This window comes from Hibiscus syriacus, unplaced genomic scaffold (assembly GCF_006381635.1).
Source record: "Hibiscus syriacus cultivar Baekdansim isolate YM2019G1 unplaced genomic scaffold, ASM638163v2 tig00008262_pilon, whole genome shotgun sequence".
Classification (NCBI taxonomy): domain Eukaryota; kingdom Viridiplantae; phylum Streptophyta; class Magnoliopsida; order Malvales; family Malvaceae; genus Hibiscus; species Hibiscus syriacus.
Window position 1 is genome coordinate 107,517 of NW_024062160.1, and position 144,179 is coordinate 251,695.

The 144,179-nt window shown below is 33.9% G+C and overlaps 9 protein-coding genes and 4 pseudogenes across 10 annotated transcripts in view; 8 read left to right on the top strand and 5 right to left on the bottom strand.

Annotated features, from left to right (window-relative positions):
* Positions 1 to 677: 677 nt before the first annotated feature.
* LOC120202164 (COMPASS-like H3K4 histone methylase component WDR5A) lies at positions 678 to 3,046 on the bottom strand. The gene is made up of 2 exons (XM_039202639.1): positions 2,285 to 3,046; positions 678 to 1,190 (listed from the first exon to the last, which is right to left on the bottom strand). The coding sequence occupies exons 1-2, from the start codon at positions 2,972 to 2,974 to the stop codon at positions 897 to 899; spliced, it is 984 nt and encodes a 327-aa protein (XP_039058570.1). The 5' UTR covers positions 2,975 to 3,046; the 3' UTR covers positions 678 to 896.
* A 7,645-nt stretch (positions 3,047 to 10,691) lies between these two features.
* LOC120202145 (wall-associated receptor kinase-like 8) lies at positions 10,692 to 11,304 on the top strand. Its single transcript, XM_039202625.1, has 2 exons — positions 10,692 to 11,238; positions 11,276 to 11,304. Exons 1-2 carry the CDS (start codon positions 10,692 to 10,694, stop codon positions 11,302 to 11,304), a joined length of 576 nt encoding a protein of 191 aa, XP_039058556.1.
* Positions 11,250 to 14,873, top strand: LOC120202163 (wall-associated receptor kinase-like 22). Of its 2 annotated transcripts, XM_039202637.1 has the most exons (4): positions 11,250 to 11,385; positions 12,219 to 13,029; positions 13,139 to 13,336; positions 13,599 to 14,873. In XM_039202637.1, the coding sequence occupies exons 1-4, from the start codon at positions 11,380 to 11,382 to the stop codon at positions 14,798 to 14,800; spliced, it is 2,217 nt and encodes a 738-aa protein (XP_039058568.1). In that variant the 5' UTR covers positions 11,250 to 11,379; the 3' UTR covers positions 14,801 to 14,873. The 2 variants fall into 2 exon arrangements, with proteins under 2 accessions (XP_039058568.1, XP_039058569.1); XM_039202638.1 differs by lacking the exon at positions 13,139 to 13,336.
* A 3,428-nt stretch (positions 14,874 to 18,301) lies between these two features.
* Positions 18,302 to 18,912, bottom strand: LOC120202165 (protein BRICK 1-like). The gene is made up of 2 exons (XM_039202640.1): positions 18,658 to 18,912; positions 18,302 to 18,564 (listed from the first exon to the last, which is right to left on the bottom strand). The coding sequence occupies exons 1-2, from the start codon at positions 18,788 to 18,790 to the stop codon at positions 18,440 to 18,442; spliced, it is 258 nt and encodes an 85-aa protein (XP_039058571.1). The 5' UTR covers positions 18,791 to 18,912; the 3' UTR covers positions 18,302 to 18,439.
* Positions 18,913 to 20,035: 1,123 nt separating this feature from the next.
* LOC120202166 lies at positions 20,036 to 23,036 on the bottom strand (annotated as a pseudogene).
* Positions 23,037 to 40,309: 17,273 nt separating this feature from the next.
* Positions 40,310 to 42,335, bottom strand: LOC120202141 (annotated as a pseudogene).
* A 3,831-nt stretch (positions 42,336 to 46,166) lies between these two features.
* On the top strand, positions 46,167 to 48,109 carry LOC120202146 (annotated as a pseudogene).
* An 11,500-nt stretch (positions 48,110 to 59,609) lies between these two features.
* LOC120202142 (L-type lectin-domain containing receptor kinase IX.1-like) lies at positions 59,610 to 61,708 on the top strand. The gene has a single exon (XM_039202622.1). The coding sequence runs from the start codon at positions 59,725 to 59,727 to the stop codon at positions 61,660 to 61,662; it is 1,938 nt and encodes a 645-aa protein (XP_039058553.1). The 5' UTR covers positions 59,610 to 59,724; the 3' UTR covers positions 61,663 to 61,708.
* Positions 61,709 to 75,738: 14,030 nt separating this feature from the next.
* Positions 75,739 to 79,050, top strand: LOC120202167 (annotated as a pseudogene).
* A 21,623-nt stretch (positions 79,051 to 100,673) lies between these two features.
* Positions 100,674 to 102,776, top strand: LOC120202168 (receptor-like cytosolic serine/threonine-protein kinase RBK1). Its single transcript, XM_039202641.1, has 8 exons — positions 100,674 to 100,701; positions 100,824 to 101,243; positions 101,329 to 101,586; positions 101,727 to 101,881; positions 101,975 to 102,054; positions 102,148 to 102,283; positions 102,357 to 102,506; positions 102,589 to 102,776. The coding sequence occupies exons 1-8, from the start codon at positions 100,689 to 100,691 to the stop codon at positions 102,745 to 102,747; spliced, it is 1,371 nt and encodes a 456-aa protein (XP_039058572.1). The 5' UTR covers positions 100,674 to 100,688; the 3' UTR covers positions 102,748 to 102,776.
* Positions 102,777 to 105,308: 2,532 nt separating this feature from the next.
* LOC120202140 (nicotinamidase 1-like) lies at positions 105,309 to 106,967 on the top strand. Its single transcript, XM_039202621.1, has 5 exons — positions 105,309 to 105,515; positions 105,605 to 105,788; positions 105,871 to 106,004; positions 106,082 to 106,267; positions 106,586 to 106,967. The coding sequence occupies exons 1-5, from the start codon at positions 105,324 to 105,326 to the stop codon at positions 106,682 to 106,684; spliced, it is 795 nt and encodes a 264-aa protein (XP_039058552.1). The 5' UTR covers positions 105,309 to 105,323; the 3' UTR covers positions 106,685 to 106,967.
* Positions 106,968 to 107,126: 159 nt separating this feature from the next.
* On the bottom strand, positions 107,127 to 110,445 carry LOC120202147 (protein NETWORKED 2D-like). Its single transcript, XM_039202626.1, has 2 exons — positions 110,286 to 110,445; positions 107,127 to 110,115 (listed from the first exon to the last, which is right to left on the bottom strand). The coding sequence occupies exons 1-2, from the start codon at positions 110,443 to 110,445 to the stop codon at positions 107,276 to 107,278; spliced, it is 3,000 nt and encodes a 999-aa protein (XP_039058557.1). The 3' UTR covers positions 107,127 to 107,275.
* Positions 110,446 to 143,426: 32,981 nt separating this feature from the next.
* The window catches only part of LOC120202171 (very-long-chain (3R)-3-hydroxyacyl-CoA dehydratase PASTICCINO 2-like), a 2,414-nt gene continuing 1,661 nt past the window's right edge, over positions 143,427 to 144,179 (top strand). Inside the window, exons 1-4 of the mRNA XM_039202642.1 lie at positions 143,427 to 143,570; positions 143,663 to 143,774; positions 143,877 to 143,895; positions 144,013 to 144,101. Coding sequence (XP_039058573.1) covers positions 143,500 to 143,570; positions 143,663 to 143,774; positions 143,877 to 143,895; positions 144,013 to 144,101 — 291 coding nt within the window. The 5' untranslated portion in view covers positions 143,427 to 143,499. The remainder of the gene's footprint in view (positions 143,571 to 143,662; positions 143,775 to 143,876; positions 143,896 to 144,012; positions 144,102 to 144,179) is intronic.

Sequence of the window (144,179 nt, forward strand, 5' to 3'; positions counted from 1 at the left end):
TTTAATTCGCACGAATGGGGCACTAAGGAAAGAAGGAATCTCCTTTAGTTGTTATTGTTGTTGTAATTTGGTGGTTTTATTAACACTGTTGGTAGCCGGTACAATCTAGTTCTTAGAGACAACCTGGCTAAGGCTAAAGCGAATCATTATCCAAGTATCGTTTGGAATTGGAACCCTAATCTGTCTTTATTTGGTGCCCCACCTCCTGTTTTGTTGGTAATTTTGCTGTGTTGCTGGGCATCCAACAACATACACAAATGTCTCATCATCAAACAAGGTTCCACCAGCTGCTACATTTAACATATAATTATTAGAATATAAAACTTTTTAGACCACTTGGAGGAAGGAAAAAAATGGTTTATAATCATTGTTGTGCCCTCCGCCGATCCAAGGCAGTTTTGGTGGAAGGACATAATTTTAGTGTTATATCCCACAATGAAAATGGGACTACTCACTAGTGGCCCAATAACTAACAATCTGATAAGTCCAACTCAGAGGATTAAAAGGCTAGGCTTGTGATAATTTGGATTCAACCTATTAAGTATAACATCCTCTCACACATGAACCTAGTCATGTAGCTCTCGAATATATACAGTGTATAACAGAACTTCCATGTGATAGAAAGAGAGAAGTTGAGAGACTGAACACACAGTGTATATCCCCCAAAGGTGCAATTTTGAATACATCTCAAAAAGGTGGTTATTAGATACACGGGCTGAAAGGGGGTCATAGGCCTAAATTAAGGTATACGGAGTAATCTTCGTTATCATAAATAGCAAAAAGGTCCAGAAAAAAATGTACGTTTCATTCGGACAAGCAAGTTGGCCTACACTTAAAATCGAAAATCGTTACCAGCTCCAACGTGAAACATACTGAACATCGTATAGAAGCCAAGATCATTCCTTCTCCTGAGTCCAGATCCTCACAGTCTTATCGTTGCCGAGTGCAGCCGATGCAATCATGTTGCGGTTGGGGTGACATGCAACCGATATAACAGCATCGGTATGACCTTCCAACTTCTGAACTACCTTCCTGGACTGAAGTTCCCACAGGTATACACAGTTGTCCTCGGAGCCGCTAATGATATACTTCCCATTTGTAATAGAGAAAGAAGATGAAATGCAGAACTTTGAATTTACATGACCGGTGTAAGTTTTCAGAAACTTCCCAGTTTCAAAGTTCCAAAGCCTCTGCAGAGAGAATGTGATAGTAAGAAAAAGTTGTTGAGGACAAAAACTCCAGGTAGAGAAACACAAAAATCTAACAAGCTATTTTCAGAACATCAAAAAAGTACTTCAAAGCCATTTTAATCGGCACATAAAAGAACTCAAAAACAAAAAAACATACAAGAGAATCTTTTGCCTTTGAAACGGCATGTAAAAATCACTTCTATAAGATATAAGCAAAGTCGACTGATAAAGCAAACTAAAGTTACTTCAGCTAATCGGGCTGTTTACAAATGCAATAGCACTTCAAATAACAGTTGTTTATCAAATAAAACTATTTGTAAACAACGAAACATAAAGAAACGGTGAAATTGCATTGCAAGTGAGTCGAATATGACAAATTAACCATCCTTATGGGGCATCCCGGCACTCGCTCTATCCGTTTACGGTAATACCAATACATAAGCTAACAATTTTTCTGAGAAAGGGATCGTTTCCAACAGCAGTAGTGAGATTTCAGACAAAACAACTGATTCGCTGATTCCATAGATAAACAGGGTCGGAAAAAAGCACAATTCTATTAAGTTGCCAGTATTAAAGGTCATCTAATAAAGAATAAAAAAAGCCAAATTTAGATAGTCGTCCCAAGATCAAGAACAACTCTGTTCTTCACATACAACAAACATGAAAACTTACCAAAGCTAAAAGATATATGTATGTAATATGTATGTATATATATATACATATATGGATACATACATATGTTGAAATGCCATTACATCATTAATACATACATATGTTGAAAGATGACATAAACTACAAAAGCATGTTGAAATGTCATTACAATGAGAACAGACTCAAACATGGAAGTGAAGTAAAAAAGAAGTAAAACCCACTGATACTAAAGTAAGCTAAAAGATTAGCCCGCCAAAGTAGTTCTTTAATTTCCAAGACTATGCAACATCAATTTGCCTCAGACAAGTTGAAATTTATATAAATATGCGACCCTAAAAGAACCCTCAATCTAACATTGGGAAATCAGAATTTTTTAATGAATTAACACGCATTAAAAGAAAATAAAAAAGGGGAAAAGAAAAGACCCAAAAATGAATACTTACTAAAGTATTATCCAGAGTCCCAACCAGAATAAATTTCCCATTAGGCGAAAACTTAACATAAGAAACAGGTGGGTTCTCATCATCAATCAAAGTCTTCATACAATGCCCAGTTCCAGCGTCCCAAATTCTACAAAGCCCGTCATAACTACTCGAAACTATAAGGGAACCATCTCGATTAAAATCAACGGCTGTGACTGGATCAGAATGAGCGGGCAAAACTTTCAAGCATTTCCCAGTTTTCACGTCCCAAATGCGCACCGTTTCATCGAAAGAACCCGAAACTATCATGTTAGATTGAGGGTTAAAGTTGACGCAGAAGACATAGTTGGTGTGGCCGTGAAGGGTTTTTATCAAAGAACCAGTGGGAACGTCCCAGATACGGATAGTTTTGTCGTCGGAAGCAGAGACGAGGAACCGGGAGTCGTTGGAGAAGGCCACGTCGGAGACGCCTTGGTCGTGGCCAGAGTATTCATGGATTGGAGTGAGGGTGGCAGCGGAGGGGGAGAGAGAGTAGGTCCGGAGGGTTTTGTCGGCAGAGGAGGAGGCGAGGAGGCTGCCGTCGGAGGAGAATTTGACGGAGGAGATGGAGTTTTTATGGACGGCTAGGGTTTGGGAGAGAGCGTAGGGCTTGAAAGGCTCGGTTGCCGTCGCCGCCGCCTCAGATGTGGTGGTTGTAGCTTCAGTCGACATATTTTTCGGGGATCTCGAGGAAGAAAGTTTTTGGGGGGAGGGTTTAGGGTTTTGAAGTTATTTTTAGGTGAATTTTTGTTAGCTGTAGGAATAAATACGGACGATACCATTTATTGGATTAAAAACAACCTTTTTATTACCAATCACAAATGAGATAAAAAATTATTAAGTTTCAAAAATAGGATTGAAAGTTCAAATTCTGGTTTAAGAATTAAATAAATTGAAATTTATATTAAATTTATGTAATAATCAATTGATTAATAAATAAGTTATAGATAGTTATAAAAAATTAATATCAACTAGTTTTTTATTACTAAAAATATTTTAGACAAAAATTAATATAAAATTAAAAATGTGATAACTAAATTCATATTAAAGTGGAGTAAAAGGATTTTGAGAATTAATTTTTTAAAATAATATGAGATAATTATAAATTAATATCTATTCAAAATATTTTTTAACTATTAATAATCTCATCCTCGTTTCCATCAAGCAATGGCTTCGTTCTGGTTGTACAGACTTGTTGACTTCCATCATTGGACTTGTCGACGCTATGTAGGAAAACACCTGTAACAGAAACAACATTAATAAAATCTTCTGTAAAATAACTGATATACAAAAAGTAACAAGGTCTCATGCTGCATCTGGATTTTTCAGTCTACCATACGAGGCAAAATGTTTTTATTCAGGGATTTAAATCGCGATTGCAATCGTGTTTTCGGTTGTGTTGCATTTATCACGATTGCGGACGTAATGGATGCTATCGCGATCACTGTGGGTATCACGAACGTGAATATTTTTTAATTTGCACAACTTATTACAAAATATAATAAATTGTAATTATAATTATAAAAAATCAATTTTAATGATATTTAGAGTGTTTTCTAACACTTATGAACTTCTAAAAACTTTTATTAATAGATGAGCATAATTTTTACCATCATTAATTATTCTTATATTTATTTATAAATTTCTTAAAAATATTATACAAGAAACATAAAATTAAAATTAGAATTTATAAATATAAAACAATCCATTACTTTATTATCAATAATATAATACAAAATATAATAAGCATTTACTAATAGTGAAGAAAACTAAGTTTATTGCATAAATTAATAAATAATAAAAATAATTTAAGTTTATAAAATTTAAATTCAACATTAAATCTCTTAAAAGAATTCATAATCATTTAAAAAATTAACCCATAAAATTATCTATTATTATTCACTTGCTAAAAACAACATATTAAAATTTAAAACTCACAAAACTAAAATAAACCCAACAAAAAACCCCATGGTAACCCTTTTCTTTTGGTCCAAACCTAAAATATTAAAAGTAAAAAAAATATTTAAAATCTAAATATAAATAAAATAAAAAAATTTAAATCCCTAAGCATCTTCTTCTTCTATCTCGTGAGAGAAGAATGGCAGATGCACAACAAAATCAAGTATGGATTCCCCTGCTCTTTCTTTGTTGAAAATCATCAATTGAAACATCGGGTGTTTGGGTGTCGCTGCTATCTTCAATTGAAAATCATGTATGAGTTCCATGCTATTTCTTTGTCGAAAATCATCAATTGGAACATAAGGTTCCCATGTTTTCCTCTTTTTGTTGTCCAAAAAACAGGTATGAGTCTGATTATTTTCCTTTTTTTCTTCTTTCTTCCAAGCTCTACTATCGGCCACTATCGGTGTAATTCCGCTTCACCGTTATTTTAGACAATTGCGGTATCAGACGACGGCGCTACCGCAAAATAGTAGCCGCTATCACGTTTGCTCTCCGCTATTTAAACATTGATTTTATCCTAAACTAGAAATCCCAGAAAAACTTCATCATGAAACCACATGGAAATATTTTTTTAGTATAACAACCGATATCTTATCTATTTGTTGGCTAATCCGAATCGTATACTGCATAAGCCCATTATGAGATGACTCTCCCAATCCAGTTTGCACCATTTATAACCTTAGGGTTCGAGCCATGGATCTTGTTCACGAGACCTAGCACGTCATCTCACTAAACCATGTGGTACTTATGGATCACATGCAAATATAGTTGCACCATGCTGAGTTTCTCTCAGAGAAGATGCAACTCGACCATTGTACCACGGAGACAACTCTTAATCCAGTAATAAATAGGAACATTTTATTAGTCGTCTTCTTTCGACAAGAAATGCACTTTCAGTAGTTTTGAGTACATTAGTATGCTTTAAGGAGGCTTAATATCCCGAATTGAAAGAAATACGAGTATATTCAGATTCATGCATCAAGTACTTGTACAACAAGAGGGATTATAAATAGAAGATAAACAATAAGGCAAACTATAAATGATGTGTTAAGAAATGTCATAACCCAGGTAACAAGGCAAAGATAGGCTGAAAGAAGTTTGAAATATTGTGTTCACAGTCAAATGACCTATATTTTTCAGAGAAAGATACAAATCATGAAACAACTTATCAAATGTAAATAAACAAGTTTACCGCACTAAACCTGTGCCTAACAAGCTCCAGTATAAATGAACTCACCTGGAGAATCCCAACAAGTGGTGAGGAAGGCACAACACCGAATATGTGAATCGAGACAGTAGAGATTGCCATAGATAATGGTCTCAAACTCGTCTTTACACAGTGGAGACACACATAATTGACGGGAGCCTGTAAAATCAATATTCGGTGAGAAAGTGACATTACTAGATCAGCAAAACTGCTCAAATATTTCATGATAATCCAAAATAATAAATATTGCTCTTGTGCTAATGTATTTACTTCAGTGGCAAATGTGAACCATAAAAGTTCTTTCCTTTACGAAAAGGGGAAATATGATAATATGGTTCAATTTGTATAAACTTATAAGCTACCGGTAGGGGGTGATTATTCGATCGAGTCAAATCGAGTCGAGTTAAAAATTTTCGATTTAGTTGTGCTGAAATCTTATTTTATAACTCAAACTTTATTTGAAAATTTTTGAGTCGTTTTTTTCGAGTTTCTGTTTAAAATTAATTGTAAGTATCTATAATGTTATGGTACTAATTGATTCCAATTTAAACAACTTTCTATAATCATATACAATATACATATATATTTCTTCATATTTTTTTCAGATGTGATATACATATCTCATGCAGAGTTGAAGGACTCGACTCGAACTTGAAAAATAATCCACTAATTACTAAAAATTTCGAGTTATTCGAGTTGTATTTTATAACTCAAACTTTATTTGAAATTTTTTTCGAGTCTAGTTTTGCTCAACCCTAGCTCTATGTGCTCTAAAAACAAGTATATAAGACTCATGGAATAGTTTCTAACTAAATCTTCTTTAAATTTTTTTACCAATCGAATCTAATTGAAAAAGGGAAAGAGAAACTCCCTACACCTGCAGAAATACAAATAAATAATTATTTGGAACAATATCATAAATCAAAGGTCGAAAAGAAAAAATCTAGCTCACTCCATTTTTATATTACCTGAGTTGCAAAAACAAGTAATTCACCCACAGCAAAAAGAACTATAAAACCATACAGGCTCCTGAGACAAAAAGCAGAGAAGCAAAATATTTCCCATAGAAATGTTGCTCCCGAAAGAAGCTGTTAAAGAAGCAAAGTAAGCCATAAATAATGCAATAAAAAAAGAGACAATTTCAGAAGACGATTTACAGCTGCTAGTTAGTTTCATCAGGAAGTAGGATAGAATATAACTTCTCAATTTTATGAAAATCCCAATACATCTCTGTGTTTGTCTGTTGCTGGTTAACTTGTTATTTTTCTATACTTTGCAATGTGTTTGCAAATTTTTTTTCAGCTGTGTGGATTTAAAGAAGTAACAGTGGAGGACAAGTATCCATTGAAAGAATCCTATATTCCTCTTTTGTTTTATTACATCGCTTTATTAGGCAAAATAATGAAGAATACCACCTATAGTTCAATTTCTCAGAAAACTCTCAACACTTTATATCAACTTATTTTACACACACATGCATGTAAAAGGAAAGGAAAACATTCACACATTACAATTCCATTCCCATTTGGAATTTTGCTTTGCTTCACTATGGTAGACTGATGCCGATCTTCAATATTTACACAGTTCAGTCTAAGTTCTAAAGCTTTTCTCACCAAAATTATGCCCCTGATTAAGTCAATTGCTTAGCGGTGTTTTTTGTGGGAAACACCTCAATGCCATTTTCATATACTTCTTATGCTCATGGATAAAGAGTCGAGGTCCCATCCTAATTTGGACTGCTTCTGTAGTGGTAGCACTGCCGTCACTATAGTCAAACAGGTATGAGAGAAGAAATGCTTGTTGGTTGTTGCTCTTGATTCTTCAAATTTTCCAGCTTCCTTTTTCTGCAATTGCACATATTTTAATGAGGCTTGTGCTGCAATTTCCTCATCAGTACTCATCGTGATGTTTCATGCTCCTGTTCACTTTTCTTTTTGTTTAACAGATCCCTTGCACGATCGACCTTTTGACAACCTCTGGAATGCAGCTAGCTTTGTTAGTTCAACCTATGGCCCTCCCTCATCCATCAGAGGACCCTATTCAAGTAATGCTTGAGCAATTTGTACTTCTAATTGGCTATCCTGATGGCCGGCGTAGAGTTGCTGATGAGAGGCCTGAGATTTGTAAATGAATAGTTGAATTTGTTGCTTCAAAAGTGTTCATGATTTGTTGAAATTTATAAATTCATAAATTTCAAATTGACACATGTTTATTTCTACTTCATGTAACTCTAGTTACATCTCTGTCTCTTTTCTTCTTAAATGCTTTCCTAGAAATTTTTAATACACACATCTTTGGATAATGTATAGATAACATGATTACTTAACATTTTGTTAGAGAATACCTTAGCGGCATTTTGTGAATATAAACGCCACGACAAGTCATGACTATTAACGGCGTTTTGGTGAAAAACACCACTATATATCATTATTATTAGCGGCATTTGTAAAATAAATGCCGCTAAAAAGCATAACCTTTACAAATGCTGCTAAATGACCTAACCTATTGCGACTTTTGTAAAATAAACACTGCTAAAAAGCATAACCATTTGTGGCGTTTAACGTTCACAAATGCCACAAACTTTTGCGGCTTTTCTTTTAGCGGCGTTTGTTTTTGCTCCATAAGGGTTTTTAGCGGCGCTTAAAAACGACATTATATGACTAAAAAAACGCAGCTATAAACCTGTTTTTGTTAGTGCTCATATGAATTTAACTTTTTTTTTTCTTTTATTAAATATTAGGAGAGAATTGTGGGGTTTATGATTGGTGTCACATGCTTTGTTTGAATACTCCGGGTAACTATTGTTCATCACGGCACTGCCCTCTTGAATATGAATTCAACAGTATCAAATTCAGTTGCGAGCCCAAAAATATGAATTCAACTGCATGGGGGTATCCTTTTGCCTTCTCAGTCAGTATACTCTTCATGGGGGTAACTGTAAAAACACACACTTAAAAAGGATGGAAACATGCTGTCTCTAAAAAGAAAAAGGAAAGAGTAAAGTATATAAATGCACTAAACTATTTTAAAATTATTTTTTGGTCACTAAAGTTTTAGAAATTATAAAATGATCCTCAAATTTATCGAACTATTATAAAATATTTATTGCACGTTATAAAATAGAAATAAATTTTGATAAGTATTAGGACGCTTTTTTAGAAGTTCATTAAGTTCTAATGATCATTTTTTTTGTTAAACTAAGGTGATTATAAAATAATATATATTTTAAATACTTTCAATTATTTGACAATAAATGATCAATCACATTTGCTATAGTCGATGGTGCTCGAACCCAAAATCTCTAAGAATAACTACTATTCATTTAACCACCATAGAATTTGATTCACGCAATTTCTAAGGATAACAATTATTACTTTAACCACTAGATAATCTTATTCATGCAATTTTAATGACCATTTTGTATTAGTTTGTAGCAGCTCATCAACATTTAAGATCCTATAGATTTTTTTTATATAGAGGCCGTATGGGTTTTAAAATCATCAATAAGAGGTAAGTAGGAAAAATAATCAAGACCAAATATGATTTAAATGAATGATAACTTAAGGCAACAGAAAAATTACTTACAAGAATCGGGAACTAAAAGGATGTTTAATGGTAAAGTTACAGTGTCAGTTCTAGTTGATCTAGTCGTTGAACAAGAAGGAAGATCATCCCAGGATTCCATAATCTCCTCTACTTCAGATTCATCACCACCACTTTGTTCGATAACATTACATTCTTCTTCTGATGCCTGTATCAACTCCAGCTCCATTGCTACTTGTTTCATGGTGGGTCTACTCTTTCCATCAAGATTCAAGCATTTTTTTTTGCTAGTTTAGCCACTGCTATAATTTCTTTTTCTGGACCATCATTTTGTACCATTGAATCCAGAATTAATGTTGTCAAATAACGAATTCTCCTGCAGTGAAAGGAGAAAGCATGACACCAAGCTTCTCACTTCCTCAGTTTGTTAGCCCGTTGGGTTTGTATTTCTCCTCTTTATGAAAGATATCTGTTTTGATTATCCGGAAAAAGAAAGAAGGATATATGTTTCACGTTGACCATTGTCAAACCCCTAAGCCTCCTGTTATGCTTTCACTCGTACATGCGTTATCTTCTTCCCTGGTTTATCTTAGATTTCTCTTCAACACTGCTTGCTGTTGTAATCACGTGAGTTTTACTCTCACTTTACTTGTTTTATTTATGAATGTGTGTGTACAGAGATTAAAGAATAACATGCAAGTATCACATGGCCTGAACGCTTTCAAATTTTATAATTGATAGTGGAAGATGGATATAATTGCATACAATATTCAATCCGCCAAAATTGAAATTTTAGGACTCTTGCTTTCACTTTATCACAAATAGTTTATATACGTTGAAGTTGAAGAGAAATTTTATAATTTACTACGTTAAACTTTAAACATAAACTCAAAATATCGACTTGACTCGACTCGAATTTTATAAACTCGAGTCGACTCAAAAAAACTTTTGAATCAATTTCGAGTTATAAAATAAAACTTATCAAATCGAATAAATCAAATTTTTTTATTCGATTCGACTCATGTAGCTTTCACCCCTACTCTTACTTTCATTTTGTTGCAGTAAATACCGGTCTGTCTCACTAGACAATGTGTTGTTGATAAGTCATATCATTTTCAACAATAGTCAATAACAGTTAACGATAAAACAACTATTTTGTAACTGAATAAAATTAATAATTATTTTTATAATTAAAAATTATTTAATAAAACTTAATAATAATTTATGTACTTTTATCCCCATCTTGAGTCTTAAACCAAAATATGAGACAAAAATTGACAACTCAAAATCGAGTAGTACTGCACGTTACCCAATAATAAAACAGATAGAACAGCTGTACTGTACTAGGAATTGACAGCTGCTTCCCACTAGTACGCATTCTTAGTGAATGAACAAAGACCAAGGTCTCTGTCCTGCAAATTTTGTCCTCCTCTCGAACAGTAAATTAAGCAATTAAATTATTGCGATAAATGGAAGCAAGAGTCCAGAAATTTCTTTGGGACTTGACGTATTCTATGTTCAAGTATGGAGGGCTGAATATTGTATGCATTTATAAAATTGAAAAGCATCCATGCCATGTGATACATTCATAAATAAAATAAGTAACATGAGAAGCAAGAAAATCTTTAAAACTTGATCCACTTAATCCAATCTACATCAGAGAAGTTAAGAATCCAAATGGGTTTTCATCTAGAGTTCTACTTCATCCTCCTAATCCTTTTATGCTCAATGTTACAGGCAGCAGAATCTCAAGAAACTAATTGCGGGGAAGAAGTATGTGGAAATGTTACAATTCCATTCCCATTTGGAATGAATAGAAGCTGCTATGCCAGTGACTGGTTTAGAGTAATTTGCAAACGAACCCATAATGGGGAAAAGCCTTTCATAAGCGTAAAGGGCGTCGATCTGGAGGTACTGGGTTCCTTGTTCTCCCCAGACACCATTCTGATAAAAAATCCAGTAACTTACGTTAACTGTGATCATAAAAAGGACGCTACAGTCAATCTGGAAGGCACTCCATTTTTGTTCTCGACTGACTACAACATGTTCGGGTCCGTGGGTTGCGGGAATTTGGCTATTATTTCCAGTAACGATGGTGAACCCCTTGGCGGCTGCATTCAATCGAGATGTGGAGACAGGGGTTCTGAACCTGAACCTGGCTGCTTTAATCAAGTTTTAGGAAATTTCACTTCAACTATAGTCAACATGAGAGCCACGTATCCTGGTGCTAAGAGATGCGCATCTGCTTTCCTTTTTACCAGGCTCTATTTCCGTGGAGATGATCCATTAGGCATTGGCAGTGGCATCGATAATGAAACCACGCATGTCCCCACAACCCTCAGTTTGAATTCAACCTTTTGCAAAGATGGAGGTCAGTTACTCACTGTCACGCAGTTAATTACCTTGTTCTTTTATAGAATTACATTTTGATAAGTACCTTTATTTCTTCGGGTTTTTTATTATAATTGAAATTTTATTACCCAAAAAATGGGAAAATTCGCTATAATATAATTAACAACAAACCAATTTTATGAGAGCTAAGCAACAAAAACCAGCTTGACTAAACAATAAAGACTACTTGCTTACCAACCTCTTGAGCTATACCCCCATTTTCAACAAAAGGAGCCTCCTTGTTTTATCATAGTCCCACAAAGCCTTAACCTATCGCAATCTTTAATTTCTCAAACCAAGTCAACAACACCCCCCCCCCCCAAAAATACGCAAAGATTCTGTTGTTCCTCTCCCTCCAAATGTAATACAGAAAAAAACACTTCAAGCAATCTTTAGCAAGGTAGTACGGAAAGACTTATCCTTAAGTCGAGACATCGCCCAATAAACTTCCTGACGCCATTTTCCATCGTGTCTCACCAATGACACAATCTCAACGCCTTCCCTCAATCCTCTCAAACCTCTCTAGCGAAGTCACATCCAACAAAAAAAAAATGATCCCCTAATTCCAACTCCAGGAACAGAAACAACGGCTGCCATCATCTACAATCCCCCATTATAATAGAGGACTCTTAGTCGGAAGTCAAGTAACAATGGCGTTCCGAGGCACGTGAAAAGCAATCAGTTAGATTGCTTTTGTTTTTTTACTTTCCAATTTTATATCATTATAAATTTTTATTTTACTGAAAGAGTGAATGTACATAAGTAGGATTTTAAAGGGTGTTAACTTGGAGCAATTTACACCGTTTTGCTAAGGCCGCAGGTTGCGAACCAGGACCAAGACTAGGACCGACCAACTTAAACGGTGAAATCCCTTGTGGGAACGTTACGTTTCAATACCCATTTGAAATAAACGACCAACATCATCCCAATGGTAGCCGGTTTAGAGTCATCTGCAAGAAAACAACAGATGGGCGGTCAATGCCTTTCTTGAACATAAATGGCTTGGATCTGCAGATACTCGACTTTTCATTTTTGAAAGGCAACGTCGTGGTGAACCATACAATAATTTATTTCAATTGTCGCAAGAAGAAGAACAATGGGATGAGTCTTAATCTAACAGCCACCCCCTTTTACTACTCAGAGGGCAACGTAATTTGGTCTGCAGGTTGCGGTAATTTGGTGACTGTTTTCGGCAACGAAACGAGTAATCTTATTGGCGGCTGTTTGCAACCAAGTTGTAGGAATAGCAATGAGGATTCCTCAGCTACTGGCTGCCCTACTAATGTTCCTCAGGGTCTCTCTTCTTTTTTTGTGAACATGAGTGGAAGGGTTGATTCTAGTGATTATAGCCGGAGAAGATCTTGCGGATTTGCTTCCATAGTAAGCTGGGACGTTTATTACGATTTGACCTCAGAGCCACAAGATTTCGATTTAAGTAATTGGACGTATGTTCCAGTATTACTGCAATGGAGCACGCCGATATCAGGATCGTGCCATTTGAAACAAGGTTTAAGCGCTAATTGTAGCTCCGATCGTCAATATTGCTGGCAAAGTTTGGGCTCTACTCATCTCTGTGTATGCAACAAGGATTTCGGTACCGGGGATATTTCGAGGTTATGCAAAGGTACAATTGAACATATCGTTTCAATAACACATCTACTTGTTTATATTTTTTGAAAGCTGCCTATTTCTATTCTATCTATTTAACCTTTTTTATTTCTTTATTGAATCAGGAAAGAATTGCGGGGCTTATGTTTGGTGTCACATGCTTTGTTTGAATACTCCTGGAAATCATTGTTCACCACGGGACTGCCCTCTTGGATATGAATACAATACTACCGCATTTAGTTGTGAGCGCAGAAGATCTGCTTCCCTAGTACCACCACCACCACCACAACAAAATACTCGGAACTGGACAAGCATCATTATAGGTATGACTTGAATTCATCCGTTCATTCTTTTCTACATATGGAAGGAAGCATTACGATTTATCAAATCAAAAGTTCCAGCAGTGATATATTTCATTTGAATGCATGCAAATGAAAATTCTTTCATTGTTTGCAAATGAATCTTCATTAACCACGAAATACTACTTTTGTTTTTTCTACGTCTCTGAGTATAAGATATGAACAAAACTGCATTGAAGTATATTTATGGTTGACTTATAAAACTATGTTTCTTATTTGTATATAGGTTGCAGCACTAGTATTGGGACAATATTTCTGCTACCTGTAATATGGCTAATTTACAAAGCGCTGAAAAGAAGAAACGCCATCATGTTGAGGCAGAAATACTTCAAAAAGAATGGAGGTCTGTTACTGCAACAACATTTGTCCACCAATAAAAATAATTTTGAAAAAGTAAAGTTGTTTACTTCCATTGAGATGGAAAAGGCGACGGATTATTATAATGAGAACCGAATCCTTGGTGAAGGAGGCCAAGGAACTGTTTATAAAGGAATGTTAACAGATGGAAGTATTGTGGCCATCAAGAAATCTAAAATGGCAAAGGGCAAGAAATTTGATGAAAAGAAGGTTGAACAGTTCATCAATGAGGTAATAATTTTATGTCAAATTAACCATAGGAATGTGGTTAAGCTTTCAGGATGTTGTCTGGAGGATGAAGTTCCTTTACTGGTATTTGAGTTCATCCCAAATGGAACACTGTATGATCTCATTCATCACCAAAATGACGAATTTCCAGTGACATGGGAAATGCGTTTACGGATTGCAATTGATATTGCCAATGCTTTGTTCTATTTGCATTCAGCTGCTTCTGTTCCTATTTATCACCGAGACATCAAATCAAGCAACATACTTTTGGATGATAAGTACAGGGGGAAAGTGTCGGATTTCGGAACTTCCAGATCTATTACACTTGAACAAACTCACTTAACTACACGAGTGCAAGGAACTTTTGGTTACATGGATCCAGAGTACTTTCGATCGAGTCAATTTACGGAGAAAAGTGATGTCTATAGTTTCGGAGTTGTTCTCGTTGAACTTTTAACCGGCCAAAAACCAATCTCAAAACAAACTGAGGAAGTGAGAAGCTTGGTGGCGTGCTTTCTACTTTCAATGCAGGAGAATTCGTTATTTGACATTCTGGATTCAATTGTGCAAAATGATGGTCCAGAAAAAGAAATTACAGCAGTGGCTAAACTAGCAAAAAGATGCTTGGACCTTGATGGAAAGAGAAGACCCACCATGAAACAAGTAGCAATGGAGCTGGAGCTGATACAAGCATCGGAAGAATATAATGTTATTGAACAAAGTGGTGATGAAGAATCTGAAGTAGATGAGATAATAGAATCCTGGGATGATCTTCCTTCTTGTTCAACCACTAGATCAACTAGAACTGACAGTGTAACTTTGCCATTAAATGCATCCTTTTAGTTTTCAATACTTGTAACTTATTTTTCTGTTGTTATGCAGTCTCTGTTTAATAAATATATCCTACGTTTCTTCATATTTGTTTAAATTATCATTCATTTAAATCATAATTGGTCTTGATAATTTTGTTACTTACCTCTTATTGATGTTTTTAAAATATATACAACTATATATTAGAAAACCTTAGGGTCTTGTTTATTTTCTTTTGTTGTCCTCTACTTCCAAAACTTTGTCCTGATTAATTCGGTTGCACATCTAGTTTTGATGGGTGAATCTCCTTGCAAATATTTTCTGCATATATAAGGACTCAAACCTAAGATCTTACTTAAGCAATATCAAGCTACTTACGACTTGAACCAACCTTGTTGGTCTTGATTATTTTTCCTACTTACATCTTATTGATGCTTTTAAAATCTTTACTTAAATGTTGATGAGCCACACGTATGAATGAAGTTAGCTTCGTTTAAAGGAAGCACGAACCAATCTACCTCAGTGGTAAAATGAATGATTGTTATCCCTAGAGATCGTAGGGTATTTAAGCTTTAATTGTCAAATGATTAAAAATCTTTAGAACAGATACTACGACTTGTAAATACCCTAGATTCATAAAAAAAATAGTGTTTAAAGGAACATTTGTTATTTTTAGAAGTTTCAGGTTCGAGCACCAGAGACTATAAGGTATTTAAATGTTCATTGTAAAATGATCGAGAATCTCTAAAACAGATACTACTATTTGCAAACACTCTACATTAATTAAAAGAAAATATTGATGAGCCACATGGATCATTTTCAGTTACGATTTGGGCTTAGAGTGAAATTTGTGACAAAAAAATTACAAATTATCAAAATATAAAATCTGAAAATTTTGGTAAGAAAGGAACGACAGCTCACCTTTTAAAAATGGAAAAACGAAAAAAGTGTTAAATGACTTTCATCTATCTGAAGTGGAGAAATTTTGCTTATTTCCAATAGCACTTGAATGAACACGCAGTAAAAAAAGTTTTTTTTAAACCTAATAGGAGAGGAGGGTTATCGCGACGCAATATATCTTGTTATTTTTTAATCTCAATATTGTAAAAGATACAATAACTTTTAAAAATGTCAATATTGAACGAATGATCAGGTGGGAAGAGCATTAATAATAATAAGGGTCTGGACAAATTGTTCCCTATCGGTATATAGTTGAATTCCAATTGATTATTCAATATTAATAAGTTTGGTTTTGGTATGAAGAACATGATTTACAAACCAATGATATTGTACTAATGTTCGAATCTTGGAGATCTCATCAAAAGTAACCCCTCGATCATTGGTAATTGCTTTTAAGTAGAGAAGTTCAGAGGATGCATCGACAAGACTACAATATCATGTTTTTATGGTGGATTGATATATAAATCTTTCCTTCTTTGAGAACCAGGATATAATGCTATATCTGAGAAATGCACAATAACCAGATAGCAATTGTTTATCATCTCGATCAATTCCTAGTCAACTTCAGAGAATGAAGTGAGCACCATGGATTGACTAGGACAAGGAGTATCACAAAAAATGAGTTTGATTGCTACCCAAATGACCATGTCGTGGTGCATGCATGTACTGGACTATTTTGTTAACAATGAAAACAGTATCTGACCTAGTGCAAGTGAGATATTGTAATAATCCCATAATACTTCAAAAATATTGAACATCGTACACTGCTTATTCCTCAGCAAACTCAATCCTCTTCTTAAGTATAAATTATTTATTTAGGGTTTTCTGTTAGCAGTTGATGAATTTGTCGATTCATGGTACACACCCACTCTTTGGCATATGAGTGGATATGTTACTATGGTAATTGATTTACATCTACTATCAGGGATATGAGCAGGTAACAATGAACTTCAGGGATTACTACCAGACCCTTTCATCTCGTTTCTTGAATGTGACCAAAGTTGGTTTTTTTTAATATATATATATATATATATATTGCAGCGAAACTAGCTATTATCTGTCTCATAGTATGAATACAAAGGCTAGTAACTCAATAATCATGACATTTCCCCCCCCCCCTCAGATGCTACAGATGAAATCTTCAACTTAACAACCAGCTTGAAAAGCTCAAAACCAACCATCAAGAACAAAATTAGTCCAATTTATATGACTCTTTGCAAACAACAGAAGCATTTAAAAGAAAGTGTACTGATATTTTGCATCTGTATATCATTTGCAGGTCTTTGGAAATCAAATGGTACTGCTGCATATGGATCTACCATAGTTTTTGTTTACCTTAATTACAAAATCTGATGGCTAAGAGAAAATGCAATAAAAACTCTCATGAAAAAGAGTGGGTAAATAAATTCATTACCATGAAGCTAACATCAACAATTGCATTCTCAATTTCTGTATACAAAGGTTTGAGGTATTTTTCTAGTGTGCATTATGTTCTCTCAAAGTGGATTGATTTTACCTTACCTCCTAGAAAATGCAGGTGTGGTGTAATCCATAACTCGTATAGAGGACATTTCTGTTAAGTCAATATCTATACAGACATACTCTAGAATATGCTGAGATCCAAGGAGGATTCAGATCTATTTACCATACCCTACTTGATTTCAAAAAAGTTACAATGAAGGCCTTGATAAGCTACCTCAACTCAAGGAACTTGAGAATTCGAGAATGGCATAAAAGTCTTAATTTATAAGTCATCATCATCTTAGAATCCACCAACTGGGGCAGCAATACATACTACAATATATGCAAACCAAGATATCTCAATCGTGAAGTTAAGCAACTTATGACTAACCATGCTATAAAAAAGGCATCTTCAATTATGAATCCAGATCGACTGAAAAATCAACTGCAGGAGATGTTATAGCAATTGCCAACATAGAATGTTTAAATTGACATTAACATACAAGAGACCTTTTGAACACCTAAAAGTTACAACCAATTCAAAGATGAATGAACTGATGGCTAAGAGAGCTAAAAGAAGCCATTTTGGTTATCTATTTAATATCCCTGAGCTAACTAGCAAGTCATGCAAGAAGAAAAGTCCAAGTACAATATATCTAAATTTAGATGAAGAAGACTCTTTTAACACAACAGTGCAGCTAATTGACTCCAAGTTCTCTGCATAAAGAAAATATTTTTACTTTTTTCTTGGATTAGATCCAAATCTAGAATCTAGTCAAGCCCACAATTTTGGTTTTCTTCTGGTTAAGAAGATAACCCACCATCACAATTGAATTCACTTTTCTTTTTTCTATCACGGTGGAAGTCAGAATTTTCAACTGCCAACCACTGCTTCAGCATCTTCCTCAAAGATGCCATACAAGAAACCGATATTTATTAGGGCATTCAATCAATTTTGACCATTAAAATTGGGAAAATAATTAAAATTGGTGAAATTTGTTGTTCGTTTCTTTCGATTATGTTAATGTTTTGGTCACAACCATAAATTCTCCTTTTTAAGAACTTATGCTTTTTAAGCAGCTAAAATATTGAAGAAAGCTGTACAAAAAATATAAATACAATCAAGGGAAAGATGAATTATAGAAAAAGCAACGGCGAGATGCTAATGTCTTACAAATAAGACAGAATCGAAAGAAACGAACAACAAATTTCACCAGTCAACAATGTTACTGTACACACAAACAAAGTGAATCACGTACTGAAAAGAGAAGGGTTAGCGGAAGCAGTTCCAACTTGAACTTCAAGAAGCTCCAAACGACGTTCCAGGGTGTCGAGTTTCTCGTTCAGTGATGTTAATTTGCTCTTCGTTGTAGCCTCTGGAAACAAACAATTAACATTTAAAAAAAGAAGAAAAGAAAATGGAGCATGAAAATGAAAAGTCAAGACAAAGGAAAATAAGTAAAGTTTACCGAATTGGAGGAGAAACTCAAAGAGGCGGCGAACATTGAGGGAAATGTGAGAGATAAATTCGCGATTCTCCCAATCTGCTTGGACTGCTATCCCTACGTTCACGGCGTTCGTTATCCCTCCTGCTCTTGCCATTCTTTCGCCCTTTATCTCACTTTTCCCTTTGTAACCCCCCCCCCCTTTAAAAATGCTGATTTTACAGATCTTCGCCTCGCTTGTTGCTCAATTTGTATATTTGTTATAAACTTTTTATCGGTAAATAAAAGAAAATTTTGGTACAATAAAATTGGATCCAGTTTTGTGGGTTGGTGTTGGAATTGGATTTGATCATTGGGTTAGTCGTGTGTTTATGGTTGCCATGTTTTCCCTCTGGGTTATTATCAGGTTCAATAGCATTCGAATTGGTATGTTTAATTCGTTAATTCATCGATTTGGATAAAATTTATTTTTAAAAAATCAAATTTTATTTAATTCGTTATTTTTCATGGGTTTACATGTCAGGTCAGGTCTTGGGTAACATTCGTCGCAGAAAGCGCTTATAAAACTGATTTGATGAAAATTTCTTTTTTATTCCGACTAATTCGGGTTGATCCGTGTCACATATTTAATTTTGGTGGACTCATCTCCTGGTAGTAATTTTTTACATACATAAGAGCTCAAATTCGAGATTTATTTAAACGATATTAAGTTACTTACCGTTTGAATCAATCCTCATCAGTAGTATGCTTAATGTTCTTATCATACTAATAAGTGAATACAATATCAATTATGATGTTATGAACAAAAAATAGACAATTTTATGATATGCATATTAATAATATATATTAAATCTTGGAATTACTTTAGCTTGAAATTGTGGTTGAAAATTTTAAATGAGTTAAGGACTTGAATGAAAACAATGAAACAAATGTTACAGTTATTTCTTCTTCCTGTTCCCGATACCAATGTGGTGCAGTTTCCAAATGGTGAAAGAGTATTTATGTTATTCACTAATATGAACATGTCATTTACCATATAAATCATATTCTAGGGTAACAACAAAACTATTACGTCTCAAAGCAGGTTCCATGCTTCAAAACATATGTATGTATGCATGCATGCATGTACATTTAATAGAGATTCATATCAAAGTTTTCTCATTTAGACCCATAAAAGCTTAATTTACATTGTACACAATTTGGCCTGCTAGTAAAGCTACATTCCTTGCCTGCCTCCAACACTAAGAAATCTCATATTGGCACATTCATCTGTGTCCAAACACATGAATAATCAGCATAAAAAAAACATGACAACAAGAATAACAGAACCGGAATGGAATGATTTATTGCAGACATGGGAAACACAACAACTCGTCAAGTACCTGGATTACAATTGTACTCCATGGCATGATTTATTGCTCAGTTATTGTACTTCATGGTTCCCTTCCCGAATCCAATTATCGGGAATTGCTTTGTGTACTCCTCGACGTTGTGGCAGAGTTTTGCAACCTCGGATTGAAAGTGAGCAGACTGAAGTGTGGCCACGAAATCTTTCAGCTTCGTCCCTGGTTTACAAAAACAAACAGCATGCAGCCAAAAATTAGCAGAATGCTATGCTACTTTGACTCGAGTTCCAGAAAGGATATGCCCAATTTTCCTGGTTTTATGTATATTTCGAATTCGAAGATTCGAGGAGGATCATATGCCCATTCTGCAGAAGCGTTGTACACAAGTACTTAAAGAATTACAAGTAGTACTGTAGAAGTCCAGAGATAAGAGTATAATATGAGGGAATAAAAGCTTGCAAAAACCTGTTGTTTCAGCCTTGATTTTAACAGCCAACTTCACAGCAGCATCGAAGTATTCAGCTACCTTAACAAAGTCCTCAACAAATCCCCTAGAAGTAAGAGCCGGGGTTCCTGAAGCACAACCGGATTCGTCGGAATAAGTATATGTCAAGCGAGCACAAGTACATTAATAGTAAGAGCCTTCACCCATCCTGATGCCACCAGGAACCATATCCGACACGTCTCTAGGTACAGTGTTTTTGTTTGCATCAATATGAACTGCTTCCAACACCTTTTCAACCCTGGAGCCATCAATGACCTATAGAAAACGTTCAAGAAAAGAGCATTTGCGCATGAGAACTTTTAATGAAGATTCATGAATTTGTCCAAGTTGTTCTTACCTTGTTCTTCAGATTAATCAAAAGTAGGTGGTTCTCTGTTCCACCAGAAACAAGTTCATATCCTTTTGCAGCCGAAGTCTGCAAATTTGGGAGATTTTGGTTGTTAAAACAATTGCATTTGAGAAGAAAGAAACCTATCTTTATTGTTTAAAATCATCTTACATGTCCCTAGGAATGTCTCTATGCTTTATTGCATGACAAGTTCTGGTACATCTTGCAAATGATACCTGAGCGAACTTAGAGAAATTACTTAGAACTTGCTCTTGGTAGGCTTTGTACTCTGGAGTCATCGCCTGTTTCAGTGCAACTACTAGACCTGTAATCGTGTGGTTGTGTAACCCAGTCCCACCTTGAAGTCCGGGGAAGACAGCCTGGTTGATTTTGTCTTCATAATCATTCAAAACCTGCAGGAAAAAGAAAAAGTCTAAATTTCTGTGCCACTTCCATCTTGAAAGGGGTAAAGTTTACTTTCAGCAGCTAACCTCTTTCCCTTGTTTTTTAATCTCTTTCACTCCCTTTCTGAAGAAAATCATGGCTCCACAAGGCCCGCGAAGCGATTTATGAGTTGCGGTGGTGACAACATCAGCATACTCGAAAGGCGAAGGGATGACACCGGCTGAGACCAAACCACTGATATGTGCCATGTCTGCCAACATTATTGCTTTTTGCTTGTCACAAACCCGGTTAATGCATAACCAATGTGACACCGAATGGGATCAAAAACATGAATTTCCATGTATGACAAAAGATTATTACCTTTCGAATGCTAGCATAATCATACAGACGCGCATAAGCGCTAGCACCAGCAACAATCAGTTTAGGCCTGAAAAGAGTTGCACTCTTTTCCAACTACAATTAAAAACTTGGATGTGAAGAAAATATTCGAGTAAGGAAACCAATCACACAGTGATATCGAGTTCGAGAACCAATACTGTACCTGGTCATAGTCAATATAGCCAGTGCTTTCGTTCAACCGATTTGGCATTGTCTCAAAAAATATGGAGACAGCGGATATCTTTTTGGTATCTGTCTAAACAATCACAAAAGAAATACTGTAAATATCAAGCTGCAACCACAAAAATACTGATAGGAACAAGAAGAGCTCCTAAGAAACTGTTGATTTGCAGTCATTTCAATATGGAATTTAGAAGTACCGGATAACCATGAGAGAGATTGCCACCATGAGGAAGATCAAGTGCCATAATTCTGTCATGAGGCTTTAAGAGTGCAGTGTAAACCTGGAAATTGGATGGAGAACCAGAGAGGGGCTGCACATTCACTGCCATACAACAGAGTTGAATGAACAACCAAATGCTAATTAGGCCCAAAACAGCAACAAACGTTGTTTCCAAAACATGATATAATATCTTCTTCGACCATCAACATAAAACTAGAGGATATCTCTTACCTCCCCATTTTTCAGGATCTAGCCTGAATGCTTCCAGAGCTCGCTTCCGACACAATGTCTCTGCCATGTCGATGTACGTAAAAAATGGAACTTTAAAATAAAATTCAACATACTTTTACATTCAAAAACTCTAATTTTATGGTTTCTTTCTCTATTTCATTATAGTTAGCTGAGCAATATATAGGTAGAATGAAAATGAGTGTAGGGCAAAAGATGGACATACTCATTCCCTCCGTAGTATCACGGACACCGAAGTGAAGTTCTCCGATGGAATGAGGTCGAGTCCCTTTGAACGCAAACATCTTTCATTTCACTAAAATTATAAAACTCTTGAAACTATGTATTTTAGCAAAGTTGAATACGAAGGAACCTTCAATTGGCGGGCTTTTTCAAGCTCAATGATGTCTGCAATTTCAGGATCAACGGCTTCAAGTGGAGCATTCAGTTGCTTTGGCCACTGTATAGAAAAGAGTATCTTCAATATAAACTAAATAGATTGGAACTTAAAAGATTATATATATAAAAAGAGCTTTACAGTGACCCCAGGTTTCTCCCCCTCGTACACAGCTTCATTTGGCAAAGACGACTGCACTAGCACACAAACACACACACACACAAAAGAAGAAGAAGAATAGAGATTAAAGAAAGAAATGGCTATGAAAATTTAGTAGGAGGAGAAGGAGAAGAAACCATGTAATAGAAAGGGAAGTGGCATTGAAGAAAGGACGGAGAGGCTTGTCGATGGACGAGGAGAGTCGTCGAAGCGCCATTGCCATGGCCATGTTTTTGTTGTTTGCTATGGAAGAAGTACGGGGGTGATATTGTATTGTATGTTAGCTAAGGTTTTTGTTTGTGGCGTTGGGTGAGGGTAAGCTTTTGGTGGTTGGAAATGGTTCAAATCAAATCTTTCGGACATGGTCTAGTTTGGTTCCATCTGGTTTTTGTAAAACACGCCCTTGCAATCATGATGTTTGTTAGTTAGTGTGATAATTACCTAACAAAATAACAAAGAGAAAATAACTTCAATGATTGAAAATGCCTTATAATATACGATTTTAACCAATTTTTTTTGGATTTGCAAAAATGACTAATAAATTCGCAACGCGAACTCCAATTTCGCAACACAGTTTCAAAATTCGCAACGCGTATATGTAAATCGCAACGCGATTTTCCAAATTCACAACGCGATTTCCAAATTCACAACGCGATTTCCAAATTCACAACGCGATTTTCAAATTTGCAACACTGAATTTCAAATCCGCAACTCGATTTCTGAATTCGCAACGCGAATTTTGTTTTCGCAACTCGATTTTCGAATTCGCAACATGTTTTATTTTCACAACACAAATGTTTTGGGTATATGACTACGCAGCAGCAGCAAACTCATAACTTAAATTGCAACTCATTCCATCTCTATCTATCACTCTCTCCGGCGACATCCGTTTCTATATCCAATAACATCCTTCCACATCTCTAATTTTTTTTACATAATTTTATTTCTATATAAATTTTCAATGATTTCTCTCCCAAATTGCCAACTATCAACTTAATAAAGGTATGTTTTTCTCTAAGCTAGTGATGATACGTAGTTTATAGCTCGTTTGTTTAGTAAATTAATTTACAATTTGTAGAATGAAATCATCTAATGTTGATCATGTTTGGATAGATTTGTGTTTTGGAGGGTCATGAGAGAATGTTCATGGTGTTTTACAATATATGCATTTACCCATGAATCTTCAACTAAAACTGTCATTAAAAAAGTTAACTTATGAAACTCTAATGTTACGTATTGCAAAGAAATTGAATTTAGAGTCTCTAAGTGGATTTAGGTCATCTTATCAGAGAAAATGTAAAGTTTGTTTGTTAACTGACAATGAACATGTTGAACGATTCATTGCTTACATTAGTGTTTCGCAAGAAGATGATGTTACATTGTATGTTGTTGAACCTAGAAGTAGTGAAGTTGGGTCAGTAGCGGGTAGTAATCAACTAAGTTCTTCAACCCCAGTTTATGGTGCTCACAATGTACAACGTTGTTATCAACCTCAAAATTTAATGGTTCCACCACAATTTAATCACCAAGAAAATTTTGTTTCACCACATTTCCAATACCAAACACAATATCAAACACAATCTCAAAACCCACAGCCTTTTCCTAATCCAAATCCCAATCAACTTTCAGCACCAAAATCCGGTTTTCGTATTGACCAGTTAGACGATTATGAGCCAACAGAAAAAATTGTGAGTACTAGTCAGTATTCAAAATTTGATCTTGGTCAATACCCGGACTTTGATCTAGGTCAATACTCGGATTTTGATGATGTTTCAGAAGAAGAAACAGACCCTGCGTGTAATGATTTTGATATTGGTCAATACCCGAATTTTGATGATGAAACAGCCGCTGCTAAGGAAGATGATGTTGATAATATTGAGGAGGAAGTTACGACTGTGAATGAACATGTTGAACATCCATTCTGTAATTCATATAACCCTGAAGAACAAAAAGAAGAAGAAGAAGTCCCCGAAGAAAAGAAAAAGAAGAAAATGCAACGGGAGTATAACTGGAATATGCCAGAATTACTTCAGATAGCGGAAGAAGAGTTGGTAAAGATAGCAGTTGATTGTTACATAAAAGTTATTCGTATCAAGAAAGATGATTGTTTTGATACAAAGGAAGACTTAAAGATAGCTTTGTATACGAAATGTGTGGAAGATGGCTATCAACTAAAAGTTAACAAATCAAGCAAAGATCGTTTCGAAACAAAGTGTATGATTGACAAAAACTGTACATGGCGTATGATTGCAAAGAGGATAAAAGATTACGAAATGTTCCAAGTTAGGACTTTTATTAATAAACATACATGTTCAAGAACCCAAGTTTTTCCTCACCATAGACAGGCAAACAAAAAGGTGTTGGGTGGTTTTCTGGCTATGTTAATGTTTTTGAATGGCAGGGTATATCGGGGACATGAAATTATGACTGACATGAATGCTCGGTTCAAGATTAGTATCTCATATTCTCAAGCTTGGAGAGCCAAATGTTATGCCTTGGAATTGTTGAGGGGGTCTCCAGAAGCACCGTTTGCCCAACTGCCGGCTTATTGTCACAATTTAAAGCTGAAAAATCCTAGGTCGGTAACTCATATCAAAACAGATAGAGATAGACGCTTTGAGTTGTTGTTTATCGCCATTGGTGCTGCGGTTAGTAAATCAATATAATTTTGTTGACCTATTTTTGTTAGTTACATGCATTTCACATTTAAATGATTATATTTCTTGTGTGTATTATTTTGTAGATTCGTTCGTTTATTACTTGCATGAGCCCATTTATTATAGTTGACGGAGCACATTTGAAAGGTCGATACCTTGGAGTAAACTTATTAGCAGTAGCCATGGATGCTAACAATGGATACTACCAATAACTTACGGGGTTGGCAAATCTAAAACCTCTGATTCATGGACATGGTTTATGGGACATCTTAGGGATTACATAGGTCCTATTAGCAATCTGAAAATCATATCTGATAGGGCAAACTCAATTGACAACGCTGTTAGAAGGTGTTTCCCAGATGCTTTTCATGGACTTTGTGGTGTTCATTTGTATAGAAATCTAAAATCAAGGTCTGCTGGTATAAAAAATCATAAATGGACATACTGGAAGGCTGTAAAAGCTTATCGGGAAATGGATTTTAATAAGCATATAAATTGTTTAAGACGTGTTTTGCCTCAATGTGTTCAAACACTAGAAGATGTCGGGTTTGAAAGATGGTCAAGAGTACATCAACTTGGAGCAAGATATGATTTCATGACGTCTAATAGTGCAGAATCAATCAACGCTCTAAGTCGTCATTCCCGAAAATTACCCATTACTATGTTAATGGAGTTTTTTCGAGCCTCTATTCAACAGTGGTACTACAAGAAAAGAAACCATGCATGTATTATTTCTTTAAATTCATAACTTATCATATTTATATATTTTACTAAGTATTATTTATTTAAATTTACAGGAACATTGGAACGTCGTGTTACACCATGGACTGAAAAAAAGATAACGAAACGTATTGTAAAGTCAACGTCATGGAGAGTTGAACCATGTTCAAACACTTTATTTGAAGTATTGGATAATAAATTAAATAGGCTTGTCGATCTAAATGTAAAGACGTGTATTGTATGAAATGGCAAACATCTGGTTATCTGTGTGGTCATGTTATGAAAGTTGCTCTTCATCTAAACCAAGATGATTAAAGCGCATACGCTATGGATTGCTACACTACAGAAGTATATCGATAGACTTATGCCGAGATTGTCTACCCTATTCCACATCCTTCTGAGTGGGACATACCAGATGACTTACAAATAGTTTTGCCACCAGTCATGGACAGCAAGCTACCTAGTCAACCAAAAAATCACAATCGTATACTGTCTAAGGGTGAAGAGAAGAGGATATCGACATGTAGTCGGTGCAAGGAAAGTGGTCATACAAGGTTGACATATGGATCACCAGTGCCATCACAATCATCTTTTCCTCTACCAAAATATGGATCCTCATCAAAATCCAAAGCTCATATGGTGCCAAGCAAAAAGAAATCAAAATCGCAACCAAAAAAATCCCAATCACAACCGGCTTCACCTTTTGGGACTTATTAACTTAGGTGATTTTTAAATGTAAACGTTGTATTATGTGTATTTTATGTGTGAATGCATACATTTTCAGTTAGACATGCATTAGTAACTTGAGTTTGAACATTGCTATGATCTGTTCAGTTGTTATCACTTATCAGATTGTTGTCTGTTATCCAAATACATTCATGCAGCTCACTTCAGGATTAACCTGCAGAAACCAAACATTTGCTCAAACAACACTTTCTACACATCTAAAACCAATAAACATCAAATTATTGAATTCTAGGTACTTAAACCAAACATTTTCAAACCAAAAAGTATATAACAGTTAACAACACTTGCATAAACTTGCTAATAACAACTGGTTGTTTATGCACAAATACATCAATTTCACGTAGCTCACTTCAGGATTAACCTGCAGAAACCAAACATTTGCTCAAACAACACTTTCTACACATCTAAAACCAACAAACAACAAATTATTGAATTCTAGGTACTTAAACCAAACATTTTCAAACCAACAAGTATATAACAGTTAACAACACTTGCACAAACTTACCAATAATAACTGGTTGTTTATGCACAAATACATCAATTTCACGCAGCTCACTTCAGGATTAACCTACAGAAACCAAACATTTGCTCAAACAACACTTTTTATACGTCTAAAACCAACAAACAACAAATTATTAAATTTTAGGTACTTAACCAAACATTTTCAAACCAACAAAGAGTATATATGTTAACAACGCTTGCTCAAACTTATCAATAACAAATGGTTGTTTATGCACACTTTCAGCCGGATGCATGTAGGCAACGTCTCGAATATATCGCTCTAGCCATAAAATGACGAAACCACAACTCTACTACACCTCTATCTCTATCTGTGAGAAGTAGAAACTGTTTACCTCCTGTCGTTAAACGTTCCAAGCATATGCATACAAGAGTACCACAATCCCCTCTGGCTCCAGCCGTTTGTTGTGGCGCTATCTCGTCTCTCATCATTGTAACTTTGAACTTTTTTGTCTTCTTGTTTCCAGAATTAGTCCAATAATCAATCGCATCCAAGTATTTAGCCAAATGAGCGCTCCATCCCTTACAAATAATATCTTTCAAATCAGACAATGGTATGTAATTCAACATGCTGACATATACTATCGTCTTTAGGGATGGGAGCTGAAGCTCGACGAGAAGCCAATGACGACGTTCCATAACAGGTATAAACACCTGCAATCATAAATAATAATTCAATTGCGCACATCAAATAAAATTTATGAACACCTTTAAAATATTCAAAAATAAATACTAACCTTATCGACCTCACACCATGCAGGATAAAGCTTAGCTTTTCCATTACCCAACGCATATGAAGCGTCTCTCTAATCCTTCAAGTGAGCTACGTGAAAAGACAAAGGCATAATAGTCCATCGCGTCTTTTTTATTTTCTTCAATTTCCTTATAATTGCATCAATATGTTGTGGATAAAAAAAATACATATATTAGTGAATTTAATAAATTTTTAAAAAAATAATCAAAAATGCAATATAAGAAGAATATAAGACTTATCCCCCATTCGAAATAGCCATTCTCTTCAACCCCTAATAAAATATCCCACCAAGACCAATCAAGAAACAAATGCATACTATCGTCGATTTTGCATATGTCAGCGTAACACCCCTGGCTCCGCTCATGTATATAAAAATCAACTGCGGTCTTAGTCCAAAGGGTATTATCCATAATTGTGTCCGGTAGTGTTCTCCTCTCCTACTGAGGAATGGTACTGGCTGATAACTCATACGAAAGCCAACTCTCATCCATCATATCGGGCACGTGAGGGGGTTTATCAATATGTCGACATAGTATGCCATGTGAATCGGGCTCTTGAACGGTGGGAGGGACCTCTTGAACGATGACAGGGGCCTCTTGAATGATGACAGGTGAAGCGGGGTTCTTCTTACAGAGTCTTGGCACTATTGGGGTGAAAAGAGACGTAATGACACGTGCACGACGTCTGATGCGTGAACCCCGTCGTGTAAGAAAAACCCGACGTAAAGCATCTACCTTATCGGGCCGCTAAAAATAAATAAATACATAAATCAGTAAATAAATAAATAAATAATGCCGAAAAAAAGTTATTTGCATTTTTAGTATAGTATTAAACAAACTTACCTTATTGCGTAGAGTATAAACCTCATTCTGTAACGATGAAACAATCTCACGTAGAGCGGCTACCTCATCACATAAAGTAGATACCTCACCACGTAAATCACCATTTTCATCGCATAAAACATCTTCCTCACCACGTAAAGATCGTACCTCATCACGCCATGCACCATTGTCGTCACGTAAAGTACCGACCTCATCACGCAAAGTACTGACCTCATCACATAACTCCCCTAACTCATCCCGTGGAGGTGGAGAACAGGGAGATAAATGTCGTGACATCTTTGTCGGTCGCCTATTATGAGGTGATGGTGGAGAAGAGGCTCGATAATGTGATGGAATAGGTGATGGCTCTCGTTGGCAAGCTCAGCCTCTGTAATGGATAGTTGGCCTCCTAACAATATAAAAGCTCAAAAAAGTTAAACATCTACTAGTAATAACTTGTTTATATATGGTAGTATTTGTGTTAACTTACATAATTCATCATCGTATATGGTAGTAAATCTTCTCAATCCAACAGCCGGATCCTCCTCCAGGTAATAGCCCTAGGAATATCATTTGAATTTTTTCTTGCATATGTTTGCATGTTGGGAAAAGCCTCAAATATTCAAATCTACAAACAATATAATACACAAACATTAATAATTGTTAAATAATTAATTATAATTTTGGAAACATTATATAGAAATTCTTACCTTAAAGGCCCAAATAAAGCCTACCAAAGTGTATTTGGAACCATCGCCACGCAAACTACGACGGTCCTCAAAGGCAGACGATAACTTTTTCTAGGTAGTTTTCCATAGATATGAACCCCACGGAAACACGTTCCATGCATTTAGGTCCTCTACCAATAATATTAGGTCCTTAGAAATATGTTGTCTGGCCTCTTTGCCTAAAAATCCGGCATTCAAAAATAATAAAAGGCATACTTGGACAACATTAAGGTCATCCATCCAAGTAAAACCATCTTTAAGAAGTAATCCTTTCAAGTCGTCGACGTGTAAACTGGGCTTCACCTTTGCCAGCTCAGGAAAAACCGAGATAACCATGATGGCCAGGCGATATGACTAGTGTACCGACCTACTTCATCATGTCTGAAACGTAGACCAGTGATTAAGCAAAACTCCTACCACCCAAAACAAGTATACGCCGGTGGAAAATGAAACCATATATCTTCATCACCATGTTGTATCCTCTCGGGTAGATCGTTAGTCATGGTCTGAAGAAACAAATGGGTCAACATAGCATCTCCACCTGGATGTTGTACTTTCAGCCATGGCCCGAAGCAAGTATCCTCAAACAATTTTCTTTGTACAGGTGTAAGTGTCGACGCTATTATAGGGACTAGGCTTAATTTATTCATTAGAGTCAATGAAGCCGAAAAAAATTTCTAACAAAAACAATAAACATACCAAGTTAGATATACCAAAAACTACAAATTATACACTATAAACAGACATGATATTAAACAGTAAAAACAAAGCCAAATATGTTTCAAACTAGCACGGTATTCACCCAAGTCATTATTCTATCATAGTTTTTTGGTTGAAGTAATGCAATTCATTCAAGTTTCAATTTGCAGAAGAAGAGTAGTTATCGAAACTTAAATTCGCAACGCGAAAATGAAAATCGCAACGCGAAACTAAAATCGCAACGCGATTTTCGTGTTGCGAATTTAAGTTTCAAAAACTATTCTTCTGCAAATTGAAACTTGAATGAATTGCATTACTTCAACCAAAAGACAAAACAAAGACAAATACTAACTTCATAGGGTTAAAGACTAAACAGTTTAGCAGTATTGACAACAACCAAATGAATTTACTAAGTAATCTAAGTGAAATTGTTAATCTATATTTTGAAATTACCAGTAAATTTATCATCAATTTAAATATGAAAAATCTAATAATAATACTAAAATTTCAAAATAAAAATAATTAAAAAAACTAACCCTCAGTAGTTGATTTTCCATTTATGGCCGTTAATAGTTGTGAGGGTGGCTCTGAGAGATAAAGATAGACTGATTTCGCCGGAGATGGTGATGGATTTTGCCGGAGATGGGGACGGATGTCGCCGTAGAGAGGAGATATGTAGATTGGACTGAGTTGTGATTTTGGGTTTTAGGTTATGAGTTGCGATTATACTATTTACATTTGTGTTGCGAAATTAATATTGTGTTTCAAATTCGAAAATAAAATTCGAGTTGGGAAAATAAACGCGCTTTGCAAATTTGACTTCTGTGTTGCGAATTACAAATTCGCGTTGTGAATTTGAAAATCGCGTTACGAATTTGAAAAATCGCGTTGTGAATTTGGAAAATCGCGTTACGAATTTGGAAACTATATTGCGAAATTGGAGTTCGCGTTGCGAATTTGTTGGTTATTTTCGTAAATACAAAAAAAATTGGTTAAATCGTATATTATAAGGCATTTTCGGTCACTGAAATTATTTTCTCAACAACAAATGGTAACAAATTCTGTTAACATACTAACATCATTGCATAATCTTATTGCACTTTGTTACTAAAATGTTAGATTTCGACATTTGGTTACAAGTTGATTTATTTGGTTACATCGTTGATTTATTTATATATAATTTTATTTTATATGTTTTACTCTTTTACGCATATCAAAATAAATATGTCAGATCTTTCAATCATTTTAATGATAATTTTATCATTTTTCTTTGTCAAATGTATCTCTTAAAACTATTTGTATATTCAATATAAGACATAAATTATGGAATAGAGAGAGTATAAATTTTTAACATTTTCCGTTACAATTAAAAATATTACGGTATGATGATTTAAGTGTTTACAACTTAAAATATATACAAATTTATAACATTTTTTATTACAACTGAAAATACAAATGAAGAAAAATAACATTTTCGGTTAAACCTAAAATTTATCTTGTCCAACTTAAAATGTTTTCTTTTGATTACATTTTTCTTCGTAACTGGTTTCTGTTATTTTTAAACCTTGCATTAACAAATTAGTTTAACATTTTTCTTTGGAATATACACATCAATTAAACTCATTAAGTGATTGATTAAATGATTTCAGCAGTTAAAAATAAAAAATAATGTTATCTTTTAGATGTTTTTGTTTTAAGTAATTATGTATGTGGATACATATTTGTTGTTAATAATTAAATTTTTAAATATATATTATTTTGGTCATATATTATTATTTTTGATTAAATTTAGATAGTTACAAAATAATATATGTTTTAAATATTTTATACTATTTGATAATAAACATTTAATCACTCTATTACAGTCGTTGATATTCGAACCTATAACTTCTAAAAGAAACGATGATTCTTTTAATCTCTAAGATAAATTATTTTCTTATTGTCATCACGTTAATCTATTCAAAAGGAATATACACGTCATTAGACTGGGGCTGTATTGTAGTTAGGCCGAACCTCCCTTGAATGTAATAATGCCATGCGTTTCTTCTTTTTATTTATTTTTATTTTTCTTAAAACATATCTTCAACTCTTGTAATTCTTTTATTTTATTTTTAACTTTATCTTGATTCAGTTATTTTAATTCTATATTAATTTATATAAAAAAGTAAACTAATAGAGAATAAAAATATAAAAATGTAATATAAATAAAATATATTATTATTATTATTACTATTATTATTATTATTATTATTATTTAGATAAAGTAAATTATATTCTCTCGAAAAAGGCAAAAGAAAATAACTACTGTAAATTTGATTTAAAATATAAATACATCAATCTACATTTTCTATAAAATTGAAATAGGATTTTCAGTTCTATTTTTTTAATCTTTTTATAGTAGTGTCATTAATAGAGGCGACATTGATTTTAGTGTTGACAGTCAGTTGTCGGTATTTATTATTATTATTATTATTATTATTTATCATATCTTTATTATTATTATTATTATTATTTATTTTTAATAACTCTATTTTTATAAGATGTTTTTTTTCTATCTTTACGGTCTGTTTTCTCTTACTTTTTGACATATTTTTGGTTATTTGTCCGTTATTTTTATTTATCATTTTTCTCAGGTTTAGATTTGACATGACCACGATTGATCATGGTGACGCTTATTTGCTGTCATATTGCTCTTTATTGCTTTGGAACTTCGAATTAGATTTGGACAATTGATTTACATTCGTGGATAATTTTCTCATGTCGCTTGATTATGATTTACAGTTTGTCAGTGGTATTTCAATAGCTTAATCCCTATTGTGGTTCATTTATCGATACAGTCTTATATATTCGCATCTTCCTTTTATTCAAATTTATTTAGTTAAATTTTTATTTTTTTCCTTATATGGTTCTTATGTAATCTAAGTATTTAGTTTCTTGTATTAATCATTATAGAAAAATATCCTTATTATATATTTAATTTATTCGAACATTCGCATAAAAATCATCACGCGTTAAGTAAAACTTATTGAGGCGGAAATATATTTGAAACATAAAATCCATAAAATACAAACAATAAACTAAAATTTTAAATAAAAACAATTAAAACTTCAAACCGAACTAGTCAGACTGTTTCCTTTTAAAAACTTGAAAATCACTATCTCATGATTTTATCAAAAATCATGTAAGTCATCATCAAATATCATAAATAACTTTTGTTCTTTTCATTGAATATATTTCATAACTTTATTTTCAATTTTTTGTTATTTTCTTTTATATATTGTCATAACTTTCACACTTACTGTTATAGACCAATGTATATGTAAGAGAATACAAGGTACGTGAGTATAAGGTGCCACACTAAGCACAACCTGATGTCGAATCATAACAAAACTGTGATATGATGCACTTCAGTATAATCATAACATGAGCACCAATGATGATGAACATTGGTTGAACATTGGTACATGAATGTATCAAAGCTGAACTGATAACTGATAAGCACTCACTTAATGACATGTCAAATATACCTAAGGATGGCAAACGGGCGGGTCGAAAGCGAATACCCCCTCCGCCCATCCCCATACCCACCTAATATTTTCAAATCCACCATCCGCCCACCACCCATGATGGGTAAAAGTTTTCAAATTCACACCCGCCCACACGAGTACATTCTCAAATCCACACCCACTATCCAACTGGAGACGTACCCGACTAGACCCACCTGACAGCAACCTTAAATTATACATAAACAACAAACATAAAATAAACACGTCCATTAAGAAACATAAAAAAATAAACCAAGGATTATCTAAGTTAAATGCTAACATAGATCTTAAAGTACATAAAACACCATAATAAAAGACATAATTAAAGCATAGAAACATAAATTACAAACACATAATATTTTTGTTCTTTGGCACACATAAGCGATAAACCCTAAAATTATACCTAAATTTATAATGGTCCAAAATTTAATAGGTATTTAGTGGGCGGGCGGATGTGGGGCGGGTGGATGCGGGGCGGGTAAGGTCTCAAACTCATCACCCGCCCACTACCCGCGACGGGTACCACTTTCTAAATTCACACCTGCCCACTACCCACTAAAGTTATACCCATCCCCGCCCTAATTGGAGCGGATACGATGCAGAATCCACGAAATTGTACCTGTTTATCATCCCTAAATGTACCTACAACTCTCAATGCAACATACAACGGGCTTATATTTATCATCATAGAATCATTTAATAATCTATGTCTGATAACTGTAAAGCACCTGATAACTGTAAACATATGATAACTGTAAATATCTGATAACTAAAAATCATCTGATAATTATAAATATCTAATAACGGTGAAGTGTCTGATAATTGTAAACATTTAGAATTCATCATCATAAATATCATACTTGGGCAGTTTATACCCAAAATCATTCATAAAACTTGATGAAAAATATTATAGAAATATTCGTTACTAAAATTTATAAATCATACTAGAAAATAAAATGAGGTTTACTTATCGCAAGTCGTCCTTGATCAGAATAATTAAATAAATAAACTAGACTCATTTGAAAATTTTACTTATAAATCAAATATAAGCCTCACTAAGCTTTAAAAGTTGTTTCCATTATACAATTTATTGAAATTTCATATTCTAGCAGTTTGCACTACCTTCAAAGAAATATTATTATGTATTAATCAATATATTGAAAAATTATTCTGTTTACACCAATGAAAACTATACTCGAATAAAAATCTAACCATATAAGACACTCCTTCTAGTTCCACTTGTACAATATATAGAAAATTTTCAAAGTTGAATAACAGAAGTTGTTTTGGACAGAATCTGTTGTCTTGTTTTCAGACCTATCAGAGATTAAAAATTCAATCTTTTTAATACTTCTTGAAATCAGTTTCCGTTTGTTCTAAACGAAACTAGACTGATAGAAGAATCCAATGGTATAATATTCATCCTCTAATCATTTTTATAGAATTTCTGATGATTTTCTAAACTTACTGTTCAAAACATAATTTCTAGGCATATTTTACCAACTAATGTCCTTGACTTATTCACTAGTTCTATTAGCTTACTAAATAAACATATAAACTTGAATCACACTTCACATAACACTAGGAGTCACTGCTTAACGTAACTCCGACACTGACTCATCGTAAGCCAATGTTTGGTCGAAACATATATACAAATGAAATGCACTCACTTTTGCCTCATTATCAAATCTTCTCCACGATAATCTTCTAATTCCTCATCTTTTACTTCTCTTTTGAATTACTTGGATCACTAAATTTACCGCAGTCTGACAACGTCATATAACATCATAAAAAAATATTCAAGCTTTATGTTACCATCGAACTAACATAATTTAAACTTAAATATAAAATTCGATAAAAAATAAAATCGATATAAAACTAAATCGTATTTCCATCATAATTCAAACTTCTCAAAACATTCCTTAATATCTATGAATATTTAATTTCACTATCAACTCTTCAACTTTTATTAATTTCATAATTCAAACACTAATTATGAATTCTTTTTAGAATTCATATCAAATTTCCTATCCATAATGTCCCTTCACCATTATGATCACTTCTCATTAATCACATAAAATTTGCAGCACCTTAATAAAATATCCAATTCAATACTTTAATATTTAGAATATTGCAATTTCAACCCAAACTTTCCTAAACTTTCAATTTCAATCACCCAACTTCTTAAACTCATAATTTGATTCAAGCTCATTAATTAAACTCAAAACGCAGCATGATAATAATATTTTCCAGCATTGAAATTTCTTGTTCAAAATAATACCATCACCTTTATAAAATCACAATCAAGTCCCTAAAGTTTTAGGAACCTTTCGAATTCATCCACTAAAATTATCAAACTTGAAATTTAGTTCCCAACAACTTCCCTAACTTATAAATTCCAGCATATTATCCTTATAAATCAATACTAAGTCCCTTAAATTGTACATTTTCACATTAAAGTCCCAAACTTCTGAAAACTTGTATATTAGCCCTTTTTCTAATTGAAGCTTCCAAATTGATTCAAATCAACTTCTAAATCACATAGAACACTTCTAATATTCATTCTAGACCATAGGATTCCCCCCAACATTTTACCCTTAATTTGTTCCCTATGGTCGAATACATCATGTCACAATAGGTGGAATTTTTGTTCAATCTCAAGCATGAATTCAACCTCTCATGATCAAATTCATGCATTTCCAATCACTACAACCTCAAATTGAATCAAATTCCATCAATTCTCCATAAACCTAAAGTGACCAAACCTAATATAAGCATGTATAAATAATTTAAATCATCATACATACTTTAGAATTTAATCTCCAACCTGAAAAACATAAAAATTCTTCATTTCAAAATCACCAAACTCTTCATAATCCTAAGAATCAAATATTATCACACAAACATCTTCACCATACAATGTTTATGCCAAATGATAGAGAATTTCATGTAGAATAATTCTCTATTTCACAACCTAGTCCAAAAAACCATTCAAATAGCTTTAAAATTGAAACAAAGTTTTCTTACCTTGACCAAGAGGAGCTTCAACCAAGAAGAAGATAGGAGCTGAATATGTTGATTTTTTCTCTCAATTATTGTAGATTTAAAAGCTATTACACTTGGCTTAAAACTAATTTAATTTAATTTTTAATTCAACTTTTAAGAAATTCCATTTTAGCCATTAATGAATCCTAAAAATTACCATATGCCATTTTACCCAATAAAACATTCCTTAGTCAAAAATATCTCAACTTGGCTTTGACTTTTCACTTTGGTATGCAATTTTTGAAAATTGTATTTTAGTCACTAAAATTCCACTATTCAACCAAATCTGAAAAATTACGCTGATCTGAGCTAAATTTCTCTAATATAAAATATGTAAATAATATTTCCAACTATTTTATAATATGCTTCAAATTTTCGTTAAATTCTGACTCGTTCCGATTATTCGATTAGAATACCGAACTTTATCTCTTTATAGCTTTTAACACAAATTTCATACAAAAATCTGATTCCCACGGAAATCCTTATTTTAGGCCAAACGGTTCTTTTCCGAGCTAAAATATATTAACTTTTTAAAATTATATTTTTAGTCTCTAAACTTTTAAAAAGTTTATACTTTAACCCTCAAACTTTCAAAACTTATATTTTAGTCACTAGTCAAAATTTGGGGTATTACATACCACATTCACACCAGTAACACTAGCACGATTCAGTTCAGAAGTCATAGTTGAAACCCACGCAGAGAGGACAAGTTTACTTGTGGGCCGATCATCCCTCTTCTTTATGGCACCTTTGCACAACAAACCTTTAATAGCCGCTAGCCCTTTAGACATCCCCTTACCACCGTACTGCCACATGCTTGTCACGATTCAGGGACGAGTCGACCTGAGCCACCTTTCTGATAGATGCCACCATCGAATTATCAGTTTTATGGTTGGGGCCATAGTTTGCTTCCTGGTCTCTATCCTAGCGTTCATCTCTTTGTTACAGAGTTCACTTTGATCACTGGTTCAACAGACAGCTGCTCTTGAGGAGTGACAGTACTCCTCCTAAAATCAGGTGTCACATTTTTATCAACTTTCGGAGAACCAGTATGAAGATCCCTAACTTCATCAACTTCACTCAGAATTTCAAAACCTTGAAGCTGCCTTTTGCCTAACGCCTGTAGGTTTTGAAGAATTTGCTTCAGATTTCTTAACCCCTATTAATCTTCTTTTCCCTATTAGCAACTTGCATCCAAGGTCCATAAAGGTCGTCGGGTTTGCCAATCTCATGGACGTCCTGCCGAGCTTCCACTGGTGCCTTTTCCACTGATGTCTCAACCTCCTCCTTACAAAGCTCTTTGACATGACCATACTTGCCGCAACCAAAACAGATTGTTGGCATACCCTCATATTCCACGGTTTGCCTATGATCATCAATAAGAATACCATAAACCAAAGGTTTGTCTAGATTAATCACAACCGCAAGTCTCGTAAATCGACCACGCTTTCCATCCGGCGTGTTATAATCAATTCTCACGACCTCCCCAATAGTACCCGCAATAAGGCATAAAAGGCTCCCTGTATAATAACGGTAAGGTAACCCAGGTAGACGAACCCATATCATGATCCTCGAATGATGATCTAATGCCGTTGAGAAATCTCTGCTCCAATGTTGGACGGTAGGATAACTCTCATAAATTACCCAAGGGCCACCAGCCAAGACATGATGAAAGTCGTCTTCATTAGCAAAACGAACAAGGAAATATTCGTTGTCAAGATCAATAAGGATGAGATCACCTTTGGGACACCAGAGTATTGATTCTATTCAGAAGAGCTTTATACCTAATCGATTTGCCCAGTAATCCAATGATAATCGATTTAGCAAGTTTAGCACCAATGGTATCATGGACTTTGCTTGAAAAAACAAATTTCTGGGATCAGACCATCATCGTTCCAGAACACATCATTCGGCTGGACCACCACATCCAGATCATTCATAAGATTTGATGGAGAACTCTCATTGTTTTTCCCGCCACCATGTCACGGAAGGAAACCTTCTGCGGCGTCAATTTCCCATTGGAGCAGCCATCCCCTACATCAACGTTATGGATCAACATTGGGATTGCCTCCTTCCCTTTGCCAGCCTCCAAAAAAGTAGAATCCCTACGGGTCCCATAGCTGATTGAAGCCGAAAACCCAGAGGTACCTGATGCCAAATCCTCCATCAAAACATCATTAGCGTGACTCTCCGATAGAACAGGGCTGACCGGCGCAACAACCCTCAGATCATCCATCGCCATTGCTTCCTCTGGCGGCCGGTTACCATGGAAACTAGGGTTCCGCGAGATTGTAGGGAGAGCGTGATTTTCAGTGGGTTTTTCGATAGCCATCTTTTCTCCTTGATTATCAAGTATTAATGTCACACAGTCGGCAGCAATTATTAGTCTCAATTAACACTTTTCATTCAGCATGAACTAATTTTTTTCATATCTAGTAATTCTTTTTATCTGTTCACAGTTATTTAGATTTTAATTCATATCAAGATGAAAAAATGACTCATATCACATCATTACAATATCGTGATCTATAATTGCTTTTAGTGGTCACATCACGCAGATAAATAATTTCTATTTTTAAATTTTATTATACATAATTGATAATCTATTTTGAACAACCAATCCGAAAAACTAAATAATATCGAGAAATAATTGTTAAACCTCAAATAATTCTAAGCTATTATATTTTGTATTGTTTATGTTTCGACAAAATCAAGACCTTACTGACCTTAAAAATCAATATATAACTTTAAAATTAAATTTATCGAACTTTTTGAGTGGTTTTAATGGTTAAATAGAGTATTGTTATATCTTGAGATTTTGAGCTTGAACTCTTGTGTTTATTGGGTGTGAATTTTTTTTGAATTAATTACTGGTATTCGATATATTGACCGACTAATCCAGATCAGGTACTGCAGAGGCGAGAGTGACCCTCCCAACGCAGTTTTTTCCATTCGTAAACGCCAAGATTCGAACCCCTGACCTTGCTTAAGAGATCTAATGTCTTATCTCATTAGACCAACTGATTATTGGTTGAGTGTGTGTTTTCAATAGTTAAAAAAATATTATTGATAGTTTTTATTTGTAATCACCCTAAATTATAAAGAAAATAAGATTTCCTTTTCATTAATATTTATTTATAAAATATAAAAATGACCTTATTGACTTCGTTTTCCAAATTCATTTAATAGTCATTGATTGTAACATAAAATTTAAACAAAGAAATAGAAAGTAAGCAATAACGACAAGAACTGACAAAGATATCAATATTTGATAAGCATGTGGTTTATTATATTGACATAATTCCAACCTGTGCCACGTTTAGTTCAAACATCGATTTTAGAAATCAGAAAAAAAAAGGTGAGTCTAACGACCCACTGCCAAGCTCGAATTAGTCAACAAAGGTTCATCAGAAGTAGTGGCTGATTTTGCAGGTGCAAGATAAGTGGCAACAGGCATCTGTGTAGGAAGATTTGGCATCTCCATATCGAAATTGAGAGCTTGAGTCACTTGTCTGATCGATGGTCTCGAGTTACTATCAGGATGAGCACACCACAATCCAACAATCATCAAACAAACCACTTGTTTTTCGTCGACATCATTGCCCAATTTCTCATCAACAGCTGCAAGCAGCTTTCCTTGCCCGTAATGATCCCAAACCCAAGCTACCAATCCCATTTCAAAGTCTTCTATTCGATGAATGGATTTTCTTCCGGTTGCAATTTCTAGCAACACCACTCCGAAGCTATACACATCCGATTCTTTACTTGCTCGACCCGTGCTTACGTATTCCGGAGCCATGTAGCCTAACGTTCCAGCCAGGCCAGTTGTCCTGGGACCTAGCTCATGGTCAATGAGCCTTGCCAACCCGAAGTCACCGAGTTTAGCGTTGAAGCTAGAATCCAGCATTATGTTGTTGGATTTGATGTCACGGTGCACTACACACTGCTCCCACTCATCATGAAGATACAGAATTGCAGAGGCTAATCCAAGAGAGATCCTGAACCTAAGAGACCAAGAGAGTGGAGCTTTCTTGCCGAAGAGGAAGAAATCAAGGCTACCATTGGGCATGAACTCATAGACAAGCAAGAACTCGCTTTTATCATGGCACCAACCAATGAGTTGCACCAGATTTCTGTGCCTTAACTGGCTAATCACCTTAACTTCAGTTACGAATTCCTTTTTGCCTTGCTTGGACCCTCTTGAAATCCTTTTAACAGCAACCACCATATCTAAATCAGGTAGGTAGCCCCTATAAACCGCACCAAACCCTCCTTCTCCCAACTTTCTTCCTTCTGAGAAATTGTTGGTAGCCGTGACAAGGTCAGCATATGAGAACCGCCTTGGTCCGGCTCCTTTCTCGAGCGCATCATTGATTGACGTTAAGTTTTCTGCCTCTGGTTTTTCTCTTTTCACCGTCTTCCGTTGCCGTAAATTTATTAGTAGTATAAAGATCACAGCTATCAGAACACCTAAAGGAAGCACGGTTCCCAAAACTATTTTGACATTCCTTGATTTGTTTCGACCAGTTTCATCCTCTCTTTCCAAAGTTGAACTGAACTCCCACGATCGAAGAATATGTTGCTCTACACTCACGCCTGTAGCAGCCGAAAACCCCACCATGACCCACTCAGGTAAAGCTATCTTAAGATCGATCTCATAATTTAGGCTAGAAACATCTTGAGGATTATTGGTGGAGCGGTAGCTCCACGAGGCACTCAAATTCTTCGTTGTGGCATTGTAAGTAATCAGCACATCCGCAGTATCTCCACTGTGCATGCTCGCATTCCATCCGGTATAAACAGAAGACATGATTGAGTTGTCGTTGATCCCCACATGGTTATTGAGTCGAGCAGGATCCCAACCATTTTTGTAAGTGTCGAACTCAACCATGACCACTTGCCCCAAAGTAGAAACCCACTGTGAGGAGTTAAAAAGGCCCAGACGCCCAGCAGCCGAGTTGAGAACCAGAAGGAGCAAGGAAGAAGACAAAGCCATGACCATAAGACGAAGAGTTTTCGATGTCGATGCTGAAGGCAAAACGGGTTCTGAAGTCGGAAAGTTTCCCTGTTTTAGGCTCCCACATGGGCACCCTGTTGGCATACGTAGCCCATCCAACCCGGTACAAATTGTCCAAAGTGTTGAAATCAATGAATCCATTGGAAGGGCGTGCTTCACCCTGATAGACAATCCTCTCATCCTCGGGTTCAAAACGGGATATTGCAAAGTTTACAGAAAGGGCCGATGGGAAAGCGTAAAGTAGGCAGCACAAAATCAAGCGTAAAGAAAAGAAACTGCGGTAACCATCGGCCATGGCAAGGGAAAGATGAAGCCGAACATTGAAAGACCAAATAGCTTTTATATATATATATATTTTATATAAGCAACTAATTTTATTTAAAATAGAAAATATCTCAAATTACAATAAATATTTATAATCACAATCGTAAATTAAACACATAATTAGAAAAATTTACTATAATCATTGAAACAAAACTAGTAACTAAATATCACATAAGGACTATACAAGAAAATATTAAATTTAACCAAGAAACTTGAATAAAGATAGATACAAACAGATCTGATCGCATCGACAAACGAACCACAAAAGCAGATCAAGTTATTGAAAGACCACCGACAAACCGCAAATCAGACTCGAGCGAAGTGCAAAGCTATCCACGAATAAAAATTGGGTATCCAAATCCAATCCGATAGTCCAAAGCAGGGAAGATCAACAAGATATCAGATAAGAGACATATTGATCAGTCGTGACGATGTCAAATCAACTCTTACAAAAAGAAATGAAAAAATGGCCAAAGAATCGAAAAACATATCAAAAAACATAAGAAAGCGTGCCATAAAGACATATGAAAACGTACAACACAGACACTTTTACTAGAAATTAAAAAACAAAAAATATAAAAGGTACATTATAGAAAAGATAAAGATAATAAATAATAACAATTGTCGATAACTAACATTAAAGTTGACGCCGTCATCAATCAACAAAGACGAAGAAAAAAAAATGAACCGCACACTAATAATAGAAAAATAGATTTTTAGATATTGTTTGAAGTTAATCTTAATTTTTTATATAGTATTAATATATGTCAATATATAATAGATTTATGTTATTACTTTGGAGAAACTTCGTTTAAATTTCTGATTGTCTTCTCAGTCAATGAGCCACTAAAGTTTATAACCTTGGTGAACACGATTTTGGAATACATTTAAATAATATGAATCGTTTAATTCTGGGCTTACCATAAAACATTGAAGATTCAAAAAAAATCAGAATTGGCTTTCTACTTGGTTAAACATGTTCGGATTGTCAGCTCAGTCAATCACCTAATCTAACTGAGAAAAGTAACTGAGAAAAGGTTTGAAACAAAACTCACTACAAAAATTAAAATGGTCATTTAATCATGACACTAAATATTTTCATCACAAAAAATATATTATTTTGTAATAAAAATTAATTTTGTCACTTTTAAAATGAGTAATTATGACTTACTTTTGTTTTATCACTCTTTAAATAATAATTATGACAACTTTAAAGCTCATCACAAGTAATTTGTCACTAATAACATTTTATTATGACTAATGCAAGTTGTCATTATCAATGAATGGTCGAATTGGAATCAACTTATTTTTTGCGGGAAAAATCGTAATAGTGACAATATATTACATAGTCATTATTATTATTCATAATTGTGATGAAAATATTGTCGCTAGTCTTAGTTAGTGATTTCTAATGAATTGTTTTTGTCATTAGTCTTAGTTGATAATTTGTGACGATAATTGTTTTGTCACTAGTCTTTGTGGTATATCATTATTATATATTATATTCTTTATTTAAAACTTTTTACCAAATAATTATATATAATATTTTAAATATTATTATTTGGCACACCAGTTGTGTTGAAAGACTTATGACTATCCATTGAGGTAATCGCAAATATTAAGGGTGAGAGTGTTAATTATTCTTTTTGATTAATTTAGGGTACTAATAAGTGATAGTATTTGTTCTAAAGACTCAACTATTTGATAATAAACGCTCAAATACCCTACAATCTCTGGTGTTCAAATTTGAGACCTCTAAAAACAACATTTATTCCTTTAACCACAGAGATAACTTATTCGTGTGGTGTTAATTGTTAAATAATTAAGATTTTTTGAACAAATACTACATTGTAATCACCTCAGATTTATTAAAATAAACTCAAAAAAGTGAATTAAAAATCGTTATATGTTTTATTTATTTATTTATCATTTTTTTCAAATAATAATTAAAGATGTTTGACAATTTTTTAAACCCCGCTTATGGAATTAAATGAATTACACAATTAATGTACTAAATATTTATCTATATTTTCATCCGTGAAATATAGCATTTTATTTAAATAAAAATAAAATAATTTTAATATTAATATTAATATTTCATAAATCATATAAATTATTCATGATTCTAGTGTTAGGCGAAAAAGCCATCAAAATAAAGGGGGTTTAAATGAAAGTATGAAATAGAAGTAAAAAAAAATAACTTAGAAAAGTAAATAAACTTTGACGAAAGTAAAATATTAGAAACAATCAATTTCATAAAAGCAACAACAGGCTTCGCTTTGCCCCAATTTTCGTCGATCATTGAATAAGATTTTTGTTTCGGATTCATTTCAATTACAGTCTACAAGGATAAATCCCTGTAACTTGTTTTAATCTCTGATAAACCAACAATCTAAACTCTTTCTTTAAATTTTAGTCATTTTGTGAACTAATCATGACTATCGTCGTTAGCGCCAACTCAATTTAAAGATTTGTAAAAATTTGACTCGGACTATGTTATCTCAATGAAAATCGAATCCGATCTTAATTTACTTAGCAGACTGCCACTAAGTATGTTGACAAGAAGTCGAATGTGCTACAAGCCGATTCTTTCTCCAACTTTAAATCGAAACAACTATCAAGCCAATGAGCTCTTTTTGATTTGAAAGCGTTTGAAATTTCTAAAGGAAATGTCGATTGTCAATTCAATTTTGCAGAAAATTGAGAATATAACCCGAATGATATTAAATGTTTTTCAATTCTCACGATCAAAATTTAGTCATTGCTTCAACATTAGCTAAGTATGATAGAAAACATACTTATAATTTTCAAAGAAAGTAAATAAAAACAGAAAGAAAATAATTTTTTTTATAAAATGAAGAAAACAAAGAAAAAAGTAATTCGAGAAATAAGAGATATGTTTTTAGGCTTACCCGTTGAGTATTTATAGTCTCCTAAAATCTTAAAAATAACATAGAAAATAATAAAAAGAAAAATCTTAAAAATTGTTTAAACTAAATCCTAAAAACAAAAGATAATTCCTAATTTAAATTTTGAGATGAAGATGATATACCCGATCTTCTAGAAACACTGACCATATCAGTCACGTCGTACCCCCTAATATAGTCTTGATTCCAAAAAAAAATAAAAACTATAGAACCTTGCTTTTTAGTGTAACTTTTAGAATTTGAAATAAACAAACAAAATTGCCCAAATCAACAAAATAAATCAATCAACAAGGAGTAAGTAAAGATAAAATAAAAACTAATTAAACCATTCATTAATTCATTTTGTTAAATATTGTAATATTATATGTTTTCTTGGTGACATCATTAAATTGAAAAATAAGTTAAAAACTAGTGTTATTTAAGAAAAAATGAAAAATACTAGAGCTGTAAGTATGGATTTCTGGCTTCCTGGTAACTTCCTGAAGGTATCCCCTTTTTTTTTCTTCCGATGACTTTCTAGACTCCTTACATAACCGATCCATTAATCTCAAAGCAAACAGGTCCCCTTCCAGAAATCAAGCTCAGATTTTTGGCGTTGGACTAGTCAATGTTGGCGTCCATTATGTCCTTCCACGTTACTGTTCTAATTCCACCGTACTGTTCTAATTCCAATTACTGTTCTAATTCGACATTACACTCCAGAGAACAGATAACGAGTTTGACTTAAGCCTTTGCGCTCATTTTCAAATCTGTTATGGCCATCCATTTCTTCAAATAGAATCAAAATTTTCCAATGAAATGTCAGAAATTGAAGCTTATACTTTTGCAGGTATTTTTCCTTGAAATTATAAGCACCAGTGAGATATCCATCTGTCTCAGCCATGGCCAACCCTTTCTATTACTTGTTGAGTTCCCTCTTCCTTTTTGCTTGTGTTAATTCGATCCACTTTAATATACCCCATTTTGACCCTGAGGCAACCAGCATTGTCTACCAAGGGGACGCCAAACCTTATTATGGCTACGTTGAATTTAGCAACGTACGTTATGTGTCTCAGGTCGGTCGAGTTTCGTATGCCGGAAATGTGCCGATATGGGACTCTCGTACTAACCAGGTTGCCGATTTTACCACTCGTTTCTCCTTCATCATTGACAGTCTAGGCAAAGCTCGATACGCAGCTGGTCTTGCTTTCTTTCTTGCTCCTGTTGGATTTGAAATCCCACCCAATTCTGCTGGTGGATATCTCGGCATATTTAACACCACCACCAGTGATTCATCACGGAACCAGATTGTTCTGGTGGAGTTCGACACCGACTCCAACTGTCCGTGGGATCCTTCGGGTCAGCATGTCGGGATCAACACGAACTCGGTTTCTTCGGCTAAGTACTCCCCTTGGAATTTCAGTTTGCACGATGGAAAAACAGCCAATGCGTGGATTTCTTATAATGCTACAACTATGAACTTGAGCCTCACGTTGTCTTACGAAAGTTCTCAAGAGAATGTCATGTCACTCTTTCCCATCGCGTTGATCTCAGGGAAATCTTACCAGAGATGGTCATGGTTGGATTTTCAGCCGCTACCAATCATTTACCGGAGCGGAATCAACTTCTATCGTGGGAATTCAGCTCGAGTTTAGAAATAAACACGACCGAGGGACAGAACCGAAGAAGGACAAAGATGATAGTAGCTCTAGTAGTTCTCCTGAGCATTTTAATGATTGTGATCGGCATATCGTTCGTGTTTATTCGGAGGTGGAAGAAGTTGAAAGAAGAAAGAGAAGAGAGAACGAACTTAATTTCGATCAATGACGACCTCGAAAGAGGAGCCGGGCCGAGAAGGTTTTCTTACACAGATCTCGTTGTGGCTACCAACAATTTCTCAAGCCAGAGGAAGTTGGGGGAAGGAGGATTCGGAGCTGTCTACAAAGGGTAATTCAATGATACTGATACCACAGATGCAGTGAAGAAAATTTTAAGGGGATCAAGACAGGGGAGAAAGGAATACATTACAGAAATCAAGATCATTAGCCGATTGAGACATCGAAATCTGGTGCAACTACAGGGATGGTGCCATGATGGAGGTGAGTTTCTTCTCATCTATGATTTCATGTCAAATGGTAGCCTCGACAACCACCTCTTTAGCCCAAAGAAAGCTCCTATAAATTGGCCTGGTAGGTACAAAATAGCTCGAGGCTTGGCATCCGCATTGCTATATCTTCATGAAGAGTGGGAGCAATGTGTGGTTCACCGCGACATCAAATCGAGCAATGTAATGCTAGATTCCAGTTTTAATGTTAAGCTCGGTGACTTCGGATTAGCTCGGTTAATGGACCATGAGCTGGGTCCTTTGACCACAGGATTGGCTGGAACATTAGGTTACATGGCCCCGGAATATGTAAGAACCGGTAGGGCAAGTAAGGCGTCCGATGTGTACAGCTTCGGGATAGTTGCCTTGGAGATTGCTACAGGTAGAAAAACAGTGGATGGCGTGGAAGAAAATTTCCCGCTAGGATTGGTCGAATGGGTTTGGCATCTTTATGGAACTCAGAACCTTGCTGCAGCTGTTGACGAAAGGTTGGTTGCAGAGTTCGATGAACAACAGATAGAGTGTGTGATGATTGTTGGACTGTGGTGTGCGCACCCTGATAGCAGTCTAAGACCCTCGATCAGGCAAGCGATTCAGGTTCTTGATTTCGATGTGGCACTGCCAATTCTCCCATCGGAAATGCCTGTTCCTACATATCAGTATCATCAATCTATTTCACCAAACACTGGCAGCAACATTCAACCTTCCATTACCAATTCAAGCCTTCAATATGGTCGCTGAATCGCTTCACATCCAAGTTTGAAGACAATTTGTTTGGGGCATTGGTGTCGTTTTGTTATCAAAATAATTTCGACTTCTTAATTAAATTGAAATGAAAAGGTAGTGTAGAGAAGCAGGATCGATCCACAGGTACTATGGTTTTGTGATTTAGTAAAATTGTTTTTTGATTTTAGTAAAAGATAGAATTTCAGGTAAAGTTGAAAATGTATAATAAAATAAATAATTATAAAAAAGGAAAAATAATAAAATAATAAATAGTAATAAATATAAATATAAAATGGGATTTTTAAAAATTATTTTTAAAATAAAAGAAATAAAAGAAAATAATTAAATAAGCAAATTAAAGAGATTGAGATAAAGAGAAACTTATTGTGAAATCAACCTCAGACTTCAGCTTTGTCTCAAATTTATCAGATCATCGAAACAGATTTTTACTTCAAGATTCACGTCGTCTTACAAGGACAATTATTTGCTACCAACTCGGATTATGTCGTTTCAACAATAACTGATTATGATCTCAGTTTCCTCTTAGCAAACAATTTTGCTAAGTGTGTTCTCGGGGAGTCGAATATGCTTCAATAAGCAAATCCTTCTTCAAATGTTAACCATAAAAATATCCGGAGCAATGTCGAAATTGTTTTGATTTGAAAAGTAAGCTCGGAAAACAGAGAGAAAAAATCCGAAGCGATTTATGTACCTTACAATTCTCTCGTTTGGAATTAAGCCTTCGCTTTAGTCTTCAGCTTGAAAGAAAATTAGTTAATAATGGCCAATGTTATACTTAGCATAATTGAAAAGTATACGAAAAATATAGAGAAAGCTAGAGAGAAAAAGAAGATTTTATTCTCATATGAGAGATATATGTTTCTAGGCTTTTCTTGAGAGGGTATTTATAGTCTTCAAATTCCTAAAAACAAGTTAAAACATCTTAAATCCTAATTAAAATACTTAAAACTATTTAAACTAAAATACCTAAAAAATAATATTTAAAATAATATTATAGATCCTAATTAAAATACGAAATCTATTTAAACTAAAATACCTAAAACAAAGATAAAATATAAAAATAATATCCTAAAACTTAATTAAAATACTAAAACCTATTTAAACTAAAATACAAAGATAAAATATAATGTTTAAAATGTTATCTTAAACTTGAGTTTAATTCAAATCCGAATTCCAGCCAGCTTTGATTCTTAAAATAAAAAAAAAAACTACAGAATTCTATCATTTTTGTGTAATTTCTAGAATATGACGTCTTGCACATAAAATGAATCAAAACGAACAATTAAGCCACAAAAACCAATGATTAAGGAGTAATATAAAAGCAAAATATTAACTAAATTAAGCACTTATCAAATTCTCCCCCACTTATTCAATGCTTGTCCTCAAGAATTCGTCAATTAATACATCCAAATCACAAGTTGTCATCTTCAATTTCAATTTATTCCTCAAATTTCCAATCGAACTAAGTCCATGATATTTTCCAAATTCAAGTAACAATCAAGCAAAAGTACAACAAAGAAAATTTAAAGTAAGCAAGATATCTCAATTAATTACCAACTTCAATGAAACATGACTCAATACCTCACAAAGATTCACATATATTCGCTTGAAGTGTTTGGGGTAAATGAAATCGCTCAAACCGAAACTAACCAAAATATTACCATAGGCTTGGAATCCAATCAAGTCTCCACTACGAAAAATAAACATAATGAAATAATCAAAGGGTCTTTAAACAAGGTGTAACGAGGCTTAGGTTAGGGTAGGAAAATACCGAAAAGAAAGGTTTAAAATACCAAAATAATAGATCAAAATAATTAAGAACAATCCATGAATTAACATGAAGCGCAACGAAGAACAAAACAAGGAAAAAGAATAGACGAAAGACAATTGAAGTAATCGATTTTTCCTTCCTTTGTTTTTGTTTTTTCCGAGCAAAGGGTATTTTTTTTTGCTGTTCGAAATAGTGAACAACTTGTTTTTTCGGTTTTTTTCGTGGAACAACAATATTACAAGATCTCAAGTCTCGGCAAGAGTCTGAAAAGAAAGGAAAAATAAAAAGAAAGGAAAAATAAAAAGAAAGGCTTCGGCTTTAATTATAAAGTGTAAAACAAATAAAGGGAAATAGGCTCAAATGTGGTTTACTAGTGGATATATAAACGGGTAGGCTTTTTCTTGGGAATAGTGGATTTATCCTAGGTGTCCCTATCACATTAAAACATTACGTTCAAGATGTAGTCTCGATATGCATTGTGATTACAAGTTCTAGAATATCCTAATTAGTTTGGCACACACAAGTCAAACAATGAGCAAGAAAGCAAATGTATGCTCGTTAGGCTCAAATCTCACAAGAAAAGTTTATATGCATTGAGTCAAGTTCATCTCTATCGACAAAAGCATGAAATATCAATACTCAACAAAAAAATCACCAACTATATCAATCACCAATCTATATCAATCATCAATCATGCAAATTAAATTCGATCAAAAACATGGTCATAATCCAAAAGGAAGCATGAGTATAAAGCCAAATTCAAGACTAGCAACCAACGATCCTAACATATCAACATCAGAATAACTCAATTTCAAACAATTAAACAAGTCAAGGAAAATTTTGACACATATTTATCCTTCCCCCTCACTTAATCCGTTTTGTCCCAAAACGTATGTCGAATTTAAAAACAAAGATAGGGAAAAGGAATACTCCCCAATCTAGTGCGTCGAGACGAGCCTGGGTGAAGGTAAGAAATATTCAATCGGAATTTGAATCTGTTCAGAGAAAAATAAAATAAAATAAATGGAATGAAATAAATTTGGCTAAAAATAAAGCAAAATAAAAATAAAACGAAATGGGTGCCTCCCATCAAGCGCTTTTGTTTAACATCGTTAGCTCGACGACCTGATTCAGACTACAGGTTCTAAGAGAAATACTTCTTCCACTTCATACACTTTTTCCAACTAAGAATTTCCTTATGAGAAATTCTACGATTGTAAAATTCTTTTATTTTCTCCTTGTAGAATTTGACATTCTCATAGGTTATTCTTTAGATCTTTTTTAGCTTTGACAGCTTATCTGAAATAACCGATGAAGTAGCATTTTCTCCTAAAAATGCACTCTTTAAGTTTTTCGACATTTGTTTCAGTTCTATCTCAGGTGCCTGCAAAACAGAAGGCAGAACATTAGACTTAGTAGGAATCAATTTTAGATCGGCACAATCTGAAAATATTTTTTCAACTTCTTGATTTCCTCATCATGATCTTCTAACTCCCTGCATAGATTAAATGAAAAATTAGTTTCTACAAACTCATTTTCCAAAGGATCAATAATACCAACATAATTTATGCTCGCCACTTTGTCTGGTGTTTCATTTTCTTATACACATCAAATTTAACGATCTCACTATCAAACTTCATGGTTAAAGCTCCACTTCTTACGTCAATCTTTGTGTGTAAGTACTTAGAAAATGACGCCCCAATAGAATATCAGAAGAAGTGTTGGTACGATCATTCTCCATGTCAATTACATAAAAATCAGCGGGAAATATTAAATCGTTTACCTACACCAGCACATTTTCCAAGAGTCATTCCAGGTAAATGACAAATCTGTCAGCAAGCTGAATTAATATTTTTATATCCTTCAAGGGCTCATTAGTAATCATATTGTAAACAGAGAGAGACATTACATTAATAGAGGCGTCAAGATCACACATGGCTCGTTTTATCCCAACTTTACCAATTTTACAGGGTATTGCGAACATACCTTGGTCTTTCAGTTTCGGTGGTAATTTTTGTTGGAATACAACTGAGACATGTTCTCCTAAATTTACCTTCTCATTCCCGACAAGCTTCCTATTTGTTGTACAAAGGTCCTTCAAAAATCGAGCATATCTTGGAACCTTTCGGATAACCTCAAGGAGAGGTATATTGATTTCCACCTTCTGAAATACGTATAGTATTTCCTTTTCCTCAATTTGTTTATCCCTTTTTACTAACCTCGATGAAAAAGGTGGTGTCACGTCATAGGGAGATGGTGTTGGATCTATTTGTATTTCGTCACTCTTCTTTTGGGATCTTGAATCTATAGTACTCTTCCCTTTTTAGATTGATTCATCTTTTGGAACAGGTGGCGCCACTATTGTATCACTTCGAAGAGTGATGGCACTGACATTCTCCCTTGGATTTACCTCGGTTTGAGAATGTAGTCTTCCTTGTGATTCCAATTTCGCCATTGTTTGAACTAGTCGGCTCACTTGGTTATCCAACTCTTGAAGATGTGTCTCGGTTCGACTTTGGAACTTTTCCTGGGATGTAATCAGCTTTTATTGTAAAATTGCTAACTTTTCTATGAGTTCCTCCAATGATGAGTTTTGCGTTTGCAGTTGAGGAGAATGCCTTGGTTGATAAGTTGATCTTTGATTTTCCGCATAGCTTAAGTTTGTGTGGTCTCACCATCCTGGATTGTAAGTATTATTGTATGGGTTGTATTGTCTTTGTGGATGACCTGGAAAGTTCCCTACTGCATTGATTTTTGCATTACCTCCTTCTTGTATCAACGGGCAGCAATCTATCGGATGGTTTTGCTTTGTGCATATCCCACATGCTCTTGTTGCTCCATATTTTCCTGCAACAAGTTAATTAACTACTTCAATTAATTTATCTAACTTATTTTCAAGGGAAAATGTACTTATCTTGTGAACCTGTCGGCTGGGTTCACTTGAAAACTGTTGAGAGTTGGTTGCCATGGTTGAAATTAATTCCCTTACTGTTGTTGGGGTCATGTTGACTAATGCTCCTCCACTGGCGGCATCCATCATTTTCATCTCCATTGGTAAAAGGCCTTCATAAAATATTGAAGTAACGTTTGCTCACTTAATCCATGTTGCGAACAACGTGCGCAAAGTTTTTAAATCGTTCCTAACAATCATAAAGATTTTCTTCGGTCTTTTGTTGAATAGAAAGAATGCTCCTTCGTAATTCGCTTGCTTTAGCCGCTAGAAAGAACTTGTCAAGAAAAAATTGATTCATGTCAGCTCATGAATTAACTGAATTTGGAGGTAAATAAAATAATCAATATTTAGCCAAATCGGCTAAAGATAAAGAGAAATCTCTCAATTTAATTTGATCCTCAGTAACTCCGTGTGGTTTCATGCTAATGCAAACTATGTTGAATTCCAACAAGTGTTTGTGCGGATCTTCAGTGGGAAAGCCGTGGAAAGTGGGAAGATGATGAATTGGTCCCTTTTTAATTAAAACGGAGTCCAGCCACTAGGAAAATTAATGCATAATGGCGTATGAGTGACAAGAGATATGGCTAGCTCTTGGATCATTTGTTCTTCTTTTGCCATCGGGATTTGATATTCATTGTATGCGTTTGCTTCAGAGTTTGTCTCTGGATCTAGATCTGCTAATTCACATGGGTTCCTTCTGGTCATAAATCAAAAACTAGAAAAATAAATCAGTATTTGCCCTTAGTCCTCGGCAACGGCGCCAATTTGATAATTGTCGTTTTGTTATCAAAATTATTTCGGCTTCTTAATTAAATTGAAAAAAAAGTAGGCATAGAGAAGCAGGGTCGATCCACCGAGACTATGGTTTTTTTGATTTAGTAAAAATGTTTCTTGATTTTAGGAAAAGATAGAATTCCAGGTAAAATTGAAAATGTATAATAAAATAAATAATTATTAAAAAGTAAAAATAATAAAATAATATATATTAATAGTAATAAATATAAAAAGGGGATTTTTAAAAATTATTTTTAAAATAAAAGATAAGAATTAAATAAAAGAAAATAATTAAATAAGCAAATTAAAGAGATTGAGATAAAGAGAAACTTATTGTGAAAGCAGCCTCAGACTTCAACTTTGTCTCAAATTCCTCGGATCATCGAAATAGATTTTTACTTCAAGATTCACGTCGTCTTACCATGACAATTCTTTGTTGCCAACTCGGATTATGTCGTTTCAACAATAACTGATTCTGATCTCAGTTTCCTCTTAGCAAACAATTTTGCTAAGTCTGTTCTCGAGAAGTCGAATATGCTTCAATAAACAAATCATTCTTCAAACGTTAACCATAACAATATCCAGACCAATGTCGAAATCGTTTTGATTTGAAAAGTAAGCTTAGAAAACAGAGAGAAAAATCCGAAGCGATTTAAATACCTTACAATTCTCACGTTTGGAATTAAGCCTTCGCTTTAGTCTTCGGCTTAAAAGAAAATTAGCTAAGTATGACCAATGTTATACTTAGCATAATTGAAAAGTATACGAAAATATAGAGAAAGCTAGAGAGAAAAAGAAGATTTTATTCTCAGATGAGATAGATATGTTTCTAGGCTTACCCTGATAGGGTATTTATAGCCTTCAAATTCCTAAAAACAAGCTAAAACATCTTAAATCCTAATTAAAACACTTAAAACTATTTAAACTAAAATACCTAAAAAAAATAATATTCTAAATAATATTCTAAATCCTAATTAAAATACTAAAACATATTTAAACTAAAATACTTAAAACAAAGATAAAATATAAAAATAATATCCTAAAACTTAATTAAAATACTAAAACCTATTTAAACTAAAATACAAAGATAAAATATAATGTTTAAAATATTATCCTAAACTTGAGTTTAATTCAAATCCGAATTCCAGCTAGCTTTAATTACGAGAAAAAAAATGCAGAATTATATCTTTTTTGTGCAATTTCCAGAATCTGACGTCCTACACAGAAAATGAATCAAAACGAAAAATTAAGCCACAAAAACTAATGATTAAGAAGTAATTTAAAAGTAAAATATTAACTAAATTAAGCACTTATCAAATATGCTTTTACTGTAGTCTTGTGTTAAATCTGGAAACATGTGATTTAAAGAATAAATTGGCTTGAATTAGCATAGTTTTTCTTTTGTTAAAAAAATGCTCTTATTCTAAATTCAAGGTTTAGTTATAAAATAAGTGCTCAAATTACAGTGTCATCACGGATAGGTGACTAAATTATTTTTTTAATGATCCTGGTGTCTAACCTCACAAACATTATTACCTTATGTGCCCAAGCAATCAACGACATTAATTTTCTCCGTTAAGTGAAACATTTCACAATATGGTAATTTTAAAACTTTTATTTAAAAATTAAAAAAATTAAAATTATATTTTTTTAAAAAGGATAAAGATTTCAAAATAACCTCAAAACTTGAAAACTTTCATTTCAACCCCTAAACTCACGTCGGCCACTATCCTTTGCCGTTAACGAAGCTCCGCCCGACTTCACCTTCCCCCAGCAACCATAATTCATATGACATCGTGACAGATCGACTACGAATTGACGTTTTATACCCCGTGAATTCTATGATAAAAATAGCGATTTCGACAGCCAATTAGTGGCAACTACAACGGCGTATGGCTAGGAGAATGACAGGGACTAAGTCTGCAGTGGTGATCCTGGTCGAAAAGGGCGGCGATAGCATGTTAGGGTTAGGATTTAGGGTTTTTGGGACTTTTTTTCTAAGTTAAGAGAAAGTATGGGTTTTTATAAATATAATAATATTTTTAATATTTTTAAAAAAAATAAATTTTAAAACTACCAGATTGTGACATGTGTCACTTAACAGATGAAATTAACACCTTTGACGGCCTCGACATCTAAGTGGTAATGTTGGTAAGTTAGGCATCGAGATCATTTAAAAAATAGTTTAGGCATCTATTCATGAAAAACACTTAAGTTTGGGTACTTATTTTATATTTATGCCTAAATTCAATGAAATGTTTATTATGTGATTAGTTATATTCTAAATTTTTTAGGGTTTATTATCTATTTGATCACTCATATATTCTTACATTTTTGTTTTAGTCACCAAACTATTTTTTTTAAATCATACCGTGTGTTATGTTTTATTTCGGCTTTGATCGCCCATCGTTAGATTTAACTATTGATTTAATAGAAGTAATGATGTGACATAATATTATAACAATTTCAGTCCTCAAGATTTATACAATCTATCAAATTGGTTATAATTCAGAATATTTTAATAAATCTCTAATATTTAAAAATTCTACCATTTAAGTTTCATTTTAATTTAAATAATTTATCAATAATTCATTAATATTTTTTAAAAGTATTATTAAATTATTATTATTATTATTATTATTATTTGATAAATTATTAAATCATCTAAATGAGGGGTGTCGAATAAGCAAAGACGGTTGACAGCAAAAAGGTAAACCACAATCGACAGTGGATATTTGGGAAGAGAAGGGGCACATGACTAGGGCTCCTTAAGGAGCCAACTCCCCAGCAAGTCAAGATGAAACCAACAACTAATTGATTAGTGAGATGAGACATTAAATATTTTTAAGTAATGTTAGAATTTAAATTCTTGTATATATAAATGAGACAAATTAAATTAAAAGAGTTGTTCCATAACAAATTTCTACAAAATTCAATTCAGAATACTCAATTAATAAATTAAATAAGAATGGTTAAACAAAAAAAAATCAGACCTGTTACTTTTTGGAGGACATGCTTAACATATCTTCATATAGTATAATTTTGTTATATTTAAAACCTTAACTCTAACATAAATAATCATATTTCTAACAACTTTCATCTCTTAATCTTATGAAAGAAAAAACTAAAATACTGAAAATGATAAAATGACCTCTAATATAACCTTAAAATTACATAAACATTAAACTAAACTTAAACCCTAAAAATCTTACAACCCCTGGGTGTTTTGTAGCCTTTAAAAAGTTCATATCCGTCAAGCTAGTTATTGTGCATGGATAAGACCTATAGGGACTTATATGATCTATCGAGGTAAAATTTAAGAATCTTCAATTACGATTGAGAAAAAAATCTCCACTCTTCCTTTTTAAACTTGCATATTATTTTTTATGCCTTTCTCTCGCTCAAAAAGAAATATTAACTAATGGTCTATTTTTATCGATTAACTCCCCCATCAAATCCAAAGGAATGAACGGTTAATAATCGATGAAATAGAAAGTTACCCTATCAACCATTAATAATTATGAAACTTTATATACAAAAATATCAATTAAATATCTTATTTCTGTATATCATTTTTATATATTATATTCTTTAATTAAAACTTTTTACCAACTAATTATATATAATATTTTAAATATTATTATTTGGTACACCAGTTGTGTTGAAAAACTTATGACTATCCATTGAGGTAATTGCAAATATTAAGGGTGTGAGTGTTAATTATTCTTTTTGATTAATTTAGGGTATTAATAAGTGATATTATTTGTTCTAAAGACTCAATCATTTGATAATGACGCTCAAATATCCTGGAATCTCTAGTGCTCAAATTTGGGACCTCTATAAACAATAATTATTCCTTTAATCACAGAGGTAGCTTACTCGTGTAGCATTAATTGTTAAATAATTGAAATTTTCTGAATAAATACTATTTTGTACTCACATCAAATTTATTAAAATAAAATCAAAAAAAGTGAATTAAAAATCGTTATATGTTTATTTATTTATCATTTTTCAAATAATAATTAAAGATGTTTGACAATTTTAAACTCCACTTATGGAATTAAATGAATTACACAATTAATGTACTAAATATTTATCTATATTTTCGTCCGTGAAATATAGCATTTTTTAAAATAAAAATAAAATTATTTTAATATTAATATTCATAAATCATATAAATTATTCATGACAAGCGTCGTTTTACCATCAGATAAATTTTTTAATCTCAAAAGAAATAAAATAAAATAGTATAGTGAGAAGAAGAGTTGATCCATAAGGACTTGAAACTATTAATGTAGAATGCTTTTGATTATGGTGTTAGGCGAAAAAGCTAGCAAAATAAGGGGGTTTAAATGAAAGTATGAAATAAAAGTAAAAATAAAATAACTTGAAAACTAAATAAACTTTGGCGAAAGTAAAAGATTAGAAACAATCAATTTCATAAAAACAACCGCAAGCTTCGTTTTGTCCCAATTTTCGTCGATCATTAAATAAGATTTTTGTTTCGGATTCGTGTCGGTTACAGTCTACAGAGTCAAACCCCTGTAACTTGTTTTTCTCTCTAGTAAACCAACAATCCAAAATCTATCTTTAAATTTCAATCATTTTGTGGACTAACTACGACTATCGTCGTTAGCGCTAACTCAGTTTAAATATTTGTAAAAATCCGATCTCAATTTCCTTAGCATACCGCCGTTAAGTGTGTTCACAGGAAGTCGAATGTGCTACAAGTCGATTCTTCCTCCCAAGTTTAAATCGAAACAACTATCAAGCTAATGAGCTCTTTTTTATTTGAAAGCGTTTGAATTTCTAAAGGAAATGCAGATTGTCAATCTAATTTTGCAGAAAATTGAGAATATAACCCAAATGATATTAAATGTTTTTCAATTCTCACTATCAAAATTGAGTCATCGCTTCAGCATTTGACTTATGAGAAAGTTAGATAAGTATGATAGAAAACATACTTATAATTTTCAAAGAAAGTAAATAAAAACCGAAAGAAAAGAATTTTTTTTAGAAAATGACGAAAATAAAGAACAAAGTAATTCGATAAATATGAGATATGTTTTTAGGCTTACCCCAATGGGTATTTATAGTATCCTAAAATCTTAAAAATAACATAGAAAATGATAAATATAAATCTTAAAAAAAATTTAAACTAAATCCTAAAAACAAAAGATAATTCTTTTGTTTAAATTTTGAGATGAAACTGATCTACTCGGTCTTCTAGAAACACTGACTAGACCATCTTCTGCTAATTGGATTGTTGACTGTACATTCTATAAATTGTCATGTCAGTCGCGTCGTACCCATTAATACAATATTGATTCAAAAAAAAAAACTATAGAACTTTGTGTTTTAGTGTAACTTTCAGATTTTGAAATCCTACATAAAAAAACAAACAAAATTGCCCAAATCAACGGAATAAATCAACCAACAAGGAGTAAGTAAAGATAAAATAGTAACTAATTAAACCATTCATCAATTCATTTTGTTAAATGTCGTAATATTATATGTCGAGTCCCACGGAGGGTATTTCATAATTCGGAGGTCTCTTACGGAAGCTGCTCTCAACCTGGTGTTGGGGGTAGCCTACTATCTTACCTTCTCCTTATCCCATACATATGGGAAAAAGGGACAGCCATTTTTGTTGATATCATTCAATTGAAAAATAAGTTAAAAAGTAGTGTTATTTAAGAAAAAATGAAAAATACTAGAGCTGTAAGTATGGATTTCTGGCTTCCTAGTAACTTCCTAAAGGTATCCCTTTTTTTCTTCCGATGACTTTCGAGACTCCTTACCTAACCGGTCCATTAGTCTCAAAGCAAATAGCTCCCCTTCCAGAAATCAAGCTCAGATTTTTGGCGTTGGACTAGTCAATGTTGGCGTCCGTTATGTCCTTCCACATTACTGTCCTAATTCCACATTACACTCCAGAGTACGGATAACGAGTTTAAGTCTTTTCGCTCATTTTCAAATCTGTTATGGCCATCCATTTCTTCAAATAGAATCAAAATTTTCCAATGAAATGTCAGAAATTGAAGCTTATACTTTTGCAGGTATTTTTCCTTGAAATTATAAGCACCAGTGAGATATCCATCTGTCTCAGCCATGGCCAACCCTTTCTATTACTTATGGAGTTCCCTTTTCCTTTTTGCTTGTGTTAATTCGATCCACTTTAATATACCCCATTTTGACCCTGAGGCAACCAGCATTGCCTACCAAGGGGGCGCCAAACCTTCTGCTGGCTACGTTGAATTTAGCAACGTACGTTATGTGTGTCAGGTCGGTCGGGTTTCGTATGCCGGAAATGTGCCGATATGGGACTCTCGTACTAACCAGGTTGCCGATTTTAACACTCGTTTCTCCTTCATCATTGACAGTCTAGGCAAAAATAGATACGCAGCTGGTCTTGCTTTCTTTCTTGCTCCTGTTGGATTTGAAATCCCACCCAATTCTTCTGGTGGATTTCTTGGCTTATTTAACACCACCACCAGTGATTCATCACGGAACCAGATTGTTCTGGTGGAGTTCGACACTGACTCCAACTCTCCGTGGGATCCTCCGGGTCAGCATGTCGGGATCAACACGAACTCGGTTTCTTCGGCTAAGTACTCCCCTTGGAATTTCAGTTTGCACGATGGAAAAACAGCCGATGCGTTGATTTCTTATAATGCTACAACTATGAACTTGAGCCTCACGTTGTCTTACGAAAGTTCTCAAGAGAATGTCACTCTTTCCCATCGCGTTGATCTCAGGGAAATCTTACCAGAGATGGTCATGGTTGGATTTTCAGCCGCTACCAATCATTTACCGGAGCGGAATCAACTTCTATCGTGGGAATTCAACTCGAGTTTAGAAATAAACACGACCGAGGGACAGAACCGAAGAAGGACAAAGATGATAGTAGCTCTAGTAGTTCTGCTGAGCGTTTTAATGACTGTGATCGGCATATCGTTCGTGTTTATTCGGAGGTGGAAGAAGGTGAAAGAAGAAAGAGAAGAGAGAACGAACTTAACTTCGATCAATGACGACCTCGAAAGAGGAGCAGGGCCGAGAAGGTTTTCTTACACAGATCTCGTTGTGGCTACCAACAATTTTTCAAGCCAGAGGAAATTGGGGGAAGGAGGATTCGGAGCCGTCTACAAAGGGTATTTCAATGATACAGATACCACAGTTGCAGTGAAGAAAATTTCAAGGGGATCAAGACAGGGGAGAAAGGAATACATTACAGAAATCAAGATCATTAGCCGATTGAGACATCGAAATCTGGTGCAACTACTAGGATGGTGCCATGATGGAGGTGAGTTTCTTCTCGTCTATGATTTCATGTCAAATGGTAGCCTCGACAACCACCTCTTTAGCCCAAAGAAAGCTCCTATAAATTGGCCTGGTAGGTACAAAATAGCTCGAGGCTTGGCATCCGCATTGCTATATCTTCATGAAGAGTGGGAGCAATGTGTGGTTCACCGCGACATCAAATCGAGCAATGTAATGCTAGATTCCAGTTTTAATGTTAAGCTCGGTGACTTCGGATTAGCTCGGTTAATGGACCATGAGCTAGGTCCTTTGACCACAGGATTGGCTGGAACATTAGGTTACATGGCCCCGGAATATGTAAGAACCGGTAGGGCAAGTAAGGCGTCCGATGTGTACAGCTTCGGGATAGTTGCCTTGGAGATTGCTACAGGTAGAAAAGCAGTGGATGGTGTGGAAGAAAATTTCCCGCTAGGATTGGTCGAATGGGTTTGGCATCTTTATGGAACTCAGAACCTTGCTGCAGCTGTTGACGAAAGGTTGGTTGCAGAGTTAGATGAACAACAGATAGAATGTGTGATGATTGTTGGACTGTGGTGTGCGCACCCTGATAGCAGTCTAAGACCCTCGATCAGGCAAGCGATTCAGGTTCTTGATTTCGATGTGGCACTGCCAATTCTCCCATTGGAAATGCCTGTTCCTATATATCAGTATCATCAACCTATTTCACCAAGCAATGGCAGCAACATTCAACCTTTGATGTCTGATTCGGACATCAGAGCGGAGCCTTAAGCCACCCATCACACTTTTTTACTGTAAAATGTCTTCATGTCTGATGTCTCCAATTCGCTTTGTTATTTGATAACGATCCAGATGGGACTTTGTACAACTCACTCAATTATTACCTTAGGCTGTTTAGCCGCCATCGCTCCCAATTGTAACTACCGTCGGAAGATTTTGGTACTAATAAATAGTTACATTCGATCATCGATGCCTAGAAAATAAGTTCAATATTTAATATATTAAAAAATATTTGTTTAATAGTACAATGTTTTATTATTCTCTATGATATTATAACAAACCACATCATTACTGAATAGAATATAAATTGATTGAAAGACATATAAATGAACATGAATAAAAGTAACTAAAATTAGGTAAAGTATTCTAAAATGTTAGTATAGCAACTAAAATTTCAGGCTAATAGTTTCGAGTTTACCTGAGAGATAAGTAGACCTTATTAAATTTATAAATTAAGTTGTTGGGCTTAATTGGGTTGGTTTTGGGCATAATTAGTCATAAAAGGGGATTTTTATATAAGGGACAAAATGAAAAGGACCAAAAGAGTAATTAGACCATTGTTGAATTTTGAAGCTAAGATTTGGGGTTTTATACCATTTTGGACGTGGGTTTCTCCAATTTCATCTCATCTTATTCTTCCTTCATTTTCTCCAAGTAGCCATAGCTCTAAGGTAAGGTCTTGAACCTTTTTCTTATTACATTTTCGTCCTAAATGCCACCCAACTACACTATTTTGGAGATTCAAGCTTTGGGTTTTGTTTTTGCAAGAAAAAACAGGGGTTTTCATCATCCAAGCCTTGAGGAGGGTAATTTCTAACTAAATGAGGTTCATTTCAGGTTTATAAAATCAAGGTAGTGTATTTCTAATCCTTTGTAGTATCAAGCTTTCATAAATTCCAAGTATTTGCTAAGATTTGTGTAGTTGAGCATATTAGGGTTTAAATTTAATTTCAATACTAAAAGATGTTTTAGGTGTTATTAATGTGTTTTATGACACCTAGGGGCCTTTGTTAACTCCCAAGAACTTCAGTGCATGATTTAGAATCAAACTAAGGACTTTATGATGGATTTCAAGTGTTTCCCGATCCTAGAATAAGTCTTTCAAGGTTCGAGTATCAATACTGGGATGAACAATATTGATACTAGTTAAATTGAGGCAAAATCTATCAATACTATACTTGTAGTATCGATACCCTATGGTCAAGTATCGATACCCCTATGAGTATCAACACTAAAAATGTATTTTATTGTGAATTTAGGGTCTCAGTATCGATATTGTCACCCAGAGTATCGATACTGCCAAGGGGAGTATCGATATTACCCTTGCAGTATCGATACTCAGGGTGACAGTATCGATACTCAGACACTAAATTCACAAAAAAAATACATTTTTGGTACTGATACTCATAGGGGTATCGATACTACAAGTATAGTATTGATACTACTCACTTGGGATGGTCAGATTTGACCCGTTTAAGGTCCGTCCGTAAGATCTAAGAATGATCCTTAATAGAAAGATTTAGTCCATGAGAGTTATAAATGACCTAGTATACCCAGAAACACTTGCAAGAGCAGGTTATGTCCAGAGTAACCATATTAAGCTTAATACGTCAAAGTGTCTTCGAGCAAGGACAAATATAAATAGTCAGGAAAAGGATCGATTCGATAAGTGGTATGATGATTATGTCAGACTCAATGGTAGCGAAAAGTATGAGCTTCGATAATGCCAATGAACCCAGGAAAAGTAAGATGTCATTTTCAATTCAAAAGGTCCTGAAGGGAAGTATTATAAGATCGAATAGAGTACCTCTACTCAGAAACAAACCCGAGCCAAATATCGGGCTAGCTAGTTTCTCAAACAATAAATAAGCCTTTGCCCAATATTCTAGATGAAAGAACGACCGAGATATCAACTAGTATGATGTTAACTTCACTTTAATGAGTCCGACTATGTTAAGGTGTACCCAGGTTACCTTAGTTGCCCTAGAGGGGCATTATCACTGTGCAAGGCACTTTAGGGGCTAACTAGGGTGCGAGACCCGAACACTCGCAAGGAGTAGGCTAGCAATATCAGTTTTTATGGACTATAGGCCTTAGATATGCATGGTTAGTTATGTCAGTTCTATTCCGTTGGGTAAGTTTCTGATGCATGTAAATTTCGGTTATTACTTCTAGGCTATTCCATACTCAAGGTAGGTTGGGGTGTTGCTCCAAGATGCACGTAAATTCCTTCGACCACACCACCAGACCTATCCCATATATGTTTGTGTTAGTCATACATGTATAGTCCCAACATTTCAGTATGTCAGATATGTTAGAACATGGCTTGAAGGCTATGTGAGATCGAGCCAATGCTTCATTTTGTACGAGAACTTTACCAATGTTATGTGGCATCGGGTTCCTTTCAGTGATCTACCTGATGGCTATGTGTTAAGTTAATCGATTGACGAAATCGGCCAAGAGGGGGTGAATTGGAAATTAAAATTTTGTGGAAGCTTTTGCAGAAAATTGAATGTAATTGCACAGCGATTTAGAGTGGTTCGACTTTATCAACCAAAGTCTACGTCCACTACCTTAGCTATCCACACTAAAGAGTTTCCACAAATTCACTAATTTGTCTTTCTTTTGCGGACAAAGAGAAACCTTACAAACCCTCAAGAATTATACCCAAAATTCTTGAGAACACTCTCTCCAAAAGAGAACAATACAAATTTGCAAACTTACAAGGAAATCCTCACAAGGTAGATTGTTTGCACAATTCTAGAACAAGAAAAGAACACTAAAAAATAATTACAAATGAGCACAAAAGTTGTTCTTGAAAGCAAAATGAATATTGAAAGGAAAATTGGCTTGTTTTGCACAAACTTGGTGTTTGATGCTTTCTCTCTTGTTTCTCTTATGATTTCTTGTTGATCAAATGCTTCAGAAGTTGTTTAAATACACCTTGAATCACTTCTGAACGTTGGGGATGATTAGTGGAGATAATAGAGCCATTTAAGTGTGAAATCATTTAATAAAACATCTTGGAGCGTGGGGGAATCGGTACCCCTCATGGGGAATCGGTTCCCTAAGTGTAAAATTCAAATATTTCGACCGTTGAATAGTAGGGGGAATCGATACCCCTGGGGGGAATCGGTTCCCTCCGAGCATACTGGAATTCTCGGAGCCAAACCATTCAGGGGGAATCGGTACCCCCTTGGGGGGGAATCGATTCCCTCTGGACAAACTGTAATTCTTGGCTTTGAAACGGTTCGAAATACTTTGTAAAATTGTTTTAAAATTATTTTAATATTAAAACTTAATTTTACACTTTAGTAAGGATTTAAAATAAACTATGAAATACTTTGAGTAATATTTTGATATTCGATTAATATATCGAATGTACTTAGAAAATCATTTGCAAAATCTTAAAATTCATTTGTTATATCGAAACATCAAAATGTTTTCAACAATCTCCCCCTTTTTGATATAACAAAACATTTGAGTAATTTGAAGATTTTGAATTCAATTTTGAAATTACTCTCCCTTACTTTAACACTTCTCCTCTTCAAAAACGCTTTTAACATTTCTCCCCCTTTTTGTTAAATCAAAAAGATTCGTAAAATTTTTTTTAAACAAGGTTTTGAAATCATTTAGCCAATTGATTATATATATACAAATAAGCTGCTAAGAACACAATCAAGAGCGTTAGTCATTAGTTCCATAATCAATTCATAAACATGTAATGGATAATTGGTCATATATGTCTAAAGATGCAAAATAAACACAAAATCCAAATCAAATGTATTAAACATAAGTTCGAACAACAACAAAAAAACAATCCAAAAGCATTCAAAATGTTTTAACAATAGGTTCAATCCAAACAAGCAAAGCTAAGATCATAGTTCAAGCATCCGTAGGAGGATCGGGCGGTGGGAAAAGAGCTCGCATTGCTTCCATTTCATGAGTGAGTTCATTAATACGAGCGTTGGTTGCTTCATTGTTTGCACGCATCTCCCGAAGAATTTCCAATTGTTGAGTTTCCAATTGTTGAGTTTCCATAGTCGAGAAGTGAGATTCTATGAAAGTGAAGCGAGAATCCAAGGATGCATAACGGAAATCAAATGTCTCCATAAATGATTGAAAATATGGAGGCATATGATCTTCTTGCTGAGCTTGTTCCTCATGTTGTTCCGGCTCATCTTCGGCTTCGTCAATATCTTGCATTAATTGTTCAAGCTCGGGATCATCGTCAGCTTCTGGTGGAGCTTGAGGAGAGCTAGCTCCCAGAGTATTTTCAGAAGATCGAACTCATTCAACGGTGTCCTTATTCTTTATCCATCCCGCTCTTGTTAAGGAAAGAAGATTAATTTGTTTCTTGAGAGGAAAGATGGCATCTAGACCTACCCTAAGTCCGACTTTAGAAAATAGATTACTCATAATGCAACCGTAAACTAGAGATGAACAGAGTTTCTTATTTGGAACTTGGTTTACGGTTTCAACAATTTCAACAAAAATAATCTCAGGAAGATTTATTTTAAGATTGTTTTGGAAGCAATGTAACCACCAAAGATCTAAAGCACGAAGAGTAGAGTAACGACCTCCGGATGGTCAAAACCACCAAGAAATCATTAGATGAAGAAAACGATCATGAAGATCTAAGACACTCACACTATCCCTTCTTTTATAACGAGAACCTAAAAACTATTTTTATTTGATATACCATCATTATCTAATCCTAATTCATTAGCTATGTAAGTCGAGTCAAGATGGATGAATTGTCCTAGGAGATAGGAACGAACTGCTATGGTTTTGGTTTGAGCTCGGTTTTTAACACACACGGCATTAGAATAGAATATGTGAACAAGTTGATGGTAAACTATAGGTTCAAGGTCACAAAGTTTATCAAATTTCCACTCTTGTAAAAGAGGAAGATATCTAAAATAGATATCTATCATATCTTGACGAGAAGAGATACGTTCTTCTCTAATTTTGTAAGAGTCAAAATATTGATAATACCAAAAACGATGATTTCTAGGACCAGGATGATTGAAACACGAGTTTTGGATGGTCATATTAGGATCAACAGGATTAGGAATAGGAATTTCAGGAATAGGTGGAGGATTTGGAGGTGGGTTGGATTGACGGTTTGAGCGACTAGATGATGACCTAGCACGTTTAGGATTGGACATGGTTTAGGAAATCGGAATAGAATGGATAACCTGCAATTTAGAAAACACATGTATGCAATTCAATCAATCCCAAAACTCAATTGAGTTCTCAATATTTCAATGTTCTCTTAAACTAATCCTAATGGACAAAGTTTTTGGAAATCAATATATGTATAGTTTTCATAACAACAACATAATTCAATCAAAACACAATAATTGAATTTTTTTTTATTTCGAAAATTTCAAAAATTTTGAAAAATTCTTGTGTTTTTTATGAAATTAGTTGTAAAATCTAGTTTCTAATCACTAAACAATCAATGCCCGATCACTATTTCTATCTAGAACTAATTAAAACTAGTCCTATGTTCAAAATCAATGAAATAGAGAGTTTAAAAAAAATTTACCTTGAAAGATGAGATTGAGTGGATTTTTATGTTGTTTGTACGATTTTAATGATACTAGCAGGTTTAGGAGATGATATTTGAAGAGAATTCTGATTAAAAACGTTGATTTGAGGCAAAATTGAGATAGGGAGAGAGTAGAGAGGGGGAACGGCGGCAAAGGAAGAAAAAGAGAGGGTTTGAGCCAAATACAAGGGTTCTGCCCGATAAAACCAAAACCCCAGGGGGTATCGATTCCCCTAGGAGGAATCGATTCCCCTTCAAGGGGGTATCGATTCCCTCTGCCCTATAATTCAAAAAATTGTATTTTAAATGCTCAAAAAGCTAAATTAATCTTTTCTAGTGGTATTGGCAACTCATATATCAAAAATTAATTATGTTCAATCAATCAAATTAATCCTTAAGCTACATTTGAACATAAAGTTAATTTTTTTTATCAATAATCATAAGCTCCCCTAACTAATAGCAATGAATGTAATCATAAATTACTATTATAAGCATTTTTCATTTATTCTTTAAAAAATGCTAAAATTATTTTAAACACTAAGTGAAGATAGGCTGGTTAAACCTAATTATCTCCTAAGTGTCCAAAAACGTTCCTTGTCTAAAGGTTTTGTAAAGATATCCGCTAATTGATGCAAAATATCAACAAATTCTAGAACTACATCTTCCTTAGTGACATGGTCTCTAATGAAGTGATGTCTTATTTCAATGTGCTTAGTTCTAGAGTGTTGGATGAGATTTTTAGTGAAACAAATAGCACTAGTATTGTCACACTTGATAGGAATGGTACCTACTTCAATTCCATAATCAAAAAGTTGTTGTTTCATCCATAAAACTTGTGCACAAAAACTACCAGCTGAAATGTATTCGGCTGCAGTGGTAGATAATGCAACACAATTTTGTTTATTTGAATACCAAGAAATCAACATATTTCCAAGGAATTGGCAAGTACCGGAGGTGCTTTTCCTATCTAATTTGCATCCTCTATAATCCGCATCAGAAAAAGCATGCAATCTAAAGCTAGAGTCTCTAGGATACCAAAGTCCTAAACTAGGAGTGTCCTTAAGGTATCTAAAGATTCTCTTAACAGCTAGTAAATGTGATTCCTTAGGGCATGATTGAAATCTAGCACATAAGCAGACACTAAACATAATGTTCAGTCTACTTGTAGTTAGATAAAGTAAAGATCCAATCATTAACCTATATAATTTAACATCTACACATTTACCTCATTCATCTAAGTCAAGCTTTGTTGAAGAGCTCATTGGAGTGTCATGAGGTTTGCCATTTTCCAGTCCAAACTTCTTGAGCATATCTTTGACGTACTTAGCTTGATTGATGAAGATGCCATCTTTTCTTTGCTTGATTTGGAGTCCCAAGAAAAATGAGAGCTCCCCCATCATGCTCATCTCGAATTCACTTTGCATTAGCTTAGAAAATTCTTGGCAAAGAACATCATTAGCAGAACCAAATATTATATCATCAACATAAATTTGAACTACTAATAAATCTTTACCTTTATGCTTTAAAAACAATGTAGTGTCAACCTTTCCTTTTGAAAAACCTTTTTCAATTAAAAATTTTGACAATCTTTCATACCAAGCTCTAGGAGCTTGTTTTAAACCATAAAGTGTTTTTGTTAATTTAAGAACATGATCCGAAAATTTTGAATCTTCAAAACCTGGAGGTTGTTCCACATACACTTATTCTTTTATAAAACCATTAAAATTCACTTTTAACATCCATTTGATATAATTTAAATTCATGAAAACATGCAAATGCTAATAACATTCTAATTGCTTCCATCCTAGCTACGGGAGCGTATGTTTCATCATAGTCTATGCCCTCTTCTTGAGTATACCCTTGAGGAACAAGTCTAGCCTTATTTCTCACTATATTACCACTCTCATCAAGCTTATTCCAAAATACCCATCTAGTACCTACAGTAGATTTATTACTAGGCCTTTCAACTAATGTTCATACTTTACTTCTCTCAAATTGATTTAATTCTTCTTACATAGTCATAATCCAATGTTCATCATTTAATGCTTCTTTAATATTCTTAGGCTCTATGCATGAAATAAATGCAACATAATTACAAATATTTCTAAGAGAAGATCGAGTTGTTACCCCTTTGGATGGATCACATATAATCTTACCATCCTTGACATAGTTGTACTCTCTTGGATAAGATACTTCCCATTCTTCAATGGTTGGATTCTCAAGAGGATCATGAGTTTCCTCATCTTTCGTTTCTTCCTTTGATGATGATTCTCTAACGTCATGTCTAACGTCATTTGTATTAATAATACCTACATCATCATTCAAACAAGAATCCTTCCTCTGAAGGAGATTATCATCGAAAACAACATGTATAGACTCTTCTACAACCAAAGTTCTTTTATTAAATACTCGATAAGCTTTAGAATTTAAGGAATAACCCATAAAAATTCCTTCATCACTTTCAGCATCAAATTTGCCAAGGTTTTCTTTACCGTTGTTTAAAACAAAACATTTACATCCAAAAGGATGAAAATAGCTAATGTTAGGCTTTTTATTTTTGAAAATTTCATATGGATTTTTCTTTAAAATTGACCTAATCATTACTCAATTTACAACATAACAAACGGTATTTGTGACTTCCGCCCAAAAATATTTTGGCAAATTATTTTCACAAAGCATGACTCTAGCCATTTCTTCTAAAGTTTGATTTTTCCTCTCAATAACTCCATTTTGTTGAGGGGTTCTAGGTGCTGAAAAATTATAGCTAATACCATTAGAATTATAAAACTCATTAAATCCAAGATTTTCAAATTCAGTGTCATGATCACTTCTAACACTATTGATAGAGTAATCTTTTTGTTTTGGATTACTTTTGAAAATGTGATAAAATTTTCTAATGTTTCATCTTTAGTACTTAAGAATAGACCCAAGTATATCTAGAGTAGTCATCTACCAAGACAAATGCATATAGTTTTCCACCCAAGCTAGTAGTCCTAGTTGGCCCAAAAAGATCTATATAGATCAATTGTAATACTCTACTAGTTGACACATCATTAATGGATTTAAAAGAAACTCGCTTTTGTTTTCCTTTAGCACAAGCATCACAAATTTTATCATTTTCAAATTTAAGTTTAGGCAGCCCTCGAACCAATTATCCTTGAACTAACCGTTGCAAAACACTCATGCTAGCATGTCCTAGTCTCCTATGCCATAACCAACTATCATGCTCATCCTTTGCAACTAGGCATAAATTAGTCATTTATATAGAGTCTAAATGCACCATTTGTATGTTTCATATTCTATGACCAACAAGCATAATCCTATTAGATGCAATGTCAATGACTTTACAACCATTAATTTCAAATATGACATTGAATCCCTTATCACATAATTAACTAATACTCAAGAGATTATGCTTTAATCCATTCACATATAACACATTTTTAATTTGTATGGAAGATGTATTACATATTGTACATATACCTTCAATGTGACCTTTTGAATTATTACCAAAAGCCACTTCTCCTCCATTTTTGGCGTTAAGCTCTATGAACCGATTTTTGTCTCCGGTCATGTGTCTCGAGCATCCACTATCAAGGTACCATGAATTTGGATTTGTTTCTCGTGCCTTGTAGCAATGCTCCTTTTCTTACAAACATAGATTAGTTTCTAATTTTTGGTACCCAAATTCTTTTTGGTCCATATTCATTAGTTTCCAAAATCCTAGTCCCCTTTGGTATCCATTTATGAAGGACATCCTTATCTTTAGTAGTAATGAGTTCTTTAGGAACCCACATACTTCTAACGATTTTTCCATTAGAGGTTCTTCGGGGACCTCTATGATTGTAGTTTTTAAAACTTTTTCTAACAAAGTTGGATTTTGAATTTTCTCCTTTTTCAAAACGTTTTGTTCCAAATTTATCAAAAGAAGCTTTAAGATCATCAATTTTCTTTTGATGATCCTCATTGACCTTTGAAAGTAAATTTTTTAAATTCGAATTTTTCTTTTCAAACTCTTCTAGTTTGATTTGCAAATCTTTGATTTTACTTTCAAGATCGTTGTTGGTTTTGGATATGAGTTTATTTTCATTTTTCAATTTTGAAATATCATTTTTATGTTTTAAAAATAATTTCTCATAATCCGAAGTCAACCCATTATATTCCTCTAATAGCTCATCATAAGATAAATCATCAAAATCAGATGAGTTAGAGGTTACCTTAGAATCTTCCCCGAATGCCATCAAGCACAAGTTTGCTACTTCTTGTTCCTCTTCATCGGAACCTTCTTCATCACTCCATATAGCCACATGAGCCTTGTGCTTATTCTTTGATTGACCCTTTCTCTTCAATTATGGGCAATCATATTTGACATGCCCCAGCTTTTTGCATTCATAGCAAATGATTGGGTCCTTCTCTTTTGGTTCATTTTTTAGGCCTTCATTTCGTTTGAATTTTCTTCCTTGGTAAGGTCTCATCATTTTTCTGAACTGTTTGCCAAACAATGTCATTTCCTCATCATCGTCATCTTCATTCGAATCACTCTCATCTTTTATGGATTTGAGAGCAACTCCAATATTTTTCTTCTTCTCCTTCTTCTTTGGTGTCTCGTCAATCTTATCGAGGTCCACCTCATCTTCAAGCATCATTTCATGAGTGAGGAGGGAACCGATTAGTTCTTCAAGAGTTAAGGACGTTAGGTCCTTATACTCGATGATTGTCGTCTTCTTTGATTGCCATGATTTTGGAAGGGAGTAAACTAAACTCCTCACAAGCTTTTCATTTGAAATGATCTCTCCATATGATTTGAGACCATTGACAATCGTTGAGAATCTATCCGTCATAGCTTTGATATCTTCATTTGGTTTCATCCTGAAATTTTCATAGCTATGCGTTAGAATACTAATTTTAGATTTTTTTTTACCTCATCGGTACCTTCATGAGTGACTTGAAGTTTGTCCCATATTTCTTTGGCGGTTGTACAAGATGAAACTCTTCCGTATTCATCTGGTCCAAGAGCACAAAATATGATATGGATGGCTTTGAAGTTGAGCTGAAACATTTTTGTCTCTCCTTCACTCCACAATCTTGGATGAGTGAAATGCTTGATGTATCCTTCTTCTATGACATTCCATGCTCTCATGTCACTTGCTTGAATGAAGTACATCATCTTATTTTTCCAATAGGCATAGTTAGCCCCATTGAAGAAATGAGGCTTGTTGACGGGCATCGAATCGAGACCGGAGTCGAAGTTTGAAGTAGAGGCCATTAATGATTTTGATTATCGATGTAACTCTTCCCGAATCGACTCAAGAGGCGATTAAACCTTCAAATGAGTTAGGCTATGATGTCAATTGTTGAGTTAATCGATTGACAAAATCGGCTAAGAGGGGGTGAATTGGCAATTAAAATTTTGTGGAAGCTTTTGCAGAAAATTGAAAGTAATTACACAGCGATTTAGAGTGGTTCGACTTTATCAACCAAAGTCTACGTCCACTACCTTAGCTATCCACACTAAGGATTTTCCACAAATTCACTAATTTGTCTTTCTTTTGAGGACAAAGAGAAACCTTACAAACCCTCAAGAATTATACCCCAAATTCTTGAGAACACTCTCTCCCAAAGAGAACAATACAAATTTGCAAACTTACAAGGAAATCCTTACAAGGTAGATTGTTTGCATAATTCTAGAATAAGAAAAGAACACTCAAAAATAATTACAAATGAGCACAAATGGTGTTCTTGAAAGCAAAATGAATATTGATAGGAAAATTGGCTTGTTTTGCACAAACTTGGTGTTTGATGCTTTCTCTCTTGTTTCTCTTATGATTTTCTTGTTGATCAAAGGCTTCGGAACTTGTTTAAATACACCTTGAATCACTTCTGAACGTTGGGGATGATTAGTGGAGATAATAGAGTCGTTTAAGTGTGAAATCATTTAATAAAACAGCTTGGAGCGTGGGGGGGAATCGGTACCCCTCATGGGGAATCGGTTCCCTAAGTGTAAAATTCAAATATTTCGATCGTTGAACAGTAGGGGGAATCGATACCCTTGGGGGGAATCGGTTCCCTCCGAGCATACTGGAATTCTCGGAGCCAAACCATTCAGGAGGGAATCGGTACCCCCTTGGGGGGGGAATCGGTTCCCCCTTGGGGGAAAGCGGTTCCCTCTGGACAAACTGTAATTTTTGGCTTTGAAACGGTTCGAAATACTTTGAAAAATTGTTTTAAAATTATTTTAATATTAAAACTTAATTTTACACTTTAGTAAAGATTTAAAATAAACTTTGAAATACTTTGAGTAATATTTTGATATTCGATTAATATATCGAATGTACTTAGAAAATCATTTGCAAAACTTAAAATTCATTTGTTATTTCGAAACATCAAAATGTTTTCAACACTATGTGAGGACCATGAGATCATTCAGTATGTTTCGTGCGAATTATGTCGATGCTATGTGACACCGGGGTTCCCTCAATAACTAGTGTCTGATAGCTATTAGTCAAGTTTACATTCAGACGATGCACAATATGTTCAAGTATACATTTAGATAACGTACAGAATGTCATGTTCGCATTTAGATAATGTGTAGCATATTCATTCATTAGGGTTAGAGACCCTTTAGAGGTGTACTTATGGAGAGGCCCTTAATAGAGGATTAAGGGAAGCGTGAGACTCTTACTTCAATGATAGAGCAGTAAAGCCTTAAGTAGGTAGCACTTGATCTAGGTCATGCATGTACCTACTGTTTAGTGTCATGTCTTCAGCATGATTATGTTTATGAAAGTCTTATGCTGTTCTAGATTATTGATTACACTGATGGGCTTTGTAAACTCAGTCTTCGGATGTTTTCCATTGGTAGGTCAGTAGCTTGGGCAATTCGTGGAGCACCGTCATAGCAAGACTTCCAACATCTCCGACAGAATATTGTATTGTAGCTTTAGCGGACATATGTATTCATAGGACCTTAATCATGTATTCAATTTATTAAAACTCAGTATATGTATTATTTTAGTTTAAATTATGTGCCACTGAGCTTCGATTTGTAAAATGTTTTTATATCAATTATTTATGTTTTATTATGATACCATACGTATGTTTGAAAAGAAAATGAACGGGTTTTGAAAATCAAGGGTTGCCTCGACAACCCAGAGTGGCACTTTAGACCCAATAAGGTTTAGGGTGTTACATTTAGAAGTTGTATAGATTTCACCATTCAACATTGAACTTTAAAACGTTTTAATTTTAGTATTGAACTTTGGTTTTAGTTTCAATATAAGCATTGAATCATTAAATTATTAACGATGTAATAATTTGATTGTTTCCTTTCTCATGAACTTTAGTTTATGTTTTGATTTGTCGCTAAAATTTAAAACTCTTTATTTTTAGGCATTGAACTTTAATTTTTATATTATTTTAGTTATTGTAAACAATCGTCAACTTCTGTAATAGTAATTATCGATTAATCATTATCTGTCACCGGTTATCATTTGTGTCATAATTAATTAAACACAAAACTAAAAGAAGTAATGGTATATATAAATTTGTGATCATAAAAATGCAATGAATGGGGGCTTGAGGCTACCTCTATGGCTTAAAACCCCTTAAAACCTTCATATAGCTTCCAAACCTCTCAAAAAAAATCAATGATCTTATTTTCGATCCCTTATCAAGTTAGTAATGATTCTTATCCTCTCTGATCTTTTTTTTTAATAAATATAATATAATATATTTTTAAAGATAACTTTTAACCATTTGATATTAAATATTTATGTTTCTGACATTCATAATATTCAAACTTGAAATTTTAAAAAATAATAACAATTTATTTATGATTGAAATTGTTTGATTCATGCAATATAATTATTAATTTTACTTTTAATTGAGTTTTTCCGCCGTAAAAAATATATTAAAAAAAACATGACTTTGATTCAGGTGAAAAAGCATTTTTCTACCTGATTTTAATATAATAAGCAAGCGCTTTTAACTTGTGAATTAAAGTATAATTTGTGCATGATTACTTTTAGATGCAAAAGGTAATTGCATTTTGAGTAGAGTACATAATGATCCTTTGATTATATGGATTTATTTTTTTGAATATGTTGATTATTAAAAGTTATAGAATGATTATTTGATTATATAATATAGTTTTGTTGAGTCCTTTAATTATTAAAAGTTACAAATTATCACTTGATTGTTCATATATTCTAAATTCGTTCTTTTTCATTAATCTGTTGATTGTGATATGATAAAAACTTATCATAGAATCGTTTGAATTGTACAATCATTTGAGATTTTGAGATCAAATTTTATTATATTCATGTTAAGTTAACATCCAGCTCAGACGATCACTAATCTTTTAATCAAAAAAAATTGAAACATATAAATAGTCGGATGACCATATTATAAATTTTAATAGTAGAAGACTCAAGAAAGCAACATCATATAGTTGAGAGACCATTTGTATATTTTACCCTTGTATTTTCTAGGATAAAATACGATAATCAGTACTCCATAGATTAGATTACAGACGAGACAAAGAATGCTATGCTCATACACGCCTTGGGTACAAGCGAGTTATCCTCCACATTTGAATCCCCTAAATCAAAATTCCAATATTTCAATCCCTAAAACAAAGACCCAATTCCAAAGAAAGTCTTTGACAGTCGATTTGGCGATATTGATGCTGCTGTGATATTTCTCGGTTATGGAAATTTGCATTGCCATCCCATGTTAAATCCATTACAAGCACTTCAAACCCATGTGTAAAACACTGTCTTAAGCTCAAAATCAGCTCTTCTTATCGCCATTCTCATGCTTCTGCCCTTGTTATTGGCACTTCTCCTCTCAGGTAAACTTTCTATTCAAAGTTAAAACACTGGGTTTGCTAACGTGGACTTCTGTGTAATATTCTCTTCACTTTTAAATTTAGTCGAGTCTTACGTTTCTGTCTATTTGCAGAGATTTTTTCGCAAGGATTTTTTTACAGAGATTACTTCCCATTTCAAACGCGCATATAATATTAATGATATTTATGACTGCATATGAATACTGTTCAACTATGTATTTATGTATTTATTTATATATGCTTTGCATTTTATCTATATTTTTAATTTTCTGACTGCCGGAGATCTTCCACAAAAATCACTCTCAACCTGACGTTGGGAGCAGTCTACTATCCTACCTCCCCTTACCTCATTACATATGGGAATTAGATTTTATTGTTGTTGTTTGAAGTTTCAGTTAATTGCCCCCAAACCTCTGATGGGTTTCTTTTATCCTGTGCTATTTTGTTTTATGGCTCTTCTATTGCTTAGAAATGGAGAATGGATGAAAAGATATCATGGTAATGCCCAATTACACCCCCTTTCTTTTAATTGTGAAGTAGGGTTTTCTTTGTTTTGTTCAAGCGTGTATTTTAACTATTTTGTGATGTTATTTCGATATAGAGTGCGATATTTTCTGCTCCATCAGCTTGTTGGTGCTGGTTTGATGATTATGGAACTTATGATTTTTCGTCTTCAGCAGTGCTTCAACCGACTTTGTTGTATCCAGGGATTTCAACTGCAGTTGCCGCTGCGTTTGCGTTGTGTTTATCTATCGTGATTGCGAACATAAAAGAAGCTATCGCGGTCATGCAATAACAGTTTTGAAGGCACGCTACCTCTATACAGCGGACTGCCATTTAAATCCCTGGTGGTATAATCTCAGCTCATTAGAAACACTATTTTTCTTTTTTGCAGTCAAATTCTAAGTTTTCTCTGCCAATTGTCTTCTTGCTAACTAGCGTGGTCTCAATCATGAGGATTGATTTGGAGCCAGGCCTTTAGATTTTACACCCATGTCAATTAAAGAGCGTATGGATCTTTTTGCTGTTATGCATATATCCGATTTGATTAATGAGTTAACATAATATGCCTCTCATTTGGGTTTTTCTTCTTTCCCTCAAGCTATAATCTTTAAGGCAATTTGCATGAAGTTAGACATGTAAAGGTTATGGTTCTTTTGGGTTCAGCTAAGTTATTATGACATGTCTTTTGCAGGGAAATATACAGGTATAAAGAAGCTTCACAAGAGATAACTGTAATAAATTTTTTGCTACTACTTGACAAAGCTGAGATTCCTGAAGGATTAGATTCTCACTCTGGTCATGTTGTGCGAATAAGCTCCACGGTAATGAAAAAACTTTCTGGGGTGCAATCAGCTGAGTCTATTGAGGCAATTGCCTTGATGAGGTTCCCTACCAGTTTTTTAAATTTATCTGTTAACCAAAACAAGTCAGAATCTCAAAGCTGGTTCCCGTCCACACATCGAATTTTTGGTCTCGATGGCATTCAGGTGATTGCAAACTTTTGAAGCATTTTTTTTCAGGACAGTTACTCAACATTTCTTTAAATAAATGACCAATATTTGTCAACGTTTCTAAATGTCCAAGAAGTTACAGTGACTTGTCTTCTGTCACTGTGAACATCAAAGTAATTATCGAAATTCCTTTTTAAGCATCCGGAGGAAATCATATCATCAAAAATACTTTCTTCAGGATGACCCAAAAATAGGTGTATCTTTGAGTTCTCTTATTCGTCTTCTCTCTACAACCTTCTTGTCATGGAGTTTCTGCTGGAATTCAATGTTATACTGTTTCTTATGTAATGTCAACTAATAAGATTTGTTGACCGAAGATCCATTGCAAATAAAGTCTCAAATGCATTGAATGTCTCGTCCTGTGCTTGATTTTATTTGCCTTTCTGTGCAATCTCATGAAACAATATAGGTTTTCTTGTAACACACTATAAACATGTAAAATCCGATGATATGATCACGCAATGCCATTTAATCAAAAAGCTATAACTGCAGGCATTTGATTTGAGGGATCTTCTCTAATTCATGAGAAATTATCCCTGCAGGACCTTGGTAATCTCGGCACATTAATCAGATCAGCTATGGCCTTTCAGTGGGTAAGGAATGGAACTTAACCTGAAAATTTTCCTTTTCTTACTGTCTGTATCTTGTTATCAGCAGTTCATCTTGTTTTCCTTATGTAATTTTAGCATAATATTGTGTAAATATCTGTAATAACAATTTATTTTGCAGCTGTCTATGAATAGATAAACATGCTAATCTGTTAACTGCATTCAAACTCTTCAATTATGCCTACCAAGAACCCCTATGTTTTGCAGAAAAACTCCTATCATGTGCTTTTGAGCTTACTTGAGCCAACAATAGAAGGGTTGAACTTATAGGTTGACGTAAACTTTTGCTCATCGTTGTCGGATATTTATCCCTGTTACATTCTCCATTATTGTGCCTGATTCTATTTTGATCAATATCCAACAGGGAGGTGTATTTCTTCTTCCAGGTTGTTGTGATCCATTCAATGAGAAGGCACTCAGAGCGAACCGGGGAGCCTCTTTTCAGTTGCCTGTAGTTTCCGGCAGTTGGAACCATCTTGAAACCCTGAAAAGTACATTCAACATGAAGATGCTAGCCGGTCATCCAGATGCTGTTTGGAAAACGGAAAATCCTTTTTCACTATCTCAAGAATTTGTAGACTCGTTAGCGCATGCTCCATTATGCTTGGTTGTGGGAAGTGAAAGACGTGGGCTGTCCGAGAAATCGCAGCTGGAATGTGAGCTTGTGAGCATTCCCATGTCGGGAAAATTTGAGTCTCTCAACGTTTCTGTTACTGGCGGGATTTTCTTGTACATGTTACAGCCTAAAAACTAGAGATTGAAGTCTGATTTAGTGCTCCATTTCCCACCATTGTTGACTTTCTAATTTCTTTCTTGTCAGTTGTCTTCATTTCGGTATTTCAAAACATTTCTTTAAGTTCGGTATGCATGTATTCGTCATTATAGATGAACAAACATGCATAAGTAGGGTTTTTTTATATTATTTCATCGTAGGGACTGAATAATTATATATTTTGTCACACTCCAATTTTTACTTCTTAAGTTAATTTATTTTAATTAAATCGTATTGAGGAGCAAACTGCTAAATTTGGAAAATTTTGGAGCTGTTTTGTGAACTTCCTGTTTGTTTAGGGACTTGGAACATGATTGTTCCATTAATATTTGGCTTTGAAAAGTAAATATAATAAAAATAGGGGTTCAAAAGGATTAAATCAGTAACCTGTTGGAAGAAAGAAGCCCTTGCCTTAGGCATCTAGGCTAGGCTCCTATTACTAAATAAAATAAGAAAATATATGTGTTTAAACCCTTTTAGATCAGGTCTTAAAACCCCCCAAATTAGAATTCCATAGAATTCCATCAGCCCCAACTTGCTACCCTCATCGCTCCTCCATTCATCAGTCTCCGGTCAGTGGTGACCATCACCGCCAATGCCAACGGCTTTGCTGTCATCGTCCGACCTCAACCTCAACCGTCATTTTCCCTATCTGGTAATCTTTTCTTGCAAAATCATAAGAAAACTTTCGTTTTATCCACCTTTTTGCTAACGCCATCGTCAGCAGAGGCCATCATCGCCGGTGCGATTGTGGACGCCAAGCCGTCGCGAGTAAAACCCCATTTAGATCTCCCCGTGAGCCACCGTCGTTCGACGTGGAAAGCTCATCGAAGTTTCATCGGAGAACTCAAAACCCCGACATTGTTTTGCGTGATTTCGACCATCGCTGGTGACCGTCCGTTGCACCGCCCCTTACATTGAGTTCCCTAAGTCATTCCGAGCAAAACCCAAGTGGTTGGGTCCTCCACCGTCGTCGGTTTCGTCATCTTCACCGTTGGGTAAGTTCATATATTATTTCTATTTGGTTTTCTTCGTAAGTTGGCTTGATTTTGATCTGTTATTGATTGATTTTTTCGAGTGATTGAACTAGGAGTAAGTCGGCCGTCCGAAACCGACCTTGTCGCCGCCGCAAGTGCCACTATAGTGAGTGGGCTTCGTCTCCAGTGATTTAAACTTCCATAACCGATTTGGATCGGTCCAGACTACCTGAATCGGTCTGGTCTTTGGAGTCAATTCGAGTCACCTGGAGTCGAGCTGAGTTGCGTTGACCATTGACCTCTAGTTGACTTTAGCTTTGATTAAAAAGTTAAATTTTAAAAAAATGACTATTTTATGTTTTTTGACGTCTTGAATCAGAATTTAAAGTTTGTTTTGTCAAATTCGAATTCAGTAAACTGTTTTTTTACATTTTATCTCCCGATTTAATACAAATTTTCATATTTAAGTTCCGTTTCTGATACAATTCACTTTGTCTTGTATCTGAGATATTATGAGACGTGGAATTCAATTTCAATGGCTATCGAATAGAGTTTAAATGTTCGATTGATGTGGCTCATAAATTGAGGTAATACTTTACTATTTTTTTGTATGCTTTTATGGTACACATTGATAGTTAGTAAATGCATGAATGAGTTCGATTGATCTTATGGATATCGTTAATTGAGGTAAACCCAATATGATTACGATAAGAATATAGTAAACTGTATAAGACTCAGATTACTAGCGAAAGAATTAGAAGATCGATAAGAAATAACGAAAATATTCTTAAGGTGTAAAAAATTATATTTATTGATCCTGATAGTGGAATTACCTTGAGAATATGTATTTTAACCTGATAAAATTAACGATACACATGTTAAATGCCTGATTGTTTATAAAACTCCAATATTCGATTTTAATCTATGAGATGGTAAGAGACATAGAATTACTACTTTTGGAACAAATATCAGAAGACTAGATTACCAGAAAAAGTTAATATGTTTGGATCGAACAAAATGACAAAATTGTTCTCTAGTTGTAAAATGACTAACTTAATTTCTAGTATTAAAATGACCAAATTACCCTTGAGCCTAAAAATGACCAAAATAACATGAACTCTAAAAAAGATTAGAATAATTTGAGTAGTAAAATGACCCAAATACCCTCATGATTTGAATTAAGGAAATGTTTGTGGACAAGTTCTGAAAGAATCAATGAAGCATTAAATGTTGTAACGACCCCTAAAGGTTATGAAACGACCCAAGCATGTCGATTACTTTGGATATTATTACAATACATAAATAAAATAAATACCAACGGGATACCTATGCGTCTCCTTGAAAATCGATCAATGATGATTCTGATGTTGATCAGTTCAGCTAGTGCAATCAGTATTAAGAATAGAATATTTTTAAAGGATTTTTGTCTGAATTATTGGTAAGTATCGCATTGTTGGGATATGATTAGTCCGATTTGACTCGAACTTCGGATAGTTCGATATAAATCCTAGATATCGTAAATCATCATTTTTCCACCATTGTATTAAGTCATTGATTAGTGTTTAAATTATACATTATTTTATGATTAATTATTCCTTGATAAAATAATTTTAGTTGCTAACTTGGGTCTTTTCATTCATTTTCGATGCAGAACGTTGAATTACAAAAATTATGCTAAGAATAATGAAATCGTGCACTTTTTTATTTTTCCTGGATTCGTGGTTGGATTTGTAACACCCCCAACCCATACCCGACCCGGATATGAGTCAGAGATACTACATTGACTTTAAAACACAACTCTTAACAAATAATAGTAAAATATTTGAACTTGTATTAAGAAAATACAATAATATACATATTGTAATATAAGTTTACCAAAATATTCAGAGCATACACAACTTAACCCTTTTTGTTACATGCCAACTGCTATTTACATAACAAAATGACCTACTGATTAAGTTGCTTCTGATCTGATGGTTGCAGGAGTAATACTGTCAAGCTGCTTCACCTGTCTCGTCTAATTCCTCGGATCCTACGTGTGAAACACTCACACGTTAAGTCATCGACTTAGTGAGGCAATAATAATAACAAGGCAATGTAATGTAATGAAAATGTCAGGATCATATGAGATGAGATGCAAACATGTACTTAATCAATGTAGTATACTTCATCAATATCCATACCTGTAAGCGTATGACTGTAACATTCATGAATCTGTATTAATAAGTTTATTGGCCCATGGTATCGTATTGAGAACCTAAGGTATCGGAGTAATGTGAGGTTGTGCACTATGCTGTCACCACAGCTCGTATAAATGCACCGAAGTGCCCCGTAGAATTGCACCGAAGTGCCCGTAGAATTGCACCGAAGTGCCCGTAGAATTGCACCGTAGTGCCATATAATGATGTCCATAAGGACCACATAGAATTCCTTAAGAATCATATACATATACTATGGATCAAGTATGTGTCTTTCAAGACTTCACACAGGTTCCAAAGGATATACATATGTCCTAAAGAACCGAGTAGAATTGCACCGTAGTGCCATATAATAATGTCCATAAGGACCACATAGAATTTCTTAAGAATCATATACATATACTATGGATCAAGTATGTGTCTTTCAAGACTTCACACAGGTTCCAAAGGATATACATATGTCCTAAAGAACCGCGTAGACCCTCTACCCTTGGCATGCCAACTATACCTATAGTTCTCATCTACATAACATGGGCTTATACATTTCCCGTAGTTCATATCGCGTAGACATAGTATTTTCATACCTTTATCACATAGGCATATCATTTACATACCTTTATCACATAGTTCATATAACTTTTCTGCATATTTCATGTAATACATATAATATGAATTCATGTCATGTATCATAATACAGAATATGCTCATGTAAAGATATAATCTAGACTTATCACAAGTCTAGAATGCAGGATATTTCTATAATCATGCTATGCATGCACTCACCTATACTTCTTTGCTTTTTCCTCGATCGATCCTACTTGTAGATTGTTCCCGAACTCGAGTAGGCTCGGTATCTACATAAACATAATTTTTTAAGATGATCATCATGTCTATGTCTTGAAATTAAGCTTTAATAGCTTACTAATTGAAGAAATTTATAGCTTAGTCTTTCTTTCTTTTCTTTCTTCTTTTTTTTTCTCATGGGGGAATCGGTTCGCCCCTGTGGGTATCGATTCCCCACAAGCATTCTGGAATTTCATATACGATGAGGGGGTATCGGTTCCCCCCTGGGGGTATCGATTCCCCTCTAGTATTCTGGAAATTCATATCCGTTGAGGGGGTATCGGTTCCCCTTGAATGGGTACCGATTCCCCTAACTCAGAAATCCTATTTTGAGCTCGGAAATCATCCCATTTCAGCTCAAACTACATATTTCACTCTCTTACTACTCTTAGCTTTCATACACTTACTTTAACTAATTATCCATTAAAACCTCTAAAACTTAAATCTAATTCTCCATGTAGAATTTAAGAATCCAACCCAAATTCCAATATGTTCTAATTTTAATTCTAACACCTCATACTTCTTAGTTAGCTTCTTGACAAGTCAAAAATCTTATTCAAACTTCAAAAACTCATTCCTATCAAAATTTCATCTAAAAATTCATTTTCCAAATCTATCTCTAAAACACTTATCTTGTTGTTTTAATGTCCTATAAGCTTTCCTTTAGCTATATAACATCCAAACTTCATTTCCAATCTTAAAATCAAAGAACTACCAAGTTCAGATTCTACCTTTACTTGCAAGCTCCACGTTGAGAGAAGGAGAGAGAAATAAGGAAGAAGGAAGAAGAAATGGGAGGGTTCTGGAAACCTAATGTCACACGTGGGTTCTCATATAACCCCATAAAATTTTATTTTAATTAAAATTTCCTTACAAATGACCATTTGGTCCTCACCTCCATCTCATATTTACTAACCATACTTTTTAAACTATATAATTATTCTACTTTAATCACCAAATGTTGAAACTTTGCAATTTAATCACTCACCCGACATGGAGGATGTTACAAATCTCTCCCCCTTAAGAAAATTCGTCCTCGAATTTTCATTGTACGAACAAATGAGGGTATTGATGTCGCATATCTTCTTCACGCTCCCATGTTGCTTCTTCTACTTTGTGATTTCTCCACAACACCTTGACCAAAGGAATAGTCTTATTCCTCAATTGCTTAACTTCATGGGCTAAAATTGAATCGGTTCTTCCTCATAAGTCATATCCGGTTGTACCTCTCTTTGGATTTACAATATGGGAGGGATCCGATCGATATCTTCGAAGCATTGAAACGTGAAAAACATCATGTATCTTTTCCATCTCAGGTGGTAAAGCTAGCTGATATGCTACCGGTCCTACTCTCTTTACAATCTCATATGGTCCAATAAACCGAGGACTCAATTTTCCTTTCCGACCAAATCTCAACACCTTCTTCCATGGAGACACTTTTAAAAACACTTTATCTCCAACTTGAAATTCAATTTTTCCTTTTAAGATCCGAATAGATTTTGCCGAATCTGCCACTACTCTCGAACATTACAGACACTTCGGTCTTTGAGTTCATACCAATTTAATGGAGTACGACATTTTCCATATAATGCTTCATATGGGGCCATCTTTATAGACTGATAACTATTGTTGTAAGCGAACTCTGCCAGCGCAATATTTTCCCATGACCCTTTAAATTCCATTACGCATGCTCTCAGCATATCTTCCAATATCTGAATAGTCTCTCTGATTGCCCATCAGTCTGAGGATGAAAAGCCGTACTAAAGTTTAAACGAGTCCCCAATGCTCCATGCAAAGATTTCCAGAATCTAGAAGTGAATCGAGGGTCTCGATCAGAGACTATGGAAACAGGTACTCCATGCAATCTAACTTCTATATATACAGCTCTGCATACTTTTCCATAGAGAAATCCGTTCTAACAGGGAGGAAATGCGCTGACTTAGTTAATCGATCAACAATTACCCAGATTGATTCTCTTTTGTTCGGAGTCAAGGGTAACCCCGAAACAAAATCCATCGTAACATTTTCCCATTTCCATTGAGGAATGAAAAGCGGTTGCAATAATCCTGATGGAACTTGATGCTCGGCTTGACTTGTTGACATATCAAACACTTAGACACAAATTCGGTGATGCTTCGCTTCATCCCTGACCACCAAAATCGATTCTTCAAATCCATATACATCTTGGTTCCACCCGGGTGCATCGTTAACGGACTGCAATGAGCCTCTGTTAATATTCTTCTTCAAGTCGTCATTGTCGGGTATTACAATTCTTCCTTTACAATATAGATTTATCGTTAACTTGTTCAATTCTTTTCAAACACATTCTCTTTACCTTCAATTCTCCTATTCGTTCCAACCATGCTGGTCTAAGGGTTAATTCTGCACCAAGCCACCGTCTCCCGTAAAGATAATCTTACTCAGAGCATCTGCTACCACATTAGCCTTTCCGGGATGATAGTCAATTATCACATCATAATCCTTTAAGAACTCTACCCATCTAGTTGCCTCAAATTCAATTCTTTTTGAGTCATCAAGTACTTCAGGCTCTTATGATCCGTATATAAGTAACAACGCTCCCCATAAAGATAATGACGCCAAATCCTGAGAGCGAATACAGCAGCCATTTCTAAATCATGAGTGGGGTAATTCTTTTCATGTGGTTTCAACTGTCCGATGCGTACGCTACCACTTTTCCTTCTTGCATTAATACACACCCCAACCCGTTATGGGATGCGTCACTGTATACTACAAAATTCTTGCCAGATTCCGGTTGAACCAATATCGAGTTTCCGTCAGAATTCTCTTTAAAGCTTCGAAGCTTTCTTGACATTCAGAGATCCAACAAATGGTACATTCTTTCTCATTGCTTTGTTAGAGATAGCACAATCATCGAAAATTCTTAACGAATCTTCGATAGTAACCGGCAAGTCCCAGAAAACTCCGAACTTCAGACACATTCTTAGGAACTTCCCAATCCATTATAGCTTTAACCTTTGAGGGTCTACTCTAATCCCAACTGCCGAGATCACATGTCCCAGGAAAATTACTTCCTTTAACCAGAACTCACATTTGGACAATTTGGCATACAACTTTTTATCTCTTAAAATTTGCAAGACGATCCTCAAATGTGTGCTATGCTCTTCATGGATTTCGAGTACACCAGTATGTCATCAATAAAGACAACAACAAACTGGGTCCAGATAGGGCTGAAAAATCCTGTTCATAAGATCCATGAAAGCAGCAGGTGCATTCGTTACTCCGAATGGCATTACTATGAATTCATAATGACCATATCTCGTTCTGAAAGCTGTCTTCGGAAATCTTTCTCCTGGATCTTCAATTGATGATAACCCGAACGTAGATCAATCTTTGAAAATACCGAAGCTCCTTTTAGTTGATCAAACAAGTCATCAATGCACGGAAGGGGATACTTGTTCTTGATGGTCATCTTATTGAGCTGTCGATAGTCAATGCAAGATTGATCCATCCTTCTTTTTAACAAATAACACCGGAGCTCCCCAAGGCGATACACTTGGTCGGATAAATCCCTTCTCTAGCAACTCTTGTAATTGATTCTTTAACTCTTGCAATTCTTTCGGAGCCATTCGATAAGGTGCCATTGCAATCGGAGTGTTCCCGGCATTATTTCAATTTGGAATTCTACCTCTCTATCCGGAGGTAATCCTGGCAATTCAGCAGGAAAACATCAGGGAACTCTCGAACTATTGGAATTTCCTCTAACCTTTCTCTTGAGCTCTTGAATCAATCACATTGCAAGAAAACCCTGACATCCTTGCAGCAATAATTTCTTGGCAGACATCACTGATATTACATTCGCTAACGGATTAAACTTTTCACTGCTCACACTTATCTCTGTTCCTTCTGGACTTTTCAGAGTTACTTTTTTCAATCTGCAACTAACATCTCCATAATAACGGAATAACCAATCCATTCCCAGAATCACTTCAAACTCGTCAAAGGGTAATTCCATCAGATTAGCAGGGAATTCAATCCCTGAACCTTTATGGGACACCCCTTACAGACTTTATTCACACCGGGCACTATGGCCTAACGGAGTTGTTACTATAATCTCATTACTCGTAGCTTCTAAGGGAATCCCCAACTCTTTACTAACTTACTTGTAATATAAGAATAATTAGAACCCGGATCAATCAGTACCAATACTAATTTATCATACAACTGAAAAGTACCTGCTATAATATCAGGGTCATCACGGTCTTCACTTGTCTTTAGGTTGTATACTCGAGCAGTGGATCGAACTTCAGGTTGAGCAGAGAATTCAGACGGGTTCCTTCCTCTGCCTCTTCCTCGTCCTCTTTGTGAGGAAGAACCAGCTCTTCCAGATGGTGCCGGCTCACCAACAATCACTGGACAATCCCGGACAAAATGTCCGGCATCTCCACATCGAAAACAAGTCCCAGCTGCCATACGACAAGCTCCATAATGGTTTTTCACAATGCTGACACTGTCTCCCTTGACCCGGAGTAGATCTCCCAGCACCAGATTCCACTGACTGCGTCTGTCTAGGTCTTGCCTGACTTGCTCCCCTAGCAGACGATGCAACTGATTCTGATCTAGTTTGTGATCGAAATCCCGAGTCTCTTCCCTTTTTGTTGGTACTGAGCCAGAAGAAGTAGTCGTCCTCTTTGATGTCTGAACTCTTGAGTCCCCAATCATTCATTCTGAGCCTTTCAAGAGCTTTTGCACGATTGATCACCTCCTGGAACGAGGACAAGTTTAATACTATCAAACATTTCTTTAAGTCTAGGCGCAAGCCCTCCACGAACCATTCACAAGCATTCATTTGTCGGATAAACTGATCTCCAATATACTTGTTTTTAAATTCTTCTAAAACAAAGACCAAGTCAACTGGTCGGTTGACATCCTCATGGTGACATTCGTCCACCATATCCTCGACCCCTTAATAAGACACAGCTCCATCTAATTTCTCCACTTCGAACAGTGGAGACCATCTAACATGATTTTCAATCATTCAACCAAAGATCCGCTGACACCGGACCTTCCTCAGCTTCTCCCTTAAATTCGGGAGCTCCTAAACTTCTTAACTCTTTTGCTACTTCATTCTTGGAGTTAGTGGAACAGGAGGTTGAAGACGCGTCAGAATAGCGTCTAAACGTTCTGAAGAACGTATCTTGATCTTGCACAGCACTCCTTGAGATGCCCGTTCTTCACTATGCCTGGCCATGACAAGTGAATTCTGCTTTCAGCATGCCTATCTTCTCTCCCGCTTCACTTCGGGAGCTATATGTCCGGACATCTAATAAGAAAACGCATTGTTCTATTAGCAAAACAGCATACTCATACTATACCAGATCAGAAGTTCTCACTATTTGTTGGCATGTATTTCATTTAAAGACTCCATAGACTCTGGTTTATGCCTAGAATCGGCTAAACCATAGCTCTGATACCATTAAATGTAACACCCCAACCTATACCCGACCCGGAATAGTCAGAGATACACATTGACTTTAAAACACAACTCTTAACAAATAATAGTAAAATATTTGAACTTGTATAAGAAAATACAATAATATACATACTGTAATATAAGTTTACCAAAATATTCAGAGCATACACAACTTAACCCTTTTTGTTACATGCCAACTGCTATTTACATAACAAAATGACCTACTGATTAAGTTGCTTCTGATCTGATGGTTGCAGGAGTAATACTGTCAAGCTGCTTCACCTGTCTCGTCTAATTCCTCGGATCCTACGTGAAACACTCACACGCTAAGTCATCGACTTAGTGAGGCAATAATAATAACAAGGCAATGTAAGTAATGAAAATGTCAGGATCATATGAGATGAGATGAAACATGTACTTAATCAATGTATATACTTCATCAATATCCATACCTGTAAGCGTATGACTGTAACATTCATGAATCTGTATTAATAAGTTTATTGGCCCATGGTATCGTATTGAGAACCTAAGGTATCGGAGTAATGTGAGGTTGTGCACTATGTTGTCACCACAGCTCGTATAAATGCACCAAAGTGCCCCGTAGAATTGCACCGAAGTGCCCGTAGAATTGCACCGAAGTCCCGTAGAATTGCACCGTAGTGCCATATAATGATGTCCATAAGGACCACATAGAATTCCTTAGAATCATATACATATACTATGGGATCAAGTATGTGTCTTTCAAGACTTCACACAGGTTCCAAAGGATATCATATTCCTAAAGAACCGAGAATTGCACCGTAGTGCCATATAATAATGTCCATAAGGACCACATAGAATTCCTTAAGAATCATATACAATACTATGGATCAAGTATTGTCTTTCAAGACTTCACACAGGTTCCAAAGGATATACATATGTCCTAAGAACCGCGTAGACCCTCTACCCTTGGCATGCCAACTATACCTATAGTTCTCATCTACATAACATGGGCTTATACATTTCCCGTAGTTCATATCGCGTACATAAATTTTTTCATACCTTTATCACATATATCATTTACATACCTTTATCACATAGTTCATATAACTTTTTGCATATTCATGTCATGTAATACATATAATATGAATTCATGTCATGTATCATAATACAGAATATGCTCATGTATCAAGATAAATCTAGACTTATCACAAGTCTAAAATGCAGGATATTTCTATAATCATGCTATGCATATGCACTCACCTATACTTCTTTGCTTTTTCCTCATCGATCCTACTTGTAGATTGTTCCCGAACTCGAGTAGGCTCGGTATCTACATAAACATAATTTTTTTAAGATGATCATCAGATGTCTATGTCTTGAAATTAAGCTTTAATAGCTTACTAATTGAAGAAATTTATAGCTTAGTCTTTCTTTCTTTTCTTTCTTCTTTCTTTTTTTTTCTCATGGGGAATCGGTTCCCCCCCTGGGGGTATCGATTCCCCACAAGCATTCTGGAATTTCATATACGATGAGGGGTATCGGTCCCCCCCTGGGGTATCGATTCCCCTCTAGTATTCTGGAAATTCATATCCGTTGAGGGGGTATCGTTCCCCTTGAATGGGTACCGATTCCCCTAACTCGAAATCCTATTTTGAGCTCGGAAATCATCCCATTTCAGCTCAACATACATATTTCACTCTCTTTACTACTCTTAGCTTTCATACACTTACTTTAACTAATTATTATCCATTAATACCTCTAAAACTTAAATCTAATTCCCATGTAGAATTTAAGAATCCAACCCAAATTCCAATATGTTCTAATTTGAATTCTAACACCTCATACTTCTTAGTTAGCTTCTTGACAAGTCAAAAATCTATTCAAACTTCAAACTCATTCCTATCAAAATTTCATCTAAAAATCATTTTCCAAATCTATCTCTAAAACACTTATCTTGTTGTTTTAATGTCCTATAAGCTTTCCTTTAGCTTATATAACATCCAAACTTTCATTTCCAATCTTAAAAATCAAAGAAACTACCAAGGTTCAGATTCTTACCTTTACTTGCAAGCTCCACGTTGAGAGAAGGAAGAGAAGAAAATAAGGAAGAAGGAAGAAGAAATGGGAGGGTTCTGGAAACCTAATGTCACACGTGGGTTCTCATATAACCCCATAAAATTTTATTTTAATTAAAATTTCCTTACAAATGACCATTTGGTCCTCACCTCCATCTCATATTTACTAACCATACTTTTTAAACTATATAATTATTCTACTTTAATCACCAAATGTTGAAACTTTGCAATTTAATCACTCACCCGACATGGAGGATGTTACAGGATTAGTAGGCACGACTTGGGACATGACACACCCGACATGACATCTATCCAGTAGTTGATGTGGTAATGATGTGGCAGCTGACGTGGCAGGTGAAGTGGCTCCCGGTCAGCAGCTTCTAGAAGTCCAATCAGCAGTGGCATGGAGAAAGAGACTTAGCTGAATTTTAATCCTAAATTAGGATTTATCTTATTTTTATTTTTAGGAATTATATTTAGGAATCATATTTTATTTTGAATATTATTTTCTAGATTGTTTTAAGACTACAAATACCCCATTGGGTAAGCCTCTAAGCATCGATTTTCATTCATAATTCATTTAACTCTTGTTTCTTTCTTTCTTTAGATTTATAAAAGTTTTTCTTTCTTTTTTTTCAAGTTACTTTATTTCTCTTTCAAAATGTTAAGTGTGGTTTTTACCATGCTTAGTTAAGTTTTATATAGCCAACGGCTAGAGCAATGACTCGATTCTAAGTCATGAGAATTGAAAAACTCTTCATACCCTCAAGGGTTACATTTTCAGTTTTCGAAAAGCAAGGATCAGTAATCAACCATCTTTTTATAATTAAGGCGATTTCATTTCAAAAAGTGCACGTTGGAATTTAATTTTGGTTTCGATTAATAGTTGGGAGGAAAGATCGGCTTGTGGCATATTTGACTTCTTGTGAACATATTTAGTGGCGCTCTGCTTTGGGAAACTGAAATCGATTTAGATCTCAATTGGGATGATAGAATCTGAGTCGGGTTTTTCTAGAATTTAAAAGCGTTGAATTAATAAGCAATTGTTAACTATCAAAGAGTTAAGATCTGAAAATTGATTTTAGATTCTCGGTTCATTTGAGAGAAAAAACAAGTTACAAGGGTTTGGCCCTATAGACTGTAACTGACGTGAGCCCGGAGGTAAAATCCTTTTCATGACCAATTTAAAATCGAGGCTAAAGCTTTAACCAAGGCTAGTTTTTACAATTGAATTTCACTCCTTAATTTACTTTCTTCATTTTAATCTATTTTAATCAATTGAACCTTCTACTTTTCTTTCTCGTTTTCCTTGCAATTTCTTTCAATTCATCTTTCAATCTTTTTATTTTTCTTTTCACTACTTTTCAATTCTCCTAAAACCTCTCCTCTAATTTCTCTTACAAATCACGCCTGAAACCATATCAAAAGCGAGGAAATCGTCAAACTCCTAGTCCTTGTGGATCAACCCTTACTCTCACTATTCTACTTATTCTTATTCATTTTATTGGGATTAAGGCTATTTATTTTGACATTAAAACGACATGTATCAGTCATCAAGAATTCTTCAAGAAAGAAAATGTTAAAAATGCACCTAACAGACTGAGTAATGGAATCCCTCTTTATAGATATATATGAATTCTAACTACTTCTAGATATATCTTAATCTTAAATGATTCTGATGTAAGTTTTTTTTAAAACATTTTTGATGCACCTAAATCCTAAATGGTCTTAAAGTATCAATTCCTGAATGTCTGATTAGATTTGTTAATAATCAAACCCTTTTTATAGGAACAATGCATCTAAAATTCTATCAATTTACAGAAATTCTACATTTTTCCTTCTTGATAACGATCAAGTGTCTTTGAAAAATAATTGAATCTTCTAGTGTTACTTATTTGTTACATTACCGTTTTATTTTTATTGAAAATTATAAATTGATATATGGTTGATTTACGATTGTTTTTACTGATTAATATATTGATTTATTGATTACTTGTTTTACAGGAAAATGAAATATGCCTGATGAATGGATTATGGAACTACTGGTTACTACTTGAACTATTTTATTGGGACACTATTTGGATAGGATGGAGTATAGAGGTTCAACTCTTATCAAGCTGGTAATTCCTTACAGACCTAAGGTGACCCTTGGGTAGGCTCTTAGGCTCCTAGATGTTCCCTTGGGTAAGCTCTCAGGCCACAAGATGCTTCCTTAGGTAGGCTCTTAGGACACAAGGTATTACTTAGGTTAGCTCCTACACGCAATAGGCCTAGGGTAAATCCTTATGGATGTAGTTCTAGGGAACTGCATATCGGTGTTCGGGTGGAGGTTATTACAGTGATTTGAAAAAACTATTTTATTATAATAAAATACTATTGTTTTTAAACTATGTTTGGATTGATTTATGGTTTTTGCGAAACACACTAGACGCCCGTTTTCAATCTCCTGAATTTGTCTCTTTAAACGCTTCCTCTGAACTATAGTTTCCCTGACTGTTACTTGGAAATTTAATTAATGAACCTCAACCCAACCCTAGAACATGTTTAAGCCTGGATCAACAAGAAAGTTTTAAGCTTTGTCATACTTTTTCTTGGCTTTTAGCATCTTTTGGTAGTATTGTATTATTGAGCTTCTCAAAATTCACTCTTTTACTCACCTTTTCAGGTTTAAAGAATCGATCTAGTGCAGCTATTGACATCAATAATGGGAGTTCCTTCGGCATTACTTGCAGAGTACGGAACATGTATGATTAGGAGGCATGTGGATCATAGTTTGTTTTCACATCAGAGCGTGAAATATGTTTTGAAATTCTATATTATTGAATTCTGTTTTATTGTCGGAATGATTCTTGAACTTTTATTTTATTTATGAATTATTTATGCTTTGAAATGGTGTTTAAGAAAATTTTAATTTTTTCTCGATTTTTATGTTGGGTGACTACGGTGACCTTAATATGACACCTCGAATCGGATCGAGTCACCCGTATCGGTCTGAGGAATTACATATTTCTTAGGTTCATTTCTATGTTGTTGAGAGTGCTATAGAAATTAGAAGACTTGGGCTAATATACAGTGAAAACTTAGACATGGTGAGTAAGCCTAACAAGGGAATTTTTTTTTTTAATAATATGAGTGATTATAAAATAAATATGTGTTCATGATACTTTTAATCTATTGACACTACACACACATTTTCTAGAAGTAGCTACTCGAATTCAAATCCTTTAAAGATAACATTTTTATTGGCTTATCCAGTAATCAAAGACTAATGTATTGATTTTATTAATGGATAAACTTCATCTTCACCTTTTGTATATACCAAACAAAACCGAAGATTATTCAAGTGCCAAGGATTTCTTCATATATTCTGTTGTGCATGCGAAATTTCTGGCTCAGCTTCTGTAATAGTTAAGACAATGACGGAACTATTTAAGGACTAGGGGGGCCATATCCCCCAACCTTTTTCAAAATATATAAGTATATATTAAGTTAATTTTTAATATATACATATATTAAATTCCTATATATATATATATATATATATATAATAAGTTATTAAAATTAATTATTTCAAGAAAAAAACATGCATAACATTTTAGAATTTAAAAGCTACTTGAATATCATTTTTTATAAAATAATTAGAATCCACTTTTTGTATTATTATTTTATACTTAAATAAATGAAAAATTATTTTCCTTTATCATTTATGATTTCAAGATACAAAAAAAATATTGTATTTTTCCTTGTTTAGTTGTTTATCTTCTTTGATTTGTTTGAGGATTACAATCAAATTATTAAGTGGTCGACTTTTAATTTCATTTTAGTTTAATGTAACTTTTTTCAAATATATTTCAATTCAATTTATATTTATGGTTTTATTTCAAAATCTATATTTATTATGTTTGTTCATGAATTTTCATCTCCATAATAAAAATTTAGGCTCAATTCTATATAATATTACTATCAATTTATTTTTAGTTTTTCTCAAATTTTTATATGAACAAATGAATTTTAAAGGTATATAATGTGTTTATTAATATGATATTTTGATATACATTTTACGTTGACAAAAATTCTAAAACATTTATTTATATATATATATATATATATTTAAAATAGCCCTCTCAAAAAATAATATTGAGTTCAGTTAAGATTTGTTTGTGTCTGGTTATGTTTTCAATAACCATTTTCATCAGTTTCTGAAAATCTGGCAGATTTGAACTCAACTCCACGGAAAAAACTTGAAAAATAAAGCTCAGCTTGTATTCAATTGAGCTTCATTTTTTGTAAACTGAATTTGGATAATATTTTATTTACGATAATATCACAGCTTATATTCTTTTATTAAACTAATCTTAAAATACTAATTATCATTTGATCTAGCGAATTTTTTATATAAGATGAGATATTAGAATTTTTAAATAATATTCATGATTTGGACCATAAAATTGTGAATAAAGCAAATTAAATCATGTGCATCGCCCTCCTCTAAATAGGCTGACTAATGAATCAGATATTTATGACTGCTTTTAGATAAATAATTTAACTGTTTTTAGATAAAAATATTTGATTTTCCATTTTTACATCAATATATTAGTAAACGGCGGTCAATGTTGACAAACGACGATTAATATGACTGAGACCTAACCAAATTTAGATAAGGGGAGCAAGAAATAAAAGGGGGGGGATAAAGGGAGATAAAATGAGGTGAAAATTATTTATATTTTTCTCCAAAACGATGCCATTTTAAATGATTATACTAAAACAAGGTAGTTTTAGTCGTATCATTACGCAATTTGAATTTTAATAATCTTGTGTTTATGTTGAAACAAAATGAAAGTACAACGTTATATTTGAATAGAAAAAAGTTTAATGATAAAAATGATACAAACATTGAAGTTCAATAACATCTGACGTAATTTACTTTTAGAATATATTATTTGACGAATCAACTAAATTATTAAACGTATAAAATCGCGTTTAATGCACACATTATAAACTGATAAAATTAAAAGAGAAATAGTATGATAATATTATTATCTAAATTTGTCTACAATCCTATCTTAAAATTTACACGAAAACTAATCTATTTTAAAACTAAATTTTTAATTTTCTAAATAGTATTCATTCCATTAGAGTTGAATCGGGTCGAAATCCATCGAGTTTGATTTAATTTGTCACTCATGAAAGTTTCTCCGTAAGTAGTTCAGGTTACCGAAAACACTTGTTCGGAGCCAATTTTGCAGAGCCATACGCAATAACAGAAATGTAGGTTATTGTTAAGTAAGATTGGTTGACCTCAACTACTCGGCATTCTTAAAAGTTAAATTTTGCTATAATAATATCCTTTGACAGTTGGATTGGTTCAATTAACTGTTTCATTTAAAACACTTGCTCCACTCCCTGTCATTTGTCTTCAACTGCTTGCGTAGTCTTGTCTGCTCAAATGTCGGTAAACTAATTTCCCTAAATTTTTGGATATTTCAGCTAGGTTTTCTTAACTAATAACCCACATTTTCTATTTTAATGCCGGTGTTTGTTCAACTTAAATACCAAAACCAAAATCTGCGCTAAAAGAAATACAATCTTGCTTACACGAACCAAATTAAGTTAAAGGAATTGTTGTTATTCATAAAGGTCTCGGTTTCGAACAACAACGATTTTAACTTAGGTGATTGAATGTTCATTGTCAAATGATTTAGAGTATTTAAAACAAATATTATATAATAAGTATAGTTGTAAAGAAGTTTATATATCAATCTATTAATTGAGTTTGATTTTTAATTATTTTAATAAATATTATATAAAAGTTTGAAAAGAGAAAAAACACTCTTATAATAATATAACCATCATTAATAAAAAAAAGAGAAAATTATTATAAAATTATTTTAACAAATTGACGTCGAGTTAACTTGCTTAATGCCTTAACGTAACAATATTTTTTTAAAATAAGGATATTCAAAATAGCTCACATCAACTCAATTATAAAATTATTAAAATATCTTTATTTATTATGAACTTTACGTTATAAGTACGCTCCAACATTTTCGTTCAAATAAATACTCAGTCATTTCATTTTTTTAACAGAAGCGGTTAATATTATCAAAAAATAAAAATATCTAGAATTATAATAAAAATAATTATCGCCGAAAAATAAATATATAATTTGGACTCGATCAAAGACTCGAATAAAAATAAATAATAAAAAATTTTATTATATTTACAAACAAACCACAAAAGGGAATTAAACTATTGAAAGATCATCGAGAACCGCAAATCATAACAGAGCGTCGTGAAGAACTATTCACGAACGTAAAATCATACCTCCAAATTTAATCCGAAAGTCCATAGTAGGGAATATCAACAAGATTTTAAATAAGCGAAATCTTAATCAGTCGTGACATCGTCAAATCCAACATTGAGAAAACATCAATAAAAGAACAGTCAAACGAACGATAAAAAAAAAAGAAAAATGTGTCACAAAGACATAGATAAACGTGCCATAGAGGCAGAACTATTCTTATTAAAAAAACTAAAAAAGAACAAAGAGAAAAGAAAATCGACGGTCGACAAACAACATCAAAATTAATACCGCCGTCGGCTAATAAAATAAAAAAATAACATAATCTATAAAAAGCGACAAAAACTCAAAGTAAAAAAAAATCTCATATGTTGTACAAAAATATTTTTGCAAACATATTTTACATTTCCACCAATTATCATATGTTGAAATATTTTTTTGTGAATATATATATTTTTATTTAAAATATTTTTGTTCACCTTATGGATATGTTAAAATCTAGTATATATTTACTTTTTTGATAATTTTATGAAATAAAATTATAATTATGATTAAAAATATATTTATTCAGAGATAAACGTGCCATAGAGGCAGAACTATTCTTATTAAAAAAATTAAAAAAGAACAAAGAGAAAAGAAAATCGACGGTCGACAACCAACATCAAAATTAATACCGCCGTCGGCTAATAAAATAAAAAAATAACATAATCTATAAAAAGCGACAAAAACTCAAAGTAAAAAAAAATCTCATATGTTGTACAAAAATATTTTTGCAAACATATTTTACATTTCCACCAATTATCATATGTTGAAATATTTTTTTGTGAATATATATATTTTTATTTAAAATATTTTTGTTCACCTTATGGATATGTTAAAATCTAGTATATATTTACTTTTTTGATAATTTTATGAAATAAAATTATAATTATGATTAAAAATATATTTATTTAATTAGGATACATAAAATAATATATATACATATAAACTATTTAGTTTTGAACTAAGATCTCATATACCATTAACACTGTAACGTGTGACACATTACTGGGTCTCTAAATTTAGGGGCCCAACACTTTGAAAAATATGTTAATTCAAAAAAATATTGTATGCACGCGTAAAGAAAATTCAATAAAAAACTTAATTTTATATGTTTGGTTTTTTTATAATAAACAAACGTAATATGATAAATTTTAATATTTAATATTTTATCTTATTAAAAAATATTTTAATAATATCATTTTAAAAAATAGCACAAGCCGTTTATCCCATGATAATTTTGATAAAATGGATATGAAATTAGGTGAAAATCTGACCTTTGATTCTGGGTTTTGGAGTATATGTGTTTCCAGTTGACCTTTTTTACAAACGTCACTTATAAGTTAAAAAGCAGAACGTGAGAGAATTAAGTTGAAGTCATAATAACGGGGTTTAGTTCACCAACTTAACTATAACACACTCCACTACCCTGTCCTTAATGGAACATGACTCGTCTAATTCTTCTCTTTTACCTCTCATTTTAGCATGCCACATAGTTTGTAGTCTCTATCCATCTATGCCATTATAACATTTTCTAAACATTAGGTACCAAATAGCAAGACCTTACTTACATGTCACACACGAACTAAACACTAATCTTATTCGTATTTTGATCATTTTAAATTAGTCTCAATGACGGAAGTCACGTTTATTATGGCATTGCATGTCCCCCTTCATTTTGAGGCTTAATTATATTTTAGGTCCCTACAAATTTTGAAATTATAGTATCTTTAAATTTTCTAGTTCAATTATTTCTTGGAGTTGGAGAAAATAAATTTTCAGATTATATTTTCTTCGAATGTGATGAGCCGCAATCAATTCCTGGCATTAAGTAGTCCAAAAAGTTTCTCCAAAACTTCATAGTTTGACTTAGCAAGGTCTTGGAGTTTTGATTAGTTAAATGGTAGGCAGACTACATAAAAGTGTTCATAAATTGGGGTTTGATTGCGATAGATTCCTACTACCAAGCACACATCAGCCCCCTACAAATTTAAGAGAATTTTGGACGCCTTCTTGAATTTTTGTGTGGGGATAATTCTGATTTTATTACCCAAAGTTCAGATACAATCAATTAACCAATCAAACATCACAAAAAATTAAAGAACAGCTTATACAAAAAGATTGATTAAACCATACCCCCAAACATTACAAAACTTTAAGTTAGTACTATCAAATCTATTAATATTAGTACTCCTAAGTCGGATTCTAACAACGTCTTTAACTTCTTGAAATTTACCGTTTCATTTTATTATTATTTTTTTTATAAAATTCCATTTTATTCCTTATATTTTAATTTTGTTTTATTTATTTCCCGTTTCCACGTCAAGAATTCGTTAATGGTCTAACAACAGTTAACTTAGATCATATCTTAATAAAATAAAACTAAAGTGATCAAAAAATAATTTTCTATAATTCGATGAAAAAATATATAACATCAAACAAAAGTAACAAATCTTATAATTTACCCAATACTTTGTTATCTACAAATCTCTCTCTCCTTAACCTACATCGTTCAAATTTCAATGTCAAATATATTTAAAAATTTTCTGAAAATTACAGTTTTTTGAACGTTTTTGTATTGTGGTCTATTATAATATGTTTTCAAGGGTGAACATGCCATCCGATGCTAATTGAGACTGCTGCTAACTATATTTGAATGGGTGTAGAAATAAATTAAATAAACAAATAAATTCCAAGCTCCGAACTTTTCTTTTGTTTCACTAAAGGTAGAGTTTGACCTACAAAATCTAAATACTAACAAAAGTATCATCCCTTTTTATGTCCCTAATTTTGTCTTTATTGTTTTCTGTCTAATTGATCAATCAACCCTTACCGCCCTCCCATCCTGTAAAAACTAAAAAAACAGTGTATTGTATAATTTCTCTCTTAATATATATATATATATATATATATATATATATATATATATATATATATATATATTAAATTATTTCTTAAATTTATCCTTCAAATTAATTAAAATAAAAAATATGAGATGCAACATATTCCTATTAAATGATAATAATTTTAAGATAAAATGAGAAAAAAAATTACTGTGAAGGAAAAATAATGAATAAAAATACATATGTTTAATTTATTAAAATATTGATTTTATAATTAATAATTATAAAATTCCAACCACATAAAAATGACATTCCTGTATAATACCTAAAACACCCTCAACGACTCTTAATAGCTACCAACCGTTGGTGGGTTCGTTAACTTTTCTCTCCCCCTTTTGCAAGCGTTAGTTGCGGCAGAAATCTCGAGCGCTAAAAACCAACGGTCAGGATTTTTTTCACAATAACATATGCTGTCCCATAAGATTTTAATTCTCAAATTAATTAACTTGTTCTTCCTCATATTAAATTTTGTTTTAATAATTAATTATGTTTAATTATACTTTTTTATAATTGATGAATATTTCCCAGAAATAATTAATTAATTGTATCTATGAGTAACTTCATTAATTAAAGAGTGTGTTATTTTTCATTGAGATTTTAAATTCAAACAGTTGTATTTACAGGATGTACATGTTTTTCAATAATTAAAAATTTTATAAATATATATTACTATCGTAATTATCTCATATTATTAAAAAAAAATAATGATTAACTAATTTTAATAAAGTTTGAATATTTTTAAAATTTAAGGAAAAAAAAAGTGCGTATAAATAGCAGCGATTCTAAACCATTCTTCTCCTTGGAAACCACTCTCTATCTTAAATGACTTGGTTCAAAACATGAATATGTGTGCTTGTTAAGTATCCAAGAACCCCTTTCAGAGTTGATAAAAAAAACCTTTTCAGAGGAGATTGAATTGAAAATAGAAAGTTTTTGGCGACTTGAATAATGGCAATGGAAGGTACTTGAGGCTTCTTTTTTCATTTCAGGGCTGTAGTTTTCTCTCTGCTTATTCCTGTCGTTTTTTTCCCGACAGTTTTCATGTTCAAGTGAAATGGGTTTACTTTTATTTTGTTGGTGCAGAGACGATGGACTTAGATAAAAACCCGGAACTGGAGACGAGAAGTGAATCGATGAACGATCAACCATCGCCAAGATGTGTACTGGAGATACCTGTGGTGGGATCGGACTCCGATACCAGCAGCTGCAGCAGCAATTCTACTTCTTTTTCCCCAAAAACAAAAGTGAACCCAGATTCCTATGGTTTGCAGTGGAAGAATTTAATTGGAAATATTAAGAAGAAATCAGCCAGAAGTTTCTCTCTTATTCCTCTGCTGCCAAGTTATGATATTTCCAGGAAGAACTCAAGGAGGTCGAAGCTCACAAAACTCCATGCCTCTGAGGAACACGATGTCGGTATTGATCTCATGGCAGTGCCTAAACCATCACGGAAACATTTTACCTACTCGGAACTTGCTGCTGCTACTGACCATTTTTGTCCTGGTAAGCAACAGCTTTTTAATCTTAACTTTTTGTTTCAATTTCTGTCATGGTTATGAAATTGACAAATTGACTATTGACTCTGCAGGGAATTTGCTCGGGAAAGGGGGGCATGCAGAGGTGTACAAGGGGCAATTACCTGAAGGTCAAGTTGTAGCAGTGAAGAAGCTAATGAAGAATGAGAAACAAGAGGAGGATCGAGCGAATGATTTCTTATCGGAACTTGGGATTATTGCTCACATAGATCACCCGAATGCAGCTCGCTTAATCGGATTCAGCATCGATGGAGATTTGCACTTAGTCCTTCAGTATTCCCCTCATGGCAGCCTTTCTTCTGTTCTTTTCGGTATGAGTTGATCAAGGGAAAACAAAGAAAATAGTTGAACCAAAATGGTTGCACTTGTTTTGGTTTAGTCCGGTAATTATACTTTCGGGTCGACGATTTCATAACCACTCCACTAATGGGGGAAATAACCCGATCTGCAGGTTCACCTGAGCGCCTAGACTGGAAGACAAGATTTAAGGTAGCCATTGGAATAGCAGATGGATTGAGATATTTCCATCACGACTGTCAGAGGCGCATTATACACCGAGACATTAAAGCCTCGAACATTCTGCTCACCCAAGATTATGAAGCTCAGGTGCTTTAGATGCTCTGATATGTATATCTTTACATTGTAAATAGCTCAAGTTTATACTATTTGGTCGAAAAAACACTCAACTTCTCGTTGCAGATATCAGATTTTGGTTTGGCAAAGTGGCTCCCGGAAAATTGGCCTCACCTTGTTGTCCATCCCATTGAAGGAACATTCGGGTTAGGCACACAGTTCCTTTTCTTTCTGCAGTCAACTTGTTAGTAGCATTGGTGATTTCATAAAAGTCATAAATGTGAGGCAAATGTTTGCAGGTATTTAGCTCCGGAGTATTTTATGCACGGAATTGTTAATGAAAAGATCGATGTGTTCGCATTCGGAGTTCTGTTGCTGGAGATAATAACAGGTCGACGTGCAGTCGATTCAGCCAGACAAAGCCTTGTGATTTGGGTACATCTTCTGCACCCGAAGTCATTCAATTAGCAATAGCATTCGAACAACTTGTTTTCTGTTTCATTTACAGGCAAAACCGCTCCTGGAAAGAAACGAAGTAAGGGAACTGGTCGATCCTCGACTAGGAGACGATTACGATCCAAGTGAAATGAAACGTGCAATGTTAACAGCTTCCGTGTGCATTACTCACAATGCCAGCATGCGTCCAAACATGATAAGGGTACCAAACAGATTTAAATGCATCTCCTTTTGCTCCCTCTGTCTTGCCATAAAGTTCACGCCGGAAACGTTTCTATTTTCAGGTTGTCGAGTTGCTGAAGAACGAAGAAAGCCACCTAGAGTGCGACAGGAAATCTGGAGGTGGGAAAACAGTAATTGCAGACTGCTTTGATTTGCAAGATTATAGTAGAACCAGCTACCTGAATGACTTGAATCGCCATATGCAACTGGTTATGGAGTGAAAGATGTACTTGTTTGAAACATATATAGTATGGGTGGGTGTAAATGTAAACAGGCAGCATTGAAGATTGTTTCACAAAATTTGGCACTTAAGATCAAAAAGAAAATGCAGTAACAGCCATGAGAAAGAATTTTCAAACAAGTCTAAAGCTCCACTCCCACCTTTATTTTGTCAATGTCCCAAATTTTCTGAACAAAGAAAGTTACATTCTTTTTTAACTAACATCCTAAATATGAGTCATAAAACCCGTTTGATTGTTATTTATTATTTAATTTTTGAGCTTTGAAGAATTAGTGAACCTGCAGCAAATGGTCAAATGCAAAGGGGCAGCCAAGTTGAAAACTATGACTTTAGCCTGCTTTACATCTTTTTCTCTATCCATGCTTTTCACGCTTGTGCTTTCCTTTATGACCCTCCAATTATTATTTTTTTGTAATTAATTAATATTAATTAGGATAAAGTAAAAAATGGTCCCTCGACCATAGGATATTATTTTTTAAGTACTCCGACTATTAAAAGTTATAAAATGATTTTCTGACAATTCATATGTTCCAAACTCGTTCTTTTCTTTAAAAAAATTGGCAATCGTCTAAGCTGAACGTTAATTTGTTAATTACGATATGATAAAATCTGATCCAAGGACCGTTTGAACTATATTTTATAGATTGACTCTATGTTTACATTGTACCTTCAAGCCAGTGCTTGGAATATATGACATCGAACCAGTGTTTGAAAGCAACTACGGTGCTAGTAGAAATCATTAAAATATAATTTTATCACATCTCAATCAGCAGGTTAACGTCAAACTCATATGGTTATCAATTTTTTAACGAAAAATGACGAGTTTGGAATATATGAGTAATTAAGTGACTATTTTGTAACTTTTAATAGTTGATGAATTAAATTTAATAATTTATTATCATTAAGTAACCATTTTATAATTTTTAATAGTTTGAGGAGTCCATAAAATAACACCCGTAATTTGCCCTATTAATTATAAACGTAAATTTTGATCCAATTCAAAAACTCAATCTCGTAAACTTAATTTTAATCGTAAAATAGTTAGTGGAAGCACACATCACTTTATAATCAGCAATTCTATTAGAGAAAACTGTGCAATAAGCTGCTTTTAATTAAAGTTACATAGGGGGACAACGGGAGTTAGTGGAAGAAGAGTGTCCAATAAGTTGCTTTTAATTAAAGTTACAGATGCTTGATGAGGGGGGAAAGGACAAAGGAAGTAAGACTGTAAGTGGAAGAAGACTGTCCAATAAGTTACATTATTATTCCAATAAAATCTAAAAAAAGAAAAACCTGTCCAATAAGTGTCCAATAAAATCACATATAATATATCTGAACTTAAAAATTTTAAATTATAAAATCTGAGCATAAATAAGACAACCATATGAGAAGGTATCCCAACATGAAAATGCTCTTTATCGAGTTTCCCTTTCATAGTCCGTGAAAAAAAAACTAAAAGGGATTTTTATTTTTATTTTTAAAATATTTTATAATTTTAAAAAATTAAAGGAGTTTATAATTTTTTAAATTTTTAAATGATTATAAAATTATTGTTTAAAAGTATTAAAATAAAATTTTAATCACATTAAGAGAGAAAAAAATATTGATTATTGAATTAACATGTTACGTCATGTCTTAATTATAGTTAATGATATTGTTATTATTTTATAATTTTCTAAAAAATTTAATGATTATTTTATATTTTTAAAAATTTTAATAAGGGTAAACTACATATTTAGTATTTAAAGTATTGCTTTTATTCTATTTGGTACCTAACTTTATACTTTCTAAAATTATACCTAATATTTAGTTTATGTTTTAATTTGATACCCAGCCGTTAAAAAAATTAACATAACTGTTGAAAACGTGACATTTTTATTTTTGGGTAAATTACAAATTTCATCACTAAATTTTACTCTCTCTCCTATTTTGCTCACTAAACTTTAAAAAATTTCAATTTTCTCACTGAACTTAATACATTAGATTTTTTTGTCACTGAATTTTACTCTATCCTATTTTGGTCACTCTGTGATTAAGTAGTTAACAGTGTTAAAAATGACACCGTTTAAAAAAACACAATTTTCACCAAAATGATGTCATTTTGCATCTATATAACTGCTCATTTTAACGAAATTAACTATTTCATGGAGGAAATTAAAAAGATTTAAAGTACAATGAGTGAAATAAGAGACGGAGTAAAGTTTAGTTACTAAACTTGTAATTTACCCTTTATTTTTGTAATGATGATATAGCATTATCTTATGACGACACATCATCATCAGTGTTATGTCTTAATGGCAGGATACCGATATGAAACATAAACTATAAAAGTTAGGTATAGTTTTTAAGGAAATAAAATTTAGATACCAAAACAGAACAAAGAATTAGTTGAAGTACTAAACATGTATTTTACCCTTTTAATAATGAAAACAATTAGAGTATTTTAAGAAAATCTTAGTGACCCGTCCAAGTTTCCTGATCCAACTGTAGCCATCGAATCATTTTGACTTTGCCATTCCACGCCGTGTATAAAAAACTGAGGCTGAGCAAACACAAATGCCGATAATCTTCCCTCTTCCAATTCATTGTACCTTTGGGTCAAAGAAAATGGTGTCAGCGACCATTGATCTGTTGAAGAAGGAGCTTCCTGTTGAACAATCGTCTTTGGTTGTTTCTCAAGATTTTAAGACTGGTCTTGTTCTTGTTGATCTTGTCAATGGCTTCTGCACCGTTGGTGCCGGAAATCTGGTACCTTTTTAATTCCCATAAAATATATACAAAATTCATCATTTATGTTATCTCGTTAGGGATTCAGGGTTCGCTTCTTGTTCATACAGGCTCCAGTGGAACCTGATAAGCAAATATCTTGTATGGTCCAAGAATCCGTGAGACTAGCCAGGCTATTCTGTGAGAAAAAATGGCCTGTTTTTGCTTTCCTTGATACCCATCATCCTGATATTCCCGAGCCTCCATATCCTCCTCATTGCATCGCTGGAACTGATGAAGCTAGATTGGTTCCTGGTACTTTATATCACCACTGTTTACTCTGTTTGATCCTTTTTGTTTAGATGAATTCAGTGGCATCCATGTTTATGTATTATAGATCTCCAATGGCTTGAAAACGAGGCTAATGCAACGCTTAGATGCAAAGATTGCATTGATGGTTTCCTTGGTTCGGTTGAGAAAGATGGTTCCAATTTGTTTGTAGATTGGGTTAATAAGAATCAGATTAAAGCTGTATGTCTCTTACTTTGTTTCTCTTTGCTATATAACATTTTCTGTCTAATTCTCACATAACTTGTTTGGATTTGAAGATACTGGTTGTCGGCATATGTACAGACATATGTGTACTGGATTTTGTATGTTCAGCTCTGTCTGCTCGAAATCGCCGGATGCTTACCCCACTCGAGGATGTGATCGTCTACTCCGGTGCGTGTGCAACTTTCGATCTTCCAGTTCATGTCGCCAAAGATATCGATGGTGCTGTGGCTCATCCACAGGTACCTCAAAATCACTGATGCCCTTGTTTTTGGTTCAATTTTTATGTTCAAAACCAGTTTTTGCACCCAATGTCTTATTATATTGTGTTGCTTCTATAATCCTTATTAAAGTTTAACTATCCTTGTTCATTTGGATCAATGTTTTTAACTAACAGCTGATATTTTACTTCTGATTCAAACTACGTTTTGGTTCCTAGAAAGTAGTATCAATCACATAAAGAAATATAAATAAAATAAAGTAATAATAATAAAAAATGAACCTTGGCCTGCTCGTTTTCTTATTGATAGGAAATGTTTTTGAAAAAATTTCTGTGGCAGGATCTTATGCATCACATAGGTCTATACATTGCTAAGGGAAGGGGAGCCAGAATTGTATCAGAGGTCTCATTTGCTGTTGAAATAGAGACCTGTTCATAAGACATCTAAGACTGCTGCAAAAGCTTACTGTGCGTGAATTGAAGCTCTCTGCAATTATACTAGGCAAATAACAGCAATTTTATTAAAAATAGCTTTTCTTTCTAGGTTAAATATCTCCACTGAAACAAGAAAGTTCATATTGAAAGTAATACAGTTTTTCAGTCAAACAGTTGTGTGGTATAAGTCCAGGTATCTATGCTGTTTCGGCTTTTCGTATTTCTTGAAATTCCTTTGTTTGGCTCGTGTTCAATGCATATTCAGATATGGATATGAAGATATAATCCTCTAAGGACTCTCCAAATACATGGAAATCTAAGAAAAACGTAAACATATACCCCTATCTGATCTGAGTGCTTTTTTAGAATGGAGGATACAAATATATGTATTTTTCTACTATATTTGTAAGTACATACTATGAAATGAAACACCTACAACCAACAGAAAACATGATTTTAACTGTTCACGAAAAAATTAGAAAAGAAAAACTGCTGCATTCTGTGAGAGTATCACTAAAAGGAAGAAAGCAACTTTGAGAAAAGGGGAGGGGGTGACTTTATAGTATAACTTTACACAGGCAACCAATCCGTTTACCTATTTCTTGGTACTTCCTGATCTTGAACTACTGAACTTCCGATGCAGCGTAGGGTGTACGATGGAAAAAATAGATGTCTTTTCCTTCTTCAGTTTGGCACCAAATATAAATGACCTCAAAGGAACTCCAGACCAACTACGTGACTGTTGCATTCGGCTACCTTGATGGATCTTTGATCCAGAAAGTTCACAATCTTCATTCAACTTTGTCAGACTCCTCTCGATTTCAATCTGAAGTGCTGTAACACGATCAGAACCAGCTTGCAGTTCATCTGCAACTTTGTTATTCTCTTGTTTCATGTTCAAAATCTCACCCTGAAATTTCACTGCCTGGTAACTTGTGAAGCTGAAGTCGTCATCTTCAGCACTTGCTTTCAAAGCCTTTGTTATCTCTTCTTCAATTTCACACAAAGATGAAAACCGCTTCTTCAGTTCTTCCTTCAGTAAAACACTGCTTTCCACCCAGAGATTCAGTTCATTCTGTATTTCTGTAAGATGTTTGTATAATGGTCGCACGTCCGATACTAATGTACATTTTTTAGCGGTATTCTCTTCTTTCTTTAGTCTTTCTGCAAGTTTTGATGCTTCAGCCGCTAAGTCTGTCACACTAGTTTCATATTTCTGAATCTCATGAAATGCAGTGCTGAATCTAAACCAGAATTCCAAGTTCTCTTCTAGCAGTGCATCGATGTTCATCCTGAACTTTTCTTCAATTTCTGAAGTAGTTGGAGAATGGTTAACTAGCGTCGGTCCAACATTTTCAACCTCTGGTGGCAGTGTTGTTGAGATTTTAGTCACTACTGGTTTCTCAGAATCAGTACTGTTTTTTTCACCAATACTTGTTTGTAAATGGCTTAATTTCTGATGTAAGGATTGAATCTCTTCATCTTTCAAGGAATTAGTGCTCTTCAGTTCCTTTAGCTGCAACATAATCTCAAACACGATATTCTGGTTATTTGCCTCTACTTCCTCTAGCCTCTTTTTCGTGTCCTTGAATTTCCGAAGCATTGCGGTATATTCAGTCAATAGAGTCTTCTCTCTGTCTCCCATTCCTTTCGAGAACAACCGCGTCCAGTCTGGCTCATCCCCTTGCCCTATTTCCTGTTCTTTTGATTCAACTTGAGCTAGAGTAGCCACTGTCAGCAAAGGATCTTGCGCACCGACTTTGTCGTCTGCTATCAAGTCTTCACATTTCTCTGAAGGCTTACAAGTTTTAACAGAATCATGTTTTTTTGAGTCCTCTTGTAATTTCAGTTCCTCCCTTGCTTCTGATTCTTTTGGCAATGCCACTTTAGTCCCAGAGTCCTCTTTGGACGGTGAACCGGATACCACAAACCTTGCTTGTTTTGCAGACTGCAGATTTTTGAAGCCCAGACTTGCATCTGGATTCCTCCTCTCTTGTTCTTCAGACTCTACTGTGGATTTAACTTCAGCAGGAGAATTATCCCTTTCTGATGCATTGGCTACCACGAACTCCTGGCCTGCTTTCATCTCCTTCGGCATTGTGTTGTTATCCTCGCTCCTCTCTCTTTCATACTCCTCATCTGGCTTCATACTATGCACCTTCTCCGAAAGGTGATCAAGATTACAATGCGCTTCAGTAAAATGAGTTTGGAGATTGTTGTTGTGGTCTTCAAAATGCAGATTCAAATCCTGGATCCCATGAAACTTCTCCTCCATCTCCATTATCTTGTTCTTCAAATCATTTTTCCCATCAGCCAATGTGGTCTTATCCTCTTCCAAGGTCTGAATCTGGCATTGAAGCTCATTGTTCTCTGCTCTTAGTCTCTCGACAAGAGCCGTCTGCGATGAAATCGCGTTCTCTAAGCTGATGACCTTGTTCACTAGGTCATCAACCTTCTCCACCATTTCTGTTACAGTCAGAGATTCAGAAAGGCCAACCTCAAATTGCTCCTTTATCTTTTGTCTTAAGGACTCCACGTCCTTACTCTTTTGGGTAGCATCACTCACCTCTTTTTCTAATATTTTCGACTTTTCTGCTACTATTCCCGATTTATCTCCATCAGATGGTTCTACCTGACTACCTTCGTTTACGAGGAACTTGTTCTTGAGAGAATCCAGTTTCTCCCTAGCATCCTTGATCTTTTTCTGCTCCACTTCTGCTTCCAAGACCGATCTCTCCTGCTGCTCCTGCATCCGAGTCATTGCCCCTTTGCACGATTGTAAAGCTGTTGCTACCATCATGGTTCTAGCTTCATCGTCTTCAATGACCCTACCTTCACCAAATTCATCTACCAAACCATAAACTTTCTCTTGCAATTCTTTTATCTCATCATCTATTGCCCGGTACTTTGCTAGACCACTCTCATAAGAGCCCTTAACAAACTCTTTTTCAGTCTGCAATGCCAGGATTCGTTTCTGAAGGCTATGAATCTCCTCAAGTCCCTCAGCCTTGGTCAAACCGGATTTAGGAACTGCATGTGTAGCGGCTTTCGTCGGTCGCTTGGGTTCTGTTTTCCTTTTAGCTGATGATATCAAACCCTTCAAATCTTTTACAGGAAGGCCCTGGATCCCGGAGACATTGCCTTTAGATTTTGCTGGTGTTTTCCTTGAGAATGTGGGTGAAACATCTTCGTCTTCGTCATCCATTGCAAACTGTGCTCGCTCCGGACAAACGGAAGCAAGAGTGTTGTTTGCATTCTGTAGTTCGGTTGATATGTGGTCGTACCGTTCGGCTAAGGCGCGGTAAGCCCTGTAAAATTCTTCCACAAATTGAATCAATTCCGGCCTCTTTTTGTAATACATTTCTGCTCTCTTGGCAAAGGAATCTCCATCTTCTTCGATGACTTTAAGCACAGCCGTTACCTTTTCCTCCATATCTGCAATTCAAATTGTAATTTTCATAGATGGTACAGATGCTGGATTCATGATGAAACTCTGTTTACCTATCTACAATGTGTTATTTCCATCAAATTTCATAAATTTGAAACCCAATCAAATAAGAAAAGCAAAGATAAAAAAACCCAGAAATTATTAACAAAAAACTTACCTTGAAGGCTTTGTTCCATCCATTTTGATTGCTTAGTTCTGATATGGCCTGCCCACCACCATGAATAAGCGTTGCTGGCAGCTCTTTGCAACATTTTTTCCCCTTCAAATCCTTCAAACTTTCTAATTTCTTTGCATTTGTGAAAGAGGCACAAAAGCATGCAAGATAATTATAGAACAAGGAGAAGACATGGAAAGCATCAAGGAATAAGAGGAGAAACGAATTTGTTTAGTTTTGACAAATCATGAAAATCTAGAAAGAAACGAAATCCGGGTGTTTCTTTGGTTTTGTTAAGGGATCATGGAGAGGAGAGAACTTCGGCCGGATGTTTTGTTTATGGCAACAAATGAGGCGTCCTTTGTTCTTTCTTCTTCGTATTAAAATAAGCCATGAAAAAATGTCAGTGTTTGGCATTGTAACTTTAGCGTACAGTTCAAAAGTTTTACGTGGCAGTCTGCCCACTCTACCTTGCAAATTTCATTCAAAATCACACATTTATCATATGATATGAATAATTATACTAAATTAACATCTTTGTATCAAGAAATTTTATTTTTAATAAATTTTAAATTTAGTCTTAATCTTATTTAGAAATGAAAACTTAATTTTAAGAAAAGGAAGAGTAATGTTAGTAATGGATGTAGAATTTATAACCTAAAAACATAAAAGAAAATAAAAATAAATAACCAAATGATTAAATGTATTTATTCTTAAGAAATTTAAATAAAAAACTTATTAATAATTTTAATATTTATTTGAAATTTTATACTATAACATAAAGTTGCCTAATATAGTAATATGTATGTCGAACCACCGACTTGGAATCTCATTTTTAAAGACTGAACAGCTTTTTTCTTGACAAATTTTTAAAAAGTATCGTCGCCTGAGAGGTTCAAACTCTAGCGGGAAAATCCCATGTACTTAGCAGTCAACGCCTTAACCACTCGGCCAAAGCGACGCTTGTGGAGTGATGTTAAGAGAACACTAATGTATGTTGTTATCAGGTTGATGGGGGTACATTGGCTTTAGCGGATCTAAGTTTTTAACATCAACTATTTTTTTTTAACTTCTTTCAATATGGATCATCAACTAAGTTCAAATCAGTCGACCTCCCTAGCATGAAACCAGGACATGAAAAACTAGTTTCCGGCATACAACAAAAGGCTACAGCTTTGGGCAAAACCTTGACTTTGGACCCATATTTCATCAGATTGTCTCATGCATGTATCAATATTTGCTTCTGATTATCATAAAATGTCCCACCACACAATGTTCTCACTAAGAATGGAAATCAAATCTCAAACCTATTAGATTCTACCTCGGAAGGTTGACTATATGAAACAACTGAGCTAAATATCGGATTCGTGCTGCCTATTTACTATATCAATGGGAAAGGGTAGTTTGGCTTCCTTGATCATATCTTTCAAATAACCTATAGGGCTTGAGCCATGCAATCAGGAGCAGGATATGTATATATGGACTGTTTCGGTTTTCCTTTGCCCATGTCTGTTTTGATGTCCTTCAACCACTGCCTGGCGGAATTTTGACTAACTGATGTTTTTGTTGAGGGGTAGTGAGCCCACTAATCCCATGTTTGGCCTTATGATCCTCATGTTATCGAAAGTTCGACGTCCCACCAGTTAGCATCACTGCAACTGTCATCTATTACCAGCAGGCTCATATGCATACATCATGGTTGTAACCCCTCAGACCGATGAGGATAACCCGATCTGATCTGACGTGTCACATTAGGGCCACCGGAGTGATCCACTATAAAAATAGGGGAAAATTTAAAAGTTTTATTAAAACATGTAACCCATAATTGCTTTATCAACATTCAGAAATAAAAACAGATTTTCAGACTCGTATATAAAACAAAATACAATTACATGCCCCCTAATCACATGTACCATACTCTGTAAGTAACGCTGGAAGAACTCCCTTATTGATGTCGATAGATGTACTGGTACAATTCTTTTAACCTGCAATAGTGAGTAATAGAGTGAGCTTCGGAAAGCTCAGTAATACAAAACTACCAGATGATGCTAAATGACATGCAGATAAATGAAAAGCCATAATTTCCTTATTGAATCAGACGTATACAAATTTTTTGGATAATCTGAAGTTCCACTGGTAGTTCATCGAATAGAAGCCATGAAGTTCTTAGGTCATAGGAAGTATTTATAGTATGACATTTTCAGGAGATCGAATAGGATGTCTAGTGTGTTCCAACAGTACAATAAAATCATAATAGGTACACTTATCAAATGATAGCTCAGTAAATCTCATAAATCATATTGTAGTTGAGCTTTTTAAACTCGTAGTTTAAAACCATCGTACAAAGAGTTAACTTAAGGGAACATCTTATGGCCTGAGAGCCTATCCAAGAAAAGTTTCGGGGCCATGGAGCCTACTTAAGAACACATCTTAGGGCCGCAGGGCCTACCCGAGAATGATCTCAGGGCCGTAGAGCCTACCTAAGAGTCACATTAGGTCCATAAAAATATTCTAGCTTGATCAGAGTTGTACTTTACAAATCTGTATCTCCAAGATACAATTTATATCGTGATACAAATCCATAAGCCATCACCATTAAGTCTGTGCATCCATAAAATAGTAATCATAGATTTCAGTGTACCTCATGTTAAAACAACAAAACAATTTATTAAAATATAAGGAACACACTAGAGAAATCTCAATATTTATCAGAAGCATTTTGCAGTTATCATCATAGATAACATGAAACTGATGTCTTTTGATCATATTCCATGAATGAGGTCCTATTGAAAAGGATTCAATTACTAGTCGTTCAAATCATACATTTAAAATTGATACTTTAGAATCCCACTATGATTCAGGTGCATCAGGAAGGTGTTCAGGAACCTTTATACAAAATAATTCTAGATTCAGATTTTCTGAGAGTGATTCTATTATCCAAACAATCAGGGGTATTCAGGGATATACTTTGAATTCATAGGATTTCAGCCCAATTGAACTAAATGGGATATTCAAAATCTTTTCCTTCTATAATATTTGCGTGTTCAGACATAACCGAAATGATTTGAGATAAAAATGTAGAAACGAACATTCAAGACATTTACTATTTGTGTCAATCAATCAGATTACCAAACAACTCGAGTTACACAACTCCCAGATTAATGCATGTCGACAAGTCCATTCAATGCCCTTCCAGGGTATTCACTCTTTAATACTAACAATTCTTGTCCATTGATCATCTTCATAGTCATCGCTGACTATACCTTAAGGAATCAAACATATATCCCCATAATCTTTACTTCTTTTCCACATTACAACAATATCAAGAATTGATGACGTATTTGATTCTTGGTTCATAATCCATAGGGATCGTACACCATATAAGTGTATTGGTATTCTCAGACTCATCCAATAACTTATTAAATTCTTCGTCATTAAGTTTACTTAATTCATTTAGTAGTCCATCATATTCCGGTTACTTTAGAGTTTTCCAGAGTAAATGGTACGTTTCTGAATTTCAGATACAAGTTATACTTTCGTTTAGTTCAATTTGGTATTCGTAGTTAATTTGTCTAACGAATATCCACTTCTTAGTACCGAATGCGATCTAGAGTTGAGCTAAGTTGAATACTTCCAGAATTATCATCTATCCAAACTTGAGGAGACGAATCAGGATTCGAGTGATAAATATGCTATTCAGGTATTGACATAGAATTAGCGTTGGTCAAGTCACTTAAATTGAGTTCCATAACTTTTAAGGGTAGTACAACACCCATGTTTGTTTGGATTCCTTAATTAATCCAAGATATTTACTTAGTGTAGGCCATAAGGGCATTTTGGTCATTTTGGTGCTCAATGTTTTTCCATTCATTTCAAAGCTTGAGGATATCTATTCATTCCTGAGCTTGGTGATATTCTTGAGTCATTTCCATTACAGGGGTATTTTTGGTCATTTCACTGATCCAACTTATTATTTAATTCAAACATATCATCTTTTCCAGTCCTTTCGAATAATTCTGACAAAAGAGCACCCTCGATAATTTATTCTTAACTCAGAGATTTCCATGTCAATTGCCTTCTCAGAAGTTGCTTACAGGTTATCTGGAATTTTCTGTACAAAGGCATGATCATAACAATTAAATCTGTAATTTATTGAGTTAAGTATGAATCCTCAAAGTACTTTCTCATTCAGGGTCAACTCAGACTATTTTTACCTCTCAAGGGCATTTTTGTAATTTCTTAACCAGATAATTTCAATATTAATTCTTAACGAAAATAATCATAATTAGATATCATATGGTTAATTATTTTCCCGAACATTCTCTGATCTTGAAATGATTACTTAACAGACTTCTAATATCTTGCACAAACCCTCTTGGGGTTAAAAGTCGGTTATCCAAATTTTCTAAGCAAACTAGCATTTCTTATGCACATCTGTAGTTTTATCAGTCAATATGTATTTTCAGAGTTATTAATCAACTTTCAAGGATAATTCTTGTCATTTTACAACATAGGGTATTTTTGTAATTTTACCAAATGAAGTATTCTCATAATTTATCATCCAAATACCTTTAATGAGATAATTTATAATTCGCATATTCAGGACTGATTCCTTTATCACTCAATCATAGAATCTGTAATTCAATAGAGTTTAAACTAATTTATCACTTAAATCGTATTCGGTTTGAATCCATCCATAATCAAACAGACATAATAGACCAATCATATATATGTCCATGCATTTATCCATTATCAACATGTTCCATAAAGCATAAAGAGGTAGTAAAGTATTACCTCGATTTCCGTAACATACTGATCGACCATAAAAAATCCATTCGAATGACCTCGATCTTTAATTCAACTTCCAATAATTCCTCATATACATATCAACATAAATTATATCAAAAACAGAGCTTAATTACGATAAATGGATCGAATCGGGTGATAAATCAGTGAAAACAGCTTACCGGGTTCGAATTTGGCAAAACGGACTTCGGATTCGGATTCAGGACGTCGAAAGCATAAAATATGACTTTTCGGAAATTTGAAATTTTCAGTCAAAATCAAAGTCAACGGGTTTGACTGCCAATTTCGAGACCTCGGGTCTGAATTTCAAAAAACGGACTACGGAATCGGATTTGGAACGTCGAAAAATGTCAGGATAGGTATACTCTGTCAAAGTTAAAGGTCGTTTAATGCCCGGTCAAAGCCCGTCAAAGTTTTGGTCAACAGTGGTCAACGCCAATCATCAAGTCAACGGGTCGACGGGTCGGGTCGGGTTATAACCGATCAAACAGGTCATTTGGACCATCCCCACGCGCAGTGGCGACGCGTGGGGCCCCTTCCGGCTACCTAAAAATCACGAAAAAATTCTTAAAAATTATTTTGCGCGATTCCGAGATACTTACAAAGCTCGGTTCACAATTTTGAACGGCAGAGAGCTCGATTTCAATAAATCGGAAACTTTGACCGCTTCACCTCCTCACGCGCCGCCATCAACGGAGACCAATGATGACACTGGCAGACTCGGAACGATGCAAGGAACATGATGGTGCGGGAGGTTTCGTAAATAGATCACCGGACCATCGTGAATCGACGAAAAACCGATTGAAATCGAATTATTACCGATGATACTTCTGACTGAAATTAACGACGAACGGCAACGATTCATGACGAAAGATTTGAGGGGTTTTGTTCCTCGCTCGACAACGAACTCGATGGTGGTTTCGGCTCATCGATCGAAGGTCGGACGGTGAGTAGATCGGAGTTGAAAATTGTTGACCGGGAGAGGAATTATGAGTGTATTTCTGCAGAAATACACGGGGAAATGGGGGTTTATATTAACTTCTAAAGAAAAATGGTAAAATCATGAGTTTAGCCACTGAATTTCCTGCACTTCTTAAAACGGCGATACTTCCAACTGAAATTAACGACGAACGGCGACGATTCACGACGAAAGGTTTGAGGGGTTTTGTTCCTCACTCGACAACGAACTCGATGGTGGTTCCGGCTCGTCGATCGAAGGTCGGACGGTGAGTAGATCGGAGTTGAAAATTGTTGATCGGGAGAGGAATTATGAGTGTATTTCTGCATAAATACACGGGGAAATGGGGGTTTATATTAACTTCTAAAGAAAAATGGTAAAATCATGATTTTGGCCACTGAATTTCCTGTACTTCTTAAAACGGTCTGCTAACTTTGAAATTTTACAATTTAATCCACTGTTTCTTTCAAAATACCAATTAAATCCACCACTTTATAATTTCTTAAATTTAGCCCCTAAATTGGGGTGTTACAATTCTCCCCTCCTTAAAAGAATTTCGTCCTCGAAATTCATTCTTGTCACATAATTGCAGAAATAAAACTTCTATCAGTTCTTTCATATCTTTCATGTAGCTCTTATAGAAATACAAATCCTCCACTAATCCTTAACCAGTTGAGTATACATTCTTAGCAGAACTCTCTCTCATTTCAATAAAATAATATGAACGAAAATTCCCTTGAGTAATCAATTCAGTCTTGGTCATGAGAATAGGATCATAAAGTAGCAGCATATCCCAATTTTATTTCTGGAGTCGAGTTAGCATTTCTCGGATAATTAACTCTCACATGGCTCGGGGGTACTTTACGGCATTTAGACAGATGTTACTGGTATTTCTTTTTGTACAAGTATAGCCTTAACGGATAGAAACTTCGGTTTACTCGTTACAGATAGGGACTCAGCCCTGGAGTTTCGGCTCAGAAAGGTACGATTGCAGTCTAGGGGCATGTACTGATCAGACATATTTTGACATTCGACCGGCCGGTCTAACTTGAAAATTTTGACTCAAACCATAGCTATGATACCATTAAATATAACCCCCTCAGACCGATGAGGATAACCCGATCTGATCTGACGTGTCACATTAGGGCCACCGGAGTGATCCACTATAAAAATAGGGGAAAATTTAAAAGTTTTATTAAAACATGTAACCCATAATTGCTTTATCAACATTCAGAAATAAAAATAGATTTTCAGACTCGTATATAAAACAAAATACAATTACATGCCCCCTAATCACATGTACCATACTCTGTAAGTAACGCTGGAAGAACTCCCTTATTGATGTCGATAGATGTACTGGTACAATTCTTTTAACCTGCAATAGTGAGTAATAGAGTGAGCTTCGGAAAGCTCAGTAATACAAAACTACCAGATGATGCTAAAGGACATGCAGATAAATGAAAAGCCATAATTTCCTTATTGAATCAGACATATACAAATTTTTTGGATAATCTGAAGTTCCACTGGTAGTTCATCGAATAGAAGCCATGAAGTTCTTAGGTCATAGGAAGTATTTATAGTATGACATTTTCAAGAGATCGAATAGGATGTCTAGTGTGTTCCAACAGTACAATAAAATCATAATAGGTATACTTATCAAATGATAGCTCAGTAAATCTCATAAATCATATTGTAGTTGAGCTTTTTAAACTCGTAGTTTAAAACCATCGTACAAAGAGTTAACCTAAGGGAACATCTTAGGGCCTGAGAGCCTATCCAAGAAAAGTTTCGGGGCCATGGAGCCTACTTAAGAATACATCTTAGGGCCGCAGGGCCTACCCGAGAATGATCTCAGGGCCGTAGAGCCTACCTAAGAGTCACATTAGGTCCATAAAAATATTCTAGCTTGATCAGAGTTGTACTTTACAAATCTGTATCTCCAAGACACAATTTATATCGTGATACAAATCCATAAGCCATCACCATTAAGTCTGTGCATCCATAAAATAGTAATCATAGATTTTAGTGTACCTCATGTTAAAACAACAAAACAATTTATTAAAATATAAGGAACACACTAGAGAAATCTCAATATTTATCAGAAGCATTTTGCAGTTATCATCATAGATAACATGAAACTGATGTCTTTTGATCATATTCCATGAATGAGGTCCTATTGAAAAGGATTCAATTACTAGTCGTTCAAATCAGACATTTAAAATTGATACTTTAGAATCCCACTATGATTCAGGTATATCAGGAAGGTGTTCAGGAATCTTTATACAAAATAATTCTAGATTCAGATTTACTGAGAGTGATTCCATTATCCAAACAATCAGGGGTATTCAGGGATATACTTTGAATTCATAGGATTTTAGCCCAATTGAACCAAATGGAATATTCAAAATCTTTTCCTTCTATAATATTTGTGTGTTCAGACATAAACGAAATGATTTGAGATGAAAATGTAGAAACGAACATTCAAGACATTTACTATTTGTGTCAATCAATCAGATTACCAAACAACTCGAGTTACACAACTCCCAGATTAATGCATGTCGACAAGTTCATTCAGTGCCCTTCCAGGGTATTCACTCTTTAATACTAATAATTCTTGTCCATTGATCATCTTCATAATCATCGCTGGCTATACCTTAAGGAATCAAACATGTATCCCCATAATCTTTACTTCCTTTCCACATTACAACAATATCAAGAATTGATGACATATTTGATTCTTGGTTCATAATCCATAGGGATCGTACACCATACAAGTGCATTGGTATTCTCAGACTCATCCAATAACTTATTAAATTCTCTGTCATTAAGTTTACTTAATTCATTTAGTAGTCCATCATATTCCGGTTACTTTAGAGTTTTCCAGAGTAAATAGTACGTTTCTGAATTTCAGATACAAGTTATACTTTCGTTTAGTTCAATTTGGTATTCGTAGTTTATTTGTCTAACGAATATCCACTTCTTAGTACCGAATGCGATCTAGAGTTGAGCTAAGTTGAATACTTCCAGAATTATCATCTATCTGAACTTGAGGAGACGAATCAGGATTCGAGTGATAAATATGCTATACAGGTACTGACATAGCATTAGCGTTGGTCAAGTCACTTAAGTTGAGTTCCATAACTTTTAAGGGTAGTACAACACCCATGTTTGTTTGGATTCCTTAATTAATCCATGATATTTACTTAGTGTAGGCCATAAGGGCATTTTGGTCATTTTGGTGCTCAATGTTTTTCCATTCATTTCAAAGCTTGAGGATATCTATTCATTCCTGAGCTTGGTGATATTCTTGAGTCATTTCCATTACAGGGGTATTTTTGGTCATTTCACTGATCCAACTTATTATTTAATTCAAACATATCATCTTTTCCAGTCTTTTCGAAAAATTCTGACAAAAGAGCACCCTCGATAATTTATTCTTAACTCAGAGATTTCCATGTCAATTGCCTTCTCAGAAGTTGCTAACAGGTTATCTGGAATTTTCTGTACAAATGCATGATCTTAATAATTAAATCTGTAATTTATCGAGTTAAGTATGAATCCTTAAAGTACCTTCTCATTCAGGGTCAACTCAGACTATTTTTACCTCTCAAGGGCATTTTTGTAATTTCTTAACCAGATAATTTCAATATTAATTCTTAACGAAAATAATCATAATTAGAGATCCTATGGTTAATTGCTTTCCCGAACATTCTCTGATCTTGAAATGATTCCTTAACAGACTTCTAATATCTTGCACAAACCCTCTTGGGGTTAAAATCCGATTATCCAAATTTTCTAAGCAAACTAGCATTTCTTATGCACATCTGTAGTTTTATCAGGTCAATATGTATTTTCAGAGTTATTAATCAACTTCCAAGGACAATTCTTGTCATTTTACAACATAGGGGTATTCTCATAATTTTACCAAACCGGAGTATTCTCATAATTTATCATACAATACCTTTAATGAGATAATTTATAATTCACATATTCAGGACTGATTCCTTTATCACTCAATCATAGAATATGTAATTCAATAGAATTTAAACTAATTTATCACTTAAATCGTATTCGGTTTGAATCCATCCATAATCAAACAGACATAATAGACCAATCATATATATGTCCTTGCATTTATCCATTATCAACATGTTCCATAAAGCATAAAGAGGTAGTAAAGTATTACCTCGATTTCCATGACATACTGATCGACCATAAAAATTCCATTCGATTGCCCTCGATCTTTAATTCAACTTACAATAATTCCTCAGATACATATCAACATAAATTATATAAAAAACGGAGCTTAATTACGATAAACAGATCGAATCGAGTGATAAATTAGTGAAAAATAGCTTACCGGGTTCGAATTTGGTGAAACGGACTTCGGATTCGGATTCAGACCGTCGAAAGCATAAAATATGACTTTTCGAAAATTTGAAATTTTCAGTAAAAATCAAAGTCAACTGCTTTGACTGCCAATTTCGAGGCCTTCGAGTCCGAATTTCAAAAATCAGACTTCGAAATCGGATTTGGAACGTCGAAAAATGTCAGGATAGGTATACTCAGTCAAAGTCAAAGGTCGTTTAATGCCCGGTCAAAGCCCGTCGAAGTTTTGGTCAACAGTGGTCAACGCCAGTCAACGGGTCGGGTCGGGTTATAACCGGTCAAATCTCGGTTCACATTTTTGAACGGCGGAGAGCTCAATTTCAACAAATCGGAAACTTTGACTGTTTCACCTCCTCACACGTCGCCGTCGACGGAGACCAAGGATGACACCGGCAGACTCGAAACGATGCAAGGAACACGATGGTGCGGGAGGTGTCGTAAACAGATCATCGGATCGTCGTGAATCGACGAAAAACCAATTGAAATCGAGTTATTACCGACGATACTTCCGACTGAAATTAACGACGAACGGCGACGATTCACGACGAAAGGTTTGAGGGGTTTTGTTCCTCGCTCGACAACGAATACGATGGTAGTTTCGGCTCGTCGATCGGAGGTTCGGACGGTGAGTAGATCGGAGTTGAAAGTTGTTGACCGGGAGAGGAAATATGAGTGTATTTCTGCAGAAATACACAGGAAATGGGGATTTATATTAAATCCTAAAAAATGATAAAATCATGAGTTTAGACACTGAATTTCCTGTACTTCTTAAAACGGTCTGTCAACTTTGAAATTTTACAATTTAATCCACTGTTTCTTTCAAAATACCAATTAAATCCATCACTTTATAATTTCTTAAATTTAGCCCCTAAATTGGGGTGTTACAATGGTTCTCTCTCTTTTTCCATAGACCATGGATAAGTTATGCAGGCAGACAGTGTATGAGGTCTAAAAGACTAAACAGAGGGTGACAGAAGTCAAGCATATTGATAAGTAAACATTTGTGGTTTTCATCTCGATCGGAATATGCTCGATAATATCTCACATTAATGCCTATGTCTATAGACGCCAGCCTCTAGGTTATAACAACAACAACAACAAAACCCTGTTTCCCATATACAATGGGGTAAAGAGGAGGTAGGGTAGTATGCTGACCCCAACGCCAGGTTGAGAGCAGCTTCCGTGGAAGACCTCCGGCAGTCAGAAAATTAAAAATAAATATAAGATGCAAATGCGTGTATAAATAAATAAATAAATAAATACATAGATGAACAGTCTTCATATGCAGTCTTGATATGTGCGTCTGTAATGGGGAGTAATCCCTGTAAATAATTCCCTGCAAATAATTCCCTACATAGAAATCTCTGCCTATAGACTGAAAATGTAAGACCCAGCTAAATTTAAAAAGAGGAAACATGAATAGAAATGATACACAGAAGTCAATAATAGCAAGCTACGAGAAGGAATAAATTCAAATGAGTTAATTCTTAAACTAAGGCAACACTACTCCGATACCCTAGTTCTAAGCCTTCATACATTTCAATGACAGAAACATGTATAAAGTAGAAGTCATGGAAAGTACTACAAAGACATTAAAAAGAAGACAGAGATGTTACACCCTATGGCTATGAACCGCACTACTCAACTACCCTGGTCTTAAGTCCCCATACTTTCCTATCAGAGGTCATGTCCTCGGTAAGGGCTAATTCCTTCAAATCAGATCTCAAGCAGTCTTCCCACTTCCGTTTTGGTCGTCCTCTCCTTCTGACACCGTTGACTGCAATCGACTCTACCCTCCTGACCGCATCCGACGGTTATCGCCTAAGGACATGCCCAAACCACCGTAGTCTTCCCTCCCTCAATTTTTCGGATACAGACACCACCCCCAAGTACATCCTAATAGCAGAGTTAGGTGTCATGTCCCACAGAGTCCTACCACATGTTCATCGAAGCATTCTCATTTCTGCGGCCTCTATCCTCCTTACGTGATCCTTCTTGATTGCCCAACATTGTGATCCATACAGCAGCGCTGGTCTTATTGCCATTCTATAAAATTTTCCCTTTAGTTTTAGAGGCACCTTCTTGTCACACAAAACTCCAGTAGCAACCCTTCACTTTAGCCATCCCGCCTTTATACGGTGTGTAACATCTTCATCTACACCCCCATCTTTATGTATCATAGACCCTAGGTGTAACATCCGTAATACCGGGTTAGTGACTAAATTGAAAAGTTTCAGAATTTGGTGATCAATTTAGGAAATATTGAAAAGTTTAGGGATTTAAAGTGTAATATTTTGATAGTGGATTAAATGGTAATTATGGAAGAATTGAAAGGGTATTAAATAAGCTTAAGGAAAGCTTATATGGGATTTAAACAATAAGATAAAGGAATTAAGAAGGAATTTGTAATATGAGTTTTAAGATGAAATTTTGATATGGTATGGTTGTTGAAGTTTTATGGATGAATTTGACTTGTCATCAATCTAATTAAGAAGTATGAAGTGTTAGAATTGGAATTAGAACACATTGAAAAATTTAGTGTGATTCTTGAATGCCATGTAAATGATGGAAATTTGGGTTTAAAGAAGTGATTATGGAATAGAAATGAGTTTAAATATGTGTATGGAAGTTAGGAATATTAAAGGAAGTAAAATATGAAGGTTTAAACTGAAATGAAGTGAATTTCGAGCTCAAAAATATGATTTCTGGGCAAGGGGAATCGGTACCCATTCAAGGGGAACCGATACCCCTTCAAACGAACAAAATTTCCATAATGTCATGAGGGAATCGATACCCTCATAGTAGGGAACCGATTCCCCCTAAAGGAAAATTGTAAATATTGGTTTAATAAGTTCGTTTAAGTTGCTAGTATCAAATTACAAGGTGTAGGTATCTAATAATTGTCTTAAAATGTATAATTATGTAGATTCAGAGCCTAAACGAGTTCCGGAATCATTGACAAGTAAGATCGATAAAAAGGGAAGATAAGAGATTGAAATGAACTAGTGAGGCCAGGTGAGTGCATACAAGTTAGTTTATGATGTTTAATGGAAATAAGACTTGCGACAAGTCTATTTCCTATATTAGAATGCATTAATTTATGATCATAGGCATATGTTTGATTTGGGTATGTGATATATATTACAATATGTGTTAAATGATTGTATGAATACATGTATTGTGATAAGTATAGGAATTAATATGAATGGTCTATATGATTGCATGGGAATGTGAAATAGGTTATATGATAGGTGACCATACATGTTAATAGTATACGTGATCAAGTATAAGAATTAATATAATAGATTTATATGACTACATGAGAAAGGTGATGAGTTAAATAAGATTAGACTATAGAGTAATATGAGAATAATATATTAGTGAAGGAAATTGAGTATAAATGATGATACCAAACCATAAGATAAGTATTTACTTATAGGATAATATGATATTATATGAATATAATATATAACTTTATGAGGAAGAATTGGGTGTTATATGATTTAGGTATGAAAATGATCTATGCGTAAGTATATTACGTGATTATGTGACTATGTGTGAAATATAGTAAACTAGGTAAGTATAAGATATGTAAATATATGGCTATGGAACAAAGTATGTAATAATACAATGTTATTTGATTTATGATTTTGATATGTGCATGGATACATGAAATGGATATAGGTTATTATACATGTTACATGATTATATGCATGTGTGATATATGCTATGAGACATGCCCAATGTGAAATGAAATAAGCCAAGTGACCATATGAAATATGTGATTGTAAGATCAATTATTACACGTACATGTGGTACGCGACAGAAAGGAAATGATATGAATAAGTGAAGTGAAATGATATAAATGACAATGCCCATGTTATGTGTCATGAGAGCTAGGGGTATAGTTGGCATGCCAAGAGTCGAGGGTCTATGTGGTCCTTCGGGACATATATGTATTCTTTGGAACATGTGTGAGGTCTGGTGAGACACATACTTGATCCTTGGCATATGTATATGATTCTTAAGGAATGATATGTGGTCCTTCGGGACATTGTGGTCCTTCGGACATTGTGGTCCTTCGGGACATATATGTATTCTTTGGAACATGTGTGAAGTCTGGTGAGACACATACTTGATCCTTGACATATGTATATGATTCTTAAGGAATGATATGTGGTCCTTCGGGACATTGTGGTCCTTTGGGACATATATGTATTCTTTGGAACATGTGTGAAGTCTGGTGAGACACATACTTGATCCCTAGTATATGTATATGATTCTTAAGGAATGATATGTGGTCCTTATGGACATTATTATATGGCACTACGGTGCAATTCTACGCGGCACTACGGTGCAATTCTATGTGGCACTTCGGTGCATGTATATGAGCTGTGGTGACAGCATTAGTGCACAACCTCCATAAACTCACATATCTATAGTTCTCACATATGTACATGGGCTAATCAAGAGATATAAACAAATATATGTTAGTGATATGATAAATGTTATAGAAATGATATGATGTTGTGTGTGTATAGTGTTTGATTGAAAAGGCTAAGCATAAAAGTATGTGATTACATGATGAACTGTTAATGATGAGTTATGTGTATGTATGTATTTACTGTAATTAATCTGATATGATTTTATATGATACGAGGAAATCATGTAATTTGGTATAATTTGATAGAACAGAACATGCATGTATTGATATATGTTATAAAGTGCATTATAAGTTTTTATGCCTCACTAAGTCTTCGACTTAGCGTGTGATTGTTTCACACGTAGGGTACAGAAGCAAGAAGAGAAGAGAAGAAGAGTAATACAGGTCAGCATCTCCCTTACAAGATTTCAGATCAGAAAATAGATGAGTTAAATGATTTTTGTTATTTTGAATATAGTTGGCATGTACTAATTGATTGAGTTAAATATGCTCTGATCGATTTTGGTTATTGTGGTCAAATTACGTAACTAAACTACTTTTACTTTAAGGAAAGTTTTAAATTTTCTTTGAATTTTGTCAAGAGTTAAAGTTTGAAAAGTCAATGTGACACCTCGGACTCGTATCTGGGTCGGATACGGGTTAGGGGTGTTACATTTAATGGTATCAGAGCTAAGGTTTAGCCGATTCTCGGCATAAACCGAAGTCCAAAGTGTCATAAAATGTGTACATGCCAACATAGAGTGAAAATTTTCTGATCTGATAGGGTAAGGAGTGTGTTGTCTTGTTAATAGAGTTAAATTGTTATGTTATATAAGATAAGTGAATACTGAGAATGAGTTATGAGATATATATATGTTTATATAATATGATAGATGATATGTGAACATATACAAATGACATACGTTATATGATATGAATTGGATGATCATATGCACACATGATATGTGATAGAAGTAAGGATATGAGCACATGAATATATGAGAGCTTCCAAAGTGAAGCACAAGGCGATACACCTGAGGGTAATAGCATTCACCTGCCCTGGCCAGGCAGGGAGAAGAGCGAAAACCTTAGAGAATGTCTGTATAATATTAGAGAATGATTCATGATGTTGAATGATATTTCGATGTGTTTTTAATTGTATACTTTGTTAACTCATAGAATGAATGTATCGAAATAGTTAAAAGAGTTATGAGCACCCGATCTCAAGGGTGAATTTGAGGAAGGCTCTATTGTTACAGACCTTTGGATATATGATATGAAGATAATGCTAGAAGATGTTCATTTCTCCATAGTGGAGAAATTAAATTGAGAAGTTTATGTGGATAAGATGGAATATGGTGAACGAGTGTCACCATAAGGATGTTAAAAGATCAAGTGACGCGGTTATTGTTTGTAAAAGAGTTTGTATTCTAGATGGAAAGAGTTAGCATTGGCTAACCAGAGTATGTGATAAAAATGTACTGGAATTATAAGATTATAAGATATTGTCAGGATATGATAACCAAATCTGAAATGGATCTGGATACAGTTGCATATTTGGATCATAATAATGTGGTATAGTAAAGGAAAAGGAAGTAAGAATTTGTATATTTGAGTAAAGCTGAGGATTGATAAAAAGAGTTTGAGAATGTGTATATCGATGATCAAATTATAGGACACAGGAAGTCAGAATGTTGAGTTTGAGCAAAAGAAATTTCAGGATGTATGAGAATAGAGGTGAAATTGATAAGTTGAGTAAGCGAATTTTGAGATAATTTAGATTGGAAATGATGTATATGATTGGTATAATAGGGCTTGTGCCCTAGATTGAACAAAAGTTATTATCTAGTTGTCAGAGTAAAGGTGCTAGAGTTATAAGATTGGAGGAAAGATAAAGTGGAGTTAATCAAATATGATATGAATCTGGATGTGGTTATGTATCTTGATCATACAGATATGATGTAGGCAAAGAGATAAGCATTGGTATGTTTTAAAAAGTGGCTTTAAAGAAGAAAATACAAATACAAGAGATGCTAAAGAATAAAGTTCGGTATAAGAAATAAGGATATCAAAGTTATGAGGATGCAATGAAGATTGTTACACAGAGATGAATATAGGTGATAAGACAAGAGTATGTGAACATGAAAGGAAAGATATGATTTGTGTATAAGGAATAAATAAAGGAAGAATGGAATAAAGAAATGAAAAGGGATTGAGTTAAAGGATCAAATACGGTAAAGGTTATATGAAATGTAGATGATAATTTTGATATATAAGTAAGAAAAGTATATGTAAGATTATATGAAGAGATTATGTGTATCGTAATACAGACAAGGATGAAAGAATGAATAAAAGTTTGGATTGTGGTGAATTAATTAGAAAATGAGGAAAGAAATCAATTGATTGATTTTTGATTTTGAGTGATAAGAATTGATGTTACTGTCTACAGGATAAGTAACATTATATGAATGAAATCAGAGTTATGAATTTGAAACAATGGGATAGTATTGTGTATAAGAAAGAGTGTGGAGATGATAAGGATTTGTACTTTAGAATGAAAGAGTTAGCGTTGACTAACAAGATTTTGTGATGAAATTGTATTGGATATAGTTGTATATTTTGATTACGTAAATGTGATATAGTGAATGAAGTGAGGATTCGTATGGAAGTGTAAATGATAAGTTCGATATAGAAACATGAAAAGTGTGCAAGGTGATGTGAAAATATTGTTTGACTCCTTAAAGTATATGTTTAATCACAATTGAAGAAGATTTAAAGTTGTGTTTTGGTCAAATGATGACGAAATACAAGTTTGGTATGGTTATAAGGTATTTAGAGAGTTATGAAGAAATAGATGGATTTATGATATAGAGTGATGAGATGGATGTTACTGTCAACATGATGAGTGACATTATATGGAATTTTAGAAAGATCAAAGGAAAAATGCATAATCGAATGAGAGAAAAGACAACAATGGATTGGTATTACTGGTTATTGTTATATGATAAGCAACAGAAGATGAATGTATAAACGAAAAAGATAGTTGGAAAGCTAAAGGATTGAAAAGTAAGTTTCTGATGATGACAAGAAAGAATAAGTCAGGGAAGCAACATAAGAACATTAGAAGATATGTTCTTATTAAGATGTGCAGTGAAAATTCGAGGACGAATTTTCTTATAAGGAGGGGAGAGTTGTAACATCCGCAATACCGGGTTAGTGACTAAATTGAAAAGTTTCAGAATTTGGTGATCAATTTAGGAAAAATTGAAAAGTTTAGGGATTTAAAGTGTAATATTTTGATAGTGAATTAAAATGTAATTATGGAAGAATTGAAAGGGTATTATGGTCTTTTTATGTAAAAGATATTTATTTTTTATTTAAAGAGAGAAGCTTATGGGTGAGGAAGTATCTGGAAAGCTTCATTCTTCTTCTTTCTTCTTCCCGTTGGTTTACTTCATAAGGGTGAGTTAATTTCAGCTTCTTAATTCTTGAATTTATAAATTAGTTTTGATTCTTTGGGTATTAAATAAGCTTAAGGAAAGCTTATATGGGATTTAAACAATAAGATAAAGGAATTAAGAAGGAATTTGTAATATGAGTTTTAAGATGAAATTTTGATATGGTATGGTTGTTGAAGTTTTATGGATGAATTTGACTTGTCATCAATCTAATTAAGAAGTATGAAGTGTTAGAATTGGAATTAGAACACATTGAAAAATTTAGTGTGATTCTTGAATGCTATGTAAATGATGGAAATTTGGGTTTAAAGAAGTGATTATGGAATAGAAATGAGTTTAAATATGTGTATGGAAGTTAGGAATATTAAAGGAAGTAAAATATGAAGGTTTAAGCTGAAATGAAGTGAATTTCGAGCTCAAAAATATGATTTCTGGGCAAGGGGAATCGGTACCCATTCAAGGGAACGATACCCCTTCAAACGAACAAAATTTCCAGAATGTCATGAGGGAATCGATACCCCCATAGTAGGGAACCGATTCCCCCTAAAGGAAAATTGTAAATATTGGTTTAATAAGTTCGTTTAAGTTGCTAGTATCAAATTACAAGGTGTAGGTATCTAATAATTGTCTTAAAATGTATAATTATGTAGATTCAGAGCCTAAACGAGTTCCGGAATCATTGACAAGTAAGATCGATAAAAAGGGAAGATAAGAGATTGGAATGGACTAGTGAGGCCAGGTGAGTGCATACAAGTTAGTTTATGATGTTTAATGGAAATAAGACTTGCGACAAGTCTATTTCCTATATTAGAATGCATTAATTTATGATCATAGGCATATGTTTGATTTGGGTATGTGATATATATTACAATATGTGTTAAATGATTGTGTGAATACATGTATTGTGATAAGTATAGGAATTAATATGAATGGTCTATATGATTGCATGGGAATGTGAAATAGGTTATATGATAGGTGACCATACATGTTAATAGTATACGTGATCAAGTATAAGAATTAATATAATAGATTTATATGACTACATGAGAAAGGTGATGAGTTAAATAAGATTAGACTATAGAGTAATATGAGAATAATATATTAGTGAAGGAAACTGAGTATAAATGATGATACCAAACCATAAGATAAGTATTTACTTATAGGATAATATGATATTATATGAATATAATATATAACTTTATGAGGAATAATTTGGTGTTATATGATTTAGGTATGAAAATGATCTATGCGTAAGTATATTACGTGATTATGTGACTATGTGTGAAATATAGTAAACTAGGTAAGTATAAGATGTGTAAATATATGGCTATGGAACAAAGTATGTAATAATACAATGTTATTTGATTTATGATTTTGATATGTGCATGGATACATGAAATGGATATAGGTTATTATACATGTTACATGATTATATGAATGTGTGATATATGCTATGAGACATGCCCAATGTGAAATGAAATAAGCCAAGTGACCATATGAAATATGTGATTGTAAGATCAATGATTACACGTACATGTGGTACGCGACAGAAAGGAAATGATATGAATAAGTGAAGTGAAATGATATAAATGACAATGTCCATGTTATGTGTCATGAGAGCTAGGGGTATAGTTGGCATGCCAAGAGTCGAGGGTCTATGTGGTCCTTCGGGACATATATGTATTCTTTGGAACATGTGTGAAGTCTGGTGAGACACATACTTGATCCTTGGCATATGTATATGATTCTTAAGGAATTATATGTGGTCTTTCGGGACATTGTGGTCCTTCGGGACATATATGTATTCTTTGGAACATGTGTGAAGTCTGGTGAGACACATACTTGATCCTTGACATATGTATATGATTCTTAAGGAATGATATGTGGTCCTTCGGGACATTGTGGTCCTTCGGGACATATATGTATTCTTTGGAACATGTGTGAAGTCTGGTGAGACACATACTTGATCCCTAGTATATGTATATGATTCTTAAGGAATGATATGTGGTCCTTATGGACATTATTATATGGCACTACGGTGCAATTCTACGCGGCACTACGGTGCAATTCTATATGGCACTTTGGTGCATTTATATGAGCTGTGGTGACAGCATTAGTGCACAACCTCCATAAACTCACATATCTATAGTTATCACATATGTACATGGGCTAATCAAGAGATATAAACAAATATATGTTAGTGATATGATAAATGTTATAGAAATGATATGATGTTGTGTGTGTATAGTGTTTGATTGAAAAGGCTAAGCATAAAAGTATGTGATTACATGATGAACTGTTAATGATGAGTTATGTGTATGTATGTATTTACTGTAATTAATCTGATATGATTTTATATGATACGAGGAAATCATGTAATTTGGTATAATATGATATAACAGAACATGCATGTATTGATATATGTTATAAAGTGCATTATAAGTTTTTATGTCTCACTAAGTCTTCGACTTAGCGTGTGATTGTTTCACACGTAGGGTACAGAAGCAAGAAGAGAAGAGAAGAAGAGTAATACAGGTCAGCATCTCCCTTACAAGATTTCAGATCAGAAAATAGATGAGTTAAATGATTTTTGTTATTTTGAATATAGTTGGCATGTACTAATTGATTGAGTTAAATATGCTCTGATCAATTTTGGTTATTGTGGTCAAATTACGTAACTCAACTGCTTTTACTTTAAGGAAAGTTTTAAATTTTCTTTGAATTTTGTCAAGAGTTAAAGTTTGAAAAGTCAATGTGACACGTCGGACTCGTATTCGGGTCGGGTATGGGTTGGGGGTGTTACATTAGGTACTTGAAACAATCATTTGAGAGGATAATGTGTCCTTCTATGCATACTTCTACATCTTCATTGTTTTGGTTTCCACTGAAGTTTGAACATACATAATTTGTCTTTTCAATATTGATCCTTAGACCTTTTTCTTCCAAAGCAGTCTTCCAGGTAGCAAGTCTACTATTCAGCTCAGTTTTTGTTTCAGCAATTAGGACAATGTCGTCAGCGAAAAGCATACACCATGGAACACCGTCTCGTGTCGCACAATAGATGTCGTCCATAATCAAGGCGAAGATGTAAGGGCTAAGAGCCGACCCCTGGTGGAGTCCGATTTCCACCGAGAATGCCTTGGTGTCGCCAACTGTAGTCCTGACGGTAGTAGTAGATCTACAGTACATATCACGAATCACCCGGATATAAGCAGTTGGGATCCGTCTCGTTTCCAAGGTCTTCCAGATCGTATCACGGGGAACGCTATCATACGCCTTCTCAAGGTCAATGAACGCCATGTGAAGATCACTATTTTTTCCCTATATTTCTCCATAAGTCGTCGAAGTAGATGAATCGCCTCCGTAGTAGACCTGCCTGGCATAAAGCCAAATTGGTTTTCTGAAACCCTAGTAACCTGTCTCAACCTAGCCTCTATTACCCTTTCCCATAGCTTCATGGTATGGCTGAGTAGTTTAATACCTTTGTAGTTGCCACAACGTTGGGGATCTCCTTTATTCTTATAGATTGGTATCACCGTAGACTCTTCACTCCTCTGCATCTTGGCAGTCTCTAAAATAATATTAAAGATGTTGGTCAACCACTTAACTCCCTCTTCTCCTAGGGTCAACCAAGCAGTGATAGGAATTTGATCTGGACCGACAGCTTTGTCCCTCCCCATCTTTCTAAGAGCCATTTTGACTTCCTCAAACTCAATCCTACTTGTAGGGCAGTCATTGGCCGTAGTATGATGGTCGGCTGACCCATCAACGATATTATCTCTACAGGGAGTGGCACCATTATAAAATAAGCCAAAGAAGTAACTACCCCAAACCATCTTAATATCATGATCTTTAACTAAAAGAACACCATTGTTGTCCTTAATATACCTAATGCTACCTAGATCCTTTTTCCTATTTTCCCTAGATTTTGCAAGCCTGAAGATGTCGTTTTATCCTTCCTTGGTGTCTAATCTCTTGTACATTTCCTCGTATGCTTTATCCTTTGCTTTAGCCACTGTTTTCTTGGCTTCCCGATTTGCGTCCTTGTATCTTTGTTTAGCTCTCGATCTTTCTTCGTCGTCATTGCATTGTAGAAACTCCTTGAAGCAAGTTTGTTTTCTCTTCACCTTAGTTTGGACTTCTTCGTTCCACCACCACGATTCTTTATGTTCCTTGACCTTCCCTGTCGACAACCCAAGAGTGTTTTTGCCCACATCTCTAATGGAATTTGCCATATTTTCCATAACATATCTGCATTATTTAATTTTGTAGTTCCAAAACTTGTATTAGACAAAACCTTACTCCTAAAGTCATCAGCTGTCGCTCCTGTAAGTGCTTCCAAAGGATCCTAGGTTTATCAAGTTTATCCCTCCTATGAGTGCTCCGCCCGCGGCGTACGTGGAATACCAAAACCAACAATCTGTGTTGTGATGCACATGTCTATTCAGAGAACACCTTACAGTCAATGCAAGACCATCGATCCCGATTTCGAACCAGAATATAGTCGATTTGGGTACAATATCCCCTGCTATGGAACGTAATCAAGTTCACATCTCTCTTTTTAAAGAAGGAGTTAGTGACCACCATATCATGTGCAGTAGCAAATTCAAGCAACGTACGCCCCTCCTCGTTCCTACTACCAAAACCGAAACCCCCATGAACACCGTCGTACCCGTCGGTTGCACTACCTATATGGCCATTGAAGTCTCCCCCTATGAAAACTCTTTGGTCCTCTGGAATGCTCCTAAGTACATCATCTAACTGATTCCAAAAGCAACGTTTTCCCCATCCCCTAGGCCAACGTGGGGCGTACACTGAAAGGACATTCACCACTTCCGCTATAATAACCTTAATCATCATGATCCTATCCCGGTATCTACAAACTTCAACTACAATTTCCTTGAGCCTAGAGGATACCAAGATACCCACCCCATTTCTAACGTTATCTACGCCTGAATACCACAACTTGTACCCATTACACTCTCTGGCGCGAGCCCCTTTCCACCTAGTCTCCTGAATACATGCAAAATCAATTTTCCTATTACTAAGTACGTCGGTCAGCTCCAGCAGCCTAGCATTTAATATGCCTACATTCAACGAACAAACTCTAAGTCTAGTCTCCTTGGCACCACTCTGTCGAGCCCTCCCCCTATACGCCCTATGGGATCTAAAAGAAGGACATGACCTCAAGTAATCATCTATAGCCGAAGCTATGAGGAACTATGGAAACGCTAGAGAATTGAGGGGTACTAAGAAGCCTAGTTAGTTACTTAATAAGATTTTAAAACAAATTTACACTATCTTACTTAAATATGTAAAAGTCAAGAAAACCCCCAAATTTTTTTCAACGATCGAATTGTAGTTTTCAATCCAATGTTGAAACTTTAGTTATTTTGCAAAGAACCCACCAGCTAACTCAAATCCCAATCTTCGTTTTTTTTTTACTTTCTTATTATTCTATTATTCAAAGTCTAAAAACAGAAGAATCAGAAAACTGGAAACCCAGGCGGATCCAAAGATGATATAAAAACAACCCAAATTTATATAAAATAAAAAAACGATTGAATTTTTCCACAGATTATAAATAAATAAAACCCAACACATGCAAGAAAAGAAATCTTTTACACTGAGATTATAAAGAAAACTCGTAGAGCAATTCAATTATAAACCAAAATTAACTTAAAAAAAACCCAGCAACGGAAACGTAATGAAATAAATCCAAAATTAGAAACAGAAGAAGTTGAATTGATTTTACCGGAGCTCAGATTTACCACCTCTTTGTGAAAAAGCCGATACAGAGATAGTGACAAAGAATCTGTCGTTGACAACGCAAGAAAAAAGGGAACGGAGGCTCGGTTTTGGAAGTTTAGATTCGAAAATAGACGGGTTATTCTTCTTTTTCTTGTTTGTATAGCCTCGAGTCCAGATCTGAACAGCTACACAAATCACCAACGAGCAAAAATAACCAAGAGTTAAATGTTCAGTAGTGAGGGAAACAAAACCTGTTTATCAGGTACTAAGAGCTGTAATAAAGGCTCTCGATGATCCCAAGAGAGCCGTTCGTCGAGAAGCCGTCAGTGGAAAGTGAATCGGAGCTGGTTTCTGAGTAAGCTATGGTTGCGATTGAAGTGACGGAAAGTGAAGAGCTTCAACCTAGGAAGAGAACGTTCAAGAAATTTAGGTTATAACAAGGACCTTAATCTACAGTAAAAGCAACATCTCATATCTACGAAAACAGGTACCGAAATATCTCTTACTTCCTGATTTCTTTTCCAAAACATATTACAGCTGTCTAAAATATAGAATCAAGAGAGCTTGAAATATCGGAATGTTTTATAATTCTTGTCTCCTCTAGCTCTAAGCATGTAAAATGCAAAAGAAAACCTACCCCATTCTTTGCTGGTTGAGTCTCCTGCCAGAAAACATAGTTCTGGTGAGGAATCTATGAGAAACAAAGGAAAATAAGCAAGAACGAAGACTGTTAGATCTTCAGGAGAAAGGAGGGAAAACACGAGAAAGAAGAAACATTAGGAAGCATTTCATTGATTTTTTAAGCCACATCAGATTACAAATAAATCTCGGCTATTTATAGCCCAAAGTCAACAACCGCCTAACAACCTTAACCGATTTAATAATCCTTCACTACATAACTCTATTATCTCCCATCAAGAAATACCTGGAGATGTCCTTCTGATTTCCATGGCAATGCCGCACAAAGTAGAAGTGTAAAATCCAATAAATTAGGCACAAGAGGATACTACAATATAAAGAAAAGAAAACTAAAACTCTCATTGCTAATCACTCAAAAGGGGCATTTACATTGTCTCCATGTTTTTCCCCCAATAATTTTGGGTGACTATAAGAGTAATATCTGTTTAGAATCTGTTTAGTTATTGATAAGATGCACTCAACATGCTGACTCAACTGTTCGAATCCACAATCTGAATAATATTCTCTTTAATCATCCAGACCGCTTGAATTGTTTTCATGTTTTTATTAAATGAAAATATTATTATTATAATATAATATTTAAATTCTATGTTGAGGGTTGGGGGAAAATTAATATTATCAACAAAAATTGTGATGAATTTTTTTAACATTAAAAATATATTTGGTGACCAACAATATTATCACACAAATTTTTTTTGTGTGATCAAGTGTTAAACATTATCATTAATAATTTAACTATTTTAAATAAATTTTAAAAAATCATAAATAAATAAAATAAATATTGTCATAAAAGATATTTTTTAATGGAATAGAAGTATTGTCACTTAATCATTAAATATCAACTAAAATGTAATTATTATTACAAATTTAAAAAATAATATCAATATCAAACTTTATAAACAAAACAAAAATATATTCTAATCCATTAATTAAAAATAATAATTCTAACCAACAACCGGTTGGTCTAATGGGATGAGACACTAGATCTCTTAAGTAAGGTTAAGAGTTCGAATTCCGGAGATCGTGAATGGAGTAAACTGGGTTGAGACCCAGATTAGTTGATTAATAAATCGGATATCGATGGTTATAAAAAAAAGGAAAATAATTCTAATCCTCTATAATAAAAAGCATTTAAGTGAAAATCAAAACTAAAAAAACTATAAATTACTCTAACATGGTTCACTTTGCAGCGCTTCCCAGCAAAATTGACAATAGAAAAGGTAAATAAACAGTATAAGAAATTACTTACAGAATTTTGAGGATAATAAAATAAATTTTAACTATTATACTTACGTTATTACTTGCAGAATTTCTAATTTTTTCCCAAATAATAATAATAAAACAACCATAATGCTATAATAATGATATGATAACGTAACAATAATATATATGAATAACAAAATTAATAAAATAATAAAATAATATTGTTAACAATAACAACATCAATAATAATTTACGAGTTCGAATTAACTTCAAACTTTATAACATCAATATATGATTGAATATATAAAATTTTATATCTTTTAAACACTAATAGTTTTACATTTTGAAATAAATCATTGGATAGCAACACATTAGTTTTAAAATATATAAGATTATATTTTCAAAATCTAAGATATAAAATTGATAATTCTAATATAGATTTAGATTCTTACTTTTATTTTAAATATTGTCGATATTTAAACATTCTTTTAAATATATTTATTATAGAATACTACAAAAAACAATGTTTTATATCAAAATAAGTGCCCAAACTATACCCATATTCTCAAATAGGAGCCTAAACTAATTTTTCATCTCATCCAGGTGCCTAACATTACAAACGTTACCCATTTAGGTGCCTGGGCAGGTAACGATATTAAATATGTGTCACAATCTGATAATTTTGAAAATTTTATTTAAAATTAAAATTATATATTTTTAAAAAATAGAAAACACATATTTTGAAATAAACCAAAACTTTGAAAAACTTCATTTCAACTCCAAAACCCACGCCGATCGGCCACCGCCTTTTGTCGTCTACGAAGCTCCACTCAACTCCCCTCCCCCGGCGACTCTAACGGTCAATCGACGAAAAATACGATGGTGCATGAGTAGGAGGATGGCAGGGACTACGTCGATGGTGGTGGCCGAAATGGGCGGCAGCAGATTAAGGTTAGGATTTGAGATTTTGGGGTTGTTTTATAATATAAGAAAAGTTAGTGTTTTTTATAAATATCATAATATTTTTAATATTTTATTTAAAAATAAATTTCAAAATACCAAATTGTGACACGTGTCAGTTAACGGCAAAAATTAACGTTGTTGATGACCCGAGCACCTAAACGGGTAACGGTTGTTAGACACCTAGATGAGACGAAAATTAATTTAGGCACCTATTTGAGTTTTAGGGTGTAGTTGAGGCACTTATTTTGATATTAAGCCTAAAACTAATAACCTTTTTCAAAATTGGGTAAACATATTTATAATGACAAATTTACTAGTGACGAATATGTAGTGAAAATTTTATTTGGTTATAATAAAATATTAATAATAGTAATTTACTAGTGAAGTAATTAGAGATCGCACAAATACATTATTGAGAGAAGTATTTGACATTGAAGTGATTTTATTGTCACCTTAAAAAAATTGATATTCCGTCGGTAAACTTATATGGTTACAATTATATGCATGGATTTATAACAAACAGATGAGGATATCAGATGAAATCTAACACTGACGAGATAGATGAAGGCCACTTGTTCTTAGCCCATACTGCAGTCCTTAAAATAGCCTGACTTCATTGTCACAACATAACTGTCACTAAAAATCATATTTGTTGTCGTGTGTGGAAGAGGAGTGAAAGACTTGGACGACACCCTAGGAAATTGTATTGCTGCTAGAAGGAAATGAATCCGAGTGTTGTTGGAGACGCTATAGCCTGACTTCATTTCAGCCCCATTTACTTATTGGTTTCTCTCCAATTTAAAAGATGATAGTACAGTGCTCGGAAATGGAGAATGACGCTCCCTATTTGCATTGATCTGCTGGAAATTATGACTCCGTAGCAATGTGCGCGTATTCGATACAAATTTTATTGAAAAAACTCTGTTCTTACTGAAAGCTTTTCATTGCAGGAAGAAATAACTCAAGCATTGCTCTTGGAGAAGGTTGCAACAGCGACAAGAAGGCAGCATCCTGTTGAAGAGCTGATGCGGAAGCGCCCAACAAGAGGATGGGTGAAAATTAACACGGATGGTGCTGTCTCCTATGGAAGCTCGGACGCTGCAATAGGATGATTACTATTACATTTATCAATTATCAATTCCATTCAAAAAAAAAATTACAAATATCAGTTATTATAAATTTATGGGTAAACCGTGAACATGGATGGTTATATAACGTAACTGATCTTAGTAGGTCATTTGCCCATGGTCGGACTAGTCAATGAAGGACATCATCTACATTTGAGTTGTTCAATTCTAACCCATCAAATGATTTTAATAATTAAAAGAATTATTATTTTTTAGGTATTTCGATTAGAAATACTTTATAATCACCATAGACCATTAAAAAATTCCTACAACTTTTAGAAATTTTCATAAAAATATATATTTTTTAAAATATGTTTATAAAATTTAATATGTTTTAAAATTTTCTATTTTCTATTTAATTTTTCAAAACTTATTATTTAAAACTATTAAAATGAAATTTTAGTTACAGTTGAAAGGTTAAAGGAGGTAGTAATAATCAAGTCAACATGTTATAATTCTCTTTTATTTTGAAATTCTTTAAAATTTTTAATAATTATATTGTAATTTTAAAAGTTAAATAAAAATTACATGAAAATAATTGAATAATTTTATTAAAATATATGAATTTTCATTTAATATTTTATTAATATAAATTTTATTATTTATTTACTAGCATGCAGAAATTTCAACATGAAATTTATTAATTTGTAACCATTGACATGTAATTATTTAAAAATATCAGATAATACCATTGAAAACCATTCTCGTTTGGCGTGTACCGCATTATGCATGGACAGTACAAGTAGGATGGCTGCCCATCTATGATCGGTTCATGGTGTCTTACGAATATTAAGTTGTGTATTTTATTCTTAATTACATTAATAATTTGAAAATGACATATAACTTTCTACCGTAATCAACGTTTCAGTTAGCTTCACACATCATGTACTTTTTTGCATCATGTGAACCCACATTATGATTTTTTATGGGTTGCTCAAGTAGGTATACTTTATTTATTCCTACATTACGTCCTTTTTTTAAAATAAAATTTTCTCTCCCCTCTTCCTCTCTCTCTTCTTTTTATAATTTTGTAGGGTTTTTTTTATAGATTTAAATTTTTCTTTTTTTTCTTTGTTTAGCGGCAAAGGCAACGGTTTTAATATTAGTTAACTTTCATCGGTTCTATTTTCTCTTTGTTTCTTAGGTTTTTTCAATAAAAATAATTATTTCTTTATGTCATGTTTTTCTCTACCTTTATGCAACGTTTTTCGTTTTCTTTCTCGGTCATCAAGTAGGTATACTTTATTATTCCTATTACGTCCTTTTTTAAAATAAAATTTTCTCTCCCCCTCCTCTCTCTCTTCTTTTTAATTTTGTAGGGTTTTTTTATAGATTTAAATTTTTCTTTTTTTTCTTTGTTTAGCGGCAAAGGCAACGGTTTTAATATTATTTACCTTTCATTGGTTCTATTTTCTCTTTGTTTTTTAGGTTTTTTCAATAAAAATAATTATTTCTTTATGTCATGTTTTTCTCTACCTTTATGCAACGTTTTTCGTTTTCTTTCTCGGTCATTTTTTGAATATTTTGGTTGGGTTTTTAACCTTTTCTATATATGGTATTTATATTATCTAAAGTGGCTAGTTTCAATATTATAGGAAAATGTTCAAATTATGTAATTAGTTTATGATGATTGTTGTAAACTTTTATTCTAATTTTAGATATTTTTACTTTTTAATAATACTAGCAACTTCTATTAAAATAATTTAATTTTTATATTTATGTTAATATGTAACACCAAATGTTATATTTTTTATTATATAAAATCGTTAGTTTTATTAAAAATATAAAATATATAGAATTACAATGAAGATTTACGAGCATAACCGTAACATAAACTAAATTATAAGTAGGACATTTTCCTATAATCATTAACATAAAAAGTAGTCACCTAGATTACACAATGACCATAATAGGAAAAGGTTAAAAAACCTAACCAATGCTCGAATAAAATAAATATACGAACAAATTTGAATGCAACGACAAACGAATCACAAAAAGAAATGAAACTAATAAAAGACCACCGACAAATTACAAATCAGAGTCAAGCGATGTAAGAAAACTATCCACAAGCGCAAAACGTGTATCCAAATAAATTCGATGGTCCAAAATAGGGAATATTAACAGAATAACAAATAAGCGTTATCTGATCAGTCGTGGCGATGTCAAATCCAATCCTGTGAAAAAAGATAAACGAAAAAGCAAAATTCTTAAGCTACCAAAAGCATAGAAAAATGTGTCATAAAGACAAAGATAAACATGTCATAAAGGTAAAGAACATTTCACAAAGACACAATTATTCTTATTAAAAAACTAAAAAAAATAAAGAAAAAAGATAATGGTGGGCAGCAACCAGAGAAAATATAATTGGGAAGTGGCAACCAACATCAAAATCGGTGCCGCCCCGGTTAAATAAAATTAAAGAAAAAAAAGTTTATTGATCAATAAAATTGATATGAGTTGTAAAAAAGAAAAAAAGAGAAAGAGAGGAGGAGGAGGAGGAAGAAAACGGCGAGTATCGTTGATTTAATTTTATTTTAAAGACAAACAATCATAAAAAATAAAAAAAAAAATTAAGTATGCTGCAAAAAATATAAAATAACAAAAGCCAAGAAAATAACATACAATTCCAGTTAAAATGTGTGTAAAATTAATATGAACACACAAAAATAAACCGATGAAGGTTAGGCGATAGCAGATAATCACACCCTAAATATTTTTATATATAAATTTCTTATAATTTTATTGAAAATTAATTTCATATTTTAAAAATTTAAATTCTTAATTTTTTAATAATACTTTTTAAAGATATATATCACTAATATAAAATTATTTGTCCCGCACGGGTGTAACGAGCTCGAGTATTGTCGAGTTCAACTTAACTCAAAAACTCTGAAATAGAGCTCGACTCGACTCAAAAACTCACGATCTTAAAATTTTCAAGTTCGACTCGAACTCGAAATCTTAAACTGAAGCTCGTGAATAGCTTGAAAAGTCTCAAAAAAAAAAAATCTTAAACTTAACTCGATTGAAGCCTCAAACTCGAACTCGAACTCAACTCGAACATTAAATACATGCAAACCTTACTGTATATTTTTTAAATAACACATAAATGTTAATATTATTAATATTTTTTTTGAAAAAATAAATTATTAATAATATTAACATTTTGAGCTGCTCACGAGTTTTTTGATTCAATTCAATTCGATCAGAGTATTTGTTGAGCATTGAAAGAGTCGATCTCGAATAGGTCGCGATCTGTCTTGACTCATTTATAGTCTTACCCATTATTTTGAGAAAATTATTAAATTTAATTTAATACATTAAGGGGAAAGAAAAAAATAAGAAATATTGCATACCTAAATTTTCTTGAAATTAGAATTTAAAACTTTAGAACCCTATATTTTAATTTTTAAATCTAACACTGGTCCATCTAAATAAACTCAAGAACAAATAATATATGGTAACTACATGATTAGTCATTAATGTTTGTGTTTTGTTTATTTTTCCTCACAATTTAAAACATAACATATGATCACATTTGTTTTTATTTAATTAAGATGTGGTCATCACAGGTTAACTTCAATTAATAGTTACCATATTAGGAGATACGACAGTTAAATATTTTGGTATAATCACACATTTGGTTTCTATTTTTACATATTATCTCAATTTAGTTATACTTTTAATAAATCAAAATAAAATTAATCCTAACCAAATGGTGTGGTGCTAGTGACGCGTGATATCATTCGATTGAAGGATTAAATTTATTTTAGTTTATTCAAAATAAGACTAATTGATAGAATATGTAAATAAAAAAGATCAAATGTGTGGTTATACCAAAATATTTAATTGCCACGTCTACTAATATGTTAACTATTAACTACAATTAACCGTGGTGACTACATCTTAATTAAATGAAAATGAAAATGATCATATATTATATATTTTGAAATTAATGAAGAAAAATTGATAAAATACAAACATAAATGATCAATCATGTAATTAACCCACTAATATATTATATGGGGTGGCAAGAAGGTGGCAGTTGAGCAACTCACCAAACTTCCAACTGCATTTCGTAAATGATTAATGATATTCGGGAATTTATAATTGGACCAAAAATATTTGTGGTTTATCCATTCAGAAATATATTTATGGATTTATATTATATTATATAAATGAAAATTATATTTTATATATATATATATATGTATATATGTAAATCTTCAAAATGCCATTGAATGCTAGTTAACAAAATCCAGTATAGTTTAAAGAAAATAATAAACGTTACTAATTATTACTAATCAAGAAATTGCAAATAACATCCAAAGTTTCATCTAACGTGTTTGGAACACACGGTCCACACCACTCCCTTTGCTGTAAGGATAAAACTAAGTTATTATTATTGTATGCTATTAATATATCTTCTATCTTTTTTTAATTTAGTATGAAAAATATATATTTTAAATAATTAATTCAAATCAATTTTATATTGATATTTCTAATAATATTTTAATCTAAAATGATGAAAACTATTCATTAATTAAAAAAATACTAGTTAAGAATGACTTGCCCACCATCTAGGTGAAAATGTATTATTAGTAATAATACATTACTCTCAATAATTTTTTAAATAATTTGGGGTAAGTATAAAATATTATCTATTCGAATATAACTTTTGACTTTTTAACATTAAATAATTAAAAAATCTAAAAATCACCTAAATCAATAAAAAATATAATTATCCCTACTAATATTTTTAAACGTGAATCAAGTTCACCCTAACTTTTTTAAGTGTGCATTGCATTTTGCTTAACTGCGTGTGATGGGAGATCGATATTATTAGTTATTTAGATTTTGTATCCACTTATTAAGTATGAAGATATTTTTAAAATTATAATATTTTTTTATTATATATATATATATATATATATATATATAAAAGATCGTGGACAAAATAAAATAAATTATTGAGGTTTATTCATTATTTTTTAAAAATATTTTTATTTTTTATTTTTAGTCTCAATTATTTGCTTTTATTAATCAAACCCTTCTATGTGTAAAATAATTTTTTTATATAATATAATTGAATTGTATCCCATTTATATATATATATATATATATATATATATATATATATATATTTATTATAGAATATTAGAATATTTATGCTAAAACAGTAATCGTTAATGAATTTCCATCAATTCCTTGTTAATAAATATTATTTGGGTGGGAAGTTGACATTATTTTGATTGAAATGTCCAATTTTGAAACAACCCAACTCATGTCCATTTTCTCTCTCTAGGTCTCTGTTCTTCCAGCTTCCTTCAGGCTTCAACCCTCGATCTATATAAACATTCATTTCTTCTACTGATCTACTCCATAGCTATCCTTTCCCAAGAAATCAAAGAATCTCTCTGTTTTCTTAATTTGGGTTTTCATGGCTTCCGCTTTAACTGTTCTCAGGCGGCTCTACCTTTCCATCTACAATTGGACCGTCTTCATCGGCTGGCAAGCTTCCTCGTCTCATGTCTCTTTTTCTTTTCCTATAATCATCCCCTTTTCGAACTTCAATTTTTTAATTTCTTGGTTTTCTTTTGCAGGTTTCAGGTTCTGTTTTTGGCTTTAAAAACTTTGAAAGAATCAGGTCATGAAAATGTCTATAATGCCGTCGAAAAGCCTCTCCTTCTAGCTCAATCCGCCGCCGTTTTGGAGGTTTTCTTGCTTATTTATCCATCCCGTTCAATATGCTTTCACTTGATTTTATTTTCTAAGTGTATCAACTTTAATTAGTGTTGTTTCTCTTTTACTTGACAGATTCTTCACGGTTTAATAGGTGATTGCAGAGTGCTGTCTTGTTCTTCTGAAAAGAATTATAATAGTTCTTGAGATAATTCACTAATTTGAATTCAAAAATATTTTGAATCTTATTTTCTTTTGTTAATTTTTGCAGGTCTGGTTAGGTCACCAGTGTCATCAACTCTGCCACAGATTGGATCAAGATTATATTTAACTTGGGGAATTTTATGGAGTTTTCCTGAGGTAATAGAAGAAAAATTAAATTTGCAGTCTTATGTTCTTTTATTTTATCTTAATTTTTACTTTAAATCATGATCGTGA

Coding starts and splice junctions, on each gene's coding strand:
- LOC120202164 (XM_039202639.1), bottom strand. CDS start 2,974: ATGTCGACTGAAGCTACAACCACCACATCTGAGGCGGCGGCGACGGCA. Junction 1,191..2,284: donor GGACTCTGGATAATACTTTA/GTAAGTATTCAT, acceptor TTCTCTCTGCAG/AGGCTTTGGAACTTTGAAAC.
- LOC120202145 (XM_039202625.1), top strand. CDS start 10,692: ATGGGTTTTCATCTAGAGTTCTACTTCATCCTCCTAATCCTTTTATGC. Junction 11,239..11,275: donor CATGAGAGCCACGTATCCTG/GTGCTAAGAGAT, acceptor CCTTTTTACCAG/GCTCTATTTCCGTGGAGATG.
- LOC120202163 (XM_039202637.1), top strand. Junction 13,030..13,138: donor TATTTCGAGGTTATGCAAAG/GTACAATTGAAC, acceptor TTATTGAATCAG/GAAAGAATTGCGGGGCTTAT. Junction 13,337..13,598: donor CTGGACAAGCATCATTATAG/GTATGACTTGAA, acceptor ATTTGTATATAG/GTTGCAGCACTAGTATTGGG.
- LOC120202165 (XM_039202640.1), bottom strand. CDS start 18,790: ATGGCAAGAGCAGGAGGGATAACGAACGCCGTGAACGTAGGGATAGCA. Junction 18,565..18,657: donor TGAGTTTCTCCTCCAATTCG/GTAAACTTTACT, acceptor GTTTGTTTCCAG/AGGCTACAACGAAGAGCAAA.
- LOC120202142 (XM_039202622.1), top strand. CDS start 59,725: ATGGCCAACCCTTTCTATTACTTATGGAGTTCCCTTTTCCTTTTTGCT.
- LOC120202168 (XM_039202641.1), top strand. Junction 101,882..101,974: donor CCCAAGATTATGAAGCTCAG/GTGCTTTAGATG, acceptor TTCTCGTTGCAG/ATATCAGATTTTGGTTTGGC. Junction 102,284..102,356: donor GACAAAGCCTTGTGATTTGG/GTACATCTTCTG, acceptor TTTCATTTACAG/GCAAAACCGCTCCTGGAAAG.
- LOC120202140 (XM_039202621.1), top strand. CDS start 105,324: ATGCCGATAATCTTCCCTCTTCCAATTCATTGTACCTTTGGGTCAAAG. Junction 105,516..105,604: donor CCGTTGGTGCCGGAAATCTG/GTACCTTTTTAA, acceptor TTGTTCATACAG/GCTCCAGTGGAACCTGATAA. Junction 106,268..106,585: donor GTGCTGTGGCTCATCCACAG/GTACCTCAAAAT, acceptor TTTCTGTGGCAG/GATCTTATGCATCACATAGG.
- LOC120202147 (XM_039202626.1), bottom strand. CDS start 110,445: ATGCTTTTGTGCCTCTTTCACAAATGCAAAGAAATTAGAAAGTTTGAA. Junction 110,116..110,285: donor GATGGAACAAAGCCTTCAAG/GTAAGTTTTTTG, acceptor TTTGAATTGCAG/ATATGGAGGAAAAGGTAACG.